Consider the following 144,179-nt stretch of genomic DNA (forward strand, 5'->3'; position numbering starts at 1 on the left):
TTTTTAGGAAACTTCATCCATGGGCAGGATGAGGTTTCCAAAAGCTATTAAAAGTTAAATAAAAATTTAAACATTTCATTAATATCATGTCCCAGCTCATGTGACAGAGTCACACGAGGGGACATGTTTTTTAACAATCTAAATTCTTTATTTCTATTTCTTAAAATCTTCAACTCCCTGAGGCAGGTCTGTGCCTCAGGCCTCCTCCCCCACCACCGCCCCACACAGGCAGTGCTGAGCGCTGCCGTGCACGTTTGACGCTGGGCGGGCCATAATTGGCCCGCCAGCGTAGAATCGTGGTCCGGCCCCGATCGCGGACGACGGTCGGTTTCCCGACTGCTCCCACCCGCCACCCCCCCCTCCCCTGTCAAGCCCACCCTCTGTAAACTGAACGTGTATGCGGCCACACTCAGAAGGTATCGTACAAGCTGCTCACAAATTGTTCCCATTAAGATATCAAGCATGCAAAGTGGTGTAAAAACTTTAAATGTACCATACATTCAATTTAATCGGCCACGCACAATGAAAATATTTAGAGGGCCATTGGTTGTGGGCTCTTTTTTGTGATCTTGTCCTTTCGCTGCCCAAACCTGCCAAATTCTCCTGTGACAAACATTATTGAAAGACACTCATGAGACTGACAGTTAAACTGAGAGCCAGCCACTCTGATACAGTACTTACCTGTTACTTTCCTTACTTTCTGCCGCAATCTTCCATGAGAATTTTTATTTTTAAAGGCTGCACTCTCATTTCAAGCAGTCCAGTGCACTACTTCCAGTTTACATAGGCCCAGATTTGCACAACTATGGAAGGTCTCCGTGCCTTAGCCAAATTGGCGCTGGAGTCCCGATTCTGGAATTACCGCTCCCAAACCTGGCGCCCACCATTTTCAGGGGGCTGGGGGGGAGGAGGTGGGAACAGCGGCATGTTGTGGTTTGCACATCTGTGTTTCATGGAGGCAGCTGCTCATGTAAAATTCCAGCCAACTTCAAACAGATGCAACTTTCGTAAGTGGGATGTCCAAAACATGAGTCCTGGGCTTTAGACATTTAAACAGAAGGTCCACAGCTGCTTGAGTTATTTAGAAAGGTAGAGTACCCTTTTCAAGAGGTCCAACAGCACTGTGCGGGTACCTACACCATGTGGGCTGCAGCATTCAAGAAGACAGCTCACCACCACCTTCTTGAGGGCAATTAGGGTTGGGCAATAAACGTTGGCTGCGCCAGTGATGCCCACATCCCATGAGTGAATAAAAAAAGGTACCCCTTTGGGGCAAGTAAAGTACCTTTTGGGGGATGTCAAGTGCCCCTTTGAGACAGGTCAAATGCACCTTTGGGAGAGGTAAAGTGCTCCTTTGCGAGAGGGAAAGTGCCCGTTGGGATTGTTAAAATTAGACATGAATGTGCATAGAAAGTGGATAAACTCAGTGGTACTGTTAAGGCATTTAAATCCCCAAGCTCCTTAGATTTTCTTTAAAAAAAAGCCTGCAGTTGAAAAAATAACCAGTGCTTGCAATCTCACTGGCTATTTGTTGACATAAGCCTGACAGCTATCATTACAGGATTGGTGCTGCATGACCAATCCCACAGCCTATCAATATCACAGTGGGGGTGCAGTAAATTTAAGGTTTGATTGACAGTTCCAAGTGGTTATAAAGTCTTTTATGTGGGCTAAGAATACAGATGTTTATTTTCATGAGTACTTAAGTCCTTGAAGGAAATATTTGCTTTTACAAAGGATTAAGTACAGGAAGGAATTTAGATGTATTGAATGGGTTTTTATGAATGAGAGTTATTTTAAATGCAGTGAAGTCTGTAATAGATACTTAGAAGTTTATTTTATTTCATTTCACCATGGCCCCTGAGCTCTTCCCATGGTGGATATAGGATGAGTTGGCCTGGAAGGTGTAAGGGTAAAGGGTGGTGGGGCATGGGTTGACATGATTTGGCACTCATTTGGCATAGGGGCTATGAAGGGCCATGGGGATGAGTGGGGAAGTCATGGGTTGGCATGAGTTGGCACTAAGTTGGCATAGGGGCTATAAACACCATGCGGGTGGATAGAGGGGAATAGGTTGACATGCAGGGGGTGGGGGCAATGAGGTGACATGGGGATTTTGTAGGAGTGTGTGTGAGGGGTGAGGATTAGAGGGCTCTTCTTGGTTTTATTGTTTTTTTTTACAGTTGAGACGAAGACCCAGAGTGCTGAGGTGGGCCTTTAAACAGCCCGCATCCGTACTCAGCTGCCACTGTGGCTGCCTCACACAGTTTCTGGGGACAGCGGGCTCAATTCCTGTTAACAGCCGCCAGTCCTCCCCACTCTCCCCCCCTCCCCACAACCCCCCACCTCCACCTGCCTCCCAACTTGCAGGCAAAGATTTGGCCCACAGAGCTTACATCAGTGACTCATGCAATGGACACCCAAATGGATACAAACTATATAGTACAAGGGGGTGTTAAAAATAGAGAGACTTGGGAGTGTAAATGCACAAATCTTTGAAGGTGACAGGACAGGTTAACAAAGCTGTTAAGAAACCATATGGGTTCCTGGGCTTTAAAAAGAGAGAGTATGAAAGCCAGGAAGCTATGTCAAAAAATACTAGTTTAGCCCCAGCTGCATTATTGCGTCCAATTTCGGGCAACACACTTTAGGAAGGAATGGAGGTTTTTGCATCGGGTACGGAAGAGATTTACCTGAATTTTCCCAAGGGTGAGGGATTACGGGTGAATGGATAGGCCAGAGAAGCTGACTATTCTTCCTAAAGCAGAGAAGACTAAGAGGAGATATGATAGAATAGTTTAAAATGATGAACAGTTTGGATAAGACTAAATAAAGAGAAACAGAAGAATTGATATCCAAAGGGCACACATTTAGGGAGGTTGTCAGAAGAACCAGAGACAATATGAGGAAAAACTTCCAGTGGCTAGATTTGGAATGATGGGGCAGTGGAAACAGGTTCAATAGCAGCCATCTGAAGGGAATTGGATGAATCCTTGATAGAAAACATTTGCAGAAATATGGAGAAAGAGAAGGGGAGTGGGGTAACTAGTTTGCTCAATGAAAGAGGCAGTGCAGACTCAATAGGCCAAATGACATCCTCCTGTGCTGTACTATTCCACGGACAGAATTTTTCCAAAGACGGGGTTTTCCGCCCACCACTAGAGACAGGCAACACATCCCTGCCAATCAGGGATGCCCCGCAGCCATGTAACACTCCGAGGAGCATTCATTGGCTGGAGGCAGTCCTTCTGCCCCTCAATCAGGTGGAAGTCCCTTCTCAGAGAGCTGCCAGCCAATCAGATGGGTCATTAGCTCTCTCTGTAGTCCCAGCAGCTCCAGCGGGAGTGGAGGCCATTGCTGGGGCTACAAGCAATCCCAGGAGTCAAAGTTCCAATTGCCACAGGAGACATGAAGTCAGGGGTCTCACGGAAGGGAGGGGAGACCTACAGGGAGGGGTTGAGGGGAAGGAGTTGTAATTTGAAGAGTAAGCAGGAGGGAGCACCCAAGGTCTCCAGAACACTCCAGTGACTATTTTTAAACAGGTTGCCTCTATAAAATATTGGGTGGAATTCTCCCATCCCACCCGTGGTGAGTTTCGTAGCGGAAGGGAGCAGAGAATGCAGCGGGAGGCAAAAAGACGGAAACCTGTCATCATAAAAACAGGTCACAATTCTCCCGACGGTGTTTTCATGGTGGGTCGGTTATCCCGCTGACTAGTGGTGCGAATGCTGTTTGCATTCATTAGCATGTCATCAATGCTCATTGAAACAGCTATTCGCCGGAATCTTGCCACGCCTTCCAATCTTGTGTCATGCCAGCGGGAAATCACATGGGCGTCAAACCCATTTGGAAAGGGGTGGCGTGCACAAGACAGACCTCAGTTCGCTGGTAACTTCGAGGTGAGTGGAACATACCTGCCATAGCGCTGCACCGGTCTTGTTATGATGAACGCCAGTCTACTGGGGCTGTAGGGTTGGACTGCCCCTTCTCTTTGCTTTCATTGTCCCGAGGGACGTCACTGTGCTGTGGTACTCACGCAGGCCTCCACTTTCAGAGACTAGCACTTCAACCGGGGTTGGGCTGTGAGGCGAAGGGTCGGGCTGACCAACACGAGAGGGGCAATGAGGAGGGAAGGCTGTGCAATGTCAGTCAGGGGGAAGGGTGAACATGAGGGGTGTAACAGGGAGGGAAGGATGTGGAATGGCAGTGAGGGGGGAGGGCAAACAAAAGGGGGGCCTTTTTGGGGTCGCTTTCTAATGTTTTGTTGCTACCTGAGTGAGCAGGAGTCTGATTAGAAAGAAAGGAGGAAGACCTCCTTGCGATGAAAGCCACTTAAGGCCAATGGCTTCATTAGCACTGTTAAAAAGCCACTCAGAGCTCAGTGGCTACACACCACAGTCGCTGCATCTCGAGAATAACACATAGGAATGTAGAATTTGGGAATGCAGGCATTAGTGAGGGAGACACAGCTGTATCACATATGGCATTCCATCAATGAAGGCCTGTCATGTGTTTACCAGGTGTGACACTCCTAACGGGCCAAAGGGCATCCACTCATTGACCATGAGCAACTGGTTAGTCATTAGTATGCCACATCAGAGGTTAGAGCACAGAGCTAAGTTGGGTCAATCATCTCAATTAAACTTTAGCATCCCACGCAGTGCTCAAGATGTTACATATCTGTGATGCCATCTTGGTCACTTCAATGTGTGTGCTAGTGCCTCAGGGACAAGGTGGCATCAGCCACCATGCAAGTAGGGCAGGAAAAACTATGGACCCTTACAGTCTCCAAACTTGTCAACTTCTCAGCTTCATTTTCTTGCCCCTTGAGTCATTAATGTCTTCAATGTTTCCTTTCAGAGAGAAGGCAAAAGCAGTTATGGATCCAGGGCTCAATGCTGCCTTTGTCAGGGTCCTAATGCAATGGAGGAGGCGAAGGAGGGAGAGGCGACTCCATGCGGAGCTCCAACAGGAGAGACATGGTCAAGTGGAGCCAGGGCATGAACAGGAGGGTCAGGAAGAGAGACCCAGACAATGGGGTGACTCACCAGACCTAGGGCTTAAGGTCCAAGAGTCTCCTATTTACAAATGAGCGAGAGGTAATGCTGTGCACATCTGCATTTGTCCCGAGATCAGGTACATCACATGTGCCACAATCTTCATGAAGACCTAATGCCACATGGAGTTGGAGGGGATCCCCAGTGGTTTTGAAGGAGACCACTGCACTCAATTTCTTGGCATCTGGTTCTTCCCAAAGATCAACATGCAACCTGTGTGGCATCTCTCAGTCTGCAACACATCGATGCATAAAGGAGGTTGCGGATGCCCTTTACAGGGAGGCCCATCATTACGTCGGGTTTGATCTGGACGAAGATAGCCAGGCTGCAAGATTCACTGGCTTCACTGCCATCTCAGGCTTCCCTAGAGTGCAGGGTGCAATAGGCTGCACCCATGTGGCTATATGGACTCCATGGCAGCAGCCCCTAATGTTTAAAAAACCACAAGGGCTATCATTCCATCAATGTACAACTGGTGTGTGATCACCAGAAGCACATACTGCACATTTGTGCACAGTACCCTGGGAGTTGCCATGACTCCTACATCCTGAGTCACTCCCAGGTGCCTGAGATTTTCGAGGGGATATAACATCTGCAAGGATGGCTGCTTGGGGATAAGGGGCACCCAATGAAACACTAGCTGATGACACCGGGGCGTCGCCCTTAGAGGTATTCTGAGGAGAGGTACAATGGCTGCTCACAGCTCCACACGCTCCCTTGTAGGGCAGACCATAGGGCTTCTGAAGATGCATTTCAGATGCTTGGACCGCTCAGATGGCTCACTCCAATACATTCCCAACTGGGATTCCTGCATTATCGCAGTGTGTTGCGCTCCTAACAACCTGGCTATGCAAAGAGGTGACCCTCCTGCCAGAGGATGACCTGGAGGAGCAAGAGAGCTCATCAGAGGATGAAGACTCAGAGGCTCAGGAACCTCAGGAGGCTGCTGAGAGGCAATGGCATAGAGGTATTGTCGCTGGACCAGTATTCCGGAGACCCAGGATAATGCTCTGGGGACCCGGGTTTGAACCCCACCATGGCAGGTGGTGGAATTTGTATTCAATAAAAATCTGGAATTAAAAGTCTAACGATGACCATGGAACTATTGTCGAATGTTATAAAAACCCATCTGGTTTACTAATGCCCTTCAGAGAAGGAAATCTGTCAACCTTACCCACAGCAATGTGGTTGACTCTTACATGCCCTCTGAAGTGGCCTAGCAAGCCTCTCAGTTGTAACAAAGTCAGGAAAAAGGAGTGAAACCAGACGGACCACCCGGCATGGACTTAAGCACCGGAAACGACAATCTCAGCCCCGTCGACCCTGCAAAGTTCTCCTGGGGGCTAGTACCAAAATTGGGAGAGCTGTCTCAGACTAGCCAAGCCATGGCCTGATATAGTCATCCACACGGAATCATAACTGACAGATAATGTTTCAGACACTGCCATCACCATCCCTGGGTATGTCCTGTTCCACTGGCAGGACAGGCCCAGCAGAGGTGGCAGCACAGTGGTATACAGCCGGGAGGGAGTTGCCCTGGGAGTCCTCAACATTGACTCTGGACTCCATGAATTCTCATGGCATCAGGTCAAACATGGGCTCCTGCTGATTACCACGTAACCCCCTCCCTCAGCTGATGAATCAGTGCTCCTCCATGTTGAACACCACCTGGAGGAAGCACTGAGGGTAACAAGGGCCGCAGAATGTACTCTGGGTGGGGGACTTCAATGTCCATCACCAAGAGTGGCTCGGTAGCACCAATACTAACCAAGCTGGCCGAGTCCAAAAGGACATAACCACTAGACTGGGTCTGCGGCAGGTGGCGAGGAAACCAACAAGATTGACCTCATCCTACCAACCTTGCACCCACAGATGCATCTGTCCATGACAGTGTCAGTAGGAGTGACCATCGCACAGTCATTGTGGAGACGAAGTCCCGCCTTCACATTGAGGATACCCTCCATCATGTTGTGTGGCACTACCACCGTGCTAAAAGTCAGTCTTTAGCCAATTCAATTCACTCCACGTGATATCAAGAAATAGCTGAAGGCACTGGATAGTGCAAAGGCTATGAGCCCTGACAATATTCTGGCAATAGTACTGAAGACTTGTGCTCCAGAGCTTGCCGCGCCCCTAGCCAAGCTGTTCCAGAACAGCTACAACACTGGCATCTACCCAGCTATGTGGAAAATTTCCCAGGTGTGCCCTGTACAGAAAAAGCAGGACAAATCCAACCCAGCCAATTACCACCCCATTAGTCCACTCTCAATCATCAGTAAAGTAATGGAGGAAGTCATCAACAGTGCTATCAAGTGGCACTTGCTTAGCAACAGCCTGCTCGCTGACACTCAGTTTGGGTTCCGCCAGGGCCACTCAACTCCTGACCTCAGTACAGCCTTGGTTCAAACATGGACAAAAGAGCTGAACTCCTGTGGTGAGGTGAGATTGACTGCCCTTGACATCAAGGCTGCATTTGACAGAGTGTGGCATCAAGGAGCCCGAACAAAACTGGAGTCAATGGGAGTCAGGGGGAAAATTTTCCACTGGTTGAAGTCATTCCTAGCACAAAGGAAGATGGTTGTGGTTGTTGGAGGTCAGTGATCTCAGCTCCAGGACATCACGGCAGGAGCTCCTCAGGGGAGTGTCCTCGGCCCAACCATCTTCAGCTGCTTCATTAATGACCTTCCTTCCATCATAAGATCAGAAGTGGGGATGTTTGCTGATAATTGCATGATGTTCAGCACCATTCGCGACTCCTCAGATACTGAAGCAGTCCATATCTAAATGCAGCAAGACCTGGATAATATCCAGGCTTGGACTGACAAGTGGCAAGTAACATTCGCGCCACACAAGTGTCAGGCCATGTCCAACAAAAGAGAATCTAACCATCGCCCCTTGATGTTCAATTGCATTACCATCACTGAATCCCCCACAATCAACCTCCTGGGGGTTACCATTGACCAGAAACTAAACTGGAATAGCCATATAAATACTATGTTTACAAGAGCAGGTCAGAAGCTAGGAATCGTGTGACGAGTAATCTACCTCCTGACTTCCCAAAGCCTGTCCACCATCTACAAGGCACAAATCAGGAATGTGATGGAATACTCCCCACTTGGCTGGATGAGTGCAGCTTCCACAACACTCAAGAAGCTTGACACTGTCCAGGACAAAGCAGCCCGCTTGATTGGCACCAAATCCACAAACATTCACTCCCTCCACCACAGACGCACAGTAGCAGCAGTGTGTACCATCTACAAGTTGCACAGCAGGAATTCACTAAGGCCCCTTCGACAGCACCTTCCAAACCTATGATCACTACTATCTAGAAGGACAAGGGAAGCCAATAGATGGGAACACAACCATCCAGAAGTTCCCCTCCAAGTCAATCACCACCCTGACTTGGAAATATATCGCCATTTCTTCACTGTCGCTAGGTCAAAATCCTGGAACTCGCTCCTTAACAGCATTGTGGGTGTGCCTACACCACAGGGACTGCAGCATATCTCCACTTTCTCAAGGGCAACTAGGGATTGGCAATAAATGCCGGCCCAGCCAGCGAAGCCCACATCCCATCAATGAATTTTTTTTTAAAGTATGAGCGCAATCACGCCATGGAGGAAGGAAGACTTGGGAGATGTGCTCGTGATACGTTAATCGCTGACAGGTTCCAGGAAGAGTAAAGTCAAGTGAGGGAATATGGTTACATCTCTCCTAGCCCTCAATGCCATCTTCTTTCAACTCAGGGGATGCCCGCCCACTTGCAGAGAGAACAAGTCCTGCATTCACACTTGTCTCATGATGCTTGCTTTGGTCTGTGGGGCCCTGTGAGTGGGCTCACTGTGGGAATTAAGAGTCCGCTTAGGAACAAGATCGATGCTAGAGAAGACTTGAAGCCTCCACCGCTATCTAATGATGTCAACACTGCAGCGACTGAAATGTGGACATGCCTAGGGATCTCCTCCTCTCGTGCGTGTCTTTTCTTCTGCCACTACCACTGAGGAGACACAAAAGCTGTTAGATTATCAATGCTGATGAGCTGCCCTGGCTCGATGATGTTCCTTGAGGAAGTAGGGTGAGAAACGCTTACATCACACATTTCAAATAAAGATTTAAACACATCTCCCTGACATCATAGAAGGGTGCGGAGACTAGTTCAACTGAGGGCGACATCACCGGAATGTGAATCTCACAGTGCGACACTCTCACTGAGTGGGAGGAAGGCTAAAACTCGAAATAACAGGACTCCAAAGTACAAAATCACAATGCCTTCAGTTGACAGGAACAACCACATAACCATCAAATGTATTAACAAAAGTAACATTTATTTACATGTCTAGCACACCCGTGACCTAAAAGTGACATCAATTTTTCTGAACTTTCCTAAATCTAGGCCTACGCCTGGGTGCAGCCCCGACATCCGCAGCAGAGGTGGAGGCAGCCTGCTGACTGCTACATCCTGATGTCTGTGATGACCTTGGCAGACGTCCTCTGGTGGCCCATGGCCTGGAAGGCCCCCAACCTGATAAGGATCACCTGTTCAAGGCCAAATGCGCCCTTGGCAGCTTGAGCAGCTGGAGTAGATGTGGTCACAGGCAGAGGGGGCTGTCAGAGGCTGCACGCCCTTGGAGCATCCTGAGAGGAGGCCCCCAGGGTGTCCGCATGATGCTCATCCTCCCTGTGGGTGCCCGAGGTCCTTGCCCTGACTCCTGCAGGAGATGGTGCACCCAGAGGGAGGTCAAGGTGCCTCATCGCCATATCACCTACATCCTGATGGTAATCCTGCACTCCACCAGGGTGTGTGGCCAAGGAATGCGTGGCTGTGCACAAATCCAGCAAGGCCTGCTGGACCAAGGTCTCCATGATGGACACCAGCCTTTCCATGGTGAACTCGAGGCGCTCACATGTCTGAGCCACGACATCAGATATAACGCAGACGGACTCCTCCATCGTTTGCTCTAGTCTGCTGAGTGACTGCCGAATCTCTGCCTGATGTTCTGCCGCCTTTCATTGCAACTCCAGCATTGAGCTGGTGGCCGCTTCCAGAGGCTCACCATCTGACTCAGACCGAATGGGTGGCTGGTCTCCAGCAGCCCTCCAAATGCCGGAGACCTGGGCTGTCCCTGCCTCCGACTGCTGCAGGGACATGCCAGTGAGGTGTTCCCCAGAAAGTGAGCCCAAGCCTAATCAACATGTGTGCCCCATCGACGTGTGTGTTTCTGAGCTGGTGGAGGGTGCGTGTGAGCGCCAGGATGGACCTTCTGGAGCTTCATCCTCGGATGAGGTTTGGAGGCTCGCTGTGGTGGAGCTGGACTGGTTTGGGGGCCTTGATGTGCTTGTACCTAGAAAATAGAAAAGAGAGTTTCAGTTAATGAGCATGAGCTAGGTAAGACTGACTCACTGTGAATGTCAGGCTTTGAAGAAGTGATGGAGCTGTGATCTGTACGAGGTTGGTTGGAGAGACTGATCTCCCCTTCCCCACAGGAGCGATCCCTGGTCTCCCCAGCCAGCTCAGCTGCAGCCTTCTCGAATTCACTGAGGGCGAGGATGTCGGACATCCCTCCCCCAGTCTGCACTCTCTTACACCTATTGTGTGCCACCTTGGCCTGTATGAAGAAGAAAGAAAGGCATGTGGTGAGAAGGGATGGAGCAGAGGTTGGGTGAGATGCATGTCCCCTCTGTGTGGTGAACCCTCCCCAGAAGGGCCAGAGGATGGAGTGCGAACAACGTGATAGATGGGATGGTGGTGATAAGAAAGTCTCAGTGAGAGAATGAGTGTTGATATGTATCCCCCGCTAATGGCTGTGTGAGACCCCTGAAGAGAGTAGCCGTTTGACTACATGATGCCACGATGAGAGTTTGATATTGCAGGGTGTTGAAGGATGACTTACCCTGGCTGAGCGGATGAAATCATTCATCCTGCTCCTAAATTGGGTGGCACTTTGGGTGCAGGTACCAGCCACGCTGACCAGCTCCGCCATGGTGTCCCAAGTCCAAGAAGTAAGGCTGCTATGCTTCTTGCATGGGGTAAAGTACGTGCCATTGTTCCTGCACTCCACTGACCAAGGCCTGGAGGGCCTGGTGGGTGCAGACTTTGTCCTGAGGCTCTCGGCCTTTCTCTTATGGGTTGCAGACATCTCTGGTGGGCTGGAGAGATTGAGATTGTGTGTTGGACTGGCGTTTAAATATGGCGCCCGGACCTTCGAACCCGCCAGCTGACGGCAGGTGGACGAATCAGCTCCCGGCCCCCCAGGTGATTTAGAGCGAAATGTGCCTCTGCATAATTAATGAGGCTCCAAGCGCAGAATCGGGTGCGAGTTGCCACCATTACAGATGGCGGGCTGGGCAATGCTGAAACTGCCCACCACCACACTTAGTTTCACTTTGAGAGAATTCTTCCCATTGTTTTGAAGTTCTCATGAAGACGTTTACAGTGAGAGCACAGTTTTCACTTTCTGCTCATAGGCTACTCTCAGTCCTTTCCATAACCAGCCACTCGTAGAGACAATTCAAATACATTTTTCACAAACGTTAAAGCTTAGTGGGTGGAGGTGGGGGGGGAGGTGGCGGTTGGGCAATTGGCCAATCTCAAAAGGGAATCGATAAGCAACACACACAACCTCCAACTCCTGCCTGAGGCCCAAGCGGGAAAAACTGCCGTGCTTCCCCGCTCTGCCCCTGAACCCCTCCCACCGACCTCAAGATTGAGGCCGGGGCGGATTGCAGCCCTTGAGTGACCATTAATTGGCCATTCAATTGGGTGTGCCCTAGCCCTCACCCATTTCCCCATTGAAGGTTGGGGCAGGCAGGAGGGCTCCAGGAAGACCACCCGGCGAATTTTACAGGCCCAACCACACCCCCCCACCCACCCCCACCCCACCTCAACCACCTGCAAACCCACCAGCAGGGCCCATAAAATTCAGCCCAATCCATGAAACTTTGGTACAGACAATAGCATGTGCAATTTCTCAGTGCAACTCACTTCACCTTGGCACAAATACGAGTAGTAATTCAAGGCCAATGTATATTTCAAAACTGGTGTGATGTATGTGCCTCATGCTCCAAATTCTGGTCCACTGCAGCAGAACTGCATCATTTTAACAGTAGAAAGATTGGAAATTCAGGCCTAGATCTTTAGCTCTATTTTAAAGTAGAATTGATACACCCCCTTCCAATAGACACAGGTTCTTCTTATCCTTTATATTTCATTTTTAGCAAATGATCTCCAATGACTATTTTTAAACTGTTTGCCTCTATACAATATTGTTTTGGAGTTCTCATGAAGATATATACACTAAAAGCACAGTTTTCAATTTCTGCCCTTAAGTTACTGTCACTCCTTTCCATAACCAGCCACTTGTAGAGACAATTCAAATACATTCTTCTCATATGTTAAAAGTCATTATCCCCCTTGGGCTGTACACAGGGATATAGGAGTGTAGTGACCTTTCCTTTTAAAATTTATGTGACCGTTCCACTGAAGAAACAATTTAATAAGGTAGAAAAACACACCAAACACGTATACTAAAAATATTTCTATAGGTTATTCTAGTTTATCTGGTATTTCTGGTTATTTTACTACTGTTGATGAAAACATTAAGATTATGGTGACCTATTGGCAGCCTGAAGAGCACCTGGTTTCCAGTCAAACACCTGACACAAAGACAACCAAATGCTATGAAAAAGTATTAAATTTGCAGTAGTCACATCTGTACATATTGTGGCTGGCATTTTCCACCAGTCTCCCATCCTTGTTCAACCAGTATCAACAGAGGAAATGGGATGGGAAGGTCGATCACTCCCTCCCTTTGCTTGCTTTTTCTCACCATAACTCTATTGGCAGCCGATTCTATCTGCTACACATAAATTATATCAGGGTCATGGGGCCAACAAATTGCCTTGCCACCCAAAGCTCTTTTGCTGTCCTCACCGGCCATCATGAGAGGTTTTGAAGAAGAGCCATATTTGACTCAAAACATTAACTCTGTTTCTCTCCACACAGATGTGGCAAGACTCACTTTTCCAACACATTCTGTTTCTAATATCAGAGAGGGGGAGGGTAAACTCAGGATCAATGGCAGAAGTTTCCTTGTTGCATGTGGTGAGGAGAAGGGCTTCCCCTTCACATTAGGCAGCACACCGTTGTCCTTTTTGGACTCCACCCAGAACACAGCCTAAATACTCACTGTCCCTCCTTCATCACTGGGACTCTTTACTCCCTTTGAAAAAATCTCCAGCCACTTCAGATGCTGCAGATTTAATGGCTACCAACCTAGGAAATTGGGCCCCTCATTGGTGGGGCAGGAGTTACTGCCAGGAGGCCTAGTGACCCTTTTAAGATCATAAGAAATAGGAACAGGAGTAGGCCATTCTGCCCATTGAGTCTGCTCCCCCATTCAACAAGATCATGGCTGATTTGACTGTGGCCTCAACTCCACTTTCCCACCCATTCCCCCTAAACCTTGGCTCCCTTGTAGATCAGAATATGTCTAACTCAGCCTTGAATATATTCAGTGACCCAGCCTCCACTGCTCGCTGCGGAAGAGAATTCCAAACACCAATGCCCCTCTGAGAGAAAAAAATTCCTCCTCATCTCCTTCTTAAACTAACAGTCAGGTTTATTTACAAGATAATTACACATGAGCAGAAAACACAGCAAAATATTGAAAACTAAGCAAGAAAGATTGAATCAATACAAAAGAATTTAAAATATTTCCTTTAGAGTGCAAGTTTTACTCATCCCAATAAAAAAGAAAACTTGCATTTATGTAGCACTTTTCATGACCACCAGATGTCTCAAAGTTCTTTACAGCCAATGAAGTACATAAATCTTAAATGAGACCCCTTATTCCAAAACTGTGCCCCCTGGTTCTAGATCTCCCCAGGAGGTGAAAAATCCTCTCAGCATCTACCCTGTCAAGCCCCCTCAGAATCCTATATGCTTCAATAAATCACCTCTCATTCTTCTAAACTCCAATGTGCATTGGCCCAACCTGCTTAACTTTTACTTAACTTTTCCTCATCAGCCTAGTGAACCTTCTTTGAACAGCTTCCAATGCCACTATATCGCACCTTAAGTAAGGAGGTCCAACTTGTGCACAGTATTCTAGGTGCGTTCTCATCAATGGCTGGTGTAGTTGTAGCAAGACTTCCCTACTCATACTCCAACCCCCTTTTGACATAGGAAAAGGGAAATCCAGGCCTCCAAATTTAAATTCTGTTCCACAATTTAGGTGCAATCCTTTTTTATAATTCAGACTTACTCCCAGCACTTTCAACTGATGCTGATTGCTGGTCCATAATTATTCTTTAATTACAACGCACAGGAGAACACCTAGGGTGCTTTCCTGTTTTTCTCTGAAAAGCGATAGATATTTTAACAATGGACATTGTGTTCATGGTAAAACTAACAGTCAGATTTACTTACAAGATAATTACACAGGAGCAGAAAACACAGCAAGATACTGAGTACAAATTCTATTAAACAAAAATGATTGAATCAATCCAAAAGAATTTAAAATATTTCCTTTAGCGTGGAAGCTTTATGCATCCCAATAAAAGAGAAAACTTGCACTTTTCACGAGCATCTCAAAATACCCTATAGCCGATAAAGTACTTTTTGAAGTATAGTCACTGTTGTGATGTTGGAAACAAGGCAGCCAATTTACGCACAGCCGTCTCCCACAAACAGCAATATGATAATGACCAGATAATCTGTTTTTAGTGATGTTGATTTTTTTTATTCTTTCATGGCATGTTGGCAGCGCTAATAAGACCAGCATTTGTTGCCCATCTCTAATTACCCTTGAGAAGGTGCTGGTGAGGCACCTTCTTAAACTGCTGAGGCCCGAGTGGTGCGGTTAGGAAAGGAGTTCCAGAATCTTGATCCAGTGACAGTGAAGGAGTGGCGGTTTAGCCAAAGGAGGCTTGGTCTCGTTGTGCTAACACAGAATATTTAGAGTCTGCTGAGGTAAGGAAAACATTAATTTTATTGGAACATCTCTTACTGTGTCTTCCTTGCCATGAGTCCTGCAAGATCATGAGACATTGCATCACTTCCTGTGATGAAGTACCCTTTGTCTCATTAACATATCATACAGTTAAAATTAACCCCTGATACTACATCTTCCCCAAGTCTGATTCTCCCCATTATACTACAGTGAGCTGCTGCTGCACATATTGTATATGGTACACACAGCTGCCACTGTGCGCAGGTGGTGAAGGGAGTGAATGTTTAAGGTGGTGTATGGGGTGCAAATGGGGTACCACAGTATTTATATGGCTGGTCTAGTTAAGTTTCTGGTCAATGGTAACTCCCAGGATGTTGAAGGTGGGGGATTCAGAGATGGTAATTCTGTTGAATGTCAAAGGAAATGGTTAAATTCTCTCTTGTTGGAGATGGTCATTGCCTGGCACTTGTGTGGTGTGAATGCTACTTGCCAATTGTCAGCCCAAGCCTGAATATTGTCCAGGTCTCGCTGCATATGGGCACGGACTGCTTCAGTATATGAGGAGTCATGAATGGTGCTGTACACTGAGCAATCATCAGTGAAAAACTCACTTCTGACCATATAATAGAGGGAAAGTCATTGATAAAACAACTAAAGATGGTTCAGCCTAGCACATTGCCCTGAGGATCTCCTGCAACAATGTCCTGGAGTTGAGGTAATTGACTTCCAACAACCACAACCATCTTCCCTTGTGCTAGGTATGACTCCAACCAGCGAAGACTTTTCCCCCGATTCCCATTGACTTCAATTTTGCCAGCGATTCTTGATGCCACACTCAGTCAACTACTGCCTCGAAGTCAAAGACAATCATTCACCCCAGTCACTTACCGGCCATGACACTGGTAATCACTCCCCTGCTCTTCTTTGAAATAGAGCCATGGGCTTTTTCACATCCACCCAAGCAAGGGGATGGGTACTCATTTTATGTTTCATCTGAATGGCAGCACCTCCATCAGTGCAGTGCTCCCTCAGTACTGCACTGGAGTATCAAGCTTGATTTTTGATTTCAGGCCCTAGAATGGAACTCGAACCCAGAACCTTGCAATTCAGAGGTGAAAGTGCTACCAACTGACCTATGTCTGACACTAAGGAAGCAAAATATTTTGCAAACTTTCCAGTGTGATTACTGTATTCAAGTGAAGTTATTCCTGAAATAAAACTGAAGACGGAATGAAATTTATTGTGCACTAAAATAAATACGAACATACGAACTAGGACAGGAGTAGACCACTCGGCCCCTCGAGCCTGCTCCGCCATTCAATAAGATGATGGCTGATCTGATTGTAACTGCAACTTCACATTCCCGACTACCCCCGATAACCCTTCACCCCCTTGCTTACCAAGAATCTATCTACCTCTACCTAAAAACATTTAAAGACTTTGTTTCCACTGCCTTTTGAGGAAGAGAGTTCCAAATACTCACGACCCTCTGAGAGAAAAAATTTCTCCTTATCTCTGTTTCTATTGGGATTTATTTGTGTAGATATGTAAGCATCTTTATTCCAAAAGAAGCTTTAACCTACATGTGTGTTAATCTTGAGACTTTAACTACCTCCTATAAAAGTTATCTGCAATAGATCAGCCACTAAATTCAGCCACTTCTCCCACTGTATAATTCTTATGAGCGCTTTCTGAAGTTTACAGATCTAATACCCACAGCCCTTCAAACTATCACTAATTCTTTATAATTTCAAACAAGGCCTTCGCTTTCTGGCCAAACTCTGTATTAAATGATGTTCGGGATGATTATGTGGGCAGCAAGGTCGGGACTTTCCACAGTTTTTAGAACATGACAGGGCAGGACGTTCCTCCACCCACATCATCCCTCCTGCAGCCAAGTGAATTTTCCTGCGGAGGCCCTAAAGCAGAACAGGTTGAAAGCAGGTTAGGCCCACAGCTGAATGGCTCTCGCACACTGGGAGGGTGGGAAATCCAGTTTAGCTGTAGCTTTAAAGGCCGGATGATATTTTAAGTCTTATGGAGATAAAGCATAAACACAGTGAGAGGACGCTGACAGATGGGGCTATCTGTTGTGTTCAAGATTCCAAGGTTATTCAGAGCTGCTACAATGTTTGGAGATATAAGGACAAGGAGGGCAGGACTATTTGCAACCAAAGGCAGGAAATCCCAGAAAAAAGTGGTGCACACGGTACGGATGGAGGTGGTGCAGGCAGTCACATCACATTTTACATCAGCCACCCCATGACACAATGCCAGAAATGTTTTACTGGTCTCACAAGGTTAACTGAGGCATGAAACTCTATGCATATCCAGAAATAATGCTGAAAGCATGACTCACTTCTATACCATCAATGTCCACACAATGGAAATGAAGAAATGAGTGAGATGGTCAATAAGAACCAGAAACCTCAGGATATTTGAAAGCCCTTGCTGAATAACTTCTTGCGAATGGCAAATAAGCAGACCCAGATCTCTTTAAAAGATCTAAGGTTGAGCAGCAGACACTCGAGACAGTGTCCTTTCATGTGCTATAGTTAGTGGATAAGTTGGAGTAGTCCACAACCTTCTTCTGCAGCACAATGAAAGAGATATGTCAGAGCATATTGACTGAATTAGTCTAGAGATTTCTGTGATACCGAGAGATCAGGAAGGAGTTCTAAGGCCAATCACTGATTCCAGAATGCCAGCCACGGCTGCTTCCACAGATTCTCTAAAAAGTACCTTAGGTCAGGCTGTCAAGACCTAATTGACACTCTTCAAACTATTCTCACGTGGACCACTAGCTCAACTAAGCCCATGCCCAGCACAAAAGGGCTGCAAGAAATGCGTGCAAATGTCACCACTTCTCATGATAACTGTGGCTGCTTGTCACTGATTATCCCTTGTGTCTAAAAGTCTTGCTAATAAGAACCAGAGGGGAGATGTGGAGAATTTCTGTTTATGCAGTGTGTTGTTACGATCTGGGATGCACAGCCTGAAAGAGTTTTGGAACCAGATTCAATAGTTCCTTCCAAAAGGGAACTGAATATATTCTTGAAAAGGATGATTATGGGAAAGGAGCATGAGAATGGGATTAATTGGTTAGCTCTTTCAACGAGCTGGCACAGGCATATTGGGCCAATGGCCTCCTCTTGTGCTGTAAGATTTTATGATTCAATGCCGCCTTTGATCATGAAACTACTACCTAGCTACAAAAAAATGTTTTCTACCATAGAACTGACTGCAGTTTCAACAAAGAACCAGACATGTGAACCCACCGTGACCATTTTTGGCCAAGCAAAACGCACAAGGCAACCTCATTACAGTTAAAGTGCACTTCCATAGCATTAATATCTCTGCTCTTTACTCAGCTCATTTGCTGCTGAAATCCTCATCCATGTCTTTGTTCCTTCTAAATTTGACCCTAGACGATACACTCCTAGCCTACCCCCATATTCTACCATCCACAAACTTGAAGTCACCCAAAATTCTGCTGTTTATATCCTAACTCTCACGCCAATTCTCATTGAATCATCACCGCTGTGCTTGTTGACCTACATTGGCTCCTGGTTCAGCAGCACCTTGATTTTAAAACTCTGATCCTTGGTTTCAAATCCCTTTATGGCCTTGCCCCTCCAATTTCTGTAATCTCCTCAGGGCCTACAAATCTCCAAGATATTTGCATTCCTCTAATTCTGGCCTCTTGAGTGCCCCCGACTTTAATCATGATATAATTTTAATCCATTGATGACTATGCCTTCTAGGCCCAGTCCCCTGGAATTCCCTTCCTAATCAACTCAGTCTTTTTACCTCTTTTCCTCCTTTAAGACTCCATAACTTACCTCCTTGACCAAGCATTTGGTTATCTGCTGTAATAGCTCCTTATGTGGTTCAATGTCACATTTTGTTTGATATGATCTCTGTGAAGCGCTTGGGCAGGTTTTACAACTTCAAAGGTGCTATAGAAATAAAAGCTGTTGTTGTCAGCACAGTACCATGCCACATGCGAACGGCTGGTTGCTTATAGCACAGTCTTACAATAATATGGCTCGTTGAGCACTGCAAGGTCAATGATCTCCACTTGCCTCCACATAATGTCTTGTTGGTGGCGACATACTGAATTTTCATCAATTTTCTATCAGCTGCCCAACCTTTTCTTTCCTAGTGCAAAAAGCCCCAAGCCTTTTCAGCCTTTCCTGATATGATTATCTTCTCTTGTCTGGTATCATCATTGTAAACCTTATTGTGCCCTCTCCTGTGCCTCAATATCTTTTTTCTTATAGCATGGAAACCAGAATTGTGGGTGGTACTCCAAGTATGGTCTAACTATTTCAGTGTTAGTCTAACATAACTTCACTGCTTTTCAACTCTAGAAATGAACCCCAGTGCTACAGGTTGTTTTTTATTTTATGGCCTTATTACCTTCCGTGACTACTTTCAATGACTATTTCAACGCCCCTGAATAGTTGTATCCTCATCGGCTCTCTGTGGATAATCACCACAGCTCTGGATGCCTCCATTGCTCCATTGTGCTGAGAATTAAGACTTTAAAGGTAAGGCTGGAGCCCTGTCTCCAGCAGTCTAACTTTATTCAATTTAAATTCACATTTACTCTGTCCATCCACAGGCATATATAAAAAGAGAGATACCAGTAAAATGTTGCCTATTTGATTTAAAACAGAAATGGAACTTCAATGGGGTCCTATCAATCTTCTGCTGTAACTTTGGCAAGAGATCTGCAGGACCCTCAGGGTATCATGTACTCCAGTACTTTTGGCTGTTTCCGCTATTTATCCAAGGGTTCTGGTACTGCAGACACTCTGCTAAAATTGCAAGTGACTATTTATCATCATAACAGCAGAGGATACATTTTGTGAGGGCTTGTCCCATCAATAGGGTTTCACATGCAGCTAATGGACATCATCAAATCAAATGTCCACCCTTGAGCACCAATTGTGTGCCCAATGTTATGATTTTCAATTTGTCAATAAATAATGCTCTACTAATTGCATGCAGGTCTTCACTAACATGTTAAATTTCCTTTATAAATTCCCTGAGCCCAAATTTTATTACTTCAGACCTAGATCTACCCACAGCATGAGCTTCATATATAAAAACTTGAGTTCACAGAACTGTTTTGGAGTTTACCTGTTGAAGTTGCTTTCTTAAATGGACAAGACAATTATTTAATTTTTGCATTTTCATGCATCCTTGATGGGATTTTGCTCTATATATTGGTTAGCATTGATGGATAAACATCAATTTTTTGCATTTGGGGGGCTTTTTTGGGACCACTTTCTCATCATTGTTCTTGATTTCTATTTGTTTTGAAGCTACACTTTACAAAGAGGTAAGGATGAGTATTACTCTGGTGGTTCTATATGTACTACATCGCTTCTTAATCAGACTACATAATAAAAATGTAGAAGCAAGTTCATAAGGGGTTAACACATGCAGGTGCATTGTTCTACCAACACCTATCCCAAGGCTTGCACCTGCATTTGCCTGTGGAAGTCACTTTTGTGGTGAGCATGAGTGGTGAGAGAGAGCTTAAACCTTATCTCTATCATCCGCACAAAACTGAACTCAAAGTTCAATGGTGTTGAATTGACCCTGTAAAATACTATTGTACAGGGCCATTAATCTTTTTGAATGAAGTACCTCTGTCCACTATTCTAACAGTGGTAGACAAATATACTTTATATGAATCTGTTTAGTGTCATCCAATAGCCATGTAAAGATAGCTGTAAATATTATTAAGAACAACAGGTATAGAGCAGTAAGTGCAAAGTTGTGTTTGTTCCCAGATTCAGATGACAATTATAAAATGCACAAACATAACTCCTGTGATTTATATTGTCATCTAATTTGCTTGATTAGTTAGTGCCCTGTAATCACGAGCACAGAGTATATTCTCTAGATTATTTCTTCCAGCAAATCAACATGATGACCAATTTCCATTCAGTTAAATGACCACTAGGTGTGCATTTGGAAATATAATCAGGAAGTGTTTAGCAGTAAGAATAATTTCTGTCAATAGCTGGAGGGACAAGGAAGATCCGCTTTGTTCTATTGTTATAGTTTCAAAATAGGAGCAGCCGATGAAATTCCATACACAAGGTATTCAAATGGGCATAAGAATTACCAGAAGTTTCAGGGTGGATCAATTACTTTGTTCATCTCTTTGCTTAAGATCAGCTGAAGTGAAAAGTTAACGGTCCACAGGACTGTGTCACTACTTTTTGCTCATTAGAGGCTTGAGAGTACATATTGCACATTTATTCTCAGTCAGAGCTATATTGATCTCCATTGAGAACGTACCCAAGCTTTCATTATGTCAAATAATTTAATTCTAGTTTACTTTGGAAAGACAATAAATTATATTGGTCACTTAGGTTGTTGTAATTTCCTACCAAGAAGGAGATTTGAAATTTGCAGTATAAGTGGTTCCAAGAGAGGTGTTTCTGTAGAGAAAAGGGGTTTAGGGATATGACGAAAAGGCAAGTATATGGGACTCTGATCAATCAAACAATGAGGGGTGGGGAAAATGGCCTTTTTGCAATCCAAAAAGTTTTTATACTCCTATCACTATGCTAAGGGTCGTTCCAGAGCAAGTAGGGCCGACAGAAACAACCTGGTCTAAGATCTTTGCCAAAATCACTTTGAGTTGTGTGTAGAAAGTATAACAGCAGAAGTAGATTGACCCATCAGATAATTATTTTTCTCACTCTCTTTGATAGAGTGTGACTGGGTTATACTCTTACCTGCACAATTGAAGTAGGAACTCACAACTACAGGAAACTGAGGCACAAATTTATGTCCCACCAAATGTTGAACCATCAATGTGCCATTGTATTCCAATATTTCCTCCTCATCATCACAGCTTTTATATTTTGCACTATATATTAATTGTACCCTGTGCTCTTTCCCTCCAATTCTGTTTCCCACTGAAGAACAATAAGTTTGCAATATTTCTTATCTACCAATCATGCATTGCAAATGTTCATAAAAACTACAGATCCATGATTAATGCCAGTCTGAGAGATCATAGCAGAAACTAGTAAATTAACTGGAGAATCATGAATAGCCTATTCCAGATTTCCAATAGTGTGGGTCAAACTTTCAAAGTACTCAAACAGTTTATTAAATATTTGAAGAAGTGTTTAGGAATTGTAGGTTCATTGATGACTTTGTGCACAATCTTGAAGAGATTTAGGTTAGGTTTTCTAATCCGTAATTTAGTGCGAACTCATAATGCATTGACACCAAAGAGTTAACCTTATGAAACATCATATGCACTGTGCAACCTTGCTAAATGAGAATGTGGGTCTTAAATAGGGCCAACCCTCACATCATATTATGAAGCTTTGCAAATTACCCTGCAAGTTTCTTCCAAATTGTTCTTGAAGCAGGTTGTAGGTTTTCATATGTGTGTATGTGTGTGGGTGTAGAACAATTGTATAAATGGGCTAACATTTACATTAAAATAATGCTTGCAGGAATTTGGTATTAGTGTATTAAATTATCAAATTGGAGCACAAATTACACAGAAGAAACTCACTTTTAGGAGTACCATTGTCAGGCTTAAATGAAAATTTCTGGTTAGCTGAATGGAGTTTCTGTACCTTATTACTGGGGAAATTATTTTAAAATGTAAATACATAACTAAGACAAGTTTTAATGTTTTTTTTCTCAATAAAACCAATGTGTCACCATCCTTTACTGCTTATGCAGTTCATGAAATGAGAATTTGTATTTTTTTGACCAGATCATACACTTCTGGTGTATGATCAATAACAAAGCATCTATAGTAATGAAACCAAACCTTTCTGGAAAAATAATGCCCAATTCTTAACATACACCATCATTAATCCATAGAACAACTAGCAAGATCAAGAAAAGAAGAGATATACTAAGAATTATGAATCTCCAGATATTGCTGGTCGATTCATGCCACTCTACTATTTACCTCATACAAACAGCATCTTACCCTTTGCCTCCCGATGATTTTTAAAAACTTGCTGTATTTGCAAATTAATTGCCCATTAAACTCACCATGGAATGTTAGGGCTCATAATTGTTAGCGCAAATACCTGTGATAATTATTAATACATTGCCAATCATTTCCCTAGAAAGGGAACAATTTAAACTGTTGAATCTCATTTCTGCATGTAGCAAATTCTTCTTAGAGATTTTCAAAATGTAAAAATTTAAACTTTTCAATGTGTTTCTTACTTTTCCTTTGAGTCTCACTCTTCTATCTTTCTTAATCCAATCCTCTTTTCGCACTCCTGCTTGCGTTTCGGTGCCTGATTTGGAGTCTAACTCACGCTGCTTTTCCACTGTTCCTTTGTTTCTTCCTCAACCCTCAAATTTCATTGGTTAAGGAGGTACGCTGTCAGTCCCTTTGTTCACTAAGTCTTAGATGCTCCATTGCCAACTTGCACTTCCATCAAGTTACACTTCAAACTATATTGGAGTTAAAGAGTGCAGGAAAATGTTTAACTAGCAGCTCATGCCATGAGACATCCCACTCCTTCTTGAGACTTAGGCAATTCTTGCAAGGTAGTAAGTATTGACAAATCGCAAGGGCATTAAACCACATAACACGGAACTGGAGTCCTATGTAGGCCAGTAATAGTCATGGGGTGTGTTTCCTTCCCTGAAAGACATGATGAACCAGTTGAGTACTTACAAAAATTCAGCAACTTCCGTGGCTATTTTTCTGTACTGTAGTCACTAGGCAATCATACACAAGTTGCAATACATAGCACTCGAGGCATAATTCCATGATCTCCCAATCTCAGCAAGAAACCAAGCTCACAGGAGTGTGCGTTGGAGAATCAGTGCAACAATGGTGCAGCCATTTCTTTAACATGTTCCCTCAAGTGCAGCTCCTCAAAGACAGCATGGAACTAAAGAATTATCAATCAGATTTCATCAAGTATTAGGAGCGTCTGAAATGCAAACAAAGCCACATGAATGTGTCAGGTTGCACGACTTCTATAGTTAGAAATTGTTATTGGAGACATTAGCGGTTATTCTGCCAGCTATTTTAATGGTTTGGTCATTTAGACCTTGCTTGATGACTCCAACAGTCTGAGCAGCTGATTATGAAGCCGATTCTTTTATCTGTCTCGGCATCTTCCTCTGCTTGTGGCTGTCTTTCTTTCCCTGACTGCAATAGGGCCTATTACATGGCAAGGTTACATAGAATGAAACAGGCAACCAAACTCTTGACAGCCTTGACTAAGCTGTAATTTCGCTCATCTATCCAAGAAAGAGTTGTTTCAGTACAAAAAAGGTGTGCTCCACTATGACTGCATTGTACCTCTCAACTCCTGTTCATCAGTGTCAAAGTAGCGGCATGAGCCATAGCTGCAATACCTTGATCTCCTCCCCACCCCCCAACCAACACCTGGATTATTTTGGTGTTTATAAAAACTCAAATACCATTAGTTCCTGGAGGAAGAGGAAATCATGAGAGCTGTTAAGGAAAGGAGCCTTGAGACGAATGACTTTGTTCCAACAATCACAGAATTATAGAATGGCAGCTCTTTTCTTCCATGAATGGAGTGGCTTCGGGGTCAGCTCTACATTTCACGACATATATCTAAGTGCAACTATACTTTGCATTTGCGACAACTCTGTCACATAGTGGAAATAGGGGGTTCTTTTTTAAACAGGTTGCTTTCTACAAGAAAATAGTGACCGGCCATCATCAGTGTGGGGCAGTCTCGATGGACCAACTGGTCTTTTCCTGCTCATCATCACAGTTTTTTTTTAATTTTCACTATCAGCAAGTGAGCATTACTGGCTAGACTGGTATTTATTGCCAATCCCAAGTTCCCTTCAAGAAGATAATGCTGAACCTTCTTAAGCCACTGCAATCCGTGTGCTGAAGATGCTTCCACAATGCTGTTAAGTAGGGATTTCGCCCCTGTGATGATGAATGAAAGCCTATATGAAATCAATGGACCTCACAAGCAATGTATTCTGTTGTTTCAGTTAGGAAGTGAAGGTTCAAAGATGTAACATAACTTTGCAATGGCACTCTTTGGGAATTTTAGTTTGCAGCACCTCCCTTCACCATTGACGTACAGTGGCAGCAATGTGTACTATCTACAAGGTGCGCTGCAGCAACTCACCAAGGCAGCACCTTCCAAACCCACAACCACTGCCATCTAGAAAGACAAAGGCAGCAGATAGGTGGAAACCTGGAATTTCCCCTCCAAGTCGCTCACCATCCTGACTTGGAAATATATCACCATTCCTTCACTGTCGCTGGGTCAAAATCCTGGAACTAGCCTTCTTAACAGCACTGTGGGTGTACCTACACCACATGGACTTCAGTGGTTCAAGAAGGCAGCTCACCACCACCTTCTAAAGAGCAACTAGGGATGGGCAATAAATGCTGGGCCAGCCAGCGAAGCCCACATCCCGTGAATGAATAAAAAGGAAATAACCCAAAAAATAGGTAGCTTGGGAAGACAGCAGATAGTCCCAAATTGCCCAACAATCTCAAATGGAGCTGCCTAAGAGTTATTGTATGAAGTAAGAAATGGCGGAGTCAATTTAGTTGACATGTGCAATGCAGGCCCTTAAGTACTGCTGTTTAGGGACAGTATGGGAGGAGGTATCCAGGACAATCAGTGCTAGTGTCAAAATCTCATGCATGACAGTTAATGGTGGAAACGTTTAAAGACCTTACCAGTTCAGCCAATGTATGATGAGAAAGCTGCACCTTCCAAGGATGCTAAGCAAGTCTGTCACTTACAATGACTCCCCCTCATGTGACATTAACATGCTTGAATTGCCCAAATGAATGCCACAATTGACAGCACAATGTCTTTTATATCACAGCCTTCATTTGGAAGTGTTCTTTTATTCACAATATTGCCTGCACTTACTTAACTAAAAATTTCACAAAGCCAATTGCTTGGTGAACAAATCTGTCATGAGGTAACAGGTTGCATGCTGTCACACGGTACTAACTGCAGGTAAAAAGCACTGCTCACATTTTGTTTTTCAAGGAAGCCTATCACATCAGGGATAGAGCTGTAATAAGTGCAGATTGCCAAAAAACACCTTTGCCTTCTTGTCCAATTGGAGGAACTTCACCACATGCTGGAGAGGGAGGCAACAGAGGATATCAGAGATGGTGAAATACAAGAAATACTAGGGTGCCAGCTGCAGGTTTGTGATAATATTCTTCACTTCCTTCTCACCCGATTTAACTCTGCGTTATTGGTCAACAAATTATACCGTAAGATCTTCATATCCATTCCACTAAAAGTGACAATGTGAACTTTGCTCTGTAAAAAACTATTCCAATCTCACCTTCCCTTTCCCCCAATTGAAATGCAAGAGGAACCAATAAACCTGGCATTGCCAGCACTACAGAGCACATTCTGTTGCTCACATTCTTCTTTGTGAATGCCAGTTCAGAGATAGAGTGAGCCAGAAAGGAGTGCATTGACATACAAAACATAAGTGAGCAGGAGCAGCTGGTAGTAACACAGGAGGAGGAATACAGGAGGGTACGCTACATTGCCCCTTGGCTGAGCTGACTGGAGTTCCAGGTCTCATGGATCCTACTTTTAAAAGAAGATTGTTGGTAAATGTGAGACATAACTGTAGACACCTCAGACCATGTCAGATGACAGCTTAGATGGCTTTGCACCTTTATCTGTTCCTATTTTCTTCTTCCCTTTCTATGAAACACCTTGTGGCATTTTCTATATAAAAGGCACTATATAAATGCCATTGTTGTTTGCAGGAATCTACCAACTATATGTTGGATGACTTTGCAGCTTTTTAGCCCATCCAAGAACATCTGATAGCTCCAAGTGCATCTGCAGTTGAGATTATCTGAACAGTGTTCATAGGGCAGTCTGCGTGTTTTAGCAGTTGCTCAGACTTCTGCCAAAGAGGTGACAGGAGAGAGCTGCTTCATCCAACCTTGAAAGGATTAGGTTGGCTTGTACATCAGCATTACACAGACCTTCACTGACCCATTGAAACCATTAGATTTGCTTTCCAACCAGATCAGTGGCCACCAGGAGGCATTGTAGAATACTAGTGGCATGGCTGGAATGGGGGCATAACTGTTATTGGATTTAGATAGATTAGTTTCCAAAAGCCTCACAGACTTAAAGCTGATTTTGCATAGTTATCCCAGATTGCCACACCATGGCTTGTGGTAAGAAAGGAACACAATTTAGAAAAGCGTTAATAATAATGTCATAGAGTTGAATAGCATATAATACTCAGCTGGTGGCTTATCCCTGCTTACAATGTATGAACAGAATTGTATTGTGTAACATTGGCAATTCAATTAGAGTGATGTAAGTGGCAATTAGTTGCTATATTCTTCCCTCCCAGGTTATGTGGTTGATTATTCAACATAACGAGACAAGAAAGGATCTTGCTGACTCACTTTTGTTTGCAAAGATGTTTACATTGTACCCTATTAGACACAAGTCTAAGTTAGTTTGTGGTCATCACGCACATATGCTTATATGCTTGAATGATTAACTATGAGAATTATATAGTTGTTTATCCTTCAGGATTTGGGTAATAAACTGAAGTACAACCTCATGAATATTTTGGCAATTTTACAACACTCAGTTTGCACGCCATCAGATACTCGTAAGGGCCAAAGAAATTTTCCAAAGGAATCAGAATTTTTACATAATGAAAAAAATTAAGGTACACAATAATTAGGTTTCTGACTTTGCATTGTTGGTAAGGAGTCTCCATCGGGAGCATGGATTTGAAATTCAGCACATGCAATGTGTACCTTTCCAACTATTATTTTAAATAATCAGAAAATAATTGGGCCACGCACTCCTGAATTTACAATGTGCTTGAGAGAGCAAATCTCTCACCAGCAGCACAAAGTATGACAGTTGCGCCTCAAATTCTAAATTTGGATCAGATTTCTACTTGTTTGGATCTATATAATCCCGATTCCCAAGTGCTTCTTCTATCCTCCCAAATGTAAAGTCGTCCTGAAGGCAATGTCTCGTGCTGTGGTATAGTTCAATAGTCACTGTCTAATCTGTGCTCCTTTGTTCATGTGGCTATTTCTCATGTGTGAATACTGATACTAAATATATTCATCCAGTGTGTGGTGGAGAGGGAAGATTAGAGCAAAACCAGATCTCATTCTCACCCAATGCCAGAACGACCAGAAGTAGTGGTCTGAGTTGTTATTTGTAATGATCATTGATAACTGTAACATGCACCCACACATAATCAACAGGGATCAGCCCTCGCACCAGCTCTCTTCAACATACATACCAGTGACCTCCCTCACACAAAATTATGACTCTTCACATATGCTGACAACTTGGCTTTGGCTTTCCAAGCTAAAGAACTTCAGGACATTGAGAAATCACTCACTGAAAATCTATGTTTCCTGGAAGCCTACTTCAGAAAATGAAGACTTCAACCAACACTGGCAAGACTGTCATTTCAACCTTCCGCGTAAACAACTCAAAGGCCAGGGAAGAACTTCATATCCAGTTCTGTGACTGACCACTCACCCACGACCCATTGCTAAAATATCTTGGCATCACTCCTGACCGTACATTGACCTACCAGCACCACCTCCAGAACACCAGAGACAAGACCAAGACAAGAATGAATCTCATGCAGAAGCTGGCTTGTACCACCTGGGGCTGCAAAGCCAACACACTACACAGTGCTTCACTCACCCTGCTCTACCCAAAAGCAGAGTGCTGCTGCTCAATCTGGCTCTGGAGTGGCCACACAAACGTGGTAGGTAACCATCTCCTGGAAGCCATGAAGATGATTTCTGGGATGCTGAGACCAACACAGCTTGAGTGGCTTCCTGTGCTGGTGCATATTGAACCTTCTTATGTTGGCAGGGGAAACATCCTCCTCAAAGAACACTATCAGCTGACAGCTACAAAGCACTCCCACTGACACAGGACCTAAAAAGCACACACTCATCTGAAATTCTGTAACTCCCACTGGAACACACTCCACGCCCAACAAAGTGACAACAGCCCCGCCGCTCCATGGCACACCTCCTGGTTGACTGCAAACATTGCCAACTATAACCTGGTAACTGACCGAGTGGTGAAGTCCCAGGTTTCAACCTTCCACGGAAAATCTGGACAAGCCTCAACCACTTGAGGATGGGCCTGGGGAGATGTGGCCACTTGTTCCACAAGTGGAACATGATGAACAGCTTAAATTGTTTTCTGTGGCCATCCAAGTCGGACTATCACCCATATACTGAACTCCTGCCCTAGGAGATCCATTCCTGGTGGCATCACAGCCATTCACACTGCATCAGCTGAAGCCCTTTAATGAATTGTTAACCTCTACATCAAACTATAACTGCTCCCCCAGACATAAAAAACTAAACAGTAACATCTTCCATGCCACTGCAACTTAGATGATTTAATTTAGTGGGGACTACAGATCGAACCTGGGAACTTGCTAGTGTGTGTGTGTTGAATTTTCCTCTGAATGTTCACTCATTTGGGAGCAGGTTTGATATATGAAATGAAGTAACATGCATTCTTAGAGGCTATCATCTAAAAGCTCCAACAAAAAAAAACTTCACCAGAATTACACTTCTGTAAAGCTCCCAGTCTTAAAGTCATGCTTCACAGATGGCACCTCTTCCCTAAGTGTTCACACCCATTCTCCAGGATCAAGAAGGTCCCACTTTAGTGCCTCAGAAAGCTACACTCCTCTCCAGAGACTATTGAAGGAAGATGTCAACTGTAGGTTGGTAGCCAACTTCCTCCAGTCAAGTTTCTGCTGCCTTGAAGTTCTTTTTGACTGAATCCTTCCAGGCAGCAGCAGGTGACCTTTGCCACATTTGTCAGGCAGCTGCTCACCATTTAATGAGGAGGTTGAATGATGCTTTATTCAGGACGTGGCAAAATCTATATTCTTCCCAATGGAAGCAGGCAATCAAAGAGAAAGAGCTTTGACAGTTTGACAGGCTAGCTGGTGCAAGGAACAACTAGTGGAATGCATGTGTCACTCAAAGGCCTGATTGACAACCCCTTCAATCTTATCAACAGGAAAATTCTAATTAACATGCAGTTAGTATACTGTGAGGGGACTAAGACTTCACACTGTATATTTTTATAAAATAGATAGAGATATCCTGATGGCTATTTCTAAAATTTTAAAAACTAGACAAAGACCTTTTAAAATGATTGAAGCTAAGTCTGTCTGTGACCCTCAAACAAAAGGAACTACCTGGCAGTATTAAAGACACTTGCACCTTGTTATCTCTGAAGAGATATTAATGACAACCTAGTGGGCTGCACAGATCAAATTCAAAGAGATCTGTACAAAGGCTATCTGCATTCCATAACCCAGGCTGGCCAATTGGAGTCTACTCATCTGCTAAGACAAAGGGTCCCAAAACCTTCCTTTCAATTCTTAATGGTTGAGACAGTTAACCATCTCAGGGACCCAGACAAGGGATACACACCCTTTGTCAAAGTCAATGTGGAGAGGTGGGAGTCATGTGACATGGATCTCCAGTTTGTGGGACCAGTAATATTGCTTCATGGAACTGCAAATCAGTCTGCCACTTTACCATCCTACAAGCAGCCTGATAGAAAAGGAGCTCTGCCCAGGTTTGAATACCTGGCTCCCATCTACACTGTTTCTACTGGTGCATCTATGAAATGCTTAACTCATCCTGTGAAGTCAACACCACTGGAAAATTGAATTAACCAGCATTGGTTTTCAACCCGCTGACCTCTGTGAAGGAATACCTCATTGGACTTTGCTTCGGGACCCTGGAACTCATGTGAAACAATATTTATTTTCCCTGTGGTCTTTACCCTGCAAATGTTTTTATTTCCCTCGATCCCTCTTTACTGTATGAGCACACAGGAGGCAACATTGCGACCCTCCTCCTGCAGGTTGAGAGTGTGCAAATAAACTAACCCTTTGAGTTTACCCTATCTTGAGTATTTGCGGGGCTATTCGTAGAAATTGGATCCACCAAAACTGAAGGTTTGGGAAATACACCACCACTTATAAAGGGGGAAGCAAATCAAAAACACCTTCCTGTTTACGGGCGGGTGATGAAAGGAGAAATTAGGGCTGTTTAAATTAAACCTCCCTCTTGTCTGTAGCAATACAATTCCAATTACCTTACCAAGAAATTCACTTCCTGATACCCAAGAAGCTGCCAGGACACTCAGCAAGTCAGTCCTTCATTATTCAAAGGCATGTATTTAGATGACGAAATGGTGATCAGGGCTTTCCCCTGCAGGCATGATTCATGATTTCAATAAGATTTCCATAGATAACAACAGCAGCTTACAGTTGATATAGCACCTTTATTATAGTAAAATTTCTCAAGGCACTTCACAGGAGAGTTACCAAATAAAATTTGACAGTAAACTAGACAATGACGTGATGAGATATTAGATAATGAGATATTAGGACAGCACAGTGAGTGTACCTATACCATATGGACTGCAGCGGTTCAAGAAGGCAGCTCACCACCACTTTCCCAAGGGCAACTAGGGATGGGCAATAAATGCTGGCCCAGCCAGCGAAGTGCACATCCCATGAATGAATAAAGAAAAAAGGTGACCAAATATTTGGACAAAGAGGTAGTTTTTAAGGAGCATGTTGAATGTGGAAAGAGATGTAGAGAGGCAGGGAGGTTTAAGGAGGGAATTCCAGAATTTAGGGTTGAGACAAATGAAGGCATGACCACCAACGGTGGAGCAATTAAAATCAGAGGTGCTCAAGAGCCCAGAATTAGAGGAGTGCAGATACCTCGAAGATTTATGGGCTGGAGGAGATTACAGAGATATGGGAGGGGAGAGGGCTAAGAGCGATTTGAAAACAGGATGAGAATTTAAAACTTGAAGCATTGCTTGACTGGAAGCCAATGTAGGTCAGCGACCATGGAGGTGATGGGTGAAAGGGACCTGGTGTGGTAGCAGAATTTTGGATTACCTCAAACTTACAGAGGGCAGATTGTGGGACGTGGGCCAGGAGTGCATTAAAATAGTCAAGTCCAGAAGGAATAAAAGAACGTATGAGGCTTTCGGCAGCTGATGAGCTGAGGCAGGGGAGGAGTCAGGTGATGTTTTGGAGATGGGAATAGACAGTCTTAATGATGGCACAGATATGTGGTCGGGGGCTCATCTCAAGGTCAAATATGACACCATATTTGTGATGAGCTGTCTGGTTCAGCTAGGCAGTTGCCAGGGAGAAGGATGGAGTCGATAGCTAAGGAACAGAATTTGTGGTGGGGCCCAAAGGGAATGGCTAACCAACCAACAGGAAGAGAATTCAGCATTATGCCTCAATTCACCAAATAAACCATTCCTAGAAGACTCTAATAAATGGTCTTAAGAAATTGCATTGCTCTTTTTTCCTTCTTGATGGTGTGTTTATTTGAGGAGGAACAATGCTTGTCAATATTGAAGGTGATTTCTCAATCTGTGGCTAGATAGGAATTCCCAGTTTTCAGGGATCTTTTCTTAAGCAGCACGGCACCAATCTTTCAATCCTTTGCCTATCATAAAAGAAACAGATTCCAGACCCTCAGAAAACAATGGCAAATATTTGGTCACCTCAACTATTGATAAATATAGTGATGTGAAAATCACAGAACAAGAGCCATTACTATTGGTTGAGACAAAATATGGATGCAGGGATTTTCCGTACAAATCTCTTCTGGGTTTGAGTTAGTATGAATTTGCAAATAAATTCTACATTTTCAAATCTTTAACTCGGTGCTTCTCTCAAAGTTAGTCAGCTTTCACCTGGTACCTTGAACCTTCACTCTAGTGGAAAGTTATAAAACTCAACTATACTAAAAATTTGATTTAAAATATGTAGAAATTGAAATCACCTCAAAAATTGGCGCCTGTGCTCGTGAACATCTGTGCATAAGAACATGATATACAGGTGGAATCGTCTATTGCGAGTGGTGACAGTGCACAAAAAACTTGCCTTGCAACACATGTATCATTTAGTAAATTATTTTAGGGACTTTTTAATAATTAAAGATTGTGGGAGTGAATGCTGTTTTCACCATTTTTAACACAGGAAGATTTTGAAGCAAGAAAATTTGGGAAGAGGATGTTTCCTCCTTCTGCCCTTTAGAGATCTTCCCCCAAGTTTCCTCATGCCATTTTATCCTGTGTGCAATTCACATGCCGACTCCCCACTGGCCTCATTTGGACATGTCAAAGTGAGACCAAATTGGCTTTGGAACTGTGGGTTTCCTAGGTTTACACTGTTAATGTACTCTAGCTTACTTAGACTGAGTTTATGAAGTTTAGCAGCTGCCGGGACAAGTGGCAGGGATCACTAACAGAGATGAGTCTGGAGATACTAAATGCAAAAAGCTGAAAAATGCTTTTGAAAGAATTATAGATGTTTTTGCCATTGTGTTTATGGACAATTGGGCCCTTTTGTCACAGAGTAAGACCATCAACTTCTGTGTGTTGTAGATTTGATTTTCCAGACAGGTGTCCTCTGGACACACTCCTTTCACATCCTGTTAAGGTCCTTTGACTCTCCAGGCTCTTTCTGAAGTACCTTGCCTTGTTCCTTTTCCAACTCAGGAACTCTTTCTGCTTCCTTTTGAAATCGCAATGGCCAATCAAGGTTAATTTCCCTCAACCAATTACGACCTAGAAGGCTTGGCCCTTCACCTTCCACTACAATCAAGAGGTGTCAGCTGTGGCTCAGTTCATAGCACCCTCGCCTTTGAATCAGAGGGTTCTGGGTTCATGTCCCACTCCTGGAAACCAAGAACTGTGATTGTACTCGAAAGAGTTGCAATCTGTGACTGTTGATAACTCGAAAGAGTTTCCACTAGAATCAAGAGGTGTCAGCTGTAGCTTAGTTCATAGCACCCTCGCCTTTGAATCAGAGGGTTGTGGGTTCATGTCCCACTCCCGGAAACCAAGAACTGTGATTGTACTCGAAAGAGTTGCAATCTGTGACTGTTGATAACTCGAAAGAGTTTCCACTACAATCAAAGGGAACTGTGCTACCTGGTGCTAGTAATAAACAAGTAGAGTGGTAATACCTTTCAATTGTATGTGCTTCACCAGTATACATCTTCAATTTGGCTGAAATCTGCCCCATATTCAATTGTTGAGTACTCTTGTTTAAATATTCGAATGTGAGCTCGTTATCTCATTAGTATCCACTTCCATAATCAAAGGTTTTCCATTGACCTGCAGAGTAACAATAATTAGCTCTGTTTTCCCTACTTTCACATTAAATAGAGGATAAACATTGGAATTAGTGGTTTCTGGTTCTTCCACATTACGTACTTCGGTCAGTTTAGTTTGCTGCCTGGGAACCTGTCTCAATCTTTACATTGCTTCAGAATGTGCCCTCTTTTATAACATTAATGGCACTCCACCTCTTTAAAATGGCAAGCTTCAGGAATATGGTTACTTCCACATCAGTAACAAGTCATTTTCAGATTTGCCACTGAGCTGTCTCCTGTATGTTTTTAAAATTTTCGGGTAGGAGGGACTGTCTCCCGCTTCGTGGCTGACTCCCTGGTTTTGGCGCCATGCCCAGCAGTTTGTTCCTGACCCAATTGGGAGACGGTGCCATTTTGTACACCCTGTAAGGCCTGCGAATCCTGCTTGGTGCTTTCCATCGTAACCTGCTATTTCAAATGCTCTTTTAAAATTGATATTTACTTCAGCTAATAACTGTCATTGAGTATCATCATCGTGCACACCGCAGACCAAACGATCCCTTACCATAACATTTAGGGTCTCCCCAGTCACAATATTCAGTTAGCTGTTTCAACTTCGCTACGTATGTTGCTATGGTCTCCTCCAGGGCTCTTACTCTCGAATTAAATTTGAACCTCTGCATGATTATAAAGGGTTTGTGTTGAAAATGACCCTTTACGAGGTCTACCAATTCGCTGTAGGTCTTAGAATCAGGAGCATTCGGGGCTGTCAAACTATGGGTGAAATTATTAGTTTTACTCCCACAGACACTTAGGAGGATTGCTTTCCTTTTTCCTCCACCGTTATTTTGTTTGCTTGGAAAAAGAAACCGAGGCATTTTGTATATTGACTCCAATCCTCTGTGGATGAGCCAAAGGGGTCGATCCTGCCAAAAAGTGGCATACTTGGTGAGTATATTTTCCCTTTCTTCTGTTTAAAACAAGATGCTTACATTCACTGGATGATGAACAGTGCCGGAGCCAATCTATCTTTTTTGCCAGTTGTTATAGACTTGATTTTCCAGACCGGTTTCTCCTAAGAAAAAGTGATCTTTACTTACAGGGCTTTAACAGCAGCAACATGCTTCCAATAAGATTCACAACTAGTCAAAAACTCCACCCTTAAGGTTTCCCATGCTTAGGGCTGATTTATTCACACTGTCACGTGATACTACACAATACTTAAAGCTACAGTTACTACATTCCTTAAAGCTACAGTTACTACACTGTGCTTATTCTGGTGCGTCCATGGAGGAGAAAAGAGAAGCACACAATGGAACAAAGGAGACATAGGCAGCATTAACTGAAATAGATTTCAGAGCCCACCCCCAATACTGAAGCCTTGTCTTCAATGGAGCAAAGTCAACCTTTGACACCATAATCTCACCTCTAATCTCCCCGACTTTCAAATAAGGGGACATTCCCTCAAATTACTACCTGGCCTATTATCAGCCCTCTTTGTCCCAACATGACTGTGTGAATCACCATCAGCAGAGTGAATATGCCAGCACCACAGAATACGCCCTTCCCTATATGACTCTATCAATAACAAAGCATATTCCATTTTATTACATTTATTTCAATAAAGATACAATCAACCTGCATTATATCAACATCATGCTTCTCCTGGATGTCCACATGTGCTTTTTTTACTCTTCTCCTGCTCCTAAGCTGCAATCTGAGGACCAGGATCCAGGGAGGTATTTGGTTGCCTATGCTCTACAAAGGGCTCATGGGGCTGAGTTGGTTCTTGTCTCATGACAGTTTGCTTGTAGCACAGAACACCTGCTGGCTGAATTGCTGGAGCTTGTTCCCGGGGCAGTCGAATCTTACCGACCATGGTCCGCAGCTATGATGCCCTGATGGGCAAGGCCAGGGACCAGGCAAATGTTGCCAACTGCTAACTTGAGACACAACAGTATCAGGTATGTGGTCACAAGCCACCACCACACCACTGGGCCCTGGCTGTGTAGCCTTATTGTCAGCAAGGCGGCTGGTCTAAAGGCAGCTATTGGATGCTGAAAGCCCTGAGACACAGTAATCACCACAGTCTGAAAGTCATGATTCAGGCTGTGTTCCGAGCTTCCCTCTATTATTTCTGTGGAGGTGGAGGCATGAACTGTTGCCTGCTCACTTCCTAGCTGGAGACCTGCTGAAGCTTCCAATGAAGCTGCTATTCCCTCCACTGATGCCCTTAAGGAAGACAAAGTTCTGTGATACTGGTGCTAAGGATAGCTATAAACTCAAGGGTCGCACGTGTTAACTGCCATATATCCTCAGAGGTTCAGCTCAAAGCTCAGCGATGGTAAGATATTTTCCAGATATCCTGTCTTTCCCTTGAGCATGATGAGTTTTGGTCTCACAACTCCAAAGCCATTTTCAGCCATCTCGTCTGCTGAGAAAGGGGCATCCATTCCTTATTCCTCCAGTTTCCCCATGTTCATCAATCACCCGGTGCCACAAAAGCACTACCGCTATCTAATTCCCCAACCAGTTGAAAGTCTCTGAGCTGATATCTTGGAAGGAGGGAGCAAGTGCTACAGGTGGTAGGTTGGAAACGATTGGCACAAAGGAAGTCAGGACAGGATGAAGCAGCTGCTGTTGGTGAGCAGGCTGGTCCTTATCCTCACTTCCTCACCATTATCACTTTCCGCCACAAGGAAGCTCCCCGCTTCTCCCTCATTATTATCTTCCTCATCCTGTGCTCTCCTCTTCAGGAAATGAAGGTAGAAGGTAAGAATGGGTGATGGGAAGGGAACACTGCTTCAGAGGGATGCCAGAGCAACATTTTAGGTACTCAGTTACCAATTTGGTGCTGGTAAGAACCAAGTAAGTGTTCACAAGCTCCATGGCCTTTTTCTTGAAGGGAGGAAGGGATTTAAAGATACAGCTATCCACTCTGTTGGCCTGCTTTTGGAGTGCATGGTGTGCCAATTTGTCCTGTAAAAAGATAGATTGAAGTGGGCAAGACTAACAGTTGAAGAGTGTGTGCTAAGTGGCCTGGGCAAGGTGAAGCAAAGTATTTAGAGGTATAAAGCTGCTAAAGTGGAGGAAAGCAATTTTATAATTGTGCCTCAGTTATCGCTGGGAGGGGAGCTGGGAAACCCATAGAGCAACATGTCAAGTTAGGGCCACCCTTAACCAGAATGGAATGGTCAGAATTCATTGTGGAAATGTTGCTTTAAGAGGGTGAAGAGGGTACTTGTGCCCAACGTGAGCAAGGAAGAAATGGAGAGGTTTGTTGCGCTTTCTTTCTCCCTTCATTGTAGTGATATGGGCCAGCAAGGCCTGTATTTATAGCCCATCGTTAGTTGCACTAGAGAAAGCATTGCTGTCAGTTCTGGTAAGGTTGTTGATCTTTATCTGGCACTGTTCTGAAACCTGAAAAGGGGGCATTAGCATTTAATGCCCCTGTCATTCTCCCACCAAGTCGCATGAGGTGTATTTCTGGAAGGCACAGAGCCACCTGCACCTCCTGCCTTCAATTTCCTTGAGAAGGGCTTGGTGGTCTAAATCTGTGAAGTTCTGCATTGTTCTTCTCTCACCTGCTGGCCTGGGGTAGAGATGGAGTCTGCCTACTCATAATTCTGTTCTAGCATATTAAATATATTGCTACCATATGACTGGAAGTTAATAGTCAGTGAAGTAAAAGAACCAACCACTGTTCCTCTTTACCTGTTTCACCCTCAAGCAGCTGCTGACAAGGGTAGATTGAACTATCAGCTGTGGATCCATTGGTAGCACTCTTGCCTTTTAGTTAGCACGTTGTGGGTCCAAGTTCCATTCCAGAGACTTGAGCACAAAAGTCTAGGGTGACACTTCTTTGCAATACTGAGAGAGTGCTACATAATTTGAAGTGCCGTCTTTTGCGTAAGAAATTAAACTGAGGCCCCAATTGCTCTGTAAGGTAAACATAAACAATCCTGCAGCATTATTTCAAAGAAGAAGGGTAGTTCTCCCTGGTTGTCTTGGTCAGTATTTATCCCTCAATCAACATCACAAAAACAAATAACCTGGTCATTATCATATTGCTTTTCCTGGGAGCTTACTCTGTGAAAATTGGTTACGGTGTTTCCTACGTTACAACAGTTACTGCACTTCAGATTTACTTACTTGTCTGCGAAGCACTGTGGGACATTCCTATAGTGTCATGAAAAGTGTTATATAAATGCGAGCCTTGCTTTCTTAAAGGCTGCACAGTGATTTCCTGTTATTTACATGTATTTACTTGAGTTTTACACCAATGACTGCTTCAGTGGCAATGAAATGAGCAGACTCACAAAACATTCATATACGTCCCCCTGCAGTGCACTTTTTTAAGAGGCCAAAGAAGCATAGCTCATTTAAAGGGCAAAAATGGCATAACTTATTTCGAGGAAATCTCATTCTTCTTTCCTATACCAGATATTTCAAAATGGGCTTTTGGACAGTTCTGCCCCTTTACTAATAACTATAGGCATAGACCCAATTACAATCAGTCAGACTGATGGTCATCACGTCACCTTCAGGAACATTGTCAACACTATTTGTAGTAGTTGAGGCCATAAAGAGGCCAATCCTCAACTTCTGAAAGGACGGTAATGATATCGGAAAAAGAAATTAGGTAACAATCCAAACTTAAAAGTATTCTTCATCTTTGAAACTTTATATATGTTTCCCTTTATAATATACAGAATCTAAATTGAAACATAGTTTACTTGATACATTGTGCTATGCTGAAGAGATGTTGAGTCAGTAACAAAAATATGTAAAAACGTGCATAGCTACGTAAACAAGATTACTTGATATCATTACGTAATCCATCATTTGCGTAGAGTAAGACTATATTATTGAAAGTTTGACCTAATAACAGGGTGACTGCACGATAAATGGGTGTAGTTGTCGGAATTAATGAGAAACATTACGCACATTGATTCTTGAGGAGTTACGAGTCTGGAGTCTGTGGTTTACAATAGCTTTCTCTTTTGTCTGAATGCATTTTTATTTTTGTACATGTAGTTGTCTACATGATTTTTATTTAGTTCAAGTTCTGCAGGAAACATTGTGATATTGTGGTCAGAGTAAAAAATGCAATGGTGGCAAAGTGCTTGATAAAGTCTATGTATTAATGTAATTGATTAAACTGCAGTATGTATAATAAATGTCCCCACCACCACACCCCCTTCAATTCTTTTTGGACACTTTAGTGGTGCCAAGATTGGAATAAATGCAAACCAAATGCATGCATTCAAAAATTCTATAGAAGTATAATTACCATTCTCCAGCACATTGATCAAAATAAATCCAAAGGATTTGGACACACCTCATGTCTAATTAACTTTCCCACACTTCTTCCCTACTTGAAACTATCAGTTAAGGTGTAATTATTTCAGGTGATTGAATTATTGGCTTGTCAAAGTCAAACAGCAAGTTTTTGCATTACACTAACATGGACGTAGTCCAAAAACAGATATTTTTACACTTGGTGCAACCCTTTTCCATTTTGATCCTTACTACTTCCTCGTTCCTTTATTGAAAGCCTGAAGTGACAAGAAAAAAATTGTTTTTGCCTAATGTTTTGGGTTAGGTGCTCCTCTGTATTGGGACCACTGAGTGTATTTGGACATATGTTACAAAGGTATCAAGTTCCATTAATCTGAGACATCCTTGATATGCAGCAACACAAAAGTGCCATTCAAATTCAGGGGACAGCTCCAGATCTGACTTTCAAGTGCACCAAACAGTGTAACACTTCGGTTTTGCACTGGGTATGGTATATAATGGTGCCCAGACTCAACTCTACAAGAATTTTATATCCTTACTGTACAATAGCCTAGATTTTCCTGCAATGGCAAGATCAGCTGGGAATAGTGACATGAATTTCCTAGAGCATCTTCATCTTCACAATTAAACGAACTTGGACTGAAGCAGGTTGGGCTCCAATTAATTCCAGGCCTTCCCCAACATTAAGAAAAATCGAAGCAAACTTTATTTGGTGAACAGCTCTATAAAACAGATATTCCATACAGATACAGAATAATTTCATCTAAATATGAGGGTGGGGCAGGGACCAGCATTATCCAAGAGTTTAGCCCAGTTTATTTCTGCAGATGTTTCTGCTGCTGTTTCAAAACAATCGTACCCTCCTCAACAACAAATGATAAAAAGGAACATGGATCAAAAATACTGAAGAGAAAATAATTGTCACTGATGCGTTTGTAATGACAGGACAATGTGATGATTTAGGGACCTGTCTATCAACAAGTTCTGGTCAGCAAATGCATTAACACATCGTCTACATGAAATCACGGAATTTAAATGACAGCCAATTGAAATGCTGCTGATTTACTTTTTTCTATGGATGAGTTTATTTGGTTAGAGTTTGCATCACAGACCTTACCAATCAGAACTCAAGGTCAAAATAAAAGCAAAATACAGTCGATGCTGGAAATCTGAAATAAAAATAAAGTGCTGGAGAAAAATAAATATAAAGGCATAGAAAGTGAAGCTGGAGGATATTGCACAAGACAGCAAATTTAAAAATTCACAGATAGGGTCATGGAATGGTATGTTGCTGTAGCCATGTAGAAAAGGAATGACCTTTTTTGGTGCTGCAGGGATGACAACCGTCCTTTCCCCTGGTGGCCTTGGCCTGGGTGAAATGTATCTACTCAGTAGAGAGAGATGACAACCTCAGGGAAAGACCCAGGCTACGTCAACAATACAGTAATAGAATAAAAGAGTCAATGTGGAGGTGAAGGCTGTATGTGTAGGTTACATTGCAAGTCTTTCTTTTTGCTGTATATAAAGGAATAGTTAATTTCCATTATTCATTATATATGATATCATATATACAGAAAGGAAGTCACTTACATCTGGCACTCACTTATTATAGTTTCTGCTCTCTGCATGAGAAGTAAGTATTACTGAATGTCCGTTGGAACATCGCTTAATATTGAAGCAGAAGGGACGGAGCCTGAAGCCCAGAACATGAGCTGAGGAAAGTGGGGAGGCCAGAAGCCTCAGGGAGGGAGAGGGAGAGAGACAGAGAGAGAGAACAGGGCAGCACCAAGGAGCAGGAGCAGAAGTTCAAGACTGGTGAATCAGTGTCAAAGAGTCAAGGCCACAGATAGGGCAAATCGAAGCAAGGCCTTATATGTTGTTAGTCAACATTGTATCTTCCTCCTCCCCTGAAAAATACAAGAAAATTATGAAGGACTGCTCACTTGAAAAAGTTCACTTCTATAAACTATAGAGAACAAAATACTGTATGATAGTTTCTAGCTATTCACTCATACAAATTGAAGATTGATGTATGAATTGCTAAGAGCACATCTACTCACAATTTGCTCACTGTTCCCATTTTATTCAAGATAGTTGGTATTCAATGCCAGGGTGAGGAATGGAACATGTTGTAGACTCCCCCAGCCCATATGTTGTTAGCCACTTTGTTTTGAAACCACCCATATGTGATCCATCTCCATTTAAGGAAGCATATAATATTATGTAGTGGGAGACAAGCAGGTTCTTGGAGTCCCAACTTTCAATGCCAGCACAGGGCTGCATTCAAGGCCCCGCCCACTACAGGGCATTCCCTGCGGGGCACTGGGACCCGGCAGCAGAGGTCGTGGCCTGAGTGGACGCCAGGCAGGGAACTCATTCGGCGCTGTGGGCACCCCTCAGGACAAGAAATGATGCCCTTGGCAGGCTGGGGCTGAACCTGAAGCCCAGAGTGAGGGCTGAAGCAAAGGAGATGGAGTCTGAAGCCTAGAATGTAGGCTGAAGCAGAAAGGGTGGAACCTGAAGCCTGGAGCACAGACTGAGGAAGGAAGAGAGGCCAGAAACCTCAGAGGCAGAAATAAGAGCAGGGAACAGCAAGGAGCAGGAGCAGAAGTCCGAGACTCTGCTGATTCACAGTGTTGAGAAATTAAAGCCACAAATAGGGCAGACTGAAGCCTCTGATAGTGACCAGAGAAATGGGAAGCAGCAGTGAAGCGGCGAACCGCTAATGGGACCTAGGCTGACTGCCTGGACAGTATCCCTGAGCTCGAGAGGACATGAGGAGTGGAAGATCCCTTTTGTGTCTGGGAGACAAGATAATCTAGGTCACGTGGTCACAGAACATTAGCCATAGGAGCTCCACCAACTGAACTCTGGTCAGAGATCCGGAGCAAGGTGGATCTGGAGCATCAGCCGTGAATGTCCATTGTAAATAATCTGTTTCTCTGAGCTAAGCTCTTCCATGTGTGTTTATAAAGATCTGATACCAGTGGAATAAAGAGTCATTGTTTCTTGCAGTTTGTGCACTTGAATCCCACGTTATAATTAAAATGCTTCAAAATCCTCCACCACTATTGTTTTTTATTTTATGTATATTTTAAAAAGAAAGACTTACATTTGAAAACACCGTTCATGACCTTGGGGTATCCCAAAGCGCTTTACAGCCAATGAAGTGTTTATTTGAAGGTCACTATTACAGTGTAAGAAACACAATAGCCAGTCTGTACATAGCAAGCGTCCACAAACAGCGATGTAATCTGTTTTGGTGTTGGTTGTATAATCAATGTTGGCCAGCAAGACATCGGGAGATCCCCCTGCTCTTCTTCAAATATTAGGTAGGATACTTTACATCTAAGGGGGTTTTATGGCACAGTGGGTTGTGTCCCAACCTCTGGGCCAAAAGCCCTGGGTTCAAGTCCCACTTCAGGACTCAATGGCCAAGGAAGGTACATGCCTAATGTGGCCAAACAGGTTGATTATCAGGCTGTAGACTCCTCCAATGTGCCTGATGGCAGGCAACAAAGATTGGGAGAGTTTCCTGGTCAGGCAATAGCAGAACCACTGCAGTTAAGCCAAGCTTAACCATGGACCAATTCTATGGATGCCAATGCCCTCTTAGGGCATGGTACCTGAAGGAGGAGGAGGATTTTACATCCCCTTGAGAGGGAAGACAGGACCTCAGTTTAGACAGTCGCACTGACAGTGCAGTGCTCCCTTTTACAAAATTATCTCCATTTCTCTTTATTTTCACTCCACTTATTTTGGGACACATCACATCCTGCTCCCCACACCCACCAGAAGCAATCTCCATTCCAGGTGCATTCATAATGTAATGGGAACATTAGATATTTGTGTTTTTGGAACAACTGGAGGATCTATGAATGGTTGCAGGATAGATCCGACAGCACCAGATGCACTGGCTCAACTTAACAGCCCTTATCTTCTGTGCCTCCAGGTCATTCCAAGATGTCATTGGTGACATTATCAATACTAGTCAATTCACAGTACAGAGATGTATAAAGCAAATGGTGGATATTTCAGCCCCTCAAGCAAATGGCTTCACTCCTTCACCATGAACAACTGGCAGTAGCAAGATAGATTAACATGGCCCTTACATGGTCCATACCAATGCCTCCATCATTATAAAGGATTCCATACGCACCAGATTATACAAACCAATGCTTTCCAGACAGTTGTCACAAGGGGTAAAAATCTGTGGCCCCGTTGTGGCAGGGGGGGCTGTAAAATGTGGCGAGCGGTTCAAAAATCCATTGACTTCAGCAGGACCGGAATATCCTGCCGGCGGGAAAGGGGCTGTAAAATTCCGCCCAATATCTTCATTACAGAACAGCATGTCATTCCGCACAAAGACAGGCCTCATGGTGATTTCTTAGCGAAACAAGTCTCTCCCCAGTGTGATATTCCATGACGCTTTCGCAGTATCTTAGAACACCAGCTGAACAAGGTGCAATGGGATGTTTATATTCATCTAAGTAATCATCAGGCGCACCTTTGGAAGATTAAAACATAGTTTGAGGTGCCTGGGTAGACTTTGGGGTGTTCTACAGTGTAGACTGGTTAAGATTTCAAAGATCAAAGTGGTCAGCTGCATTCCCTACATCTTTGCCTGGAAAGACATCTCATCAGGAATGCCTCCTGAAGGAAGATTGCATCCAGACCAGAACATAGGAACATAGGACTTAGGGGCAGGATTAAGCCATTTTGGTCCTTCGAGCCTGATTCAGCATTTGATAAGGTCATGGCTGATCTGTTCTGATCTCAACTCCACTGTCCTGCCTGTCTCCCTTAACCCTTGACACATCTACCGAAAATCTATCTAACTCAGCCTTGAATAAATTGAATGATCCAGCCTCCACTGCTCTCTGGGGAAGAGAATTTTACAAACTAATAACCCTCAGAGAAAAAAATTCTCCTCATCCCTGTCTTTATTGGGAGATCTCTTATTCTTAAACTGTGTCCCCTAGTTCTAGTCTCTGCCATCAGATGAAACCTCCTTCCAGTATCCACCTTATCCAGTCCACTCAGGATCTTATTTGTTTCAATAAGATCACCTGTCATTCTTCTCAACTCCAATGGGTATAGACTCAACCTGCTCAACCTTTCTTTATAAGATAAGCCCTTCATGCCAGGAATGAGTCAAGTGACCCTTCTCTGAACTGCATCTAAGGCAATTATGTCCTTTTTCAAATAAGGAGTCCAAAACTGTACACAGTGTTCTAGGTGTGATCTCACCAAGCCCCTGTACAGCTGCAATAAAACTTCCCCACATTTATATTCCATTCCCCTTGCAATAAGCAACAGCATTCCATTTGCCTTCCTAATTACTTGTTGTACTTGCATACTAACTTTTTGTGACCATCAAGTGAAATGGGGTAAGCCTGGAAAATCTAATGCCTCCTCTGAGAACTTTCGCACAAGAGATTTTTTTTTAACTTGGAAATGTACCCATTGTATTTAGACTCTTGTCCACATCTTCCCAACACCCTCCCCAAATGTGCCCTTGTCTATCATGCATTGAAAGGTCACTGCTATCATAGATTATAGATATCGTATACCTGTCCTGCAATGAAACAGCCTTCCAAACCTTTGCATGTACGCCCGCTTCAAACAGAAAGATTCCAGCGCACACAAATTTTTTACAGTGTATTCGCTCACTGTCTTTAGCGTCTCTGCAAATCATTTGCCCCTGAAGATGGTATGTGAACAGGGTCAATTACAGATCAAAGCAATTTGCAGGGCTGACTGTCCAATCCCATACCCTGGTGGTTTCAGACCTGAAACTGCAGATCTCAGACAGCAGTCAAAATGCAATCTTTTACAATAATGGAGGGAATTCATTATCTCTGTGATTCCTGAAATTGTTGTTTCACTGGTTGTCATAACATTAAGAAGTAACATTTTGCCTCCGAAATGTACTTGTTTGGAGCTATGTGGTTACACTGTTGCTGAAGTTTTAAAAACAACAGACCGTAACTTCCAATGGACTGGCAATTGAGTTGGATTGTCACTCCGCTCAAAATTATTTACTTGGAAATCCAGGCGATCCTGTCTCGCCCGACCTTCTGACTCAGGCTGGGTGAGATCCGTGCAGTGCAGCGCGCTCCCGGGGCCTACTGTCGAGGGCTGGTAACTAAACCACACATGAGGGGGGTGGGGGGAGGGAGGGAAGGGTTGGGCTGGGAGGTGGGGAGGATGGGAGGTGGGCCCACCAAGTGGGGGGTAGGCCGAAAGTTGTGCCCTGTGGAGGCAGGAGGATCAGGATGTCGGGCAGGGGGCGAGGTGGGAGGCCGGGAGTCAGGGGTCGGGTCTGGGGGAGGCGCAGCAGGAGGTCAGGAGGTGTCAGGCCTGGGGAGGGCAGGATTGGGAGTCGGGCACTTGGTGTGGGGGGAGTGAGTCAAGCCTCGGGGCTGGGGGGGTGGCGGGAGGTCGGTGATAGGGAATCGGGAGTCAGGCCTGAGGGGAGAGGTCCGGTTTCGGATGTTGTGCCTGGGACAGGGGAAGGTTGGGAGTCAGGCCTGGTGCAGTGGGGCTCAGGAGTCGGGAGTCGTGCCTGGGATTTTTGGATGGTTCCCATTGCGGGGCAATTGCCCATCGGAGGTTTGAAATTCCCAGGCAATTGCCATGTAATCGTTACCTGGGAATTTCTGGCGGGATGGGTGGTTCCCCAGTGCATCTTTGGGGTATCCCACAATTACACTGCTCTGGAGCTCACAGGTTATGGCCCAAAGTGTTACATCTGTTATGGGGCTCTGGTGCAAGTTCCCTGTGCTTATTCAATTGCACAGCCACTAGTGTAATAATTGGTTCAACAAATGGTGCAACCTGCAGAAATTTCTGTACAGCTATTTAAAAGCATTGCTCAGCCTGTGCTATTTGTCAGAACACTGGGTTCGGGGGGGGGTGGTGGGGTGTCAAGAAGGTGAGACAGGAACGCTATAATAAAAACAGAGAGTGCTGGGAAAACTCAGCAGGTCTGGCAGCATCTGTGAAGAGAGAAACAGAGTTGGGTTTCAGGGTCAATATGACTGTTTGGAGCTGGTAGAGACGTGATGGGTTTTATGCTGTTGAAAAAGGAGGAGGATCAGGTGAAACAAAAGGGAAGGTCAGGCATAGGTTTGAGTGTGACGATGTTAAATGAGAAAGATGTCATGGAACAAAAGGCAAGGGGAATGGTAATGATGGCAGTGAAGGAACAAAGTACTGGTCCAGAGTAGGTGTGAATAGCAGAATACAGGTCAGCGCTGTTTGAAAGCAAAATATGAGGACAAGATACAGACTAGTGCTAGGGGAAAGAAATGCAAAATGGAGGACAGAGTTCATAGTCTGATGTTGTTAAACTCAATGTTGAGTCCAAAAGGCTGTTAAACACCTAATCAGAAGATGAGGTGCTGTTCCTCAAGCTTGCGTTGGGCTTTACAGGAACCGTGCAGCAGGCCGAGGACAGAAATGTCAGCAGGAGAGAAAGGTGGTGAATTGAAATGGCAATTAAGCAACCAGAAGGTTGGGGTCATGCTTGCAGACTAAATGGAAATATTCCACAAAGCAGTCACCCAATCTGCATTTGGTCTCCCCAATGTAAAGAAGACCAGATTGTGAGCAGCGAATACAGTAGACTAAATTGAAAGAAGTACAAATAAATTGCTGCTTCACCTGGAAGGAGTGATAGAGCTTTGGATAGCGAGGAGAGAGGATATAAAGGGGCAGGCGTTACATCTCCTGTGCTTGCATAGGAAGGTGTTGTGGGAAAGGGATAAGATGTTGGATGTGAGAGAGGAGTGGGGCAGTGTGTCGCAGAGTGAATGGTCCCTTCTGAATGCTGACAGGAGAAGGGAGGGGAAGATGTGTTTGGTGATGGCGTCATGCTGGAGTTGGCAGAAATGGCAAAGGATGATCCTGTGAATGCAGAAGATGCAGGGGTGGAAAGTAAGGACAAGGGGAACCCTATCATGGTTCTGGGAGGGAGGGGAAGTGGGTGAGGGCTGAAATGCAGGAAATGGGTCAGACACAGTTGAGGGCCTTGACAACAGCAGTGAGGGGATCCTTGGTTGAAGAAAAAGGAAGACATATCAGAAGCGCTGTTGTGGAAGGCAGCATCATCAGAAAAGACGTGACAGAGAGGAGAAACTGGGAGAATGAGACAGGAACACTGCATTTCTCTCTCAAGTTACATCACTTCATGTCTCACCAATAATTTTATTACACTTGGAGAGAAATGTGAATATTAGAGTCGCATCTGTGCAAAGATGGGAGGAGAGCATTGCACCAAGTCAGATGAAGGAAGGACCCTAGGTGTGTGTAGTGACTGGACAGAGCAGACAGTTTTCAACACGAAACAGATCAACTTTGTTACAGAGAGCTTTTCAGATGCTACATGCTCAATCAGGACTCTCGTCAGGAAGCCCCACCTCCTGGATTGCCCGCACTTAAGGCTCATTTGTCGGAGCCTCCCAGAACATCACATGACCCCTGATAGACAGCAGGAGAGGCTATATCTTCAGTTACTACAGTGTGGGTGCCATTGAAATATTTCCTCCCCTTTTAGTTTTTTTTACAATTTCTATTTACAGGGAAACATTTGAATATCCAAAAACATATACATATACACAACCTCAGGTGATTAAAGATCTGAGGTGCTCTCCTTATACAGCTAGAGTGACATAGCTCTACCACTTGAGGTTCCTCAACAGGATCAACAAGATTGACATGATCTGGAACTGCAACATGAGACATATCTTAGAAAGAGGCAGTGCTGGGTTTGGAAACTTTACAGAAATATTGGGCATGTCTATTCTAGGTCAATCTGTCACCTCAGGAACTGACAGTTTGACGTTAATCACAGGTGGAATAGTTGGTTGTTGGAATGTCTCTCTATCACAAATCTGATCTACATGCTTATGAACAACTCTATCTTCCATTTGTGCTTGGAAAGAAGATGGACCAGTCTGTGAGACAATACTTCCAAGAATCCAACAAGGTTCCAAAGTTGCACGTGAATACCATGTCACATACACTGAATGTGCGAGCTTTGCTGTGTATATCGTGGTTCAATTTTTGATTATTCCGATTCCACTCTACCTTGCCCCTCTAAATTTGGAAACACCAGGCTTAACCATGTACGTAGGCAGCATTTCATCAATAATTCAGAGTGTTGAACTTGTAGTCGAATGTGGCATCGTACGATAACTGTGATAGGAGTCCTATTTAAATATTTACACAATGTTGTTACGGAATACAACAGGCCATTGTTTTTATTCATTCTGGGGATGTGAGTGTTATTAGCAAGATGAACATTTATTGCCGATTCCTTGTTGGCCTCGAGTAGGTGGTGTTGAGCCTTGCAGGACTCAGAATGGTGGTGTTTGCAACAGTGGTGCAATCAGGACAGTCAGAACCAAGTCATCATTTTCATCTCTTTATTCCTACTGGCACCAGATGAAACAAGTGTTGCTGATGACATTTACAGATTTACAGTTTTCTCTCCATCTAATGATATCCTTTTCTAATATGAAACTAACAACCTCCAGAATCTGATGTCACCTGCTACCCCTGCTTGTGTAGATTCCTTTATCTGCTCTTGATGGTATGTTCTTTCAGGAGCAGCTGCACCATAAACAGGGGACAGTAGAGGTCTTAGATCTTCGTATGAGTGCTGGCCACCTTAAGGACACTGTATGACTTAAAGAAGGGCACAAAGTTGAGGCAAGGATATTACAATAAAGGATACAAGGCACACATAGCAGCTTCATGTTGCGGAAACTGTTCTTATCATATCTGTCCTGTATTTTGCTTATTATAAATGTTCTTTCTTTCGTCTTTCTGGATGTTCTTCCTAAGATGACATGAATGCAGAAGCTGCCCAGGCACGTCAAAGCAATTTAAGCACTCGGTGTGCCCACAGTACCAACATCCTGGTGAATTTAGAGAGCATGTTTAAATGCACTGGGTGCAGTGGATGGTACATTTCAACCATTCCCCTTCGGCAAGGGACAGGTGAAGTGATAGATGTGGCTGTGAGGGTGGAGGAATGGGCTTAGGGGTTGGACACTGTTGTGTTTAGGGCATCTGTATAGCCATGGCATAAGATAGAAATCTGAGTTTTGGAAATGTTGCTTTAAGAAGTTAAAGAGCATGAGGATGCCCAGGGCTTTTTTTTTCATTCCTTCATGGGATGTGGGTGTTGCTGGCTAGACCAGCATTTATTGCCCATCCCTAATTGCTCTTGTTCAGAGGGCATTTTAAGAGTCAACCACATTATTGTAGGTCTGGAGTCACAAGTAGGCCTGACCAGGTAAGAATGGCAGATTTCCTTCCCTAAAGGATATTAGTGAACCAGATGGTTTTTTACAACAATCAGCAATGGTTTCATGGTCATCATCAGACTTTTATTGAATTCAAATTTCACCATCTGCTGTGGTGGGATTTGAACCCAGGTCCTCAGAGCATTTCTCTGGGTCTCTGGGATACTAGTCCAGTGACAATACCACTCTGCCAGCGCTTCCCCAAAATGGAAGAGGTATGCAGTGTGTCTTGCCTGCCCTGATGAGGGTTTGAAACTCCTTGCATCACTCCTCTGCCCTCCTGGGGGTGAAGGATTGGTGTTCAGTGCCAGTGGCACTCCCTTCAGGTTGTACAGACGGTGACTCTGTATTTCAATGGCACCCACACTGTAGTAACTGAAGGTATAGCCTCTCCTGCTGTCTATCAGGGGTCATGTGATGTTCTGGGAGGCTCCAACCAATGAGCCCCAACTGCGAGTGGGTGCGGCTTCCTGATGAGAGTCCTAATTGAGCATGTTGCACCTGAAAAGCTCTCTATAATAAAGTTTATCCGTTTCCTGTTGAAACCCGTCCACTCCGTCCAGGCATTACATTCGGTGACGAGGGTAAAATAGCTCTGATGCTGCACCTCGCCTTGTCACCATAAGTACATCAAACCTTAAGAAAAAGAAAAGACTACTCACCAGTCATGCCACTCTTCGGCAGAATCGATCCTTATGAAGCGACTATGGAAGGCTGGAGCCAGTGTGTAGAGCGCCTCAGATTTTATTTTGTAGCGAATGAGATTACCACAGAGGAAAAGCAGAAAGCCAATCCTGTCTGTTGCAATTTTCACAGGGAAAGTCAGTACAGTCATTCAGTGGAGGACCTGCCCAAGATCAGGAAAGCAGCATTAGAGGAAGTAAACCCGAAATATTTAAAGGGATACTTACTGCAGTTTGCTGCATCATTCAATGCATGTTAAAATAAGCATTGGCTATTGCTAAGGGGTATACTCTGAAGTACAGAGAATTTGCCTGGCAGTTTTTAGTGTTTCCGGACTCGAACAAGTGAGTCCCATTCAGCATTGTGAGTCATTCTGGCAAACCCTGTCTGGTTGGTGAAGGAGGAAGAGAAACAGGAGCAGTACCCACATCCTCAGTGAGCAAACCTGCAATTCAGGCCGCCAAGAATGTTGTGCATTTTGGTGGCATACTGCCCAACATTGCAGTTAAGTGTGGGCAGATCCTACAGATGGAGAAATGGGAAATGGGATTCTGAAGAGGTGTGGCCAGAAGAAGAAACCATGGAGATTGCAGACTAACGACATCTTCTAGTCACGGCAGTCCGAGAGCAAGCGATTCCATTGAATCACAGCTCCTGCAAACCCACCAACATCACTGATAATTTAGCCCAGTCTATCCACCAGGATCAAGCAAAGTAAATCACTGAATGAGGCAGACAAATGCCACCTCACAATGCAGACCCCGCAGCTATTAATTGAACAATTTGCATAAGTTGACCATCACCAAAGTCAGCTTCACTTTAATGAGGTGGACAGGTGAAATAAATATTCACGCAGGTGTTACCCAATAGTGCCTCTCTTAGCAAAGCACATGGGATCTTGGGCTTCATAAATAGAGGTGTTGAGTACAAAAACAAGGAAGTTACGTTGAACCTTTATAAAACTCTAGGTATGTCACAACTAGAGTATTGTGTTCAGTTCTGGTCACCGCTCTTTAACACTTGTACATGAGTATATACAGTACCTTATGGGCGGCACCAGAAAAGGAGCATGAAAGCTGCCAGACTGCTGTAAAAACCCATCTGGGTGTCTACTGCTCTTCAAGGAAGTGAACCCGCCACCCACATATGTGATACGTTTTGGGTTGTCATTTAGTGTGACACCATTTGTTTTCAACTCAATGGGTTATTCTACTAAATTGGAAAGATATTCAAAATAAAACCATTCTTTATTGGTTTTCTCCAAATTTACCAGTTTTCTCCAGCCTAATATTCCTCCACCATTTCTCCTTTGATAACAAGTTTTTTGCAAGATTTTAAATTGATAATAAAAACTGACTTTAATGATCCATATGAATAAATATCAAACAGAAGGTCAAGCAAAATGCTTTGATCTTTTTCCAGGTAACCTTGCTAAATGAACAAATTATTATAATCGAGCAATTGTTGGAACACGTTACATGTGTGACAAATTAAGCTCTAAATAATGCCAACTTTCAAAGTGGAATCATTACACTTTGTAATTTGTTCTGAATGGTGACAACAGCTGTCTTCCTTTATTAGCTTGGGCTGAGAATTTGAAACCATCAACTTGTGGAAGGACCTGATGTTATAGGGAATTTAGAATAAAAGTCCTAAATTTAAAGGGGACAATATTTAATGTCTTTTCACTGGTGCTAACAGCCTCAAAACTATGTTAATACAGCAATAACTTATATTTAAATAGGGCTTTTAACATAATGGACCATTATAAATCAAAATATGTCTCCAAGTCACATTAAGAGACAGATGACAAAAAGCACGTTCAAACTATTTAAAAATAAGGGGGTCCCCCATTTAAGACAGAGTTGAGAAGATTTTTTTTCTCTCAGAGGGTTCTTTCCCCCACAGAGCAGTGGAGGCAGGGTCAATGAATATTTTTAAGGTAGAGAGTTAGAGAGATTCTTGACTAACAAGAAAGTCAAAGGTTATCGGGGGTAGCAGAACGTAGAGTTGAGATCATAATCAGATCAGCCATGATCTTATTGAATGGGAAAGCAGGGTCGGGGGGCCAAATAGCCTACTCCTGCTCCTAATGTGTATGTAGATAGGTTTTAAAGAGCGTCTTAAAGGAGGAAATTGAGATAGAGAGGTGGAGAGGTATAGGAAGGTAATTACAGATCTTATGACCTAGTAAACAGAAGGCATGGTCACCAATGGTGGAGCAATTAAAATCGTGATGCATGAGAGGCTAGAATTAGATGAGTGCAGTTATCTTGGAGGGTTTGAGTGGAGACGAGGAATAGTAGGGGAAAAAAGTCACTAGTAGGAGTAGTCTACAGGCCCCCTAACAATAACCACAATGTAGGACAATGTATTCAAGAAGAAATATTGGATGCTTGTGATAAAGGGATGGCAATAATCATGGGTGATTTTAATCTACATATAAACTTAAAAAATCAGATTAGCAATAGTAGCCTAGATGAGGAGTTCTTAGAATGTTTTTGAGATAGTTTCTTAGAGCAGCACATTCTGGAACCAACCAGAGAGCAGGTTATATTAGATTTGGTATTGTGTAGTGTGACGGGATTAATTAATGACCTCAGTAAAGGCATCCCTAGGCAGCAGTGACCACAATATGATTGAATTTTGCATCCAGGTCCAAAACTAATATTTTAAACTTAAATAAGGGCAACAATGTGGGCATGAAAGTTGAGCTATCTGAAGTGAACTGATTACTAGGCTAGAGGATAGATCAACGGAGAAGCATTGGCAGGCATTTAAGGGGATATTTCAGAATATCAAGAATAAGCATATTGCTACTACAAAGAAAAACTCTAAGGGGAGGCCCCACCATCTGTGGTTAACTAAAAAAGTTAAGGAAAGCATCAAGCGTAAGGAAAAAGTGTATAACTGCGCAAAGATGAGTGGCAGGTCAGATGATTGGTCAGAATAGAAAGAATGGCAGAGAATGACTGGAATGTAATCAGGAGAAAGAAATTAGAGTATGAGAGGAAGCTAGCTAGAAATGTAAAAATGAATATCAAGAGTTTGTACTGGTATTTGAAAAGGAAAAGAGTAAGTAAAGTGAGTGTTTGTCCTCTAGAGAGTGACAGTGGGGTGTTAATAGGAGATGATAAGGAAATTGTGGATGAAATGAACAAATATTTTGCTTCTGTTGTTCACTATGCAGGATACAAAAAATATTTCAGTAAATCAGGAGGTGAAGGGGAGAGATGAACTTGGTGAAATTACAATCACTAGAGAATGGTACTGAGCAAACTGATGGAGCTGTGGGCTGACAAGTCTCTAATGGCTAATGAGGTAGTGAGTGCACTGGTGCTAATTTTCCAAAATTCACTAGATTCTGGAATGGTTCCATCAGACTGGAAAGTAGCAAATATAACCCCTCTATTCAAGATGGGAGGGAGGCAGAAAACAGGAAACTATAGGCCAGTTAGCTTGACGTTGTCGTCGGGTGCTTATTAGAATTGATCATTAAGGAGGTTATAGCTGGGCACTTAGAAGAGCTCAAGGCAATAGGGAAGAGTCAGCATGGTTTTGTGAAAGGGAAATCATGTTTAACCAATTTATTAGAATTCTTTGAAGGAGTAGCTTGCACTGTGGGTAAAGAGGAGCCTGTAAACATACTGTACTTGGATTTCCAGAAGGCATTTGATAAGGTGCCACATCAAAGATTATTGCAGAAAATAAAAGCTCATGGTGTTGAGGATAAGATATTAACATGGATAGAGGATTGACTGGCTGGCAGAAAACAGGAAGTATGCATAAATGGGTCCTTTCCTATTTGGCAGGATGTGATGAGTGGAGTCTGCACAGGTCTGTGCTGGGGCCTCAGCTTTTTACAATTTATATCAATGCCTTAGATGAGGGAAGTGATAGCATAGTAGCCAAATTTGCAGATGACACAAAGATAGATAGGAAAGTAGCTTGTGAAGAGGACATAAGAAGGTTGCAGACGGTTATAGATAGGTTAAGTGAGTGGGCAAAGATCTGTCAAATTGAGTATATTGTGGGAAAATGTGAAGTTGTTCACTTTGGCAGGAAGAATAAAAAAGCAGAGTATTGCTTAAACTGAGAACTACTGCAGAATTCCAAGATGCAGAGGGATCTGGGTATTCTAGTGCATGAGTCACAAAAAGTTAGTATGCAGGTACAGCAAGTAATCAAAAAGGCTCATGGAATGCTATCCTTTATTACAAGAGGAATTAAACATAAAAGTAAGAATGTTATGCTTCAGTTGTACAGGGCATTGGTGAGACTACATCTTGAATACTGTATGCTGTTTTGGTCTCCTTATTTAAGGAAGAATGTAATTGTTGGACGTAGTTCAGAGGAGGCTTATTAGATTGATACCTGGAATGAGCGGGTTGTCTTATGAGGAAAGGTTGGACAGACTGGGCTTGTTTCCACTGAAGTTTAGAAGAGTGACTTGATTGAAGTATATAAAATCCTGAAAGGTCTTGACAAAGTGGACATGAAAAGGGTGTTTCCTCTTGTGGGTGAGTCCAAAACTAGGGGGTATGTTTTAAAATTAGGGGTTGCTTTTTTTGGACAGAAATTAGGAGAATTTTTTTCTCCCAGAGCATTGTGCAACTTTGGAACTCTCCATCAGAAGGCAGTGAAGGCATGGTCATTGACTATTTTTAAGGTGGAGTTGAATAAACTCTTGTTAGGCAAGGGAATCAGGGGTTATTGGCAGTAGATGGGAATGTGGAATTTGAAACACAAGCTGATCAGCCATGATCTTATTGAATGGCAGAGCAGGATCAAGGGGCCGAATGGCCTACTCCTGCTCCTATTTTTTATGTTCTTATGTTATGCTCTTATTTGTTGTGGGGCTGGAGGAGAATACAGAAGTAGTGAGGGGCAAGTTCATGAGGGCTTTGAAAACAAGGATGAAAGTTTTAAAATCAATATGTTGCCTGACTGGTCGCCAATTAGTCAGCGAGCACCGGGGCGATAGGGAATGGGACTTGCTGTGACTTAAGGCACGGGCTGCAGGGTTTTGGATGACCTCAAACTTATGGACAGAAGAATGTAGGAGACCAGCCAGAAGTGTGTTGGAATAGTCAAGTCTAGAAGTGTCAAAGGCATGAATCAATGTTTCAGCAGCAGATAAGTTGAAGTGAGACAAAGTCGAGAAATGTTCTAGGGCAATGGACCAGCACTGCAGATGGCTCCATTTTGAAAGGGGCCCACCATCAGGTATCAACAGCACCCATCTGTTTCAGGCAATATTCAATATTAATATTCAAATCCTATGACATAAATAAGAACAAATGGCCTACTCCTGTTCCATATCCCTATGTTCCTCCGTTCCCTCCATGAGCACAAGCACACACCCCCACCCCCACCCCCTGCAACTTATCTTGCTGGCAGTTTCATCATCGCAATCTTAAAGGCAGCAATCTAGGGAACTGTCCTGGGATGTCCTTTTGTTCTCCCATAGCTTACCGGCCAAATGTAAATAAGGCTGGGATCTGAAAATTGCCTGACCTTTCGCCACTGAGACAGGTGACCAACCAGCACAGCCCAAATCAACCCCAAAATATTTTACCAACATCTTCTGCTGAGATTCACTGACTATTGTTGCAGAGATATTTGCTGAAGGAGGAGAGGTGTAAATATATATCTTTAGCCTTTGTTGTAAAAAGCTACACCTGAACAGGTGAAAAATGAAAAACAACAATTTGCACTTATACAATGACACTAACATAAACACTGTCTCCAAGGCCTTCACAACCTGGTAGCTTGAAAACCTGCCAATCTCGGAAGAGATTGGGGATGGGCAACTAAAAGCTACATCTAGCATTTTGAAGAGGTTTTAAATGAAGTGAAAGAAGTGCAGAGAAAGACAGGTTTGCAGAATTCCAAAATTAGAACTTTGGTGGCTGAAGGTATTGTTGGGGCAAAGGGGGGGGCAAGCTATAGAAAACCAGAGTTAGAGAAATGGACCACTCAGAAGAGGATCTCAGGTCCTAAGTGTTTACTGAGATAAAGTGGGGAAGGTCACAGAGGCATTTGTAGATATGGACAATAATTTTGAATTGAATGTGTTGGGAACAAGAACAGGAGTAGGCCATTCAGCCCCTCAAGCCTATTCCATAATTCAATTGTATCATGGTTCATCTGTACTTCAACTTCATATACCCACATTTATTCCATATTCCTTGATACCTTTACTGAACAAAAATCTATTGATCTCAGTGTTGACATTTTCAATTGATGCAGCGTCCACAGCCATTCGGGGGAGAGCGTTCCAAATTTTCATTATCTTTTGTGTGAAAAGTGCTTCCTTGTTTCAGTTCTAATTTTAAGACCATGCTTCCATGTTCTAATTCCCACACAAGAGGAAGTAGTTCCTCTGTACCTACCTTACTGAATCCCTTTACCATTTAAAGACCTCGATTATATCACCCTTCAACCTTTTGAACACAATTGAATACTACCAAAGTTTATGCAACCTGTTATCCTCATAATTTAAGCCTTTAAACTCTTGTATTATTCTGGTGAATCTGTGCTGTACCTGCTTCTTGGCCAATATATTTTTATGAGGTTTGTTGTCCAAAACTGAATAGCATTTGATTGAGGATCTGTTGAACTGAAGCATATCTTCCTCACAGGAAACCAGTTGAGATCTAAAGGACAAAAGTGATTGGCAAAGATAGGTGCAGAAGAGTTCTGGACTTGAATTTATAGGCAACAGGAGGTCAGAGAGTGTTTTCCAGCTGCAGAGGAGCTGAGGTAGGAGCAAAGGCAAGCAATGTTACAGAGGTCGAAGGAAGTGATCTTATTAACCTGGATGTGAAATATAAAGATCAGATCAGGTTCAAAGAGGATGCAAGATCCTGAGTGCTCTGTTTCAGCCTGAGAGAGTAGCTGGGGAGGGAGATTGAGTAAATGCAAGGAAGCAGTATGGTAGATGTCCAAGATGATGATGTCTTCAGTTTTCTCATTGTTGAGCTAAAGAGACTGTCCAGAATTAAAAGTTGCTCCCCCATATTACAAGAAGAGAGTTATTTACAAAACTGTAAAATTTCTTTAATTTTCTCCCTGCACTGTGTAAAAAAAAATCTAAGCTGATTTTCTAAATGTCTGCTTCTAGCAGGGAGCATCACCTGCAAGGCGATCAGGGAAGCTCAGATGTGCTTCTCACGATTTTCCATCCATTTCTTTTTGTTGCATCCATGATATCCTGGTGTGAAATTCTGAAGGAAAAGTCTCCCCGACATGAATCTGATTTTGCATTAAATAATAACAGAAAATGCTGGACATAGTCAGCAGGTCTGGCAGCATCTGTAGACAGAGAAACAAAGTTAATATTTCAGTTCGATTACCTTTCATCATAACTGGGAAAAGTTAGAAATGTAATATGTTTTAGGTAAGTGAAGGAATGGGTGGAGGGTGTAAAAATAGCAAAAGAGAAGGTCTGTGATAGGGCGGAAGACAGGAGAGATTAGATAACGAGAGGAATGATGGTGCAAGGCCAAAGGGAGTGGTAATGGGAAAAGTAAAGAAACAAAAGATGTGTTTAGAGGAGGTATGAATGGCAGAATGATGAATACTTGCCATCTGAAAGCAAAAAAGAGAATAAAACCAAAACCTGCAAAGGTAAAGGAAGCAGAATGGGAGCAAATATTATGGTCCCAAATTGTTGAACTCAGTGTTGAGGGTCAAATGCTGTAAAGTGCATAATCGAAAGATGGGGTGTTGTTCCTCAAGATTACTGATCTTCAATGGAACGTTACAGGAAACCAAGAATAGAGAGGTCAGCGTGAGAGAGAATTAAAATGATGAGCTCGGAGTCACGCTTGTGGACTGAACAAAGGTATTCCACAAAGTGGTCACCCAACCAGATTTTGTCCCCCGCAATGTGCAGCAGACTGTATTGTGAGCAGCAACGCTAGTGTAGAAAATTGAAGAAAAAAGTGCACATGTTCATTGCTGTTTCACCTGGAAGGAGCATTTTGGACCTTGGACAGTGAGGAGAGAGGAGGTAAAAGCATAGTTGTTGAATCTTCTGTGCTTGCAGGAAAAGATACCATGAGAAGGGGTGATTCAGGAATGGAAGCAGTTATGTATAATAAGTCCATATTTCTTAAATCTTAGGAGCCAATCACAAGATACTTACTTCATTAAGATGTCTTACAAATTGTTTTGGATTCATTTTAGTGAAGACCTGAATCCTCCCCGAACTCTAAATCCTGGTCTCCCCTCCCTTTCACTTTTTGACTGAGCGTGGTTCACATATTCATGTTATTCCTCCAATATTATTTTGATACATCTCACCTATTTATGCACTCAGAGTAGCTGTTGCAGGCGTCAATTGTTTCAATGCACTCTAGCATTTTTTCTCACCCTTTACCATGCCCCACCTGGAGGACCATCATACCAAACACCTGATGCATAGCACATCATCTAATTCCCTGTGTTAGATATCAGGATAATAGTGTCACATTAGCCCTCTGTACTTATCTCCTTGGAAAGAGTGCAGTGTTGATTTACCAAAATGATACCTGGACTCCAAGGTTTAAATTATGAGGAGCAATTACACAAACTCGGGTTGTTTCTTGAAATTTAGAAGGTTAAGAGATGATTTGAGGTTTTCAAGATATTTAGGGTAACAGATGGAGTAGCTAGACAGAAAGTATTTTGACTGATTGAGGAAAATAGTGCTATGGGGCATCAACCAAAAATTAAAGCCAGACCTTACATGGGTGAAATTAGCAAACGCTTCTACACACAAAAGATGATGGAAATTTGGAACTCTGTTCCACTGATAGCAATTGATGATAGATCAATTATTAATTTTAAATCAGAGATTAATAGATTTTTGTTAACCAAAGGTATTGAAGGATATGGGGCAAAGATGAGTACATGGAGTTAGGTCACAAATCAGCCATGATCTCACTGAATGGAACAAACTCCAGGGGCTAAATGGCTCGCTCCTGTTCCAGTTTTCCTAAATTCCTATAGCGCCTTACACAAACGAAAAAAAATGTCAAACCGTGTGCTAGCCACACTGGGCTTATTTATATATCCTTGTAATGAAATTTGGTTCAGCAATTTTCAAGACCTAGCTGGAGGTGAAATGAGTACATAACCACTTCCACTCCTCAATCACCCCTTCTCGTGGCATTTTTTCCTGCAAGCACAGAAGATTCAACAACTATGCTTTTACCTCCTCTCTCCTCATTGTCCAAGGTCCCAAATGCTCCTTCCAGGTGAAACAGCAATGAACATGTACACTTTTTTCTTCAATTTTCTACACTATGTTTGCTGCTTACAATACGGTCTGCTCCACATTGTGGAGGACAAAATGCTGGCTGAATGACCACTTTGCAGAACACCTTTGTTCAGTCCACAAGCGTGACTCCGAGTTCGTCATTTTAATTCTCTCTCACACTGACCTCTCTATTCTTGGTTTCCTGTAACGTTCCATTGAAGCTCAGTAATCTTGAGGAACAACACCCCATCTTTCGATTATGCACTTTACAGCATCATCAACTTCACTTATAGCTATGAAGAATGGCTTTATCAGTTGGGCCCATGCAACAATGCACATTGAATCTGAAAACTGAAAAATAAATGCAGCAGTTATGCTTTGCTGCATCAAAGAAAAGGGGATATAAAGCTTTCAGTATGCAATGAATATCTGATTGCTGGGAATATTATGCTGTTAGATTTGATCATGATAACATTAAAGATTACTGAATGGATTCCCTTTCACGCATTTCATTTTTGTTTGGAAGGTACAGTATTTTAATCAACATAGGCAGAGTAGGGAGGGATAAATTGTTGTTCTTTATACTGACTAGGTCATCATATCTTCAACAGAAAACAATGCACCTCAATAACAGGATTATGTCATATCTCCTATACCACAATTTATTTTATAATTGTAAGCTGTTTTGTACCTTAGATTATACAGTGTAACATTCTGTTCTATAATGTATGATCATAATGTAGCAGTGTATTCAACAGGATATATCACGCTATTACAGTACGGGTCATTTTTTTCCCCAAAAATATACTTTACTCATAAAGTTTTCAAAATTACATTACATAACAGTTCAAATTTGACAATACATAATGTGCAATACAAATGAGTTTCTTCCAAAACAGTACATGAGGTACCTCACTATGCTTGCCAATACAGCTTATGTTTACAATGTACATTTACATTTCATGTCAAATCTTCTCTGGTGCACACAGCCTAAGATGATTTAGATGGTTTCCAGCCCCTTAGAATACTATGGGGGGAGGGTCTAAGACAGTGGCCTTTCCCCAATGAGCCTTTGTGGCAGCTGCCAAGCATTAGTACATCTCTCAATACGTAGTTGTGGTCTTTGGAATATGCCAGTCTGCAACACTTGGTCATCTACATCTCTTTGCACTGGAGGACCAACAGGTTTTGGGCAATCTTTCACTGATGGTCCTCCAGCAACAGTTGATGGTTTTCTCAGTGTGCGTATCTGAGAACAGGCCATATAACACAGAGCCCTGTGTTATGGAGCTGCTTAGGGACAGCATTTATTCATATATGTACTTTTAAGAATGATTAAGTTTTCATGTTATTGCGAAGCCATGTTACATTGAAAAATAATTTTATCAATTTACTAGCTGAAAATCACTAAGTCTTAAAAGGACTAAAACAACAAGCTGTTAAGATGGCCACCAGGAGTCAGGTGACTTTTGTCATTTCTACACCGACTCAGAATTACATCAAGCCTTCAGAAAGTTCTTAATTAAATGACCTCAGGTGGAGGTGCCCTCCCTCGAATGGATGCTGAGGCAAAACTATCTGTGGAATTCACACCTTCTATTGCCAATGGGGGACTCACCAAAACTCAAAACCCATGGACTCCCAGACCCACTGTCTCTGGACTTGAAACTTAACAAGGAGAGCTGTAGAGAGACCAGTTCATCATAAGTAGGTGTGAATAACCACCACCCATTCCCCTTTGCGTAACAATGGCTTCCAACTTCAAATCATTTATGTGGACAATGGAAGTATTGATCAGGTGGTCATCTAATCAAAATTAACTTCAGGTAATAAATCCTTTAATCCAAGGGCCAGAGAGAAACAAACCAGTCTGGAAACAAACAGCACAGAAGATCCCTGTGTGGGTCTCCCTCTCTCTCCACCTGTTTTACAAGCTCAAGTCCTGTCTACTGTTTTTGACTATCCATGTGCCACAGGCAGAGATATCTTTTAAAGAACTCAACCCAGCAGTTTCTGTCTCCAGAAAAAAACAGATAAATCGCCTGTCTACATCTTTAGCTTACCTTGATGCCGAAGCTGGGAGGATCACTGAGCTCAACCTGGATCCACCCAAGTCATCAATCTATGAGAACCAGATCACTTTAATCTTTATTGGACTTTAAAATTATTCCTTAATTTAGTCCTCTGCTTTGTAAACTATTTTTTATATTTCTGGAACCGGGTGTGTATGTGTGTACATGTGTGTGTGTGTATATGTTTGTGCATGTGTGCATGTATGCGTGTGCTTTTGTGTGCATGCATGAAAGTTCGAGCATTTTTATTATTTTTATTTAGACCAGGTAAAGTACAATAAAAACTATCCTCTTTAATTTTCAAAAAAATTCAAGAAAACCTGTCTGTTTGTGTCTCTTATAGCCACAACAAGTAAATAGTTACAGACTCATGGAATTTGCATGCATATCCTTTAAAAAAAACAACTGCAGTTAAACAAGGAGTGGGAAAAGAAGGGAACTATTCCACCTCTCCTTGCCTGGGATCATAACATTGATCATAACAATGTGCATATGTGTTCCATGCTAGTAATCAACAATAATATTCATGCCTGAACTTTGTGCTCTTTCTTAAGTTTTATACTTCTTTCACCTCCAGCTGGCTCTTCAGAGTTGCTGAACCAAATTTCATTGATGTACTGAAAATTTGGCACTTCTTTTCCATATTTAGTAGAGCTATTCCCAATCACTTACCTCACAAAAATATACTTACATTTCTCCAGAACAGGAGTTATAATCACATGCTGAAAATCTGGCTTTTCCCAATTTTCACTAAGCCTTCTTGTGCAAAAATGATACATTCCACAGCTAAATGAAAGAGCTTTTTTTGACACATCAATTACTCACTAAGTAGATGCTTGAGAAGTATTAATGTGTCATTATAACAGTGACATCACAATTAGCTGCTAGTTTTTCATAATCAGAAGCAAAATCACATTTTTAGGAGCCACATGCTTTACAACATCATATTCCTGCAGCACCGTTAGCAGGTAACACATTATGATGAAGGGTAGGTACTTCTGCTTGGGTTTTGAGCATATTATGACCTAAAATGTATTGCTTTGAATGTATGAGCATGTATAGCATGTACATATGCTGTACATACAGACCGGAGACCAAAATTAAATTGACTGTATCTGGAAATTGTCTGTAATCTTTACTCACAAAACTAATATAAAACATTCCATTGCCATATCTGCCAGCTCTTCACTCTCTCTCAATACATAATGGCTCTGATATTGTGAAACATGGAAAATCAGTTCCAGGAATAACTGCCTACTAATGTACAGTACACCATGACTAGGTTCAATTTTACAGACCTAGCTCATATCAATAATTAACACAAGTTCCCAGCACAGGTAACCTTGCACCTGTGGCTATTCTCTTGGGGATGTGCAGAATCTAGCCAATAGCTCAAAATTATTGGGATACATGCATTTAAAGTAACTGGCAGTTCAACTTCTTTTGAGTTTTTATAAAGCTTTGAAATTAATATTAAGTATTTGTTCATCTTTGACAGGAGTTGAGAGAGTTGGGAAAGAGGTGTCAAGCAAAAATTGAAAGAAACTTAATGTGGAAGAGGCCTGAAACAGGGTCTGTGAGAAAGTGAGAAAGTGACTCAAACACCCTTATTTGATGGTTAGCAAAGTAAATGTGCTGCCGTATAAGGCGGGTACCAGTGGGACACACATCCTAAAAGAGAACAGTGTACCTTTGCCTGTCAGGTTACAGTAGCTAGGCACAAGCTCTGTTGCAGTACTTCTATATTTGGCAACCTTGGAACCAGGAAATGTTCTGAGTCCTGTGAGGCTGATGCCTCCTTTCTGCAGCAAATGAGATGTGCATGTTGCCCTTTGCAAGCAAACCTTTCTTCTCATTTCTTTTTGTAGAAAGTGTCAGCCTTGGCTTAATAGTAGCCCTCTTGTTACTGAGTTAGAAGGTTGTGGGTTCAAATCCGACATAGTTGAATACATTGCAATCAGAAAATTTAGGACACAAAAGGAGCCTATTTGGCTTATCGTGTCTGCAGTGGCCGATGAAGGAATACCCAACCTAACCCCACCTTCCTGCACCAGGTCGCTAGTCCTGCGGATCACAATTCTTCAAGTAGACATCCAAGGACTTTGCAACATGATGAAAGTTTCTGCCTTTATCACCCTTTCAGACAGTGGGTTCCAGGTCCCTACCATCCTCTGGATGAAAAAGTCAATTTCCCCTCTAATCCTTCTGCCAATCACATTAAATCTAGCACCACCACCACCACCAACCACCCCCCCCACCCCCCCCCACCCTTGGTTTCTGACCCCGCTGCTAAGGAAAATGGATCATCCCCATTTACTCTCTCATTTTATACATATTCATTGTTACCCCTCAGCCTCCTTTGTTCCAAGGAAAACAATTCCAGCCTATCCCAACTTTCCTCAAAGCTAAAATTTTCCAGTCCTGGCAATATTCTCGTAAAACTCCTCCGCATCCTCTCCAGTGCTTGGTGGTCCATTTCCACCTCTGTAACATTGCCGAACTTCACCCCTGCCTCAGCTCATCAGCTACTGAAACCCTCAGTCATACTTTTGTCACATCTAGACTTAGCTATACTCTTGGCTGGTCTCCCACATTCCACCCTCCGTAAAGATACCCAAAACTCTGCTGCCTGTGCCCTAACTTGTATCAAGTCCCTTTCACCTTTTTCCCGTGTACGCTGACCTACATTGGCCCCCAATCAAGCAACATCCCATCCTCACTTACAAATCCCTCCGTCTCTACCATCTCCTCCAGTCCCACGACCCCCTGAGATACCTGCACTCATCGAGTCTTTTTTCTGGCCTTTCTTGCCTAATTCTGGCCTTTTGACCATCTCCAATTTTAATCGCTCCACCATTGGTGGCTGTGCCTTCAGTTTCCTCAGTGCTAAGCTCTGGAATTCTCTCTCGACAGCTTTCTGCTTCTCTACCTCACTTTCCTCCTTTAAGACACATCTTAAAATCTATCTCTTTGACCAAGCGTTTGGTTATCTAACCTAATATCTTCTTATGTGACCTGAGTGACATGTTTTGTTTCGTAACACTGACGACGGTCAAAGATTAATTTACTGTTGTCCAAGTGTCAGTGGTTCAATGTTTTCAATGGACCATCAGCATAATTTAGGAGCTGTTCAAGGTCAGGTTTTCGACCCAGATTACGCGCTCAAGTGTGGGAGCAGGGTTTGAATCCACAAATTTCTGACACTGCAGTTGAATTGCTACTTGAATTAAGAGTTCAACTTAAAAGTTTAAAATGTGTTTGTCTATTTTTACATGTATAATGTTAGTCGAAATCTCGCAGGAATGCCTGCTCTTCACCTAGGTGAAAGGTTTCCACCGTATTCGGACAGTATGCAGCACTTTGTTCCCCAGGCACAGTATAAATGGGTTACTTGCAACTTCCACTTTTAAGGGAGGTGCTGCTCTTTCGATAGAACCGGGTATAATAGTGAGATTGAGGTAACGTTCCTGAAGCACCTAATCACAACATATTGCAAACGTTATATCATCTAACCTAAATGTTGTTTAAAACCGCTTTTTTTTTAAACTCTGCATTTCCACGCATTTAAATGTGACACCTTTATATTGCTCAGGTTTCTCTCGGATTTTTTTTTTCAGTAGATATTCACAGGACAAGTGAGTATGCATAACATTCATCGTAAACCTGGAAAAAAACAAATCTGGAATTCCAAGGATGCGTGTTACCGGCTAAATCGGAAGACGGGACAAGACCACCGTGGACATGAGTGGATTGAGAGAGGGTGGGTGTTATGCCGGAGCGAAAAAAAAGTGAAAGGATTTTCTTTGAAGGAAGCCGCGACAAGCAGGGCACCTCTCCAGGTTCATGGACAGGACACACCCACAGCTCCACGCGGTGCTGAGGGCAGCGTTAAAGACGGAATCTTATTGCGAAACAGTTTCTTCTTCGCGTGTTGCTCCAGGCAAACCGGGTGATTTGAAATCTCAGTTTGACCTTCAGGTGGAACTGCCTGTGTGACTGCTTCTGAGAAGTGGCAGCTATAGCCTCCAGCGCAAAGCACGCACGGTGTAAAGATGAGCGCGCTAGTTAAAACAAATAAGATAGCTTCTGTATTACTTAAATAGATATTTGTTATCTGCGGGAGATGTTGAGATAAGCATTGATCTTTCATGTTGTCCGCTGAGTGTCACGCATCCCCTCTCTATGGTTGTGCGCGTTCGCGTTCGACTATCCCCTCCAGAATCTACACAGGTCCGATGTTGTCCTCAATGTTTTGAATTCCTGCTGTATCTGTCGCCTCCGCACGCCTGCATGGAAACTGTCGGGATCCTGCATCCCCGATTCCTCTCCAGAGGATTACACCGGGGAATCACGAGCGCCAATGCACCGGAGATCACACGTTCACTATCCACGGAGTCGACGATGTGTAATGCTTGTATCCCCGCTGAGCGCAGTACTGGCAGGGAATAAACAGTCTCTCCCTGCGCACCCTTGACGTAATGAAGGCTACAACAATGTTTTTATTTGTACAGAGATACCCACAAAAATGTGCTGTTAAAAACATATTCGACGACTTAAATAATTATTTCGAAAATGACAGCGTTTGCTGAGAGATGTAATGTCTTTAAACCAGTGCATCAGCAAGTACTTTCGTTCGATTTTCATATGATGTCTGAATGAACGTGATTACCGAATTGGGGGGTGGGGGGTGGAATAGTGTTGGCAAACTAATTGGATATAGACTCATTCCTGGAAATGACACAAGAAAATTAAGTGCACGAAGAACAAAATGATCTGTTAATTTGGTTTGATACCTGCAAACCTAACACGTGTGTTTTCGCAGTTTAACGTTGCCTAATCAATGAACAGACAGGGATGGGGCATCGCATATAATCCAGCTCACTTCCCTGTCATGTCACGCCGAGTGAAACCAGAAACACAAGTTCATGAGGTGGCGTGTTCTTGGGGGACTTGCTGTTTGTTACACGAAAAAGAGGGAGAGGGCAAAACTGTCACTGTACTTTATAAACAAAATAAAAACTGAGTGCCGGGCACCCCGACCCCCTACATGCACCTGACCAAAGATAACCGCGGTTTCTTTCTCAGTGTATACACACCATTAATTTCAATCAGCCTAGCAAAGAACGATTGCAGACACGGCCGAGTTGTTTCGTGTTTCATTATTGCCCACGCAAGGTGGATTGCTAAGCAACTCCAAAAGTGCAACTCATTCGAAGAAAAAAAAAGAAATGTAATTTCTGGGAGAAGTGAAGAATAAAATTCATTCAACAATCTCGGAGAGGAGGGGGGGGGGGGGTGGGCGGACGTTCCCATTTAATCGTAAAAAGTCAAGTGAGAGGAGCAACGTTCAATGCACTTGTTGTGTTGACTGCCTCGCTTGGGACTTGTTGGTTAGTATTTTGTTTCCGCGCCCTTTCTCCACGCCTCCTGCTTTATTTACTGTAATTGTTCAGGAAACAGCCCCGAATCAATTTCACGGTATTCAAATCAGACAGCAGCCCTGGGAGAGTCCACCCAACAGGTGTTGGGGGGGGGGAGGAAGGAGGAGGAGGAGGAGAGAGATAGGTGTAATAAAATTAAATCTCAACAAACGCATTTGTTTAAATTCCCTCCGTTTTGAAATATCTGTTAATTTGTGTTCTGGAAAACGGCAACCAACAGCGAATGAATATAGGGAGTGATTTGCTGGGAATGCCCCTCTGAGTACCCCCCCCCCTAATCCCATACACACACAACCCCCTCTCTGAGGTGTGATAATGGCTGGATCGAGCACTGATATTACACAGGTCTGAGCGAGTCTCTGGAGACTTAAGGGGGTTTGTCCCTCACACAAGAGAACTACCTGGACGCGCTGAAACTTCAACAAAAAGAAACAACCTCAACTGAAAGCGGTCTCCGCTTTCCAATCACTTGAACAAGACAACGTCGCCTTAGTGCAAGGTGCTCAGCGGCTGCCTGAGAGGGAGAAAAGGACCAATTTTATTTCGATTCGCCTTTGTTTTGCAACGTAGAGGCACATCTCAGGCTCTCCACCACCACCACCACCACCCCCCCTCCCTCCCAGTCACTGGCACCTGGGATACTCCTCGGGTTTGCGGAAGTAACTGTGAAGCGAAGTGCAGCAACCAGTGCCACCATGAACTTGGAAGTTTTCGCCGGGAGGGGGTTCGGAGATAAACCGGCCGAGGTTTGCAGCGACTCGGAAGGCAGTGTCCCCTCGCCCCTGTCCGTGGAAGAGGAGCTAGGGTCCGATGGGGACTGTGCGGCCAACAGCCCGGCACCTACTAACCCGGGCTCCGAGGGGAAAGCCAAAACATACACCAGGCGCCCCAAGCCCCCCTACTCCTACATTGCCCTGATCGCCATGGCTATCAGGGACTCTGCCCCCGGCCGCCTGACCCTGGCGGAGATCAACGACTACCTGATGAAGAAATTCCCCTTCTTTCGAGGCACTTACACCGGCTGGAGGAACTCAGTCCGTCACAACCTGTCCCTGAACGACTGCTTCGTCAAAGTCCTCCGTGACCCCTCCAGACCCTGGGGCAAGGACAACTACTGGATGCTGAACCCCAACAGTGAGTACACCTTCGCCGACGGGGTCTTCCGCCGCAGGAGGAAGCGCATTGGCCGCAAACTGCTCAAGGAAGCCGGGCCGGGGGACAAACGCGTGGAGGTCATGCCCGGCGTCATTTCGGGGTCCGGCAAGGATGAGGCAGCCGGCGCCAAGTTCTCCAGCTCTTTCGCCATTGACAGCATCCTGAGCACGCCCTTCCAGAGGCGAGAGGACAAGGTGTCAGAAGACAAAGTCGCCTGCAACTATGGCAGGCTGTTCTGGTCCAGCAGAGCCTTGCTGCCCTACCCGCTCGTGCCCTACGCTGCCGCCGCCCCGGTGCCGCCGCTCTTCCCCATGAGCCCCGGTGCTAACTCGATGCTTCAGCCCTACCGTTTCCCCGCCTCCGAGCCGGGTTTGCTGCAGCCGCGAGGAGCCCACTTCCCCACGAAATGCTTTCAGGACACGATTCCGGTCTCGGAAACATATCCTTGCCTGGGAGTGCCAACGGCGATGCATCCTCATCCCTACCACCCGTACAAGATCGAATCGCTCATCGTTTAGAAGACGAACTTAAAAACAAGAATGAGAAACAAAGCAAACTCCCGAGGGGAAGAGAAATGGACCCCCTCTTTTCGCACTTTTGTTTTTAGAACTTTACATACCGAGTTTTCAATCCCTTCCCACCCACCCCGAGAATCGCTATGTGTTGATTCGAATATTATTTGTCCCAGATATTTGTCTGTGTTTTTTTTTTCCTGTACCATCGACAAAACCAGTCGTTCTGGTCCTTACCAAAAGCACCATTATATTACAGGGATTCTAGTAAAGTTATCAATCAATTCTGAACAGGTAGTTTTTTTTAAAAAAAATGTGCGATCAACTTGGGCATCAGATCATTTCTGCCGCAAACGATGGCATCGCTGTGTGCCAAATAAGTAGTTAACGTGATTTTTTTTTAAATAACATAAATATTTATAACGTTGTTTTTTTTTCAAACAAGATGGGCTTAGAGAGCTTTGATTTCGTGGTTTTAAACGGTTTAGTTGATGACAATGCTCCAATCGAGTGAATGAGTTTGATAGATCTCAGTACTGTTACTTTTAAAGACGGGACCACTGCCAATGTAAGCAGGTGACTTTTTGTGTGTGTGTGTGTTTGTGTGTGTGTGTTATTTTTGTTTATTAAATGACGCATGAGCCTTATATTTTCGAATAAAAGCTTTGATAACAAACCCCATTAGCGTGTGGCATGCACTGATTTGACAATCGACGGGTTTCATCTCTGCCATTTGAAAGGGGCGATCTTATCGAATGAGAAGTTCAATAACAGGAATCGGACTCGCGTGAGAAATGATTTTTTTTAAAAAAAACGCCCGTGCGTGTTGAAATGTGAGAGATGAGATTATGAAGCACCATTTGCCTTGAAACGTCTGGGGCGGAGTCAAAGTCTTGGGAAAGCCAAAGACAGGTTGTTTACACGTTTCAGGCAGCCAGTAGTTTTTTTTATATACATACATATATACATATAAAGAGTTCCTCCGCTTTGTAATATCAAACACGTGCTTAAATCAATAATGACTCAGGAGCAAATCTGAACACCGAGTGATATCCACATTTCATTTTCACAGACCTGGTTACCAGCAAAATAAATCCCACTCTCCTTCGGAGGTGGCTATTAAGGCAAGTCTGGTTTTAATTATTTTATCCATGGTGAATGCGAACACCAGAGTTTGGCGTTGTATTTTAATGTTTTTCATCTAGTTAAATCTCTAGTAATTAAATTTAACAGGAGGTGCATCAAGTGCTGAAATCTCTTTAAGTGGCCCTACAAAAAAAAAATGAACCAGTTGGGAGGTTCCGTGGTGCCTTGAACAGAAATCGCCCACGCAGGGTAATCAGAATGCTGGAGATATTTTATGAAGGTATGCAATTACATCAGATCTTAACCTCAGAGCCAAGGAGCTGACAAGGTAGTGGATTTAAAATGTGGGTTGCTGACGAGGAGGTTGGTGCTCGATGTTATGGGAGCGGTGGGTGGGGAGGAGCAGGGAGACATCTCATACTATACGCAAACAATTTGAGAAAATGCAGGCCTCCATGCTCGCTCACAATACTGGAATATAAAAAAGGGTTTCTATATATTTTATTTCTTCCCCATCCCCTCCCCATAACTTTCCAAAATCAAACAATGCATTCTCAGCCATTCACACTCCAGAGCTCCGAGTCAATGAGATCAAAATGTAAACAAGTTGAATCCTATCGCAACATCAAAGCCTCTAGTGCAGGTGATACACATACTTCTTCATTGGTATGTATGTCTGCTTTACACCAACCACGCGTGAACTTGTAGATTGCCTGGAGCTGCTACATCTTGATGTAAACACTGACGGCCCCCTCCACATCTCCCTGGTGTCCTTCAGGTAATGGACTGCTCATCAGTGAAGCTCCTCTCAAACACTGACACAATGGCTAGAATCTTTCAGAAGAACACCTATTTGACTCACTCATCCTCCAGTCTAAGGCTTCGTTTTAGTGTTGAGGATCTGTACTACTGACATATTTTTCACACTTCGAGAGAACTGTTTTTCTGGCTCTCCCGCGTTTCCTTTGTCCTTGAAAGTCCCGCTGATCTGCGGATAGCAAACAAACTGAGGAACACAAGCACAGGTTGACAGAACTGAGATAAAAAGCAAAATACTGCTGATGCTGGAAATTTGAAACAAAAACAGAAAATGCTGGAAAAACTCAGCCGGTCTAGCAGCATCTGTGGAGAGAGAAACAGAGATAACGTTTCGAGTCCGTATGACCCTTTTGTGTCTGACAGGTTTTAAAACACATACAGAATGGGGTTTTTTTTGGCAAAAAAACATACTTTATTCATAAAATATCCAAAAGAACATTACAAAACATTTGAAAATGGTTATGTCAGGAAAGTGCAATAGCATTCAACTTTTTATCCCATAGAACACTTTGAGGTGCCTCTAATACATACAAACTGATACACAAACACACGCAGGCACAGGTGCAATTCTGATCAGCGCCTCAAGTTGAACACTGCCTTCAATAGTTCACGACCGTTTGAGTTTTCGCTAATCAGTTACCAATCTATCTTGTTTAACCACTTTGAGGCACTCCCATAGCTAGTACTGCGAGTCAGCAGTAGTACAGTGTTCACGCGGCGCATCGCTTTTCCATTTAAATTATTGCAATCTTGCGTCTCCCCCGCCCCCCTCCCCCCCCAAAAAAAAATCCTCATTGCATCACATCGGAAAGGACCGACCTTTCAGACGGTTTGCAATAGACAGGTGTTAAGTTAAACGAATAAGGGGGTGCTGTAGCAGGCTGGTGATTGGCTAAACGGCAATAAGGCAGGATTTCCAGCATCCGCAGTAGTTTTTTGTTTATATAGGGTTGTACTGGACTGGCGTCCGGTTAAACAACAGGAGTCAGAAGGGAATCTTATCATTTGGTGACTGAATTCTGCCACTATTCCGTCCTAAAGAGGCACTTATTGATAGCAGTATGGTTGGCTAATATAGTACACGGACCGACCTGTTTGGAATGGTGATAGTTAGGATGTAACATGGGCGGATTTTCAGTAAATGCCATACATATGCAAATATGCACACTTTTGAAAACAGGTCAGACTGTTTATTCAAAGCGGCAATTTAAAACAAACAAACATCATTTTTAAAGTTCTGTTCCATTGTTTCTATAAACCTAACCACAGTTTAGATGCATGGTCTGCAAGTAGAAAACATATCTGAAAGAGAAGGCGGGGATTTCTTGTTTGAGATGTGATATTGTGGTTGTCTCGCCAGGTAAAAGTTCAGTCAGTCTCGGGGAGGCCCAGTGATATCATCCCTGACACAAAATAGGCAACAAAGAGTGAACCGAACGGCGCTCTTTACATTCCCCCCCACCCACTTGGACAATTTAACCTGACCTGCCTCGTCTTAAAGGTCAAATTTTACTGGGCTCGAATTGTTATATTTGCGTCATTCAACGTGATTGACACCTTTCCATTTGCGTTTGAAATTCATCGTGATCTCGCCAAGCGGCGCTGAGTTTGATTTCCGAAAACATCACAACTCTCAGCGTGACCAATTTCAGCTCATCGCCCGCTTAAGTGGGGCTTGACCTTAAAACAAAATGCAATCTGCTGGGGAGATTTGAATAAAGTGTCCTCTCAAGTCTTTGGGGCTGCCCAAAGCGAGTTGCAACAGATTATTAAAATTTCACCCCTCGCCACTCTTTCACTTTGACCTTATAAACACTGCACAAATATTCTCACAGATTTTTTTAGTTAATCAGCTGTTTGACCTTTTCGATGAGACCGAGTTCTGTCAAATTCCACTGGTCGCCAGAGATGTCACTCCAGCTGGAACGGGTTAACTGAAACAAAGCGGAACGCGCACCTACACAGAATTGAAAACCAAAAGGTTGCAATTTATGAACTGATACTTGCCTCCGGCGAATTACTGTAGAGCTTTTCATGATTGAACCACTGACGATTCCAACAACCCAGGCAGAAATGAAATTCAGGGAAGGACGCCTGAAAGAGGTGTAAGAAAATTAAGGATGAGCAAAGGATATCCAGGCGTGTTTGCTCACGGGGTGTGAGCGTCGCTGACTAGGGCCAGCATTCATTGCCCATCCCTAAATGCCCTTGAGAAGGTGGCGGTGGTGGTGAGCCGCCTTCTTGAATCGCTGCAGACCATGTGATGTAGGTACACCCACAGTGCTGTTAGGGAGGGAGTTCGGCCCAGCGACAGTGAAGGAACAGTGACATTGTTCCAAGTGGGGATGGTGAGTTCCCATATGTCTGCTGCCCATATTAGTCTAGGTGGTAGAGGTCACGAGTTTGGAAGGTGCTGTCCAAGGAGCCTTGGTAAGTTGCTGCAGCGCATCTTGTAGATGGTACACACTGTTGCCACTGTGCATTGATGGTGAAGATTTCAGTTGGTGGGTTGTCAGTCAAGAAGGATGCTTTGGCCTGGACCTGTCAAGCTTCTTGAGTATTTGTGGAGCAGCACTCATCCAGGCAAGTGGAGAGAATTCCATCACACTCCTGACTTGTGCTTTGGAGATGGTGGACAGATTTTGGGGAGTCAGGTGGTAAGTTACTCATCACAGATTTTTTTTATATTCATTGGCTAGGCCAGCATTTATTGCCCATCCCTAATTGCCCTTGTCTGTGTTCAGAGGGCATTTCCCACATTGCTGTGAGGGAGCCTGGAGTCACATGTAGGCCAGACCAGGTATGGATGCAAGTGAACCAGATGGGTTTTTAATGACAGCCAGCAATGGTTTTATGGTCACTTTTAATACCAGATTTTTTTTATTGAATTCAAATTTCACCGTCTGCCATGGCAGGATTCAAACCCAGGTCCCCAGAGCATTACCCTGGATCTCTGGATTACCAGTCCAGTGACAATACCACCACGCTGCTGCCCCCCCCCACCAAATGCCCAGCATCTGACCTGCTCTTGTAGCCACAGTATTTATATGGTTAGTCTAGTTAGGTTTCTGGTCAATGGTAGCCTCCAGGATGTTAGTTGTTGGAGATTTCAATGACGGTAATGCCACTGAACCTCAAAGGGATTTGACTAGATTCTCCTCTTGTTGGAGATGGTCATTGCCTGGCAGTTGTGTGGTTCTAATGTTACTTATCAGCCCAAGCCTGAATGTTGTCCAAGTCTTGCTGCATGCAGGCATGGACTGCTTCAGTGTCACAGGAGTTGTGAATGGTGCTGAACACAGTGCAATCGTCAGAAGCATCCCCACTTCAGACCTTATGATGGACGGAAGGATATTGATGAAGCAATTGGAGATGGTTGGGCTGAGGACATTGCCCTGACGGATCCTGCAGTGATGTCCTGGGATTGAGATGATTGGCCTCCAACAATCACAATCATCTTCCTTTGTGCTAGGTATGATTCCAATCAGTGGAAAGTTTTCCCCTGATTTCCATTGACTTTAACTGTGCTAGGCCTCCTTGCTGCCACATTCAGTCAAATGCTGCCTTGATGTCTAAGGCAGTCACTCTCACCTCAAGGTGCCAATCAAGTGGGCTGCTTTGTCTTGGGTGGTGTGAACTGACTTGAGTGCTGGAGCTGCATTCATCCAGAGGATGGTGGCATATTGGTAATGGTACTAGACTAGTAAATCCAGAGGCCTGGTTTAATGCTACAGCAAGGGGGAGGGCAGGAATTTAAATTCCATTAATTAATAAACCTGGAACTAAAAGATTAGTCCTAGTAACCTTGATCATGAAACAACTGGATTGTTGCATAAACCCATTTTGTTCACTAATGTCCTTCAAAAGAAGAATTCTGCCCACCTTATCTGGTTTGGCCTACATGTGACTCCAGATCCAGAGCAATGTAGTTGACTCTTAACTGCCCTCTGAAATGGCCTAGAAAACCATTGAGTTGTACCAAACTACTACAGAAAAGTCAAATTGGCTGCTGTAGTGTCTAACTTGCAACAGTGACTGAACCTCATTGGCTGTAAAGTGTTTTTGGAAGTCTTTCCTTTAAGACGAGTAATTGGATTTTTTTTAATCATGCTTCTGACCCCTATGGGCTGGCTGAGTCATTCAGCTCAGTGATAAACTGAAAAGAAAACATTGGCCTCAGGTATGGCATTCCTTCTGAAGGTGCCAGAGGAAACCATCTACCTAGATACGTCTCAGTAACATGACCTTGCTTGCTTTATACCATTGCTACTGACGATTTGTTTTCCAGCAACAGTAGCACTCTGACGTGAACAGAGCATTAAAATAAATAGTTAACTCATCCAAAACCAGCTACAACTGCAAAAATTCCTTTCTTGCTACAATTATAATTGAACTGATTGAACTGGGATTCATCATCAACTTTTACTTGCCTAACGAAAAATTACTAAGTACTATATTTGAATTGAGAAATTCCAAACTAGTTTCTCCCAGCAAAATTTATATGTCTAACAAAACAACTTAAACATTAAAGAGCAAAAACATGGAACATTTTGTGCTTGGCCCTTTATTATTGCTGATTTTACATCTGCTAATTTAACCAAAAATTAAACCCTAGCACATTTATTATGAAATGGTTAAGCACAGAATTAAAGCCCCAATTCACATACTTAGTTAATTCCAGTTGAACAAAATTGGTTTGGAAAAGATAGCCTTCTAGATGAAATGACCAGACCACATAAGCACTCCAGGTAAGGCCTTCATCATCAGCACCATTAACAAAGGTATTATTAACTCCTCTCTAAAATAGCAAGTTCTTGCCAATGGATTGATATTTCAGAGGAATATTGAAAGCAGGGCTCCAATGGTTATAACATGATATGACAGTGTGATACTATGCTACAAATCAGTGAAATGTTGAATTTGAAATGTTTTAATTTAGGATAACTGGGAAATAATTAGAAGATAGTATCTGTTCTGCATTAGGGTTTCCATAAGAAAAATATAAGACCTGGTGGGATGTGACTGTAGAGGATAATTCATTGCTGCTAGAAGCTCTCAGTTATGTGATAATTGACAGTTAATTACACAGAGAAAAATAGCAGACACGCTACATAATGGAGTGTTGTGCTGCTGATGTTATAAAACTGAGAAGAAGCAAAGCGAGAACAGTTTACGCAGTAACTTGAACCTTGAAATTGAACTACAGCTTCATAACACACTGCCAATTGTATTTCTCCCCTCTTCCCCTGAAGGCATTGACTCATGTGGGAGTGAGTCTCCCATGAGTACCTTTCCACAGATGACAGCCGCCCTCCGGTTCCTTAGCTGGATTACCATTCTTCATCTGTGAGCCCCAACATTCTACAGTGGGGATCACTGTCATGTCCAAACCTGCCTCTCCCTCTACACGTGCACAGTCCAACTGTATGGCAAACAGCCATATTGAACCCTCCACACCCCATAATCTTCAAAGGTAATTGTAGTACTTAGTCCAACACCAGCTGGCATCAATAAACTCAATGTAGACTGGCAATGGAAGCCAGGGTCTACCTGGTTTGAATTGTTCGGTATCACATCAGAGAGGCAGGTGGTGCATAAATGGAGAGATTTTAAAAATTGAAAGGTAAAATCTCAATAAATACATGTACACAAAGTAAAGATCTACTTGACAAATATTAGTTCCTATTATATGAGTTACGTGAATTATAATTGCTCCATAATTGGTAGCTGTGCTTTAAATTGCCTGGGCCCCAAGCTCTGGAATTCTCTCCCTGCACCTCTCTGCCTCTCTACCTTGCTTTCTTCCTTTAAGACATTTCTTAAAACCTACCTCTTTGACCAAGTTTTGGCCATCTGACCTAATAGCTCCTTATGTGACTTGGTGCCAAATTTTGTTTTATAACACTACTGTGAAGTGCCTTGAGACGTTTCATTACATTAAAGGTGCTATATAAATAAAGTTGTTGTTGTTAAAATATTTGCTGACATAATGCATTTCTGGTTATACTGAAAGTGCTAGGTGAGTTTAAGAGTATGGATCCTCAGCAGTTCCAGTCCTTCTGTTGACAGTGCAAAGTCCCAGGAGTGCGGCAGGTGAGCTAAACCACTGCTTAGGCACCTTTTGGAACTGAGCTCAGATGCGCATTGACACTAAAGCAATGGTTTATACCAGGTTGCCAATCTGACTCCTGAGAGCCTTAAAGCTGGGGGAAATATTTTCACATCTCAGCGAGCTTCACGGTAACTGCACTATAACTTAATCTAGTGCAAAATCAAGTTTTTAAAAGCAACTCCCAAGTGTTTCAATGAACATGCCACCCCCTCTGAACAAATAACTGAATCTTGCATATTTTAAGGCGGTCCCAACCATGCTAGTGCCATTAAAAACTACTTAATGTTCAGGATCTGGTGAACAGATATTACCCCAGGAGTTCATTTGCAGAGCTCTGCTGTCGGTAGGCGGAATAGAATACAAAACTTGGACAGCTGGCTACTCATTGTACTGCTCTGAGACAAATATCTGTTGCATAACTGGCTCATGAGACCAACTCCTACACCAGCCTCACATTAATTGGTGAAATTCAAGTCACCCTCATATTGATAACACTTAGCCATCATACTTTATATATTGAGTTAATGTAAAGATCACATCAATTTGATACAGAAATTGCAGTATAACTGTTTGTAGGCTTCTTTGAGAAATTTATGTGATAATACTATTTTATGTAAAGAGGACACTTCTCAGTGAATAAAAAGACAGGAATTAATTTATCTGAATCAGATAACACAGTTCACGCATTTGAGCTCAAAGAATGTAGGATAATTACCTGAATAGCCAAGAAAATCTCCTTAAATTCACTAAAAAGTATCCAGTATATTAATTTTACGGAATAGTTCTCCCGGTAAGGACACTGGGCTGAATCTCCTCCAGGGTGCTGTGACAGCATGTGCCCCAAGCCAGCATTCTTGGCCTGGCTAATTTTCTGGAGTCAGGTTTAATTTATTGTGTACTTTTCTGGAAAGTTGGGGTTGGGTGGAATTCTCACTTGCACAAGCCCAAATTTTGAGGGCGGTTTATTCGGGGTTGGGGGTGGGATGATGTGGGTGGTGGGGGTGGGGACAGTGTTGAAGGCCTTGGGAACCTGCCTGAATAACAAATAATTTCTGCATTGTCAGTGGTGTTGTACTTTAGATGAAACTGTCTCTTTATATGCAGATAAGAAATAGGAGCAGGAGTAGGCCATTCGGTCTGTTGAGCCTTCTGCATCATACAATACAACCATGGCTGATCTATTCCAATCCCACCTTCCCACACTATGCCCATATCATTTGGTTTCATGGCTATATGAATGCTAGTTGGTGTTACATAACTCAGTTGCCATAGTGACGCTGACGATCATGTGATGTACAGCCTATGGCCTCAAGGAATATCAATTTTGTAGTGTAGGGTTTCAGAAAATCTTAATTTTAAGGCAGTTGCATTTTCCACTTATGTTTTTATATTATGTTTTGTAGTGAATTCCAGAGAAAACCACTGTCATGCAGAGTTTGGTGTGTTACACAAGAGGAACACATTATTGAGGTTGAGTATTACCAATAGTCTTTAGATGCTAAGTTGTGTTCCTGATTTGAATTATATTGCAGATTGTGTTGGTCTTTATCATACATGGAAATCTTAGACTAATTTCTTGCCCCTTTTTGCTGATGTGAGTGGATGGTAGAACAATCATAGTTGTCAATACATGTCGTTGTCTCTGGTACAGCACATGTAGCCCTGAAATCATCCATTACCTCACTCAGTTGACCATTTTGCTTACGTGAGACCAGAAAGGAACACTGGCTGGGTAATTCAATCATATATCCAACAAAACCAATTCAGGCTGCGTTCTTTTGCCGGATTTACACACATACACTTCTAGCACAGGGATCAATGGATGGTAACAGGGAGCAAAAGCCTCTACCAAACTTCCATTCGCAAACAAAGGGATTGTCAGGGTTAATATGGTAGTCTCACTGCCATTCTTGTTGGTAATTAATTAACTCAGCAGAGGCCAAGAGTCTGGCCCTGGGATTTGACTGATTTGGCTGAGCAACCCATTATCAAAATATGATTGTTAATATTATTGAGCTTTAACTTAATGTTACCAATTGCATGAACAGGGATTACAGGGTGATTTAATAAAGTGGTTTAAAATTATGATGGGATGAAACAAAGTAGATAGATTATTTCCAACAATTAAGGTGTCTGGAAGAAGGGGACTTAAATAACAGATTAAGTATAAGCAACTTAAGACAGAGAAGTGGAGAAATATTTTTGTTCAGAGGATTGTGAAGCTCTGGAATGGAGTTAGTGACAGAAGTGGAGAAAATGGAAATATTTAGGAATAGGTTAGACAGCTGTTTGAAGGAAAAGGGAATAAAGGATTAGGGACCAGGGCAGGCACATGGAATTAGGACCACTGGTAATGTGAGGTATAAACACCAACACAGACTAGTTAAGCCAAAAGGCCTCTTTCCATGTTGTCAACCATATGCAATTCTAAGTGAAGAGCAATCTACTGATTTGCGTCCAGGAATCAAATATGTTTTGATTGATAATGAACCAGACTTTGTCGTTGGCAACAATAATAACAGCTTGTACTAGGGTGACCAGATTTTCAAAAGTCAAAACTGGGATTCCCTGAGGATGCTCCCTCACAACGTGAACAGATTTCCTTTTGCAGCAATTCAGGTGCAGCACTTCCCCCATTTTTATCATTGTACTACCAGGAATAAGTGGTGGCAATCGGTGCCTTTTCTTCGTTTCAAAGTCAATTTCCCACCAAGTCCCAAGGAAATGATGCACTGCGGATGTAAACGACTCTGACAAGTGCTTCCCACCTTTCTGCCACCCTCATTTTCTGCCTACCTCACCCGGAAGCGTTTTCCACATGTTATCCGGATATGTGATGTCACGCTGCAGAGCGAAGTGGCACACTGCACCAACTGTACAGCAAAGTAGCACATAAAGTGCACCAACCATGGGCAAAGTGGCACAAAAACTGCACCAACCGTGGGGCAAAGTGGCACAAAAACTGCACCAACCGTGGGGCAAAGTGGCACAAAACTGAACTGACTATGGAGCAAAGTGGCACACAAACTGTGCCAATTGTGGGGCAAAGTGGCATCCAAACTGCGCCAACTGTACAGCAAAATAGCACACAAAGTACACCAACCGTGGGGCAAAGTGGCACAAAAACTGCACCAACCGTGGGGCAAAGTGGCACAAAAATTGCACCAACTGTGGGGCAAAGTGGCACAAAATTGGACTGACTATGGGGCAAAGCAGCACACAAACTGTGCCAATTGTGGGGCAAAGTGGCACCCAAACTGCGCCGACTGCAAGGTAGGTCTAGGACACATGCGTAAGCCAGATAGAGTTCTTCTGCTCCTGCAGAATAAATGGGAAAGCTGAAATCCCACACATTTGAACCATTTTGAGGAAATTGTTGGAACACTGGGGTGTTTAATGAAAATCCAGGACTGTCCCGCCAAAGCTGGGATGCCTGGTCACCCTAGCTTGTATTCATACGGTTCCATTAACTTAGTAAAAACATCCCAAGGTGCTTCACGGGAGCAATATATATCAAAAATCTGACATCAGGCCACATAAGGAAATATTAGGGCAGGTGATCAAAAGCTAGGTGGTCAAAGAGGTGGGTTTGAAGAAGCACTGTAAAAAAGGAAAGAGAGAAGAGGTTTAGGGAGGGAATTCCAGAATTTAGGGCCCAGCAGCTGAAGGCACGACCACCATTGGTGGACCGATTAAAATCCAGGATGCAGAAGATACCAAAATTGGAGGAGTGCAGAGAGCTCAGAGGGTCATAGGGCTGTATGAGGCTACAGAGATAGGGAGAGGTGAGGCCACAGAGGGATACAAATTTTAACCTTTGTCAAAGTATGTTCCTCTCCACTAGTAAGTCTATCTGTATTATAAAGTTCTGCATTTGTAAAAACAGAATCTTTTAAGGTTTTACATTTTGGTGTCTAATGCAGCTGTATGGGTAAGTCTCCCATAGGCATTCATTTTAAGCTTATATGGTGTGGACAGACTAGCCCATGTTCTGAGGATAAAGCATTGAGCCAGTACACACTATGCAGAAGTTGGCAAAACTGCTGATATCACACTGTGTCACATCCATTTGTATTCCCCAGAAACAGCTACCATAACCTTTAATACTAAACACTATAAATAGAATTATTCCATTACTCATGGTGGTTGAATTCCTAGCTAAAATAGGCCTGACATAAAGAATTGCCTCTTCTATTCACTTGTTTATCTCACTCTGTTTCTCATCTTTCTTTTCCTCTTCCTTATTCCTGTTTTTGTATTCATCATGATGTTCTGTCTGTTCTTCATTTCTTCCTCTCTAGAATCATCTTTTGATTTACCCTTGCTATTTTTGTTTGACAAGAGTATTAAGGATTACAGAACCAGGGCAGGTAGGATGGAGGTAAGGTGCATATTACCCATGATATATCTGAACGGTGGTAAAGACTCGAGATGCTGAAGTATGATTATTAGTATTAATGCTGTTATAGTGCATGAACACTGTGTGATGTCAGAATTGGGTGATACTTTCCACTGTCAAACAGCTTTGCAGCACTCACTATTTATGCTCACACATGAAGACCCGTCATTTTGGCAGAGCACCAATGGGCTATGGTTCATGTATAAATGCACTATGGAAAGCATCAAGGGGGGGAGGAGGAGAGAAAACTTGGAAAACAATAAAATAAATGATGAGTAGAAAAAGGTAAGGAACACGAGAACAGGATGGTCATTCACACCATGACACCCATCTGCCTACTCTCTCCTTGCCCCTCAAGTCTCAGCAACCACACAATTTCCTAAGAGAGGCAAAGAACAGAGAAAAAGCTTTGGCTAATTTAGGAACAAATGCTGGAAAATTCATCTGACAGCACCACCCACTCCCCACCTACCCCCCCCCATCCTGCTCGCCACTGCCTCACCACTTCGGGTCAGGCATGCGCCCACCCGATCAGCGTAAAATTCAGCCCCAAGACTCCCCAAACAGCAGAAATAGTTCTCGCTATCTATACTATCAGGCCTCTTAATATCTTGCAACCTTTGATCAAATCATCCCTTAACCTTTTAAATATCTGATAATAAAAATAATAGGCCAAATCTGTCGCTAAAATTTCCTCAAAGCCTTTCTGGAAAAAAAATGCCCAGATCGCTAATCCTAACAATCGGAATTAATGCCCTTCAGACTAGACATTAATGTAGTAGCTTTCTTGGAAACTGTTTCCAGGCCCTCTCTATCGCCCAGCACATGATGGGACTAAAACCAGGCACAGTAGGTGAGACCTAACCAAGACCTTACACAAAGGCAGCATATTACTTTTTGGTTTGTATTTAATCTTCTGGCAATACAACCGAACAATATATTTGTTCATGCAATAGCCCCTGGCACAGGCTGTGGTCCTTCATGAACTATAACACCCAGCTCTCTCCCACTCAACGGCCTTAAGTGTGCAACCCTGTATGGTATACACATGACTGCAAAGATTAAATAGTTTGTTCACATTAACCTATGTCTGAGATGTTATTACCCTAGAGCAAATGTGTTATTAATTATATTTTTGGAATAATTGACAATTCTGATCTTTTCCAATTTTTTCATTGTAGAAGCACTGTTGGAACCTTATAACTGAAACAACTGTGTCTTAGCTGAGACTTGTGGACCACGTGACTTTATGAGACATGATATAAATAATTATTTTGCTAGCAAATAAATGGGAATGTCATAGATTTTATGAATTACAGTACAAAAAAATCATCTGTAGCATTGTGTGAAAATGATTTCTCAGCAGAATTCAGTGCTGGAAAAACTCTTGATGGTGAGTTAGAATTGGGTGTCTCCAAGTGGAAACTGTTGCATTGCTTTTGTATGACATCGTCAAGCGACAGCACATAGAAGCCACAGTCTTCAGTCCCACCACAAACTCTGTTCCCTAGCCATCAATTCCTTCCCTCTCCCTGGTAACTGTTTGAGGTTGAATCAGACTGTTTGCAACATTGATGTTATATTTGAGCTAGAGATGAGTTTCTGACTACACATTTGCACCATCAATAACAACCAGCCTATTTTCATCCCCATAATATCATCTGATTCCACCCCTGCTTCAATTTACCTGCTACTAAAACATTCATCCCATGCTTTCTTTACCTCCAGACTTGACTATTCCAATGCATTCCTGGCCAGCCTCCCACTTTCTACCCTCCATAACTTGAGGCCAGCTAAAATTCTGCTGCCCATATTCCAACTTGCAGCAAGTTCCATTTGCCCATTACCCCTGTGGTCCCTGAGTTGGCATAGGTACATTGGTTCCTGATTTAGCAACACCTCGATTTTTAAAAATATCAACCTTATTTTCAAATCCCTCCATGGTCTCACCCCACCCTTCTGTAGTCTGCTCCAGCACTACAACACCGCCCCCCACCCCCCCGCCCCCACCTCCAAGATATCTGCGCTCCTCCAATTCTGGCCTTTTGAGTATTCCTAATTTTAATTGCTCCACCATTGGAGGCTGTGCCTTTGGCTATCAAGGTGCTAAGCTCTGGAGTCTGTCTCTAAACCTCTCTGCCTCTCTACCTACTTCACTTTCTACCTACTTTTCTCCTCGCAGATACCTCTTAAAACATACTTGACCAATCTCCTGGTCATCTGACCTAATATCAGATTTTGTTCGATAGTGTTCCTGTGGTGAGCCTTGAGGAGTTTCTCTACATTAAAGGAACTATATAAAAACAGCTTATTGTTGATGTCATGTAAATTGACTATTATGCAGAAAACACTGCTGGTCATTTGCTAGTTAATGTTGACTTGAAACTCCCAAATTGCCAGATTTCCAGTTGACTTTGTTCCTATTGCATTTAATAGGTCAGTGTGTGGCATCAATTTCAGAAATGAAAAGATGATATTTATGTACTGCATTATGTATTAGCAACACTCTTTATGCTGAGGTCATTGAACCACCAGGGGCACTCCTCTCCTCTTCTTCAAAAAATGCCCATGGGATCTTTTGAGGTCAGCCTGAGAAGAAAGATAGGCATTCGATTTAACATAAACAAAAATATCTGGAAAAACTGAGCAGGTCTGACAGCATCTGCGGAGAGGGATACAGTTAACGTTTCGAGTCCGTTTGACTCTTCACCAGAAGAGACTCGAAACGTTAATTGTATTCCTCTCCGCAGATGCTGTCAGACCTGCTCAGCTTTTCCAGGTATTTTTGTTTTTGTTTTGGATTTCCAGCATCCGCAGTTTTATGCTTTTATCTTAGTATTCGATTTAACATCTCATCCAAAGGACAGTACATTCTGTCAATGTAGCACTCCCACTGTACTGTACCAAATTTAACCCAGATCACGCGCGCAAAATTCTAGAGTGAAGTTTGAACCTCTGGTACTCTGACTCAGGATGCTACCACTAAGAGACAAAAGGCATGAATGAGGGATTCAGTGGCAGATGGACTGATGTAGGGTAGAGGTGGCTGATGTATGAAAGGTGGAAGTGGAACGTAGTCTTTGGAGAATGTTGTATTTGCAATGGAGAAAATATTGCAGTCTGAAACTCGGCTCAGGATCAAACAGGACATTGGCCAGGAAGAGGTTGGAGTTGGTGGTGAGGGTATGGAATTTGGCCCATGTAATGAAGACAACTGCTTCAGTCTTCCCAATGTTTAACTGAAGGAATTTACAGTTCATTCAAGTCTGGATATTGGGCAAGTAGTTTGACACCAAAAAGGCAGTAAAGGGTATTGGACAGATTGTGGTGAATTAAAGCTGGGTGTCATCAGTGTACTTGCAGAAGTTGACCCTATGATTGTTTTCAGTATTTAAGTATTTTCAAAGTCATATCAAAATAAAAAAATTGGCAAAGGTGTCTACCACTACCATACAGAGTGCAAAATGGAGGATCATGAGATACAAGTTTTATCCAACTTGACAAGACCTCCTTCCAAATCTTTTGGCTGAATTGCTTAACCACTTTTGCCTGGGCAGATATTTGGCTACACTGTCCTTTGGAAAACATGTCATATTTTAAAAAAATTTTAAGTAATAATTTATGTTTGTAATTATTATCTCATCAACAAATTCGGAATTCTGTTTGCTGTGTTGACAAATTTAGGAACTTGGCTTGAATCTTACGCTCGTCGGGAGCGCACAATCGGCGGGACCGGAAGCGGGCGCAAAATGCGTTTCCAGCCACAGATGGCCCCCGAACACAGTTTCACACTGGCTGGCCAATTAACGGCAAGCCAGCGTGAAACGTGCACTGTGAAAGCCTCAGTGCTGCTGAGGGTGGGGGTGAGGAGGTGGGGGGTGAAGAAGGCAGGTGTCGAGAAAAGCAAGGGTGCGGGTGGGTGCATCTAGTGTGCTCCCTGAAGGCAGATAGCTGTTGCAGAGCTGCCTCAGGGAGCTGCAAACCTGTACAAATGACAAGAAAAAAATGCAGCAAACTGTGTCTATGCAGCACATTCAAGCACCTGACAGCAGAACTCAAAAAACACCAGTCCCCAGATATCTTTTTTTATTATATTTCACTCCGAACATGTTATCCCGCCCTGGATCGAGGTTTCAGTGAAAATGTGAATGCCGCCTGGCAGACTGGCCTGTCCGCCAACCGTAAAAGTGGATGGGCCACATAAAATCGATTACAATTGCCTTCCTAATAGGCTTAATTGACCACTTAATTGTCACGTGTGCCCACCGAGTGAAATATCGCATGAGTGCATGATGACGTCGGAACGCACAGACGACATCTTCTCAGGCGATTTCATGTGCTGTTGGATTGGGGGGTGGGGTGTTCATACAACTAACATAAAATGCTGTCCTGTATCTGTAGATAGACGGATAGAATTTATCATTCTATAATGTGATGTTTATTTATTGTCATCAAGCTGATCAGCATTTTACCCAAACTTCACATGTGTTAACGTAGGTTAAAAATTAAAGTTATTGATAAATTTTAATCGAAAACACTTTCCGTCAATAAACAATAGCTCATATGCAAATCACTGAATAGTTCCAAAATCTGGACTAGTAGGACCATTGTATACCTTCTTTTAATCTATCGTCTGGCATTTAATAAGGCAGAATCTTTATATTCTGAAGGTATTTTTAAGTCAGAAATTATAAAGCAGTTAACTCAGTGTTATAATTAAAGTGTGAACACAAGATAATTATTATAAAATGATAGGCATTCACTCATAAACTCTGATGTTAAGGTTGTACCACCAACAAGGGCATATCAGTTCTTGTTCATCATCATCATCATGTGTGCTCTGCCCGAAGACAGATCCTTGGCTCATAGTAGTCTTTCCATGTCTCCCTATCCTGTGCCAGTCTTTTCATTTGCCAATAACTTCCTTCAATTTTCAAGCCATCCAACATTGATATTCTCTTCCTTCCTCTTCCTCATTTTCCTTCAAATCTTCCCTCTTTAGCATCTCTTACAAATCTGTTCCCTCTTAAGACGTGCCCAACTCAGACTCTGTCTGCTGCTAAATACATTCAGCAAATTTCTTTTTGCTCACTCTCCACAGCATTTCATCTTATGTTACTTTTTCTCACAGTTACCAAGACTTTATCATATAAAAGGAAAAGAACTAGAACAAGAGCAAGAATTCAAATATTTAGGAAGCATAACATTTGCAGGTGGAAGGTGCAACAAAGATATAAGGACAAGGATAGCAATATGAAAGGCTGTTTTTGGTTAAAAAAAAAAAGAGATGGTTGCTAAGCAGAAAGCTGAATAAACAACTCAAGAAGCGACTTTTAAGAGCTTGATTTGGAGTGTTGTTTCATGTGGACGTGAAATCTGGATCATGTGGAAAGAGTAGACCAGCTTGCTAAATAGAATCAACAAAGTACAAATTAGATTTAAGTCATGCACAGAAAGAAAGATAAAGAGTGGTAATAAAAGGTGGGATTAAGAGAAAAAGATAAAAGAAATGAAAAGGAAAAGTAATAACTAAGTTTTTTTAGATACTCTAATTAAATTCTGAATAATTGACACTCTACACTTGTAAGATGAGATTTTCACTGCCAGAGAGGTTGTTTAGTGGATAACTAGTGACTAAGTTAGGAGAGGCTGTGGCATTGTGGTATTGTCACTGGACTAGTAATCCAGAGACTAGGGTAATACTCTGGGGACCTGGGTTTGAATCCCATCACGGCAGATGGTAGAATTTGAAATTCAATAGAACTCTGGAATTAAAAGTCAATTATCATAAAACCTAACTGTTCCACTAATGGAGGGGAAATCTGCCATCCTTATCTGGCCTACATGTAACTTTAGATCCACAGCAATGTGGTTGACTCTTAAATGGCCCCACTGCTCCAAACCACTAAAAAGCCAATAAGCATTGACCTGGGCACTGGAAATGAGAATGGCAAACTCAGCCCTATCAACCCCACATCTTCCTAATGTCTGGGTGTTTGCACTGCCTCACAGGCTAGTCAAGTAATCACGGAATCATACCTTACCATCACCATCCCTGGGTATGCCCTGTCAGCCGGTAGTGAGGGAAGCAACAAGAGGGAAAAACATGCTTGACCTCATCCTCACCAACCAGCCTGTCGCAGATACACCAGTCCATAACTGCACAGTCCTTGTGGAGAAAATGTCCTGTCTTCACATTGAGGATACCCTCCATCATGTTGTGTGCAACTACCACTGTGCAAAATGGGATAGATTTTCAACAGATCTAGCAACTCAAAACTGGGCAAGCATAAGACGCTGTGGGCCATTAGCAGCAGCACAAACTGTAACCTCATGTCCCACTCTACCATTACCACCAAGCCAGCGGATCAACCCTGGTTCAATGAAGAGTGCAAGAGGACATGCCAGGAGCAGCACCTAAAAATAAGGTGTCAACCTGGTGCAGATACAACGCAGGACTACCTGCATGCCACACAAGCGATATACAGAGCTAAGTGATTCCACAACCAATAGATCAGAGGTGGTGATGGCACAATGGTATTATCACTGGGCTAATGTTCCAGAGACCCAGGTTAATGATCTGGGGACCTGGGTTCAAATCCCACCACGGCAGATGGTGAAATTTGAATTAAAAGTCCAGTGATGACTTTTGATGGTCATCAAACCATTGATGATTGTCATAAAAACCCATCTGGTTCACTAATGTCCTTTAGGACCTGTTGCCCTTACCTGGTCTGGCCTATATGTGACTCCAGACCCACAGCTTAAGTGACTCTTACTCTTAAGTGACCTCTGAACAAAGGCAATTAGGGAAGGGCAATAAATGCCAGTGACGCCCACAATGGGATGAATAAAAGGAAAGATCCCAGCTCTGCAGTCCTGCCAGTCATGAATGGTGGTGGACAAATATCCCCATCCTCAAGTACAAAAGATAAGGCATTTGCAACAGCCAGAAGTGCAGATCTTGGCTATCACCTCCAGACGCCATCACAGATGCCAGTCTTCAGCCAATTCGGTTCACTCCATGTGATATCAAGAAAAGGCTGAAGGCAGTGGATGCTGCAAAGGTTATGGGCCCTGACAATATTCCAGCAATTGTACTGAAGCCTTGTGCTCCAGAGCTTGCGTGCCCCTAGTCAAGCTGTTCCAGTACAGCTACAACACTGGCATCTACCTGGCATTGAGGAAAATTGCCCAGGTATATCTGTACCAAAAAGCAGGACAAATCCAACCTAGCCAATTACTGCCCCATCAGTCTACTCTCGATCATCAGTCAGATGATGGAAGGGGTTATCAACAGAGCTATCAAGCGGCACTTGCTTAGCAATAGCCTGCTCACTGATGCTCAGTTTGGGCCACGCAGTTTCTAACCTCATTACAGCCTTGGTTCAAACACAGACAAAAGAGATGAACTCCCGAGCTGATGATTGCATAATGTTCAGCACCATTCACGACTCCTCAGAGACTGAAGCTGTCCATTGGGCTGACAAGTGGCAAGTAACATTTGCGCGACACAAGTGCCAGACAATGAGCATCTCCTACAAGAGAGAACCTAACCATCACCCCTTGACATGCAATGGTATCACCATCGCTGAATCCTCCACTTTCAACATCCTGCGGGTTACCATTGACCAGAAACTGAACTGGACTAGCCACGTCAATACTGTGGTTACAAGAGCAGGTCAGAGGTTGGGAATCCTGAAATGTGCAACTCACCTCCAGTATCCCCAAAGCCTGTCCACCATCTACTAAGCACAAGTCAGGAGTGTGATGGAATACTCTCCACTTGCCTGGATGAGTGCAGCTCCAAAACACTTAAGAAGCTCGACACCATCCAAGACCAAGCAGTCCACTTGATTGGCACCCTGCAACAAACATTCACTCCGTCCACCACTGACGCAGAGTGGCAGCAGCGTGTACCATCTACAAAATGCACTGCAGGAACTCACCAAGACTCCTTAGATAGCAGCAGACACATGGGAACACCACCGCCTAGAAGTTCCCCTCCAAACCACTCACCTTCCTGATTTGGAAATATATCACTGTTCCTTCACTGTCGCTGGGTCAAAATCCTGGAACTCACTCCCTAATAGCACTGCGGATGTACCTACACCACATGGACAGCAGTTGTTCAAGAAGGCAGCCCACCACCACCCACCAAGGGCAGTTAGGGGTGGGCAATAAATGCTGGCCTAGCCAGCAACACTCACATCCCATGAATGAATTTTAAAAAGTACCACAAGTTCATGCCCTTACACAGATTTCAATGCCAAATCCACTGGAGATTGTCCCCGCACAACCTGTGGAATAGCAGGATAACTTGAACTGTAACTTCTGGATTCCACGTTAACTGTGCACATGCATATTCTAGAAATTGCTGCCCAAGTTACTCCATAATAACCTGAGCATCGTTAGTCCCACCATTACTCTTAGCACAAAATCTTGGCCATGGTCTTTTCATCTGTGCTTTCTGGATGGAAATTCAGCCCAGATTGATGGGACAAAAGCTTTGCCCCTCTACTGGATGTAGCAGTACAGGTTAAATGAATTCATTTCAATGTTCATCCACAAATCAAAAACAACTCACAGTAGGGGACGAATTTATATGCAATTACCAATCTGATTTGGAGAGATCATGCATAAGAACATATAAACATAATACAAAAAATAGTAGCAGGTATAGATCGTGACTAAACTTCTCGATCAACTCCTCTTTCCTGCCCCACCCCCATATCCCTCGATTCCCTTGGTTCCCCAAGATCCATCAATCACAGTCTTGAATAGACTCATTGACTGAGCATCTACAGACATTTAGGCAGAGGATTCTACAGATTCACAACTGTTTGGGTGAATAGATTTCTCCTCGTCTCAGTACTAAATGCTAAATGACTCTAGTTCGTGGAAACAGCCTCTCACCCCCTGCCCCATTTCAATGAGACCATCGCATTGACCTAAACTCCATAGAATGTAGCCTCATCCTCCTCAGTCTCTCCTCACAATACAGATCTCTGATCCCAGGGCTCAATCTAGGTAACCATTGTTGCAACCTGCCTAAGGCAAGTATATCCTTCCTCAAGTAATGGTAACGAAACAGCACACAGTCTTATATAATTGCAGCAAGAATTACTATCATACTCCAACCACCTCGGAATAAAGGCCTACAAAGCATTTCCCTTCTTAGTCGTTTGCTGTACCTGCATGTTAACTTTCTGTGATTCATGTAAAAGGACCCCCTGATCCCTCTGAATATCAAGTGACTTCAAGAAATTGAAAAGAGGGCTTGTTACTGCCTGTATAAACTTTCCGATTCCCTGTACCTTGTGGCATATTTCAGGAAGTTGCCAATTTAGCAACAATTTATGCTTAATTACGGAGACTTTGGTTCTATGAACATTCACCTAAAAGAGGCTGGAAACATGGCCTGCATATAAATTTCATAACCAGCTTTCAAGTATTTTAAATGTTTATTTCAGTGATGCAGAATTAATATTGTGGTAATACAGCTATTACTGACATGCAAATAACCTTAAAGTATGGGAGCTGGAAAATACAGCTACCCATGGGAGCCAGGAATTCTCTGGAGCTGCCAAAAGTTTAAGTTAACAGTTAATTAAGAGTTGTTTTTAGCACGTGAAATCAGTTGTAACTTGAACTGTGAACATTATTAATGCAAATAAAATTACATATCTACAAAGATAGGTCATCTGATTTCATGATTATTAAATATAACTAACTACGCTATTTATAGAACATAAAATCAAACAATTACTTTATAAACTATTAAAATGGCATAAAATATAAATTATTCTTTAACAAATTATATTACAAATTGCATATTCCATTTACGCTATATATGCTTAAAATCACAGACTTGTTTGTGTATATGATACAACAACAACTTTCATTTATATAGTGCCTTTAACATAATAAAACATCTCAAGGCACTTCATAGGAGCATTGTCAGACAAAATTTGACAAGAAGCCACATAAGGAGATATTAGGACAGATAACCAAAAACTTAGTCAAAGAGTTAGGCTTTAAGGAGTGTTTTAAAGGGAGAGAGGTGGAAAGGTTCAGGGGGAGAATTCCAGTTTACGGCCTAGGCAGCTATAGGCATGGCAGCCAATGGTGGAGCGACAGAAATCAGGGATGTACAAGAAGTCAGAATTGGCGGGAATCAGAGATCTCCGAGGGATGCAGGGTTATATATACCATTTTATTTAAATTACATTTCTACTTATGTTTTATCCAATCTCATGATATTTCTTATGTTCCATTTAATCAAATGGTACTGTAGATAATAAGTAAAATCCATTGGCTATTTGCACTCTGAAGGATAACTTTTGCCAATGATATGGTACAGTGTCAAATTCTTCTCTTTTATTTTTTAACTAGGATGTTAGCTCATTTAATTTTATGGAGAAAGGTGTTAAATGTTTATATTACATCAATATTAACTTCCAGACTTAAATAATGAAGATCCTAATTTGTTAATCCCATATAGATTCAAACCTGTGGTTTTCTATGATGTACACCATAAGCATATACGTATATCATATAAACAATACAAATCATCACAATCTTTCTACTGCAGCAACGTTGTACTTAAATTAAATATCCTCAGTACGAAACCTCATTGATGAGAAGTAAAGTCACAGGGCTAGTGTTCAAACTAGGTAGCTTAATAAACAGGTGAATCAGCAACATGATCCACAGGCACATATGAGGATCAGTCAGCGGACACTAACAGAAATGACAAAGCATCTTAGAGTTCACCAGCAGGTGTTCAGGAGGAGGGAACAGAGAGAATGGGGTAGAAAGATGGAGATGGTTAGGAACAGGGTGAGATATAACTACAGGATGAGTAAAGAGGAACTGGCTTTTATAAGTTTCTGTAATCATAAACAGGGAAGCAAACAGTCAAGCAACAAAGCAGCAGACGTGATACTTTGACCACCAGGCCAGTGACAGGATGAAAGTATGACAAACAGGAAAATGATCAACGCAGGGGGAAATGAGGTACATTGGTCACCTAGCTCATCAGCAGGACATTGCGAGTGGACAGGTAGTGGCTGGCTAAGAAGGCAGCCTGTTTGTTGGCTAAAGAATATTTGAAAGTTCTGCACTAGAATACATTTCACACAAAGAATAGTTACTGACAAAGGAAGATGACACCCCCATCTTACACCACCAAAACCCAAAAGGTCATCTGCTCACAGCCACTCCACAATTAAAATATTTTACCTACCTCTACTGATAAAATAAGGACATGAACCAAATCAACATCTTATACTTTTCACCCTTGCCCAAGTGTTACTCAGTCATGGTAATCATGTCATGGACTTTGCAACATTGTTTCATCTAGCTCTAATCTTCCTAATTATCTTCTTCTTAGGCAGCCCCTCAGGATTGAAGTCCCTCAGACTTGCTTCCGCTCCAGTTCAATGGTTTCTGAGGTGGCTGATAAGTCCAATGCACAATCTGCGGACTCTGCTACATGTGGGACAGGTGGAGCTTGGAAAGTTAGATAGATGGGTTGTTTTGAAGTTTGTGCACTGTCTCCAACACTTAGACTTTGCATCTGACTCCCATAAGTCGGTGGTGATGTTTGACCTCTTCATGGATGCTTTGAAGACACCATTAAAGTGTTTTCGTTGCCCGCCTGGAGTCTCCTGCTGCCACTGAGTTCCGAGAAGAACAGTTGCTTCGAATGACATGTCCTTTCCAGCAGTGCTGGTTTTGAGTGGTTACTGCCTTAATGCTGGGCGTGTTGGCTTCCTAATTATATATATGTACATTATATACATAATATATATATTAAATAATATGTATATTATATGTGTCTTCCTAATTATAAGTATGCATAAGCCAACAATTGTATCCAGTATTTTCATCTACATGGGAGCCCTACACATTCACACAACATTATTAAAAACCACATTCAGCTTCTGTACTTTGCATTACATTTTATTCAAACATCTCAAGGTGACTGGTACGCGAAATGAGTATATTCACCCAGGTGTAATAAAAGGTGCTGTTCTCCGGTCTCCATTAAGGCACACTGCTTGGCACAGAGTGAAGGCTGCTTTGCTCAACCTCTGGACCAGGCTGTGTCTGACCGGGAAGTGCTTGGCAAAAACACACGGTGACAAGAGTGATTGAAAGTTACATTCCCAGTCTTAAGGAGCGCAAAATAATCCCCTAGGCACAAAAAGTAGCATTTTAAATATTACGATCTCCAAAGTCCACAGCCGTTTTTGATGGCTCCCCACATGGCAGAAGTGAGGCTGGCACTCGGCGAGAACAGATTGCGACTTTGTCAGACCAGCTAACTTCACCCGCAGGAACAGAAGTGGGCAAACCTCAGGGCCCAGGTGAGGATTGAAGCCTGGACCCCTAAATGGAAATTATTGTTTTTCTAACTTATTTTTCAATGGTCCACTTTCCAAAGGGTTGATGTTATTGGGTGGGGAGATGGGGCGGGGGAAGCCGCACATTTTGCCTCCCCCTCACCATCTCAGATAGACACCCTCCACTGCACTTCCAACCCTTCACAACATAACAAACGGCCTAGATATGTCCCTGCTGGTGCAGGCTAATTAGTGAATCTCCTCTTGATTCTGTTGGGATCAGTAATGGATATTCCTGGGAAAACTGCCAAGATTGCTAACCCACAGTTTATTAGGGCTCATGTCTGGCAAGGAGTAATCTATTTCAAGATGAACAAAATTAATACCTTTAATTACTATAAATAATCTATTTAAAGTAGACAACCACCACATTACCTTTAATGGTACGATGTACAATGCATTCAAAAAACCATCAACTTTTAAATTACAATGTCCAAGAAGGAGTTCATATAAATCACTAAGGGCAGGGATGTCCAAGCTATGATCCATGGATAGTTTGTTGTCCACAAGCACTGGAAAAATTAGTTCTGTTTGCACTCATATTTTAACACCGGGTTCGGTCAAAGGGGCTGTGTTAACATTGGTGCCTCATTAGCAAATATATTCTATATCAGTTTACTAAGATCTGTTAGCATCCACAGCTTGAGAAATTCAGAAATTAATGAGATTGTTGGTTAAAACTTTATACCTGGCCTGTGAGGTTCCCTGATATGTGTATCTCCTTAGAGGTCCATGAGAAAAAGTGTATTAAAAATGAGTCAACTATATTAATTACAGCACAAATGGGGTTAGGTGAAAGGAAAATAGAACAACCATGAAGATAAGTTAGAAGTGGACCATATGACAATAATTTATTCAGAGAAACAGAATTTCATCCACTCAAAAGGCTTTGAAAATGTCTATGGGAGTGGACAGTTGTGTTTCAAATGTCAAAGGTGAGAAACTGAATAAAATTTAGAAGCAAATGTTGTTGTTATTTTCAATTAGTTTAGCAATTGATTAAAATGACGTTATGAACATGGGGGTTGGATTTCCATGGGGATTTTCCCGACCATTCAGTGTGACTTCAGCAGAAGATCTGTGCAGTCTCCAGAGAAAAAGCATAAACAGCATTTCCCTGGTGTTTCTGTGGATCTTCTGCTGAAGTTATGGTGGAGAATAAGGAGAACTCCGAAGGAAATTCAACCAAACCATGATGTTTATGTGTGCAAAAGGAACCGAATTTGAAAATTATGGAGCAAAACCATCCCCCTGGCTTTGCCAGAGAATGTCTAACATAGTTGGTGAAATCATTCTTCAATATATCAATAACAAAATCCAAAACACATTACAAAATATTTGGGATGACCCTCACAATTCTAATTCAAACCAAGAAAATTATGTATTGGTTCTGATTTGTTCATGCTGATGAGCAAAGATTTAGCCTGACAAGTAAAATAATAATTTAAATCTAAACATAATCAGAATGCACAAAAGGGGTACTGTGCCTTTAAGAGTGAAACCTACTCTGTTCAGGTAAAGCAATACTGCGACCTACAGGTAGTGAAATGGATGACATTGCCTCACCTGATTCACCTGTCTTGCAATATTTCTCATCAGCACAATCATGCCTCTGTGTATAACCAGGAAGTATATTTCTTATCCAATCCCATTAGCAATTTACTTGTATTCCTTTAAAACAATTCAAGCCATAGGAACATAGGATTTAGGAGCAGGATTAGACATTCAGCCCTTTTAGCCTGCTCTGCCATTCGATAAGATCATGGCTGATCTGACTGTGGTCTCTACTTCACTTTCCTGCTGGTTCCCCATAATCTTTGACTCTCAATTGTCTATCAAAACTTTATCTAATGCAGCTTTGTATAAATTCAACATACCAGCCTCCACTTCTTTCTGGGGAAGAGAATTCTCCTCCCCATCTTAAAAGGGAGGCTTCTCAATCTTAAACTGTGTCCCCTAGTTCTAGTCTCCCCACAAGAGGAAACATCTTCCCAATATCCACCCAACAATCCCCCTCAGGATCTTACATGTTTCAATAAGATCACATCTCATTTCTCCTGAACTCCAATGGGTATAGGCCGAACCTGTTCAACCTTTCTTCATAAGATAAGCCCCTCATCCCATGAATGAGTTGAGCGAACTTTCTCTGAACTACGCATTAGGTGGTGACATTTCAATAAACCCAATGATTTATCAAGAGTATCAGCAGTGAATCATAGCACACCAAATACGTTGTAAAATAGTCAATTATCCTTCTGATTAGAATGAATAGGAATACTGTTCACTTAGAGCAGTCGTTCTCAAATGTTTTGCACCTGAAGCCCACCTCTCATAGTAAAAATTCCACGGACACCCTCTAACACAACACAGGTATATTTTTTCTATGTGAAAATTAGTTATACAATTAAATATATATCTTTATTATTATTAATTCAATGTTTGTCTTTTGCTTAATGTGAAACATATTGCTGATGCTGGACATTGGATTGAGGGTCAGGTGAGGGGTGTGAGTACTAGGTTGAAGATCAGGTGAGGGGAATGGGCACTGCGTCAAGGCTTGGGTGAAGGGTGCAATGGCGTGCCTAAGCTGTGAGTCTTCTTGTATCTGCGTGAGTGGTGAAATTCAGTGACAGGCTGTTAGCTGAATAGAATGGTCATGATGCTCAAAGGCAGGTTTAAAAATTCATTAGCAAGAGAGGCGTAAGTGCATTGCACACCTTTTCTGGTTATTTACCTTGTCAGTTCAATGTTGATGTGAAGCGATTGTCACTTCACCCCAAACCTAAATGTGCAGCCTGAATCCAGAAACAGGGCCTATCTTATCTCTGTTGCAAAGTGGAATGAGATTCCTTGGGGTGGGGGCTGGGGTGGCAGGTGGTTCATAGTGATCTTCTCATATCATCCTAGGTTGACACCGTTTGGATTGTTAATGTAGTGCAGATCAAACCTGGTTGGCAAAATGCTTAGGCACTTTTTGCAAAGCCACCTGACCTCAATTTAAATGCTTTGAATAGGAATTCCTTCCTTTCCGCTCTCTAAATCTTTAATATTTCTAACTGTTGGCTGAGCATTCTGCCCACGCAGACATCTAGGCACCTGCAGAGTTCTCAGCTAAAATAGACAGTTATATTTCTAACCAGATGGCACGCATGCAATGGGAATACATTTCATTGCGATTGAGACCCAGACTCTAACGATGCAGTTACACACTGCCACCTTTGCTTTGCTAAGAAGTGTCTTTTGCTTTGTAACCATACCATTGTTATAACATAATTCCAGGATTAAGTCCCAGCAAGAGTCTGGAATGCAGCTATATGAGACTTGTTCAGGAAGATAGCCTGGGCTGGATTTTCACCATCGAGGTGGGGAGCTAGAGTCAAGAAATATCCTGACTTTGCAGGCCTGTCTCCATATAAATGGCACCCGCATATAGTTTCACTCTGTGGAAGCACATGGAGATTGGGGGGAGGGGTCCGTGGAATCGGATCAGGCTTACCAACCCCAGAAGCAATGCGGATATGGCCGCAGAGGTGGGCGAGTGCTGAGGCGGGCTGGTTAAAAGGCCCACTTTGGTTCCCTGGGACTTCATCCCAGCTGTAATAAGGGCTGTTAGGCTCTCTAGCCCTCACCTGTCACACACCCTTATTTCCCCACTACCCCCTATGCCCCCCCATGTCATCTCCATGCCCCCTTGACACTTCCATGGCTCCACCCTGAATCCATGCCCACTCATCCAATATGTACCATAGAACCAATGAGCCATATAATAAAAATGGCAAGTTTTGAAATGTACTAAAAAGACACCCATTCAAAAATCTCCTTTGAAAACAAATGATGTACTTACAGCTGTATAAGAGCATCAATCAGACAGAGTCATTACAGTGACTCACCAAGGCTGCTTCAACAGCACCTTCCAAACCCGTGACCTCTACCACGTAGAAGGACAAGGGCAGCAGATGCATGGGAGATGCACCACCACCTGCAAGTTCCCCTCCAAGCCACACACCATCCTGATTTGGAACTATATCGTTTTTGCTGAAAAAAGAGACATGCCTTGCAGTCATCAGGACACCCGCAATAATTCCAAAGAGGGAATACAACAATTTATACTGTATGTGAAGAGAGCGCTGATTGGTTGGCAAGTGGCATTGCCATGGAGAATGCACCATTGATGGTGACAGTTAACTGCCAAGCAATGTTTGAAATTTAAACCAGGCAGCTTGACCCTGATTGGTCAAGGCATTGCCCTGAGGAATGAGTCAGTGAATGGCTGTCATTCACTTTGTTTAGCTGAAACAGGCGCAGTGTATGTATATGTTTTTTCTATCCGTGCCTGTGCGACCATTTATTTTCGTAGTATGAATTCTGGACAATGTAGTCCACCCTTGGCTGTGCTCTCACCCTCCTGTGCAGGCCCATTAAAGGACAACAGGATCCAAAGTGCATCGCGAAGGCGCTTACCGGAAGCTGTCAAAAGTAAAAGTAAAAGTTATTCCCTTCAACGGCACAGCTCTATAGACAGAAAGAGGGAGCACTGAAAATTAGCCTGCTGAATGCAGTGTCTTATTGTGGGAGAATTCTCTCTAAACAAGAACAAATGTATTCTCAGAGAAAGGTATGGAAATTAATTGCTAAAATGAAATGAGGATTTCGAGGTGTGGATGATGTGGAAAAAATGGGCAAAATCATCCCAGGTTTTCACTAAGTGGGTGGGAAAAATTATGTTTTACCCTTTGGCCACAATGGCGGCTTCTCACGCCATATCGTCCCCAACCCACCACATTAATTCGGCATTCCCGGGAAACACGCCGTTTCCATGGTGGGTGGGCACTCATTTGCCCGCCATGCCATCACCTCATCATTTCATCACACCAGGCACCACTAATAAAGTACAGCTGCACACACACCTCTCAATGCTTCCAGCCCACAACTTCTGCACGGAAGACAGGATGGCCCCAGAAGGCAGCAGGCACATCTGCCAAACAGCCGAGAGAGTCCATGACCCAAGTCCTCTAATCAAGCCCCAGGGGAATCTCAGAAGAGGAATCCACTGAAACCCTCCATGAAGACCCGTCACAGCACTCACCCACACCCTCCACTAGCGCAGAGACACACACCTCGGTGGGACCTAGCTTTAGAGTAGCCTCAAGGTCACAATCTGGTGAGCACATCGCACTGTCTGATCCACAGGAGGCGGCGGCAGGGACTTCCCAGGTCCACAGCACGTGGAGGACTGCTGGAGGCCGAGTCAGATGGTGATCCTCTGGACTCGGTCATGTGACAGCTGTTGGAGTTGCAAAGGCAAGCTCAGGAACATCAGGAAGCAATGTCTGTTGCACTCCTCAGATTGCAAGACACGATGGAGGAGTCTGTCCACCTTCAGGCTGAGGTGATAGTGCCAACACCAAGGTCAACACTAGTAGGACGGCAGCTGCCATGGAGACCTTGGTCCGGGACATCGCTCCTGCACTGCTGCGTGGGCTGAACTGCATCACCGACGCCATAGTTGGCCTCCAGCAGTGTGTACACAAGAGGGGTGCGGGCAACTGGATTTTACTCCAGCTACCCCTTCTCCTCAAGGAGTCAGCCAGAGGCCCTTGCCCCAGCCATAAGGAGGATCAGCAAAAGTACCCCTTGAGGCCATCTATCCAGGTGACTCCGGGAATGTCTGGCCCATCCAAATCCCCCCTTTCTGTGACCTCAGCAGCTCCACAGGCCGAGGAGGATGTCACTGCCACACAGCAGGACACCTAAAGCAGACTGGGGCCCTCCAGGTCTCGGCCTTCAGAGAACACCCATCACAGTCTTCACAGGCTGGGCATAATAGTCAGCAGGCTGCCTCCACAGTGGATGTCAGGGAAGCATCAAGACTTAACAGCAGGGTTAGGAAGATTAAGAAGCTGTAGTTGCACAGCCTAGGCATGGGTGTTAGCTACTTGTACACAATGTTCACTATTGTAAATAAACTCTCTAGAATGTCTCCTTGCCTATGGCTTCTTGTTCTGATGGGCAGTGTTTGTGTTGCTCAGATGTAAAACTTTTCTGCACAAGATAAAGGCAGGTGTCTCAGTCTAGGGCCTCTTCCCTGTGCTTTGTGCAACCTTCTGATCAAAATAATCATCCGACCTCACACTCCCTGAAAATATTACTAATGCCTGCACCTCAGTGGTGCTTGTTATTGCTGCCATAATGTTGTGGGCACGTGTCATTGAGTTCCGTCATTCTCTCTGTGTGCTCTCAGCACCTTTAAGGTGGGGCTGGCCCCCACCTCTTCAACATCTGTGTCCAGTGACGCTATGATCCTGAAGGGCTTAGGTGCTGAAAGCGGACAAAGAATCAGGTGCTTTTAAAGTTTCATGACTGCATCTTCATGATATGACCCTGATAACAGAGCGCAAGCGAGCTGCCCTCGGCCAGACAGAAGTCAGACACTATCAGAGGCTATGTGAAGATCTATGGAGTGTCCTCACTGCATGTCGTCATCATTCTCCTGCAATTGAGCGACTATTAGGGCCTCCACTACATCTCCATGTCATCTCGATTATCACAGAGGGTATGTGCACTGCCATAAGCCAGACTGGAGTCAAACTTTCATGGATGCAATCTGAGGATCTATGGTGTCTCCTCACTTCATGTCGTCATCATCTTCCACATATCTAGCAGCTATGAGGACCTGCCAAGTACGTGCACCTCATCTTTCCAGTGAGAGGGCCTCATCGCCGTCATCATCGCCTTCGAGGACCCCCTCACCCTCATCACCATTGATGTCCTCCTCATCGGAGGAGACCTCCAGCTCCTGCATCTCTTCCTCAGCCAGCTCCTGCCCCTTTGCAGTGCCAGGTTGAAAAGGATGCAGCTGGTGACGATGATGCATGGCACCCTCTGTGGACTATATTGCAGGTTCCTCCCGACCTGTCTAAGCAATGGAACCTCATTTTCAGCATCCCGATGGTTTGCTCCAAGTTGTAAGTTGCACCATGAACCTCAATATACCTTCGCTCTGCTGCAGTCTGAAGCCACGCCCTCTGTGAGGCCCTTGTCCCCTAGGACCCAACCCTGCAGCCTCTGTGGACCCTGGGAGAAGTCAGGGATCTCAGACCTACTGAGAATGTAGGAGGCCTGGACACTCCCTGGAAACCAAGCACAGACCTGCAGGATGCTTTTGTGTGGTCGCACACCAGTTGCACATTCGGTGCATAGAAGCCATTGCAGTCGACATAGTTGACCCCTTGTTGCGACGGAGACCTGAGCATCACGTGATTGCAGCCCTGAGGTGGGGTGCACCCTGCACCTATGGGAAATCCAAGATCTAGGCAAATCCAATCACTCTTGCATCCTGGCTCTCCTGGTCTGGGCCAAATACACAGAGTTGTGTGCCCTTGCAAAGATGGCATCCGTGACATCATGGATGCATTTGTGAGTGAAGAGTTGTGATATCCCACTGAGGTCACCTGTGGAGCCCTGACAGGAGCTGCTGGTGTAAAAATGGAGCACCGCGGTCACTTTCACAGCCATGGGCAGTGGAAACTCTCCATATCTCCGTGGCACCAAATCCCGCAGCAGGTGGCAGATGTGACTGACCAGTTCCCTAGACATACGCAGTCTTCTGCGACACTGGTTCTCGGTCATCTGCAGGAATGAAAGGCAGCGTCTATAGCCCCTGGGTCTAGCTAGGTGCCCGACCAATGACAGCTCGCAGTGGCCCTTCAGTGGTGTGTGCTGGAACCCCAGCTGCCCCTTCTTCTAGAGGGTGCTGCTCCTCCCTCTACGCCACCAGGTGCCTCCGTCACTCTCTTCTTTGTCGTCTCCACTCTTTGTACGCCACGAGGCATACTAGTTTACCAGGCTCCATGCTTCTGATGTACTCCTCTTGCCAGATGAAAGAAAGAGACGCATGGGTTAGCTTGGGTATACTAAGAACTTCTCTTGGTTAACTCTGAAGGCCTCTTAACACATCCTGGAGAGTGCTGGCCACCACTTGGATGGCCAGAGTTTAATGCGCTGCATGGCTGCCTGAAACCCCAACCACCTCCGCCCCACTCCACCTGACTGATTGGCAGCAGCCTTGCCCATTGGACTGCGTGCTGTGCTTTCAGCTCAGGTGCGGGCATTCTCCTAACCTGTACTGAAAGGCTGCACTGCTAACTTGAACCATGGGGAAGACCGGTCCAAGCCTGAATGATGACATTGCAAGGGGCTGTGAGCACCTCCACCAGTGATTGCTCCACAGCCAACTTTAGCAAGAAGATTGTACAACGTGCCCAGTCATCCAACTGTTCTGCAGTCCACTAAGCCACTCATTAGTTTGCAGTCTGTGTCTGAGGGGTGAAAAGCTCTGGAGTATTTGGTGGCATTTCCATGCCTCTGCATTGCTTGAGTGGGCAGATAAGCTAGAGGCCTAACTCCACACATATCACTGAACTGTCTCAGCTGCAGAGAAATGGTTACTTTATACAAGGTTTCCCTAATGTGTGGCCACTTCCCTCCCTGCCACCCCACACGTGCTTGTGCACTACCTTCAACCACAGGGCAGCCTTGCCCCCCACCAGCAGGGGGGGCATTATTCTGGCAGGCTGGCCTTATGATGATATGCGGATGTATTACAATGAGGTTCCTGACATTCGATGGTGGGAAACGTGGCTCCACCATCGACAGGCTGAGCTGACGATCGCAAACTGGTTTCACAATGTTGTGAGACTGATTTTTGGCCTCCTCGCCATATTATCTGCTCACACCGCCAAACATGCACAATGCCAGCGGGCACAGAAAATTCCACCCAATTAATCCAATGTAAAAGCAGTTTATAAACTTCAAAATCCTGTTGCGATTAATGCATTGAAATTTCCACAGGGTGCAATTTGGGATTGAGGAGGCTGTTATTCAGCTTCAGGTCTATATTTGCTAAAAATGCTTGGTGTACTCCATGTTACTCTTTAATGATGAAGAATTAATGATTAAGATGCACTTATCCAGTGACAGTCAGCCATTAACTATTGCGGAGAGGATTCAACAAGAAGTGATAACTAAACATTTTCTGCGAGTAGAAATTAGTAACAAAAAATGGATTTGATCAATTACCTTTGAATCCATTGCACATTTTGAATTATTGATTTAGTTTTTTAAAGAAACAAATTGCGTAACAGGAAGAATTGAGGTCCTCAATTTAAACCAAAATAGAAAAGCAATCATTCATACTCTTGTCAGTCTTGGATATTCAATATACTCCTACTCGGCGTTAAGAGTCAGAGTCAACAACTCCCTCTGGTCTCCTACACACTAAGTTGCTATTAGTGCTAATTTAAATTGATGTTTACTAGAACCACCATTGACTTTTTGCCACTTTTATTTACTGCAACTGAAGCACCAAGGGTGGGATTTTCCGCTCCCGCCTGCCGAGGGGATTGTCCAGTCCCTCCGAAAGTGAATGGACCTCTGGCTACACCGCCGAATCTCTCCGCGGCGGGTCCCACCACGGCGGGGCCGGCCCAGCCCCAGGCTTCGAGAAGAACTAACTCATCTCGATACAGAAACAAACAATGCAGGAAAAACTCAGCGGCTCAGGCAACATCTGTGGAGAGGAGAAAACTTGGCAAACTGTGTTTGGATGCTTCTTCAAACTTCTGAGGGAGGGTCTACACCTAAAAGGTTGACAGGTTTCTGCACAGATGCTGTCTGGCTTGCTGACAGTTGAGTTAACGATTTAAAGCATCGAGAATGAATTGATAAGAATTATTAATTTTGATGATACCATTGATTTGTTTGCTGCTGTGAAAGCTAGAAAAAGCGTTTTCCTTTGGATACACTTGATTCACTTTCATTTCAATGCTCAATTCTCATCCTGCTGGTTACTACTTTATTCCCAAATATTGAAAGCTAAATTCTGTTTCAAATAAAATTTCCCAATTTCAATTTGTCTCTTTATATTCTATAAATTTTCAGTCCAATTAGTTCCTTAGATGCACCTGTTTAAAAAAAAGACTTACAGCACATTTACTCCTTGTCATACAAACTGAGCCACACTGGCGTTGATATCAGCAATGGATGAATAAATGTTACAAAAGCTGAAACACAAGGAGGCTATGATTGAGCATAACGATTTTAAATTAAAGAAATTTGATTGGTGAATCTTGAAAGGGGTAGAAAATAACATGCATGATTGACGGGTGGGTTAAGTGGGGGAGGGGGAGTAGGGCAGAGAATATGGGGCCCAGAAATAGGAGAAGAACTATGGTCCACGATCTCTGTCCCTGGCCCTGTGGCGGGTGCATGGCTAAGGCCTTCTAAACGTACTTTTGAAAAGGTTCCTGAATCCAGACTGTGGTTCGCGACTTCTCTGAAGGGTCACGAAGCACGTGCCCTCGACAAGCTGGCCCAGCTCCATGAAAACTTTGGTCGGGCATGAGATATCTACCCCCCCCTGTAATGGAACTGGCCACGGCAGGAGTGCAGGGTGCAGGGTATGGGCTCGCTGCCAGCAGCCTTATCGCAAGCCGGCGAAAATTGCTGGCATTGGGAATGGGGGCAGGAATCCCAGAATTGGGTGCTGCCCGCTATTTTTAACGGCCGACAGAGTCGACCCAATTACGCGAAAATCTGGCCCTCTCGCACTTCTCGGGCTTGACACCTCAGAGAATATAATTTCAGTGCTCTGTCAAACTGAGTTTGACAAGTTATTCGCAAGTCAAGTGGCTCTCCTAGATACTCAAACTGTTCCAGAGTTAATTTAAACATCTTTCAAAAAGAAAACACTCATCCCTCTTCCTACCCCATGATATTAATACATTTAAAATTCACCAGTCGAGCAAAGATTAGCACAAACAGATAAGCGCGTGCATGCTGAATTCTCTGCTGGCCATTCAAATCACTGTCTGTATCACTGAATACAGGAGATAATGACCTACGATTGGTAAATACTGTCAAACTCGAATTTCATTAAAGTTGCTGCCTTAATCTGTGAAAGCTCCATGGGTAATTTGTAATTAGTATCTGAATCCAAGATTAAACTATAGCCTTAAACTCAGTCCATGATAAACATATACAAGGAATTCATTGCATTAATATTTGTGTTTGAATGGGCTTTTTTGTCACTTGTAGTTGTCTTGATGGGCACTGTCAACTGGTGCATTTTATGTCATTGATGTGTGATGATATCCACCTTGCAGAAGATGATTCAGAATTATGATATGATCAGTATGTATTTATAACATAATTTGTTCATCATTGTATATTGCACGCTTTAGCATATGTGCGTCACTGCCTCTACATTAACTGTCCATTGAGATATGAATTTAAGAAAGTGGTGCTACAGACAGGAGGGAGTTTAATTTAAACAACCTGATTTCTCCTCTCACTACTTCCCCATAAGCAGAAACATGTTTTTGATTTCTGATTTCCCTCTTTATAAGCAGTGGTGTAGTTCCCCAACCCTTCAGTTTGGAGTGATCCAATCCTCTATTAATATCCCCACAGCAAACTAGAGATAAGGTGAAATAAGAGGGTTGGTTTATTTTACACACACGCAAAATGCGGGAAGGGTTTCACAATGTCTGCCCCTTTTTGCACTCATACAATAAAAGAGGGATAAGGGAAAGAAAGGAGTGCAAAACAAGACCACAGTAAAAATAAGAGCTATGGTTTCACGTGAGTCCAGAATCATAGGTCCAGTGGCATATTCCTTCAGAGGTTGGTGGGCTAAAACTGTTTCAGGATGATCTGTCTTCCCAGAACCAATGGCTTCCCTGATGGAAGAAGACATGTAGAGACGAATGAATCTTATATGCACAGATAAAGGAGTTCCGATGTTCCAGTAGTACACAGTGTTGACGAGGGCCAGTCAATATGCCTAGAGGGAGCACTTTTTGCTGCTACCTGTTAGGTGGTAAAATGGTAGACTGCCTGGGTTCAGTTCCACACATCAATATTACAGGTTCTAGGTCAGGTGGCATACCTCCCATTTCTTCTCCTGGGTTTCAGACAAAGGGTGTATTTTTCCAGGTCTGGGATCCTTAGGTGTTTAATAGAGGAGTCAGGGTCCCTTTTGTCCTTGCACTCATGCCGTCTCTGTTGGCCATAGCTCTGCCTTAGAAATGTAAAGGGTGTTGGTGCATTTCTTTGGAATTTGATTTTCTGCAGTCACAGGGAGCATTGGCACCTCTTTAAAGGTAATGAGGTCTCTGCTGGTTTATGAAGGTTATAAGTTCCTCTGGTATGAGTCATGGATAGTCAGACATGCCAGGGTAAATCCTTTGTCAATTTTTAAAATAAAATAATCATTTTATAAAGTAGCTAGGTTGACACTGATATCAATTTTCCTTCCTGACTTCTAGATGGGACACTGTTACTCAGAACAGATGAAAATCAATGCATTTTTTTACACCCAACAGCCATTGGTCCAGTCTTAAGATATTGTACAAATCTGGCCTCAGCAACATTTGGATAACTGGAGCATAATGTCAAGTCATTATGTATCTACAACTTCACTGGCTACTCCTTATTGTGTTTCATCTTACATTTTACCACTGTGAAAGTAGCATCATCAGAACACATGCGATGGAGATGGAGAAACTGGAAAACTCTGTACATCTGTTCTGATGATGCTACTGGAAAACTCTGTACATCTGTTCTGATGATGCTACCTTGCACCACAGTGCTTTCAACATGTCTTCCTTTTTCCTGAACTGAGAATTCCACCCCCCCACCCACCCCACTGTCGTTGACAGGACCCTCAATTGCGTCAACCCATTTCCTGCATTTCTGCCCTCGCCTCTTCCCCTCCCTCCCAGAACCACAATAAGGCTCCCTTGCCCTCACTTTGCATCCCTCCAGCCTCCATATTCAAAGTATCATCCTCCACCATTTCCACCACCTCCAGTATGATGCCACCACAAAACACATCTTGCCCTCCCCCTCCTCTGCTCCCCGGTCAGAATTACAAGGGGACCGTTTTCTCTGCAACACCCTGGTCCATTCCTCTATCACCCCCAGTATCTCATCTCCTTCCCACAGCACCTTCCCCTGCAATCACAGGAGGTTTAGCACCCGCCCTTTACCTCCTCTCTCCTCTCTATCCACAGCCCCAAACAATCCTTCCAAAAGCAGCAATTTACTTGTACTTCTTTCAATTTAGTCTATGGCATTCAATGCTCACTGTAAGGTCTCGCCTACCTTGGGAGACCAGACACAGACTGGATGACCGCTTTGCAGAACACTTCCACTCAGTCCACAAGCATGCTCCTGGTCCTCTGGGGGCTTACCATTTCAATTCACCATCTTGCTCTCATGCTGACATTTCTGTCCTTGGCCTGCTGCAAAGATCCAGGGAAACCCAAGCAAGCTAGAGGAACAGCACCTCATCTCCTGGTTAGGCATTTTATAGCCTTCGGGACTCAACATTGAATTCAACAACTTCAAAGCGTGAACTCTGTCCTCCATTTTGAATTTTTTCCCCCAAGTGCCACTTTGTATCTTGTTTTCATGTTTTTGCTTTCAGGGCTGACCTTTATTATGCTATTAACACCTACTCTAGACCAATTCTTTGTTCCTTTACTACTATCATTACCACTCTCTTTGCATTTTGTTCCATGACATCTTTGTAATTTAATCTCCCCCTCCCTCTAACCTATCCCTGACCTTAGCTTTTTTTCCACATGACCCCCCCCCGACCTTTTCAACAGCATAAAACCCAACACATTTCTACCTCTCTCCAGTTCCAAAGAAGAGTCAAATTGTGCTCTAAATATTAACTTGTTTCTCTCTTCACAGATGCTGCCAGACTTCCTGAGTTTTCCCAGCATGCCCTGTTTTTATTTCAAGTGACCGCCCTGCCAGATTCTCCAATTTATACTCACATCAAGCAAACCTCTGTTAAATTACCCTAGTGGACGAACAGGATGAGCCTTGATGGGTTCACTGACCTTTTCTCATCTGTGCATTTCTACACTTGTGTTATTGCAAAACATTACAGGGAACGAGGTGACCACAAGGAGCTAAACACTGACATTTCACCCCTGGCCTACTCCTGCTCCTAATTCATAGGTTCACATGTTCAAATGCACCCCAGATTGACATGATGGAAGTCTCGTCTCTGCTGGCTGTAAGAATATACATTAAATGAATTTGGGCAGCTTTTGTTATGTTCCTAATGGACATGAGTTTACAACTTAAAACAGTTCCTAATCTGGCATTAATTGGCACTTTTACTTAGATAGGCAACAAGATGGTTGGTGATGGAAATAGAAAACATGGCATCTTTGCTCTTCTGAGGTTGAGATTTAAGCAATGGAGGGGCCCAGTAAGGGAGCTTTACTCTGCAAAAACAGAAAATGCTGGAAAAACTCAGCAGGTCTGGTAGCATCTGTGGGGAGAGAAACAGAATTAACATTTCTAGTCCGTATGACTTCCTCAAAGCCCTGAGAAGTCATACGGATTCAAAATGTTAACTCTGCTTCTCACTCCACTAAATGCTGTAATGCTTTTCCAGCATTTTATGCTTTTATTTGAGATTTCCAGCATCCACAGTATTTTGCTTTTATTTTAGTTTTACTCTGCATGGAAGCAGTCCATGTTCAAATGCAGCAAGACCTGGACAATGTCCAGGCTTGGGCTAACAAGTGGCAAGTAACATTCACACCACACCAAGTGCCAGGCAATGACCATTTCCAACAAAAGAGAATCCAACCATCGCCCCTTGACATTCAATTGGGTTACCATCACTGAATCCCCCACTTTCAACCCCCTGAGTGTTACCATTGATAAGAAACTGAACTGGACTAGCCATATAAATACCGTGGCTACAAGAACGGGTCAGAGGCTAGGAATCCTGTGGAGTCACCTCCTGACTCCCCAAAGCCTGTCCACCATCTACAAGGCACAAGTCAGGTATGTGATGGAATACTCTCCACTTGCCTGGATGAGTGCAGCTCCAACAACACTCAAGAAGCTTGACACCATCCAGGACAAAACAGCCCACTTGATTGGCACCTCTTCCACAAATATTCACTCCCTCCACCACTGACACACAGTGGCAGCAGTGTGCACCATCTACAAGATGCACTGCAGAAATTCACTAAGGGTCCTTAGGCAGTATCTTCCAAACTCACGGCTGCTACAATCTAGAAGAACATGAGCAGCAGATACATGGGAACACCATCACCACTCTGACTTGGAAATATATCACCGTTCCTTCACTGTCACTGGGTCAAAACCCAAGAATTCCCTCCCTAACAGCACTGTGGGTGTACCTACACCACAGGGGCTGCAGTGGTCCAAGAAGCTCTCGACCACCTTCTCAAGAGCAATTAGGGTTGGGCAATAAATGCTGGTCCAGCCCACATCCTGTAAATAAATTTAAAAAAAATTTGGCTGTGCTGTACCTGATCTTGGAACGTGTAATGGAGAATGCCTGAAATGAGAAGAGTTCTCCAGCAACTGATGAACACAAAAAATAAAGTTAATTATCTAATTCTGTTAAAATTGCAAAGATTGAATAAAGCTAATTATGTTCTGCTAATTCTGTTAAAATTGCAAAGATTGAATAACAGATAATCTGGAGTGGCAATAAAATAGTGATCTAAACTGATAGGTTTGTTACACTACATATTTACAGTTTCACCTCCTGCTCTTAAACTGCTCCATTTCTAGAGCAGGGTGACTTCACCAACACGAGGACAAGAAAAGCAGCCAGAAAACAAAGCCAACAATGTCCTAAGTATCTGAAATCCTCCGGCTCCTCTCTGTAAAGAGAGAGTGAAATTTCAGCATCATTTCTACAAAGTTCCCACAGTAATTGGGAAAAATCTTGCAGCAATAAAACATACATTTTAAATCATTTGTGTGAGCAATGAGAAATGCATTCATGATCAAACAAAGTCTGGTTGCAGAACAAAGCGGTCACAGGGTTAATGAGAGGTTTGAGTCCTGGTGTGCTGATCAGTGACTATATGCTTATGGGGAGGAAAATCCTATGAGGATTCCACTCGTCCATTGGAACTCTGGTGGAAGAGGCACAGGAATGCTGAAAAAATGTTTATTTCAACACAAACCCACTTGCAGACACTGGAGTGTATGATCTCGTTCTGTGCTGCCCTCTCTATTATCCTATAACACATGCAGCAGCAAATAGCAGCACAATCAGCTAAAGGTTTTCCACAATGCAGGTTTCCCCAAATTACAAAATATGCACCTACAGATAATCCTAAATTGAACACATCCCAGCCCACACCTCATTCCCAGCACAACTCAGCACAACTCACAAACCCATCATACCCCAGGACAACCCTTACACCCCACCACAACCCACACATCCAGGCCACCCCTGCAATCCCAGAACAATCCTCACACCCCACCATTACTCTCACATCCCAGCAGCAAACAGGTAGCAGGGCGGCCAGTGAATAGGCATTTCAAGGGGAAGAGCTGTAGCAATGCCTCAGATGTTTGGAGCTGATGGCTAGAGGCTTTGAGACCCCAGAAATGGTCATTGGAATTATAACAGTCAGCTGCACAAATGGCCCCAGGCAGAATCATGTCATAGATTTGGATTGTGAAGTGATCCATGGAAGACCAGCATGACAATGATGCACCAGAAAACACCAGTACACAACCAGTCACTGCAGCAGCAAGACAGGTATAGGTGAGTTCCTCCAGTGAGCTCTCCAAATGGCCACAAATTCTTTCTACTGGAATGACATTGCAGTCGCCAAACTGTCGCCAACAAGGTTTGTGTTTAATATTTTTTCTCCCCTAAGAAATTAAAATGTTTAGACAACTGATTCTTTTCTGCACGATGAAGTATTGACAAAATGGTAGATATATTAAAAGTAAGCTATTAGTAATCACATTTGAGAAAATTAAAATAATATCGGTGGTGTTCAGTGCTTGTGTGTTATTAGCTTCTTCAAGAGCACTGTGAAAACATTCTGCATCTAACTGAGATAAATAGTCCGTGATACATGGTTACTTGTATCCAACATCATTGGATAGAGAGGGCCTGTCTGTGATAATCCTAATATGGGTTCATCAAGGTCCAGCACTGTCCAAAAGCAAAATATCAGAATGTGTTAATAGCAGACAAAGGGCTAGCACTGTCTAAAAGCAAAAACATAGCACAAGGTACAGACTGGGCTTTTGTCCCATGACATGTTATCATATTTTAACTTTCAGACGCTGTTGATCCTTTTTCGCTATTAACACATTCTGCTATTTTGCTTTCAGGCAGTGCTGACCTTTATTCCGCTATTAACACCCACTCTGGAGCAAAGCTTTAGGTTTTAATGCTATCGTTAGCATTCCCTTTGTCTTGTGTTCCGTGACATATCTGTAATTTAATTTTCCCCATCCTCTAACCTATCGTTGATTTCCTATTTTGCTCCGTTACCCCCCCACCCCAACTTTTCAACAGCAAAAACCCATCACATCTCAACCTCCTTTCAGTTCCAAAGAAGAGTCATTTTGGACCCCAGACATGAACTCTGTTTCTCTCTCCACAGATGCTGCCAGTCCAGCTGAGCTTTCCCCAGCATCTCCTGTTTTTATTTCTGATTTCCAGCATCCGCAGTATTTTGCTCTTATTTGAGGTTTCATTAATGCTTGGAATCTCCTTTCTAAAGTTTCAGAGTGGTCACTCACACTGCACTAAGTGATTTATGAACATACATACAAACGAAATCGGAGCAGAAGCAGGCCATTCGGCCCCTCGAGCCTGCTCTGCCATTCAATAAGATCATGTCAGATCTATTTGTGTTTGAATTCCACATTCCCATCTACTCCCGATAACCTGTGATTCCCTTGCCTAACAAGAATCTATCTACCTCTGCCTTGAAAATATTCAATGACCCCGCCTCCACCGCCTTCTTAGATAGGGAGTTCCAAAGTTACTCAACTCTCTGAGAGAAAAAAATTATCCTCATCTTTATCCTAAAAGGGCAACCCCTAACTTTAAATCAGTGCACCTTAGTTCTGGACTCACCCATCTTTTCCATGTCCACCTTGTCAATACCATTCATGATCTTATATACTTCAACCAAGTCACCCCTCACTCTTCTAAACTCCGGTGGAAACAAATCCAGTCTGTCTCACCTTTTCTCATGAGACAACTCGCTCATTCCAGGTATCAATCTAGTAAACCTCCTTTGAACTGCCTCCATTGCATTTACAGCCTTCCTTAAATAAGGAAAACTGCATACAACATTCGAGATGTGGTCTCACCAATGGCCTTTATAACTGAAGCACAACATCCCTACATTTATGATCAATTCTTCTCGAAATAACGAATGGCATTCCATCAGCCGTCTTGATTACTTGCTGTACCTGAGCACTAACTTCCTGTGACTCATGCATTAGAACACCTAGATCTCTCTGCATCTCAGAATTCTGCAGCCATTCTCAGTTTAAGCAATACTCTGCTTATTTATTTTTCTTTCAAAAATGAACAAATTCACATTTTCCTACATTATACTCCATCTGCCAGATTTTTGCCCACTCGCTCAACCTATCTATATCCATCTGCAACATCCTTATGCCCTCTTCACAACATACTTTCCTTCCTATCTTTGATCATCTGCAAATTTAGCTACCATGTCTTCACTCCCCTCAGCTAAGGCATTGATATAAATTGTAAAACATTGAGGTCCCAGTACAGACCTCTGCGGGACTCCACTCGCCACATGCTGCCAATCAGAAAAAGATCCATTTATGCATACTGTCTGTTTTCTGCCAGCCAGCCAATCTTCTATCCATGCTAATATGTTACCCCCTACACCATGAGCTTCTATTTCCCATAATAACCTTTGATATGGCACCTTATCAAATGCCTTCTGGACATCGAAGTACAGTATGTATACAGGCTCCCCTTTATCTACAGCACATGTTACTCCTTCAAGGAACTCCAGTGAATTGGTTAAACATGATTTCCCTTTCACAAAACCATGCTGCAATAAACCATGCTGACTCTTCCCAATTACCTTGAGTTTTTCTAAGTGCCCAGATATAACCTCCTCAATGATTGATTCTAACACCTTCCCCACAAAAAAGCATCAAGCAAACTGGCCCATAGTTTCTTTTTTTCTGCCTCTCTCCCTTCCCGAATAGAGGGGTTATTTTTGCTACTTTTCAGTCTGATGGAGCCTTTCCAAAATTTAGCAATTTTTAAAAATTAACACCAATGCATCTACTACCTCATTAGCCACCTCTTTTAAGACCCTAGGATGAAGTCCATCGGGGCCCGGAGACTTGGCAGCCCACAGCTCCATCAGTTTGCTCAGTACCGCTTCCCAAGTGATTGTAATTTCACCAAGTTTCCTTCTCCTGGTTTGTAGCTATTACTGGAATGTTTTCTGCATCTATTTATAACCCGTTTCGTTGTGTCGTTTTACAGAATGATTGCACCCTCCGCAGCTCCATTCATCTTTTCCTGTTGTAGACGTAATTAAGCGATATTCAGAAATACTAAAGGATCATTAATGCAGGTCAATCAAAACAGCCCAATTTTCTATTAATCCCTGACAAATTATATTTCATTAAAGTGCCCATTGCTAATTCCTGTGCAGTTGCCACGATTGTGGGTCACAGGAAAAAAAGTGCAAAGGTTCTTTAATTAATTCTAAAGCTGCGAGTGCAACCTTTAACTCTTGTTGATAAATATGACTCCAATTTACAATTCCACTACACTTCACGTTTGTGATGTGAGTGCAGGCGCCTTCACCCAGCTCAGCTGCGATTGGTTGTTCGCTGGCGCTCCTAACGCTATGTCCTTTTGCGAGGCGATAAACAACGTGTAGGTGATGGCTTCACTTTCCAAATTCGTAGCCAGCTCGGGTTTGACCTTTGGTTCCCGGGCGCTCTCCAGCTCAGTGCGAACCAGCAGCCGGCAGGGGGTCGGAGTCCCGCCCCCTGCAGGCACCCAGCCAGCCCCATCAGAGCCATGAGAGTCTGATGTGCGCGCTTCCCCTGTCGTATCTGTGATCGCAGCTCTGCAAAGAAAAACGGTCCAAAATCCCAAAAGACAAACAACAAAAAAAATCCACTTTCCCCGTGCCCTGACCTGGAGATCACCCTTGAACAACAATGGTAAGAATCGGGGAGCTTCCCCATTCACCAGGGCCGGAGCCAAACACAAAACTTCAAACGGCCGTTTTGATTGTGATATTTTCATTTCGAAAAGAACCTCCCGGGACACTGGCCGGGAGAAGACCAGCTCTTTGTTCTGGCCTCTGCCCTTCAGGAATCTGGGTTGATTTTCTTTGCTCTGTTATTTTTTTCCCCCCTTCCTGAACAACAGGATCAAGTGCAAAAACAATTCCCAAAACTCCAAGAACTGCAATGTAAAGATGTATTATCCCCACCAATAACCCTGGGACTTTTGGGGAGTGGGGGGAAGGGGAGAATGGGGCGTTTAACTTTCCCACCGCAGGGATTCCAATACAGATTTTATCAAATTCCCTCAGCAATGTGTTGCATCACACTAAAAAAAACGAAGACTGGATTGTAATCGAACGCTGATTCCCAATATTGGGAGAAACATTTACAGGTACTTAGTGGTAGAAATAACATTGCCCGTGAAATGTCCAAGAGGTTAAAGATGTGCTATGCTAAGGGGACACTGAGCCATAAGGATTATTTATCAAAGTAAAATGCTGCAGGCGCGGAGAATCTGAGATAAAAACAGAAAATGTTGGAAATTCTCAGCAGGTCTGGCAGCGTCTGTGGAGAGAGCTCTAGTCCTGGTGAATGGCCATCGTCCTAAAGCGTTAACAGATTATTTGCACTTGGCCATCGTGTTTCACTCTCAATAGTCCCACACCTTTGCTGGAAGTGGTATAGCAGAATGAAGATGATACAAGCGAACTGAAAGGCGTGCATTTAAAATAGCGTTTTTCACAATATCCCAAAGCGCTGTATAGCGATTTTTTTTTAAATAAATTGTTATAATATAAGAAACTCGGCAGCCAATTTGCACAAATCATATCTCTGGTTCGAGCAAAATGTATCTGATCAATAAGTGTTAATAGCGCATATATCGCCAGGGCAAAGGAAGCGAAATGTGAATTCAGTATGCTCTCGAAATTGTACACACCGCCTCTCCACACACAAACACAGATTGGCTGTTACATTTACAATTTTGAATCGAAGAACTATTTTATTTTAAATGCTCCATTCTCTATTGTCACTATATATAGAGAGGACTGAATACCAACTCTAAAGTCGAACTATTTTGATGTGATCGTCATTCCGTTCTTGCTTTCAACATTTCACGAAGTGTAAGGAAATTTAGTGACAGTCCCATTATCAATTTTAATCTGAAGGACATTTTCACTGTAGTAATGAAAGGTGTAATAAGGAATGTAGGCGCTAAGCGTTGAATGGATTGACGGACAGATAGTCAGGCACTCAATCCGGTTCTCATGGGGTGCGGGTCTATTTTCACTCTGGAACATCGTACGGCTGGAGGTTGTCGGAAACAAACGTATTAGATGTGCAGAATCATGTAAATATCGTGAAATCCGTGCACGCACCTCAAGAGACTCACATGCAAGCTCAGGGTCAATAAGCAAGAGATGCGCCGCCTAGCGGTGACTTCGCGCCTTCAGCGTTTGGTCCCCGTGCAGCTGTGTGAAAGATACGTGCAGTTCGTGGGAGCGATTGTAATGGAAGAGCCGGCAGATTGTAGCAGTAGTGGAAGGGGGAGGGGTAGAATAGGACTGCACAGCACCCAATCGTGTTCGGGTATCAATAGAAACTGCCTATTTTAGGTATCTCAACAACCCCATGAGAGTTAATGTGCAAAAGGCGATACGTGAGCATTTTTGTTTGAACAAGTGTTAAGCTTTTAGGGACGTCTAGAATGAGTCTCCTTGCTGTCTCGGCAAGGAGCTTCAATGGGTCCAATGCCTTTTTTCCCTCTTTAACTTTTTAATATTATTTCTTGCAGTTTTCTATAAATTAATTAAGTCCCAACGCAAAATTACACACCCCGCTGATATGCTGTTATTGGAGTACAGTTAACCCGCGAATGTTGTTTTTGGACCTACACCCTGTCCTATAATGGAATCTCATATAAGAAAATAGATCCAAGTCGCAATGACCCCTGTAAAACAGCGACCCGTCAAATAATAAAGTACAAGGCTCCAGAAGCTATAAAGGGACATTAAAATTGTGCTGGGCAGAACACGCGAAGTATTGGTCAACTTACCACAAGATGTATACAAAACAGTGGAGAGAGTTAGAGAAGCGGAACCACTTGTTCCAAATGCAAAGCAGATGAGATACCAGGAAATATTTAAAAATCTAAGGGGGAGGTTGAGGAAGGGCGCGTTGATGCTCACAAGCATTTAGTGCTAAGGAGAGGATAAACCCATGTTATTATTCGAAATTAATCCAGAAATATAGGACCATTTAAATTCGCTGAAAATAATTTCCAAACAGATGATGGGAGGAATGTACCTACTGGACTGAGTGATGTTTGGAATGACCTGCCAAGAAGGGTAACCGAGGCAGAGTTTTTGGGAAGTTTAGAATAGGCTTCCTTTTTAATGTCATGAGATTTAAGATCACCAACGATTGGTCCAAAGCCATTTTTTGCCCTTTATAAAAACTTTTTAAAATACAGTTACTTCGGTTTTGTATGTGTCAACCATGTAACAATGCAAAATTAAATAGACAGCTTTCATTAATAATTACATCCAATTCCGCGTTTCGCCTCGAGACAGGTGTAACAGGGAGGCGGCAGGTACATTTATAGTGCAACGTTAGTTTTTTTTTTGAGGACTGGGCTATTAAATGTACCGAAATAAAGGAGGAATTGTACGGCTGGAGGAATACGACATCTTTATTACATAAGTCAGTGACAGTATTGGTCACTCCAAAAAGGAGGTTTACATCCATTATCAGGAGCATTTTATTCTCGCCGTATTAAGCTTAAAAAAAGAACACTTTGGAGTTGAAAATGTTAAATCAGATTTTGGGGGGGGGGGGGGGGGTGGGGAGCTGCCTCTAATATAAACCAAATAATGAATATTCATGTTTTATTTTATGCACTATCCGTCCAGTGCACCAGCTGTTTTGAAAGCAGCTTAAATGTCTTCTGTCCTGTCCCTTTACTGAGTGGGGTTTTTTTTTTAAGTGCAAATTGTATACGTGTCGGTTTTCAGTCTGGGGAAAGCGCCGTTATCTTTTGGCTCAAAGTTTGATGCAAGACATAAGTGGGACCGTTCTGGAAATTTTAAATCTGACCTGCGTACCATTAATCCGCTTCGCAAAAACATATTCACTCCCTCAACCTCGAAGCCATTAAACTTGCATTAGTTGCAGATTAATGATTTACCTCCTCAGAACAGTGGGCGAGAGGAACAGTTAGTTTGTCCGCCACGGCGGTTCGTAAAGTCGCCTCTCACCCCCTGGGACCGGGTTTTTGGATTCAGGTCGGAGTCCGGAGGCAAAAAGCACCCCCGCCCCGTATCCGGCGCCTGGGAACGAGTTGGGGAGCAGGTTCAATCCGGTTCCCGGAGAATGTCCCATTTTATTCCGCAAAATCACGGGGGCAGGGTGTGTGGGGAAAGGGGGAGAGATCAGGGAAGGGTGCGCCGAGTGGAATAGAGAGAGGTCTTTTGGAGCCAGAGGAGGGGATATTGAACATTTAATGAAGGCCTTTTAAGTGAACACGTTTAGTGAATAAACACGGTGCAATAAAGATTCTGAATAGTTTACTGTTAAACCAGATACGATTCAGTCAGATAGCAGGCCCTTTAAACTAAAATATTTATTCCTTAGAAACGAACTTGGAGCTATTTCTGGAGACCAAACATGAACCAGAAAATAATTGACACTTTCCTTTGTCAGCTATTTCAAAGTCCGATTAATCTGTTCGTGTATTCATTCCAGATCTTACTACAGGTGGCCTTGTGATTCCAGAGACCAAAATTAACCAGACCAGGGTGGTCGTAGCATTAAAACGAAGCACATGTTATTGGACTAAGATGAACAGTTTTGTGTCTCGCTGTCAGTGTCGTTAGATTTCGTATCTGCAAATCGAAATCTCCTGGAACCATACGCCGAGGGGACACATTCCCTGTAAACTCTGAACAAATACATCAAGCACTTTAAATTCCTAAAGCCTCCGGTGTTTTGAATGACGGACTAGAATTGGAATCCATTACACCGTTTTTCGTTTTTATATAGACCCACTGGATACAGGGGGAAAGAATGGATGTTAAAAAAAATAAATCAAAACTGGGACGCGCTTAGTAAAACTTCCCAAATTTAAACCTGTCACTGTGGATTGAGGGAAGGTGGCCGTAGCAGACTGTGTGTGTTTATGCAACATGGGCTTCATTTACTCGTTTACATAACACTTAGATTTGCTTCCAGTTGTGTTGCCTCGGTTAAAAGAGAAGACCAGAAATTGCAACATGGAAACGGAATTTTAAAGAACTATTTGACCAGAAACCCGCAGAATGGTTGGCACAGGAGCAAAAAAGTATTTCACAAGTGCAATTGGGTTTACGGATTTACTGATGTATTTAAGAGCGCTCAGCACGGCGATATAATCTCGATTTATTTTTGATTATCAAAGAAAAACGCGCTTTATCTGCGTCGTTAAAAACGATAATAAAAAAAGGAGGGGAATTATCTAAGTGACACAAGTTCCACCTGCTGCCTTTCATCGACCGAGGGGGCTCCCCAAAAATGACAGCCTCGCCAATGGATCATTATGCTCTCTATTCATCAGGGGGCTATCCTGAAATAGCCTTTGGCATAAGAATCCCCTCCATCAGTACTCCAGTACTGGCGATGAAAGCGCCATCTAGATTTCCCCTTCACCAGTTATTTCCGCCAACTGCTCGTTAATAGATAGACTACAAGCCTCCTTTTTCCTAGCGTTTCCCCCCACCCCCGCGCTCCTTGTTTTAATCCGCAGCGTGTCATCCCAATTGATGCTCCAGTGTGGTTAAATCACCCCTGAATGGAGGGCTTGAACTTCATCTTCGAGTGGACTTTTCCGCCCTGCGCTCGTGTGGTCAAAAAAAAATGTATATATAATCGTGGAGTAAGTGGAAAAAGAATACACATCAAAGTCCGTTCAAACACAGCACTGGACTCAGTCAGACTCTACTTCCCTCAGTCTGCCTCCACGGCACTCAATTTCCATACAGAAAGGTTGAGTGGGACAGGGAGATGCGAGTGAATTCACTTTCCTCTGGGTCATCCCACTAGGGTCCTGAGAAATTCATAAAGAGTGGAAAAAAAACACGAATGAACCCCAAATCAGGAAGGTGATCGGGTGAGGGCTGTGGACACCAGGAAGCAGTAGCTGGAATCATTGAATTATGATTTGAAGCTAGAATCAAAGCTCTGGATCCACTGTTGGAGGTTCTCTTTCAGATGATCATTTTTAAAAAAAAATATATTCCGTCCTCAGCTTGGTCCTGCAAGGCGGACAAAACTAGATCGAAAGAGACGGCAGCTCAGCCAGCGCCTGAGATACCAGGCTACTGATTGGAAGGTAACCTTTTCTTCAGAGGTGTTCCCATAAAATGGTCAGACACTGGCTGAATAGTCTCTGTCCCGTATTTATTGCGCTTATTCCAGAATTCAGGCATGAGAGGATTCCTGTTTGAGATCTCGAGGGGGAAAAAAATATGAAGATTTGAAATAACATATTGCAAAAAAACGCGCTTTCTATGTGGCGGCGTTTATATTGTGGACAATCAATACCCTTATTCATGGCGGTTCCCCCACTCGAATTAACCTGTTTCAAAATATACATGTGAATAGTGAGGGAAAGCGTGCACTGGAGCTTCTGATGTGCTGAAGGATTTTTCGTCTTAATTTTATTTTTCTATTTTGTTTTGACAGCGATCCGTGACAGGGTTACATTTTAACTGGAGATGCATAAAAGCCTTGTGGTGAGGCAGTGCAATGATTTCCTGGTTGTCTGTCAACGTGCAACACAGCATCACCAACCAGGGGATTGATAATGTAAAACAGTCCAGTGGGCGGCACACGTTGGGTAGCGAACTCGTTTGTGTGTGTGTGTGTGTGTAAAAAGAGGCAATGCTCTCATTTCATTCTTAAATATGAAGAAATATGTGTCCGCCTGTTGCCTTTGTCCTTTCCCCACGAGCTTTTCCAAGCTGTCCTTAAGTAGAAATATATGGCTTGTTACTATGACACCAGCGGTAATGGTGGTTAGCCTTGCAATGTGCGTGTTTTCAGACATGGCAGTCACTGCTCAGTCAAAACAAAGCTAAGAAAAAAATGCAGCAGGTGCTGGCGCGGGACAATTGGAACAAAAAGAGATGTTTGTTGTTCAAGTCCTTTCCGTTTTCGTTGGAGAGAGGGAGAGAAATGGTGAAGGTGGCTAGAGACCAGTGTTTGGTGAGCTCATTCATTGATTGATGGAGCAAGGTATGAACTCGAGGTTGTCCGGTGCTAGCAGACTCGCCCCCTCTTACAAGATTCAGAAGTGAGGCAGGTCACTGCGCCTAATATTTCCACCAATATGTCTGTCACGTGAAGAAAGCTAATAGGAGGATAATTACCATATAGAGTAATTAATACACGCACCTTTAAAATAAAAGAGTTACCAGTCATCACTAACTGTATATATATATTTTTTTAAAGGCAATATCCCGTCTGACACACACTTTAGATGAAACATTTGCTTTACTCAAGCCAGTTGCCATTTCTAAGCACAAACACACACCAAAAAAAAAACCCGCAAAAATTACAAGTGTCGGAAAATCCCCAATGTCCCAGGCGGCGTGGAGATTGGAAGGCTGGCAGCTCTGAACTAGCTAAGAGGTTTGGGTATAATTATGTGCAGCCTCTCCAGCTCCTGGTGCTTTTCAGGTCTTTTGCAGGAATTTCTTACCCATTGTCGCACCATCCGCACTGCAGGTCCCCTCTACTATCGAATCTGCTCTTTCAGACAATTGGAAAATAAACCTCAATCAGGTCAATTCATTAGAAGCACAATTATGGGGAAACTATAATCCAGTTATGTGTTTTCTTAATAGTGACTTCTTATATAAGCACTAGAAGATTGACGCTATTGTTTGGATTTAACATAATTTCAGTGCAATTCTTCCCAGACAATACGGCTTGCAAACGTCCGTGTTTATGTTTTGTCTAACTTGCGCTGGTCGGAACCTGATCTTAACAGTTTGGGGTTCCCCTCAACCCTTCAATGTAACAATACCAACGAAAGGAAAAACAAGACGGGTACTCAAAGGATTGCAAACAAAAATTAGCTGGCCCTTCGGTTGATTCGGACAAAGACCTCGATTTCAAATCGTGAACACCATTTAAACACAGGACCTTTGGAACACGACAACTTCAAGCGCATTAAATAAGTCCTAAGGCACACAGCTCACCGCGGGGAGAATGGGCTATTTTTTCTGACACTTTGTTGGAGATGTTGGAATCATAGTGTATGAAAATGCACTCTCTTTGTAAAACAGTGAATGAAGTGTCCATCGGCCTTTGACACAAAACACCCAGATCAAACCAACGTAGTTTATACACATTTGTGCATGATTCATCTCTAGTTTAGCAGAACAAGGTTCTCCTGTCTAGCCTGCCGAATGCTGTGAACGCTGACAGCTGGTCAAAAAATTTAAGCTTTTTTTTTGTGACATTCAGATGCGGGCCAATTTGTATACTCTATCCGCCAGTCATTTTCCTTCTAATAAGTCTTCAGGATCCTAATAAGGAAGGGTTGAGAGAAAATAAACAATGGGCTTACAAAGCTTGGGCTTAAACGAGCACTTTGTCAAAAATGTGCAATCTCAAAAGTTTCGAAGTGTAGTGGCATTGCCAGACAATGAGGGTAGCGTTGTGACGGACCACAAGGGGATGAATCTGCCTCGCCCCCATGCGCCAACTGTACCTACATCGATCAAAAGAAATGGATCGAATCATTTAATGCGCTTTTCCACAGACACCCTAACTATTTCTGATAACATAATGCATCGCTATCCCAAATACAGAGACAATATAGGTGTTACGATGAACACAGTGGGTTGTTGTAGATTCCTTCTTGCAATTAATCAGGGCTCTTTTGTGAGAAGATGAAGTCTGGAGGGTGCATTATTTCTTCCCTTGCAAGTTTTGTTGATTGAGTTCAGACACAATCGAGTCATTTTTTTGTGTAAATCCCTGCAAATGCTGGCTGGGCTCGAGGGGAAGCTGTCGACGCCTGCTAAGTTAATTTTGCTTTTCTTTGTCTAATTATTGTAGCGCTCAGGGGGAAAGCTGCCTGCAGGACTGGAGCGGTAAGCTGACACCCACTCTCTGTGTGTGGTACAGGCGAGGTTTGATGAAAAAGGCCTGCCTCCACTCACGTCAAAGCTAGTTATCCTGAACAATACCCCATACACACAGGACTCACCTAACACAACTTCACTCATTCTCTCTCTCTCTCTCTTTCTCTTTCTCTCCATCCATCTTATCTCTATAGCCACCTTTTTTCATTCCCCCTCTCCCTTCTCATTTTTTGCCTATTCGTTCTTGTTCATTTCATCACCCCTCGATTTAATCTGTCGCTTCCATCCCGTAATGGAAGGCAAACCTTTTTTTTTAAATGTACTATTTTCACGCTAAGTTCTGTTTTGGGGGATATTTCCAAAAGACGTGACGTGGTGCTAAGTTTTAAAAAAAAGGTTACTTCGAACTAATTGTTGCGAATTAATCGTATTAAGTGCAATTATCTAACAGTGTTCACAGCATCATTTTAGAAAATAAGTATTTCCAATGAGAAAACAGTAGCTTCGATCGAGAACCTTACACACTTTTAATCCAAGTAGTAATACAATAAATGGAACTGGAGTTTGTAACTTGCATGGAATAGGTTTGCAAATAAGCTCACGTCGCGTTGCAAAATACAATTTTGTTCTGGTCATTCTACTTTAAATAAAACTAGCACTGATACGCGGGGTTCATGGCAAAACGAATACTTGTGTCAAGCCGAATGTTGAATAAAGATTTGAAATCAGAAATCAATGCAGGACTATCAAATTGGACATGGTTCCAGGTAATGCACTTTTTTGAACATGAACAGAATACAAGATGTGTGGATTTGTGTGTATACAGCATGTCAGTGTGCGTGTGAATGTGTCGGTGTTGGTGTGTTTGAACGCATGTGGTCAGTGTGTGTGCTTTGTGAGGCATGTGGCAGTGTGTCTGTACCATGTGCATGTGCAGCTGTGCTTTGTCCATATAGGCGAGTGTCCGAAAAAGTGCTTGGAAATCATTGAAACGTTTATTGTGTTGCACCTTTCTCAGATAAGCGTCTTGCAGGTCAAGTGCGCATCAGGTACTTCTACAAAACAACTCCACAACAGCAACTTCAAATCTCAGCCCCAGCAATGGTGTGATGTGACTATGGATAGCAGGGGGGGGGTGATAGAAATAGCGATATTCACATGTTTTCGTTTGCTGTTGCTTTCTTTTATAATTACACACCATTTATTCCACCAAAGGGTTTACCGAACTGGTTTATTAACCAGGGCTGCAAGATTAACTCTTGGAAGTGTTGGGGGCGGCAATTGCCAGTTTCAATGAGTCAAAAACATTTCGGATCCACTGCGGAGAGACCTTGGGCCGTTGGCAGATAGCCTGGGGCAGGCTGGTGGTGAATGGGAGCAAACTGAGCGAAATTATGGGAAGGGAATGGGCGGAAGATGCCCCCCCCACCCCCCCTCCAACAACTCTGCCAGCGGTTCCAGTGTAGGTTCATTCGGGTAAGGCATAAAGATGCTGCGGGGAAAATGCGCAGCTTTATTTTTTGGGGGGAAATCTGGAGACCTTCAAACAATATTTTGGATATATTTTGATAGCCAGGGCCAGCAGCCAATGAAAGAGGAATGTTTCCCCCCCCCTCTCTCTCTCCCTCCCTCTCTCTCTCGCTCGCTCGCATGCGAGGGCGGTGATTGGAATGTTTAAATGAGATTGATTAATGAACTAATTGCTTGGGTGGAATGGTTGGTGGCGAGAAGCTGGTCTGCAGCATTTAAATGAGAGCGGAAAAAAAAATACCTTCGCTCCGAGATGGCCGTGGTGTGCTTAAAGGAAAAGGAGGGTATCTGAATTCAGGTTTCATCCGGGAGGAGGGGGCTGGAGAGAGAGATTTACTCCGTGATAGGTGGCCACGTTTTCTTTGACTTCATCAGCCATTTGCGGGAAAAGAGAGAGAGAGAGAGAGAGGGGTGGGTGGGGGGGGAAGCACAGCGCGATCTCTCTGCGCTTCCTCTTCTTAAAGGGCTTTGCGTTGGGATGGCCACCAGGTGGAGGGTGAAGCAGCGATCGAGGGGCCAATGAACTGCTGCCAGGGGTCAGAGTGCTCACTTTCTTCTCTCTAGGTAGGGAGCAAGAAGCGAACGTCGGCAGATGAACCGGGTCCCCCCGCCTCAGAGCAAAGGCCCGTGTGGAGCATGCACACATACCTCGAAATTAAGGCGAATCTGACACTGCATCGTCCATGTCTGTAGCCGGCCCAACGTGAGGAGCGAGGCTTCGGGAAATGAAGCGACTGTCAAAAGGCGATTGAATATAGCAGCACTCCTGTGTTTTGACGTATTTCCAGTGGAGTGAATGTCCTGCGGTCCAGTTAAGCTAAATAGGGCGTAGCGTCTACAGGGATCTTTATTAGAGGGGGGGGGAAAGAAAAACGTTTTGCTTCTTCTTACCCCCCACCACCCCAAACACCCCCGCCCCCTTTCTCTCCGGATTTCGGAGAGTTTTCTCTAACTTCAGAAGAGATGACGACTGAAACTCCGCAGCAGCATCTGGACCCTCCGGCCTCTATAAGATCCAGCCCGGTCCCGGGAGTGCTGAAATCGGCCTTGATCAGTCAGCAGTCCCCGGCCATGGAGCCCTCCAGCCTGGCCAAAGCCAAGAAGACCAGCGGCGGCTTGCGGCGGCCCGAGAAGCCTCCTTACTCTTACATCGCCCTGATCGTGATGGCCATCCAGAGCTCGCCCACCAAGCGGCTCACCCTGAGCGAGATCTACCAGTTCCTGCAGACCCGCTTCCCTTTCTTCCGAGGCTCTTACCAGGGGTGGAAGAACTCGGTGCGCCACAACCTCTCGCTGAACGAGTGCTTCATCAAGTTGCCGAAGGGTCTGGGCAGACCTGGGAAGGGGCACTACTGGACGATAGACCCGGCCAGTGAATTCATGTTCGAGGAAGGCTCCTTTCGCCGCCGACCCCGAGGGTTCCGCAGGAAGTGCCAGACGCTGAAACCCATGTACAGGATGATGAATGGCTTAGGCTTCGGCCCCTCTATTATCCCGCAGCCCTTCGACTTCCAGGGCCCCGCGGCTTCGCTCTCGTGTCACGCCAACGGTTACAACCTGGAGAACAGCCTCAGCATGATGAGTAACTCTATATCAGGGAGCTACGATGGACTCAGCAGCGGCCACCACGTCCCCCACATGTCCCCCAACCCGGGCTCGACTTATATGGCCAGCTGCCCCGTGTCTTCGGGCGGGGAGTACGGTCCCGACAGCAGCAGCAGCCCAGTGCCGTCCTCCCCTGTGGTGGCCAGTGCCTTGGAGTGCCATTCCCCATATTCCGCCTCAGCTGCCCCGTGGTCATCCTCAGGAGGGTCCCCGTACATTAAGCAGCAGAGCCTGGGCCACATCAACTCCGTCCCTTCCAGCCTTCACTCTAGCATGTCTTCCTACTCGCTGGAGCAGTCTTACCTGCACCAAAATACAAGGGACCCCGCAGAAATTACAGGTACAGTGCCGAGGAGCCTTTTCCCCGTGTCTTTTTTTTTTAAAAAGTGCAGGCTATATTTTTCCTGTGTTTCGCGCACTCAGCCTATCACAGCGGCGTTGGCAGACACCAGACCTGGGCTAGTCTGTTTTTTAAACCTAATTATTTATGTAATGTTGAATTCCTGAAGTAGAATAAAATATTACAGTGCCTCTAGTGAAGAACACCAAAAGGCAAACAAGCCAAGTGAAAACAGGCTTAAGTTTTGGACTGGCGAGTTTAGCCGCACAACAGCAGTGATAGTGCAGCCGAAGAACTGAATCGCTTGTATTCATTTCTCCATTTCTTCTATCAGAGACCTGTCAGGTAATCTTACGGTCTCGTTTCTGAAGAGCAAACGGTCAAAATGCGATCGCTAATGAATAAAAAGGGGTTTCGCGCGCGTTGAAAGTTGAGGGGACGAACGGAAATAGGACGGCGTATGTCGAAGGAGAGATACATCGCAATCGTGCATATAACAGATTTTGAAGGGTTCGCGTTAGCTGAACAGCATTAGGGGGGCAATTGGGAAACGTGGCTGTCAATAGTGGAATTAGAAGTATAACAATAAATATTATACGTTGCAGCCGGGATTAGGTTAATGTAGTGGTGCAATCCTTATTCAGACTAACATTTTAGTCGTTAAAAATGTCTGATTTCATGCAACCTTATTGCAATTTTCTTTATTTAAAATATATTTGATTGTTGCATGACAAAGGGGAATGTCGTGTACCTTTTAGAAAATGTACATCTTATTTGCTGTTTTTAAAACTGTGTCGATAGGATTATTGCTTGTCCACAACAGGTTATATACACCGGTTTATTTAAAGGAAGTTTACGGCTGTTTTATTTAACGTTACTTTTTCATCGCGTAATGCTGATTTAAACGTTTAAAAGACACTCCCTTATCAAAGGTTAGCACATGTCATTTTGTCCCCCCTTTTAAAACATTTTTTCGCTGAAACGGTGAAATAGAGGGAGAGAGAGAGAGAGAGAGAGAAAATCAACGTCTACAAGATGTATAGGAAGCGTGGAGACTTGAGGCAGAACTCTCCAAACAGTCACTGAAAATGTGGGTCGAGGAGGTTAACTAAACAAAGACAGTCGCGGCCGGACCACACTGAAGAGGATTTTAGCTTGACTTAACCCAGATGAGAGTTGATGCTGTTAAACGTTCTGGGAACTGCTGGTCGGCAACTGCCAACAAAAAGGCATCTGTATCTGCCCCATGCATTCTCGGGTCGGAACCAGAAGCGGCGCTTTTTAAAAAAAAAAATAACCCCTTTGATTTCAAAGTCGCAATGCTTTTTGGACTATTAAAATGATAGCTGGCAGTGTGGTTTATTGGAGAAACAGCAGCCCGGACCAAAGAGTGTCTGAACGAGCAACTCGTAGCCCCGAGTTGAGTGCATGTGTGTGTGTATTATGGGGGTGTGGGTTTGGGGGTGGGCAGGTGTGTGTGTGTGTGTGTGTGTGTGTATTGGTGGGTGAGGGGGGGTGCAGATTACCGGGAATACTGATTCTTTTATTCCTTTGGCTCAACCTTACTGGCAGAAGCTCCCTAATAACCGCGTCTACCACAGTTCCCTACTGTAGTATATCTTTAAAATGATGGCCGCCAAAATATTAGAATTAATATCGAAAAACTTCCTCGGAGTTAAATACAGATTATCGGGAGTTTGCGACTGGTGCAGTCTGTGATATATTAAAACATGGTGGGTGGACTATTAACAAATGGCAGTGTTGAATTATTATTGCAAAGTGTCATGGAAACTGGGTATCATCTTGAAGCCGAATAGTTGGTCCAAAACAGAAAATAGTTGGATTTCCGTTCCTGGACCAGTTGATTATATACCTGCTAGCTGAGAAAATATACAAATCTCGTATGAAAAAATATCGCTGCTTGAAGTGAGGTGCACGATTTCATAACTTGTTTCAGAGAAAAGCTGAATTCTGTTCTGCCAGGAGATTAGCAGAGTACAATGATTTCAGGTCGGATTGACAATTGTCGGTCAGCGGCGGGAGCCTTCATCAGTACTGGCTGAAATACCTGGTCTCCCGGTGTACACCTTCAGCATTCGCTATGTGGAAGGCAGCTGCACGTTGGGAACGGGTTAGTTCCAATCCCAATTGTGAACAAAACATGAAATATATCCATCGCATCTCCCCATGCATCTGGTGCTGGAAGCTATTTTCTGAAAGGGTTGACGGGATCAGATCAAAACAGCAAATAAACGAAGTGCAACTTTATCAATACGCATTTGAGATATTTACCCCAGCTAGGCATTGTCAACTGAAACGAGATTAGCCCCGGCGATGGCAATGGAGGCCAGTGGCTGACGATTGTAACAAGTGTAGACTCAAATAGGAAGCTTGGTGTTCCGCACTTGGCACGGGAAGTTTCCAAACAAATGGACAAGGGCGAGTATTGTCTTTTTTAAAAAAAACTATAGCGGGGGGTGGGAGGGGGGGTGCTCTCACCATGTGTATCCTCAGCAGTGGAGCCGGCTATACCGAGTCCACAAACACATACCAGTTAACATCTGGTAGACTGTAGACAACCCCTTACACATGCGAACGTATCTCACAAAAGAAACCCTTGTTTACGAGAACCCTGATTTTTTTTTTACCCTGCACTAACACACACTCAACAACACAGACAGTCGATGTAGATAGGGTTGTGATCCTGGCGGAATTAGAGTCAACATCTATTAACCTCTTCATTTTTCACTAAACATGTAGCTGATAATGACTGAAATACAAACAGCAGCAAACCCCTGTGTAAAATGGTCAGTCTTTTTTATGATACTCGCTCTTTGTCGTTTCAGTGGGGCTCCCTCGCTATCAGACTCACTCCTCGCCCGTATGTGACAGAAAGGATTTTGTGCTCAATTTCAACGGGATTTCACCTTTCCACCCCTCGGCCAGTGGATCATACTATCATCACCACCACCAGAGCGTGTGCCAGGACATCAAGCCTTGTGTGATGTGAAAAATCTGCGCCCTCTTTAAATCAGCCCTCGTCTTGTGCATATTCGAATTTTGTTTTTTGATTATTCTGATTAATATTAAACCCAAGGCAGGACTCGGCCCTGTAGAGTTGAGCCATATTCTTCAAGAGGTAAAACAGCCGATGGGAACAATCCCAGTGTGTCCAGATCTGCGCTGCCGTTGCCGATTTAAAAAGAAGCGGATTGGCTCCTTTGCTTGAGTTCTTTCGGCCAAAGCAAGGAATGGTTTAACCTGAGACCGACTGTCCGGTTGAGTCTGTCTGTTAGTTAAGAAGGAAGAGGTGGTGCGTATGTCAGGAGTCTAATTATTTTAACAACATTCGATTCCTATATCAGTATTAAAAGAGCAGGATGTTTAGTGAGGAGCATTAGCGTACTGTATTTATGTATACATTTTGAAACCAAAGCGTCACACTTGATACCATGACAGTATTACAGATACTGATTGGAATTTTTTTTTCGCGAGGACTATAACGGATTTTTTTGCCATAAACTATAATAAGGCACATATATACACGCACATTATGCTTTTATAAATAAATACATTTGAATATAATTGCACTTGAAAAATGTATACTTTACGATTCTTTGTCAAAACATTTTGTTGTAAAAACTAAGTTCAATAAAAAAAATATAATTCGGAATATTGTTTATTATACTTTTCTGAGCGATGAAAGGACATTGTTCAAATCTAAGAGACCCTGGTCCCACATTGAGATAAGGCTCTGCTTCATGCCTAATGGGAACTTCAGTGTGACTGCTGTTTACCTATATATCTTCATCTTATAAACGCCAAATGCAAAATATACAAATTCCATTGACGGATTCATTTAAGTAACATTGACTGCAACAGCAACATTAATTATTATAGTTTAGATAAACTGATTAAAATATCGGCTGGCACTGTTGACAGATTTTTCGGTAACTTTTTTTGCAGAGCGGAAATGACCGCTCAGTGTTAAGGTCATCGCTGAGTTCTTATTTAAGTGTCCAATTACTAAAATTGTACTTCCAAATCACTAGCGCTGAGTTTGACCATTCGAAGGAACCTGGTTATATTTTAGTCTTAAAGACGAATGTTTTGCCATTATTGGCACCTGGAAATTATCCCAATCAGAGACAATTGACGTTGGCTGCACAGTTTAGACAGAATTACAACCGTTAAACCAGGCAGGGTTACAATCCCACCAGCTAATGTGTATGACTGTTATTCAATGGGATAGCGAAAAAGCACAGCCCGATAAGCCGCTTCATTGTTAATTATGCTTTGCAGGGTTAAATCCACACTTGTTTCTTTTCATAAACTCAACAGCTCCGGAGACAGTGAGAGAGGGGCTATTGATGGTTTTCGAAAACAGGAGAGGGTCAGGGGGAGAATCCAAGGACTGAGATGAGGCGTTTGACAGTGACCCCCGCGCAGAAAGGGCACGGGTCTGGATAAATTTAGCAGCTGATACGTGTCCTCTTCAACAGGAGGTCAGGAGCCCTTCAGACTTCTCCGCCCTTCCCACTCCCATCCTTCACCAATATAATGTACTCGTTATCAGTCAGCATTCTACAGGCCACTTCACCCTTCCGCCACGTCTTTTCCGATGAGCATTCACAGTCAGCAAACATCAGTAACCATTATGTGTGTGAAGTGCATGTTTGCCGCAAGTCAGCCTTTGAGCTTTTAACCGGGACACTTTGTACTGGCCGGGGGGAAACCCATCCCTTTGTGTGTTCCAACAAACAATCCCCTTTGGTCGAGGTGTTTGAAGAGTGAAACATGGGGAGCCCCGATTTATTCAGACAGCTGCTCTGAAATACATTTCGTTTCTGCACCAAGCTCCGAAAACGGTATCCAGCATTAGAGAAACGTTGCGTTTCAAAATCCAATATAAATACAGCTGGGGAGAAGGAAGTGAAATGGATTAAAATGCAAAAAGATGGAGACCCTTTCTCAGCTTAAGGCCTACAATGACTCGATTGAAACATCTACCCAAACATTTGCACCCTGGAGTTAACAGTTGCGTATTTACAGTGATTGAAATCGAATTTCTCAAAGGAGAATTTCCTCCAAATTTTTGGACACCTGAAAATATCTCATCTCCAGAAAAGCCTCGCCTGTGTGAATTGTAATATTTACTGGGAGTCTCGGGCTGCATGTGGATTCCAAAAAACACGTACAAATCAGGCTAGAATGTGAAGCTACCCCCTTTTCAGTTTACCGTTCATTACTCTCCACGATAAGCAATGATGGGAGGCTTTTATCTGAACTTACGTATGACACATTTGCCTAACAAAGGGCCCAAACTATTAAAGATGTTCTGTATTTTTCTTATGATTTTAATTTCTCGTTTTGATCTCTAATCTCATAAACTTCTTGAGTCCAGCACTGTACCCATCCCACGCACACCTACACTGATGGTAAAATCGACGCGCTCCTTCCTAAAGCGACAACTTGCTTGACAATCAGGCGCATTACCTGCCCTTTGACGTGCGAGCTGGTGGCTTCTCAAAGTTGTTTCTTTAATTTGTTTCTTTGGCAAGATCCCACGATTTAATTTACATTCTTAAGTCGCTCCATCAAATTGATATCTGCCGCACATGGAAGCGGATTATTTAGACCAGGGGTGTGGGTTGGTCGGTTCAGGGATAGGGGCTCAGCGCTGGATCATTTCCCCAACCGCGCACACACTCGGCAAAGAGGTGGATTCGGGCCCAGCCCCCTTGGCCACTCTGGTCAGTACAGCCCACACACACAACCCGGCGTGAGACTTGAAAGAGGCTTCAGCACCATTTTCTAACGCAGCAAGTCTCTGGAGCTCCCTGTCAAGTAGAGTAGCATTTAAATATTTAAAACAAAGGGGAAAAAGCTGCTTCATGCAGTTGAGTGGCCCTGTGCGCGCAGCCCTGCCTTTTTCATGGGTCTCGCTTCTTGTTACATTCTACGCTGTGGATTCGTGTGGTCGAATTTGTCCTCCCTTTTCTAACAAGGTCATCCTTCCCATCCCTTGTTTTCTACTGTTACCTCGATTTCCCATCGCGTTTCTCCCTTTCACCCATTTAGTCACACACGACCCAGTCAGTATGATCAGGAAAATCGCACCCTCCCACCATCACCCCCACCACCTTCGTCAACCAGTGGTTGGGGTCTGGAATGCACTGCCCGGAAATGTGGTGGAGGCAGGTTCAATCGAGGCATTCAAGAGGGCATCAGATGGTTATTTGAATAGAAACAATGTGCAGGGGTATGGGGGGGGGGGGGGGGGGAAGGCAGGGCGATGGTACTAGGTCATAATGCTCCTTTGGAGAGCCGGTGCAGACACGATGGGCTGAATGGCCTCCTCCTGTGCCCTTAAAATTCTGTGAGGGCATTGCACCGCTTTATGTAATTATTCGCTGATATGAAGACAGATAGCGAATGTTCGTGCACAGGCACCCGGGCATATTTCACGGGTTGTTATATAGTCCAGGTTACCCACAGTTTGAAAGCAGCGACAGAAGCGATGGAGTTAAGGGCAATCGATATTGCACTGGGGTGAAATTCTAACAACATTGTAGCGGGTACAGTAACATAGCGATTATGTCATTGGACCAGTAACCCCGAGGAGGCAAATTCGAAAAATAATCTGTAAATAAGAGAGAGAAAAAAGCCTGGTATCAGCAAAAGGGATCATGAGGCCGTGTGATTATCCTAAAGGCCCAAGTGGTTCACTAAATATCTACCTCCTTACCCGCCAGATCATTTCAAAAGTGGCTGACTCTTAACTTCCTCTGAAGTGACCTAGCAATCCACTCAATTGTGTCTAAGATTAACGGCAGCATAAAGGAGGTGTACAACAAATGCCTACCCCCGCCAGAGGGGCCCCAAGTCCCAGGGAATTATTTACTTTAAAAATCAATTTGTCAAGATTTATTAAAACTGGAGCCCAGACTCTGGGCAAATCGACATTTCTACAAACTACCTACGGAAATAATCACGCCAGCAGCATTTATTTTGGCGACTTTAATGACCCTGCAACCACACCGACACATCGCCACCGCTCTGAAATAGCACATGAGCTCTGAGTTGATAGATCAGACAATTAACACGGGCCACTTGCCACAACACAGGCTGCATCCAGCTCCCGAATCGTCGCGAGAAACGCAAGGAATGGAAAATGTCATGATTAAAAGTTATGCCTGCAATTATTAGACAAAGCGAACATAGCAATCCTCTCCCCACTTCGGCACGGGTTTAATTTAATAGCTGTTATTTTTTTTTTAAATAGTAGTTTATTTAATCATAGCCAGAGAGCGAGTGGGTGCAGCAAATCTGGCCGAGGATCCCAGACAGTCCAACGACATGTAAAAGGCAAAGCAAATCAAAAACCATTATACTGGAGCAAACAAAACTAAGGGGCAGCCAGCGACATGTGACACAGATAGTTAAATCAGGGAAAATAACCTCGCAGGTCAGATACCCTGTTCACTCATGACGCGGAAAACGATACCTCAGCTGATGTCGAAACTTTAAAGTCAGCATTGAGTTTCTTCAGGTGTACGACCCCCATTTAGACCCCAGAAAAGACCATGGTCGTTCCCCCCCACCTCCCCATTTATCTAATTGTTTGAAGTACACATCTCGAATCACATGAACCTCGGCTTGTTCCTCTGATTGTGGTGTACACGATCAGCCGACAAGTGCTCCAAACCCGTCCGCCGGGGTGTGTTTTATAAAATATTGATGAAAATAAATTGCACCGTTTTCTCTGTGAATCGTATCAGCCAACATCAGCTGCCGGGTTAATCTGTTTTCAGTCTACCGGATTCCATTCACTAATTCAAATTATATTTTTTTTAACAATTATCCATTTCTCAGGTAAACCGTGGCCTTTAAAAAAATAAAACTGTCCGCGTCGCGGGGCGATTACAATTTTAAATTGATTTCGAAAGTGAAACGTGTTCGTTTAAAATATTAAATCTCTCAACACGTCAACGGCCAATTCCGTGCTCGTTCTGCAGAACGAGTGCAGATCAGTAAGTGGTTAATGGCAGTGATTTTAAACTTGTGTTTATCCGGGCGTCGATCAGATGCAGTGGGGACAGATTGACAGATCAGACATAGCTTTCAGCTCTGTCCTACCAATGTTAAGCACAGCCTAACGCGAACGTTGGCAAATGCTGCTGCGGCTTATCACTGTGAATACTCGTGTCCACAGGGCCAGATGTGTGTGCCGGGCTTTTTGCTTCTCTCTCGCTCTTTTGGCTCGTCGGTGTTTCCGTTACAAAGGAATTTGACCTGCACACTTTAGAAGTGGTATTATCACGTTATCTCCCAGGAACTGGGCAATCGCGGGCCTTCCAGGGAATAGCCAGAGCCCAGCCATTAATATGTACATACATACATATATATATATATATATACATGTCTCAGAGTGACACAGCAGCAGCCGTTACTAATCTCTGTGCGATTGTTCACTGAAACATTTAGGTATCGATGTGTCGGTGTGTATTTACAGATTTTCTGCTCCTCTTTAAATTGTAGCGTTACAATAGAATCGCTTCTAAGAGATAAGCGAGCACCACTATAACTATGGTTTGGGAAACTTGATTGCTTTAGTAATAGTTTTTCTTTTCTCTGCTCTCTGACATTTGTCCAAGTATTATAGGAAACCCAACGCGATGATGTCTCTCCTGCGTTGGCGACAGATTTTCAATCCCTTTTATTTTTACACATTTGCAACCGAACTGTTATGCGGGTATAATTGAACCCAGGACATAATTCTGGAATAATTATCGCAAACATGCATTTGAGGCCACTTTTTGACCCCCACCGGGTGCCTTTCCTCTGTAGCTTGCAGTTATTTAGATCTCTTCTCCCCGCGAGGCTAGAATTAGGCCAACTCCATCGTTACTCATCCTACAGAAATAGAAACGCGGATGATATTGTATGCACATCTCTGTCTGTGTATGACATTCATATACTGACTGTCACCGTGCATATGAGCAGACCCAAACAACGGCGACTTTAACCAATAATAGGAGCCCGAGGCATAAAATGGGGATTATAATTTATTAATGTTTCAAACTCTTTCCGAAAACAGCAGCATTATTATGATAGTGTTTGCATGCGTGTAATTTATAGTGTAATTATAAAGGCTCATGTACTCATTTCTAAAGGAATTTGCCGTATATTGGACAGATGAAATGTTCCATACTCCGCAGTGATAATTGTTTTTACGTCAAGCGGTAGAAAAGTAATGCAACATTTGGAATATAGTGTTCAGGGAAAAAAATGCCACCCACATTGCAGCCTGGAGCACACAAGTTGTCTTTATTAACTAGTGAATGCTCAAGTTTGTCCAAAGAACAACAGCGCCACCGCGTGGGCTTCGGCTGGTTTTGACATCCGCAAAGTTGAAACGAGTCATTTCGACACACACCGAAGACGAGTCAATCCTTATTTAGATGTAACAGTAAGCCTGGACCTGTAATATAATCCATACATAACATTGTAGCATCGCGCGAAAGCAAGGAAAGCGTATAGGATCTTGTACAGGTGTTAAATGATCTATAGAAGTTATTCCACACCATTTGCGACAATGAAAGGCCAGTCCAACTTATTCACACTGGCACAGGGTAGCGACACTTGATGGGAAATCGCTCGATTCGAGTGAAATGACCTGAGGTGAGACCACTTGCTTCAGCTTCATTCCCGTCATAGCCATTATGCACTTTATCTTAAAGCCTAAAATTCGTGAAAAAACACATCAACGCAAATGAAGCTGCAACACTAGCTCCCAATGACCCATAACCAGATAGCAATTAAATATACCCATGGATTATTTGGCAACGTAGGGAAAGGAAAGCAGGGAATCAAGTTTTTTCCGTACATACTCCTTTCTTGTTCAATACTTAGGCTGTCAAATAAGAAAAGAATCACTGCTGGATGTTGTAATGGGTAATGAAATAGAACAGGTAAAAGTAGGAGAGCATCTTGGTAGTAGTAATCCCAATACAGCAAGATTCAAGATCAGGATCAAGAAGGACATAAAATGGAGACTAAGGTAATAGTCTGGAGAAGTACAAATCACGAGGAAAGGAGGATGGAACTAAAAAATGTAAACTTGGGAGAAAGTCTTGAAAAACAAGCACCGAAAAATAGTGGGAATTTTTTTACAGGGATAATCAAGGTTTCAGGAAAATGTTTACTACTGAAAGCAACAAACAAGCAAACTAATTATGGAGCACCATGAATTAATAGAGAATAAATGGAAAATTGAATCTAAAGAAAAGGACATTTAAGAAGTACTTTGATCATAATGGAGAGGACAAAAGGAAATATGAAGAACTTGGGAGATAAATTAAAAACCTCATCAGGAAGGTGAAGAGAAGTTACAAAATCAAATTATATGGATAATAAGGTATTCCTTAGCTACACAACTAACAAAAGAAAAACTAAAGTAAGGATAGGGCCAGTAAAGGTTGAGCAAGGTCAGCTCATAGGTAATGACTGAGAAATGGCTGAGATATTAAGTAACTGCTTCACCTCAGTTTTTGCTAAAAAGAACAGTAACAAAATAGGCACTCCACTACAGGATAAGTTTGAAACAGATAGAAAGGAAGAATATAAAGATAGAAAAGGACATCATAAATGGCAATCTAGCAAAATTTCCCAGGTCCAGATGGTATGCATCCATGTAGACTCAATGAGAGTTAAGGAGGAGAGAGTAGAGACACTAGATAATGGCTAGCACTAGGGGACTGATGGATAGTTATTGTTGTTCCTACTGCTGGGTTCCTATGACACAGAAAGAAATCCAACCCTGTATATTCAAAACTTAATTTTCATTGCTTTTTTCTTTACAAAACTGGACATTTCCTGCTGAACAAAGAAAGTTAAAGATGGCTGCTGCAAGTCACCTGATCACAGAGTTGGCCCTTTGTCTGAGAGCTACCCCAGCTATTTCAAGAACAAAAGAGTTATTTTTTTCAGTTTCACACTTCATTGAACAGCAGAGGAAGTGCAGATGAACTGACTCCCTCACCCTGAACTATCACCAAAGACAAAGTTTGAAACAAGTTACACTGAAAGAAATGCTAATAACCAATTCATCTCTCTCCAAAGCAGGAACAATGGAAACCTGACCAGTAGCCCAGAAATTAATTGTTAAGCTGTAATTAACCATTAATAGGCAAGTCACATAACCCAAGCCTCTGACCTTTTGGACAGTTTTAACATTGCAGCTTTGGCCTTCACATTCAGTCTGCTGTTTTAACATTGAACTGGTGAGCCAAGAAGCAGGCTTCTCCAGGCTCAACAACAACTTGTCAATCTAGCCTGGCTCTGGTGGAAGATTTCGTACCATCGCCTACAGAACCAACTCAATCTCTGCATACCCACCTCATCTTCTGAGATCAGCACTGACTGAAAAGTGAATACTACAACTCCCCAGCTGAACTCCCCAGCTGAACTCAAATGCCCATCTGAAAGAATTCCTCATTGGACTCTGAATTGGGACTCTGGAACTCACGCAAACCAATATTCATTTTTCTGTGGTCCTTGTATTGTTAAACTTATTTTCTCTTTGTGTGTGTGTTGAAAGTGTAAAATAAACTAACCTTCTGAGTTAATCCTAAATCGAGGTTGCTGTGGATTATTAGTAAAATTGGATCACAAAAAACTGAGGGATTGGGAAAACATGCCACCAACTATTCTTCTAAAACTAATTCAAAGCACCTTCTGCTTATGGACAGGTGGTAAGAGGGAATCAGTGCAGTTTGACTGTCTCCTGTTATGAAAAGAAAGGACAATAGAACAAAACCTGTGAACAATAGACCAGTCAGTTCAATGTCAGTGATAGGAAAGGTATTGGAATCCACACTAAAAGAAGTGATGGAAGACCATCTAGAGACAAAATATAATAAAAGCTAACCAGCATCGATCCTGAAAGGCTGAGTCATGCTTAACTAACCTGATGGAGCTCGTTGAAGGGATAATAGGAAGAGTAAACAAGGGTAATGTAACAAATGCCATATATTTGGATTTTAAATGGCTGTCCATAAGGTATCACACAGTAGGCTTATGACAAAGGCTGGGGTATGCAGAGTCATGGACCAAATACCTGAATTGATGGAAAATTGGCTAATAAAAAATAGAAAGCAAAGAGTAGGGGTAAAGGATAATTATTCAGATTGGAAGAAAGTAGAAAGTGGTGTTTCACAAGCATGAGTACTGGGACCACGGTTCTTAATAAACAGCTAATTCAATATCAAAATTTGCAGATGATACTAAACTGGGGAGCATAGCTAACACTGAGGAAGAATGCAATGCAAGAATACATGAGGTAAGCTGCAGACTGGCAATTAAGTGGCAAATGAACTTTAGAAAGATAAATGTGAGATATTGAACATTGGAGGTAAAATAGAAACATCACCTACACCTTAGAAAATAGGGAACTGAAGGAAGTAGAAGTGAAAAGCAATCTAGGGAGACAGAGGAACTACTCATTAAAAACAGCAGCACAGATTTGCAAAGCAGTTATAAATGCTAACAGAGCACTGGAATTTATTTTCATGGGTATAGGATTCAAAAGGGGCAAAGTATATTGAACTTGTATAGAATGCTGGTCAGGCTGCGCTAAGAGTACTGTGTAAAGTTTTGGTTGCCAGATGATTAAAAAAAAGGACAGAGAAGCACTGAATAAAGTGCAAAAAAGACGTACAAGGATGGTACCTGAACTGAGGGATTACAGCTATCAAGAAAGATTGGACAGGGTGGCACTTATTTCGTTAGCCCTGATTGAGGTCTTTAACATTATGAATGGGTTAGCCCACACTTGGGTTACTGTGAACAGTCTGGTCTCTCTGTTAGAAAAAAAGATATAGAGGCTCTGGGGAAGTTGCAACAAGATTTACTGGAATGATAGAAAAGCTGAAAGTTTATAGCTATCAAGAAGGTCTGAACATGCTCAGGTCCTTTTCTCTAGAAAAAAATAAGGTTGAGGGTTAACCTGACAGAGGTCTTTGAGATTATGAAAAGTTTTGATAGGATAGGCCTAAAGAAGAAATTTCCACTTGCAGGGGAGACCAGAAGGAGGGGCTATGAGTATAGGATAATCTCAAATAAATCTTATGGGGAATTCAGGAGAAACTTCTTTACCCTGAGAATGATCAGAATGTGGAACTCAGTACCATAAGGAATAGTTGAGGCAACTACCACTGATTCACTTAAGGGGAAGCTAGATAAACACGAGGGATAGAGGGCTATGTTAACAGATGAAGGAGGGTGGGGTATAAGCATAGGCATGGACCTAATGGACCAATTGATTTGTTTCTGTGCTGTAAGCACTATGTAAGAATATATAAGAAAAGGGAAAATTGAGAGGTGACTTGATAGAGATCTTTTAAATCATGAATGGGTTGGAGAGAATGTTTCTGTTTGTCAGTCAGAATATCCAAAAGTAGGGACCCTTAATACAAAATAGTTACTATTAAAAGCAATAGGAAAATAAGAAGAAGTTTCTTTACTCAGAGTGATTAGAATGTGGAGCAAGCTGTCACAGGAAGTGATTGAGGAAAGTAGCTGAGATGTTTTTTGAAAGGAGACTAGGCAAATCCACAAGAGAAAAGAAAACAGAAAGATATTCTGACGAGGCTGCGATGAAGTAGATGGAATGGTGGAAGATTCATGTGCAACATAAACACAGCACCAACTAGTTGGGCCATTTGGGCTGTTTCTGCACTGTATATTCGGTGTAATTCCATAATGTCACAAAGATGTAGGAATCCATTTGTTACAGCCTACTGGCCTATCCTAGTTAAAAGGCAAAATGCTACAGATGGTGGAAATCTGAAGCAATCACTGAAAATGCTGAAACCAATTCAGCTGAACTGTGGAGTGATGAAGTAGGGTTAATGTTTCAGGTGAAGACCCTTTGTTAGTATTGAAAGAATGTACAGATAAGCAGCATTCACAATAAATATGAGGGAGGAGAAAACACAACCACACATGTCGGAGAGAGGAATTGGAAATTCCTATAAAGCGCTTAAAAGGAAAACAGGAGATGATGGAATGGCTGAAGTGATGTTAACATGACATGGATAAAACAGCTCATGGAGGTCTGACATGGAAACTGGGAAAGATTGCAAATTTGAACAAAATTCAGTAACCAGAGAGACAAAAGAGTCATTGTTAAGGTATATGGGACCCTGGGCTTTACAGTTCAGGAATAGAGCACAAAGTGTGGAAGCTATGATGACCTTTATAAAACACTGCTTAACAACTGGAGCGTTGTGTCCAATTAGGGCACCGTAATTACATAGGTATACATTGGGAATATGGCCAGAAACAGGCCATTTGGCCCAACCAGTCCATGCCAGTCCAAGCCTCCTCCCATCTTTCCTCATCTAAATCTACCATCATAACCATTTAGTCCCTTCTCCCTCAAGTGTTTGTCTACCTTTCCCTTAAATGCATCTATACTATTAATTTCAACCCTAACAGCACTGTGGGAGCACCTACACCATATGGACTGCAGCAGTTCCAAAAAGGCGGCTCACCACCACCTTCTCAAGGGCAACTAGGGATGGGCAATAAATGCTGGCCCAGCCAGCAAAGCCCACATCCCAAGAATGAATTTTTAAAAAAACACTCCATGTGGTAGTGAGTTCCACATTCTCACCCCCACACTTTGGGTAAAGGAGTTTCTCCAGAATTTCCTATTGATTTTCTCGGTGGATATCTTTATATTAATGGCCTGTAGTTATGCTCTTCCTGCAAGAGAAAATATTCTCTCTGTATCCACTCTATCAAAACCTTTCATAATTTTAAAAGATCTCTATTACATCCCACCCTCCCCATCCCACCCCCTACTCCCCCACCACCACCACCAATGTTAAGCAGACTTGCCTATAATTCTCTGGACATGTTCCACGCTACCCCCCTCCCCCTGCCCCCCTTTAAATATAGGAATTACATTAACTATTCGCCAGTCCCCTGGCACTACACCATTCTCTAATGACTTACCAATTCTGTAGGAATACTTCTGCTATCTCTTCCCTAGATTCTTTTAAAATATGTGGATGCAATCCATCTGGACCAGGGGCTTTGCCCTTTTGGAGTTTGTTTAGTTTGTTCACTACGTCCCCTTTTCATTTTAAATTCACTTATCTCATTGCTCACCTCATCATTCAAGGTCATGTCTATGTGTTCTAATTCCCTGGTAAATATCAAAGCAAAATAATTATTTAATGTATCTGCCATCTCTCTATCACTAACTGTGGTATTAACCAGTTTATCCTTTAATGGTCCTATTCCCATCACAGCCTTCCTCTTTTTAGTGATATACCTGTAAGATATTTTACTATTTTGTTTAATGTTCTTTGATAATTTAATTTCATAGTTCTTCTTTGTCTTCCTAATTATTTTTTGACTTCTCTCCTAATCTCTTCATGTTCTCTCTTATCCTGCCCTCCTTTGTACTATGTATTTAATGTATACCTCTTTCCTCACCCTCAATTGCTCCCTTACGTCTTTATTTCACCATGGAGTCCCACTGGCATTTAGTTTGTTCTTTCCTTTTAGCAGAATATATTTTCCCTCCACTCTGCCGAACACTTTTAAATGTTTCCCATTGTTATTCTACATTAGCTAATATTGTCATTCGTTTTATTTAACCAAGTTCTACTCTCAGCTTTTTGCCAACCTATTCCATTCCATGAGCACTCTGCCCAACCTCATATCCAAGGCTCTTTGCCCACTGATGTTTCATCCTGAGCCATTTTCTTGGCAGGTTTTGCCAGTGATGGTTTGCCATTGCAAAGGGAGAGGGCAAGAAAGCAGGTCCCAGGTCTACCTCAAACGGAACAGGGATCATGCTTCTGACATTATCCTGAACCACATGTTAGCCATCCAGCCAACTGAGCTAACCACACCCACCAACGCACCACCACCCCCCCAAATCTATTAAATTAAGAGAAAAATGGAAATATGATAAAAACTATCATTATCTTAAAGTGTATTTATATTATAGTCACATAACTTAGGAAGGATGTGAAGGCTTTAGAGAGCGTGCAGAAAAGATTAACCAGATTCGTTCCAGGGATGAGGCACTTCAGTAACATGGGCAGATTGGAGAAGCTGGGTTGTTCTTCTTAGAGCAGAGGAGGTTGAGAGGAAATTTGGTAGAGATTTTCAAAATCTTGAGCTGTCCAGACAGTGAAGATGGGAAGAAAATGTTACCACGCACGGATGAGTTGAGAACCAGAGGGCACAGGTTTAAAGTGATTGGCAAAAGATTCTAAGGTGACATGAGGAAAAGCATTTTTACTCAGCGAGTCATTGTGATCTGGAATACACCCAAATAAAAGTGCGGTGGAGGCGACTCGATCATGGCTTTCGAAAGGGAATAAGATAAGCACCCAAAAGGAAAAGAAATTACAGGACTATGGGGAAAGGACAGTGGAGCTAAATTGTTCCTGCAGGGAGCTTGCATGAGCTTGATGGGCCAAATGGCTTCCTACTGTGCTGCAACTATTCTATGATTCTAAAATGCAAACTGAAACCAAGGACACAGGCTACCTCACATGTCCCATGTTCTGACAGCCTGACATGACTTTTAGAGGTTTTGTGTATATTTATAATACAACTGTGCAGCCATTATGGATACTACAGCTATCATAGAATAGAATCATAAAATCTTACAGCACAAAAGAATATAAGACCATTCAGTTCAAAATGCCTGTACCAACTCTTTGAAAGATCTATCTAATTAGTTCCCCTCCACCCTCATAGCCTTGCAAATTGTTCCCCCTCAAGTAGATATCAATTTCCTTTTGAAAGTTATAGAGCCTAATAGAATTCATACCATCTAAAATCCACACTGGACACTGAATCTAAGTGGTGGGAGACACGTTGGAGGATGAAACATCATTGCTTCCCTCTGGTGTCAGCTCAGGCCTTAATGAGAAACTGAAATTGCACCATAGGATTGTAAATCCCTACCCAAGTAGCCTCAGTTAAACTAATAATCACCACTGACAATACAATAAACAAGTTAGAGCCTGGTAGTACAGAAAAGTTGAGTTTTGCTGAAAAATGTGACATGCTGTCAAAGCTTTTTGTCTTGCACTCATCAGGGCAGATTTGCAAGAATATCAAATCTCAAAGGAAACAATAATTTACACTGCAAGAGAAGAGGGTGCTGATTGGTTGGCAAGTCGGCTATGATTGGTAGAGGCATTTTGCAGTTCCCTTTGACATTTGGCATTCTTACAAATCTGTCCTGATGAGTCCAAGATAAAAAGCTTCAACAGCATGTCTCTTTCTTCAGCAACACTCAAGCCCCTGTTAAAATTGTTGGCAGAGGACCGTCATAAAAAAGCACTCAGTGGATCTCTTTTGCAATCATCAAAATTAATTTTGAGCATTTGTGTGCTATGATCCATCAACTATGTTCCTCAGAGCACATCTTGTACCTTTTGTGCCTCGTAACTGCATGTACAGCTAATGGAAAAGCAAACAGCCATCTTCACTGCCTAAATGAGAGAATAGGATTCCTCACATTAACACCTGTTGGCCTCACAGAAGAGGATGTTGATATTTAGCATATTATATAAATGTTCTGCAGATGCATTTTTTCGTGAATTGAATAATGATCACTATGGTGACATGAAGGATTGAATACTTCAAAAGAGATGGGGCAAATCATTGAGGTAAACTTATTATAAATTGTCTTCAATTTTTGCTAATTCAATTGAGTTGTTTGATTAGGTTATGCATTTACAGCTAGTGGACAAGTCACTCTTGTCGAGTCTTTTTGACCAATCCAGCATGAGGCATTAGCACAATTTTTCCTGTCAAAATAAGAGATATAATGGGACTATCATTAGTTATGCACAAATATAACAGGAACTCTAGGCAAGGGGCAGGCAGATGCACGGTTAAAACCAAATATCCAAAAGTTGCCGATTGGGTTGTGCAGCCCAGCTGTTAACTTTGCAAAACTGCATCTAGCTGTCTCTCTCACCACTGGAATGCATTGAAGGTCATGAGCTTTCTGCATTTTCCTGGAACTCGCATGGAGGCTAAACTTATCACAGAAAACTAAATATTTTCCATTTCAGTCTAAACACCTTATTAATGACAAGATAATTGTTAATCACTGCCAAACAATCTCACTGGCAATAAACATCGTCGATTACCAGTGTGGCATCTCATTCCTTCAGATATTAATTAATGTTGGAGATTTTAAGGATGCAAAATATATTTTGAATTTTTTTTTATGTCGCTTTTTATTCTCGCTGTCTTAATCAATTTCTCCCCCTGTTCCTCTTTCTGGACCTGATTTTGCATTGAATTTACCCAGTCTGCTCTTGGTTCTCAATTCTTCAATCTGATTGGTTAAAAAGGCGCCTGGTTTTCCTCTCTTTGGTCAGTTTTTCTTATGATTGAACTTATTTTATCACATAACAGCTATTACCATGTCCTTTTTTTTATAATAATACTTAACTATATGCAAAATGTACTATACTGCTTTATTCAAAGCTGTGCTTTGGAATGACGTTGAACATTTCATAGTTGTTGGAATCTTGCAAGCTTGTTTCAGTCAAATTTGAAGGGTTCTGATTCAGCTCAACTTTCCTTCAGTTCTAAGGCAAGTGCACCACCTAGCGTGAAAAATG

At 43.2% G+C, this 144,179-nt stretch overlaps 2 protein-coding genes and 1 long non-coding RNA gene across 3 annotated transcripts; 2 read left to right on the forward strand and 1 right to left on the reverse strand.

The window, feature by feature from the left end:
- Positions 1–8,857: 8,857 nt before the first annotated feature.
- LOC144679128 (uncharacterized) lies at positions 8,858–57,830 on the reverse strand. Its single transcript, XR_013576253.1, has 5 exons — positions 57,652–57,830; positions 50,491–50,675; positions 37,926–38,150; positions 34,083–34,233; positions 8,858–9,054 (listed from the first exon to the last, which is right to left on the reverse strand). It is a non-coding gene; the product is annotated as an uncharacterized LOC144679128 (long non-coding RNA).
- Positions 57,831–67,564: 9,734 nt separating this feature from the next.
- On the forward strand, positions 67,565–69,620 carry LOC144679127 (forkhead box protein Q1-like). Its single transcript, XM_078539477.1, has one exon. The coding sequence runs from the start codon at positions 67,968–67,970 to the stop codon at positions 68,943–68,945; it is 978 nt and encodes a 325-aa protein (XP_078395603.1). The 5' UTR covers positions 67,565–67,967; the 3' UTR covers positions 68,946–69,620.
- Positions 69,621–123,980: 54,360 nt separating this feature from the next.
- Positions 123,981–129,166, forward strand: LOC144679129 (forkhead box protein F2-like). Its single transcript, XM_078539478.1, has 2 exons — positions 123,981–125,499; positions 128,346–129,166. The coding sequence occupies exons 1-2, from the start codon at positions 124,518–124,520 to the stop codon at positions 128,507–128,509; spliced, it is 1,146 nt and encodes a 381-aa protein (XP_078395604.1). The 5' UTR covers positions 123,981–124,517; the 3' UTR covers positions 128,510–129,166.
- The last annotated feature ends 15,013 nt before the right edge of the window (positions 129,167–144,179 follow it).

The sequence above is a fragment of the Cetorhinus maximus genome, chromosome 3, assembly GCF_964194155.1.
Source record: "Cetorhinus maximus chromosome 3, sCetMax3.hap1.1, whole genome shotgun sequence".
Taxonomy (NCBI): domain Eukaryota; kingdom Metazoa; phylum Chordata; class Chondrichthyes; order Lamniformes; family Cetorhinidae; genus Cetorhinus; species Cetorhinus maximus.

Bases quoted from the DNA above. Each gene is read 5' to 3' on its own strand.
- LOC144679127 (XM_078539477.1), top strand. From the start codon at position 67,968: ATGAACTTGGAAGTTTTCGCCGGGAGGGGGTTCGGAGATAAACCGGCC.
- LOC144679129 (XM_078539478.1), top strand. From the start codon at position 124,518: ATGACGACTGAAACTCCGCAGCAGCATCTGGACCCTCCGGCCTCTATA. The intron at 125,500-128,345 runs GTACAGTGCCGA...TTGTCGTTTCAG, and splicing joins GGACCCCGCAGAAATTACAG to TGGGGCTCCCTCGCTATCAG.